This window comes from Vitis vinifera, chromosome 15 (genome assembly GCF_030704535.1).
Source record: "Vitis vinifera cultivar Pinot Noir 40024 chromosome 15, ASM3070453v1".
Taxonomy (NCBI): Eukaryota; Viridiplantae; Streptophyta; class Magnoliopsida; order Vitales; family Vitaceae; genus Vitis; species Vitis vinifera.
This window is the reverse complement of record NC_081819.1, coordinates 2,909,751-3,053,929: the sequence shown is the minus strand read 5'-3', so window position 1 is coordinate 3,053,929 and position 144,179 is coordinate 2,909,751. Positions and strand designations below refer to the sequence as shown.

Sequence of the window (144,179 nt, the reverse complement as noted above, 5' to 3'; positions counted from 1 at the left end):
TTATCTTGCCTCAAGTCAATCCACTCATGTAATTAGATAGACCCATGCATCCGATTAGCTTGTTATTGCATCTTTAAGCAGGTTGCTGCATGCATCTCTATGCAACTTGTGTGCATGTTAAACCCTCTCTTAGCTTACACATCTAGGTCTTGTCCATGCCAAGACAGCCTACTCATGCATTCATCTTATTGCTACTACGACACCATGTCATGACCAAGCACTCTCTTGGTGCAACAATGAGTCATGCTATTACACCCATGACTCCACCTTGCTTTTTCTTAGGGCCCTCATGGGTGCAAGGTGCTTTCCTATGAAGTCCTTAGCACTGAAATGTTTAAGTCAAGGAGCCAACACTAGCCTACTAGCATTTGTATTAGCATTCGGGATTAAGTTAAGCTTCGACACCTATCTCTCTTCTACTCCTATTGCTACCCTCTACACTGCGATGATGTCTTCTACTTCCCTTTCACTAACTTCATTAGCATCCCTAATGTTCCCAAATGTCGTGCAACCTCTCCTATATGTCTTCTATGCCTTGCTTTCGCTTAGCAACTTGCATAGCCCAGTTGAGAAGGGATTTCATTGGGTTCACCACAGAATCATGGAGAAACTTCACATTGTATTAACATGTATGCAACTATGGAACATGAGATCAAGAACAAAGTTCAAAGTATCAGTCGAGTCATATCTACCTCGGAACTTTTTCTTACCCAGTTCAATACCTGATACCATCTTCAACCCAAACTCGGCTAAAAATTGATCAAATTCAGTTGACTCGATCGAGATTCCAAGTTGACTTGGTTGAATCCTCCAAGTTGTAAAAAATTTCTCCTATTAAATCCAAAACTCAATTTTCCCTTTTTAAATCACAATAAAAGAACATCAAACAGCAATCCAAATTGAGAAATCTCATAAAAAAACAAAAATTCTCTTCAAAAGAAAAGTTTTCTTAGACCCATGACTCTACCCATAATGAAGAAGAAAAGGAAGAAGAAAGAAGACATCAAGGCTGGAGTGCAGCGCCTTTGCATTGAAGATGTCGTTGTGGTGATTGTTTTAACTGGTGAAAAAACATCAAATTCCTTCCATTAACAGCGATCTCTGCATGTTAACATGGAGTGGGTGTGCTCTGCGAGTCACCGACTACCCTCAGTCTCTCTCTCTCATTGAGGTTGATGGTCAACATCTCTCTCTTCATGTTGTGGTTCCTGGTGTTTAGGATTGGGAATTTGAAGAATGTATTATGGTTACTGTATTTGAGATTGGGAATATGAAGAAAAGGGTGTAATGTATTATTTTATGTAAAAATAATTAGTTATTTAAATGTTTACTGCCTTACAAATGACATATTTCCTATATGGTTGGAGATTGATAAAAGAAAAAGTGAAAATTCAATAATTTATTATTGTGGTATCAATTGCATCAATTTAAGCTATTATTTTATATAGTAATAATATCATATATATAGTATATTATTTTATATGTTAATTTATTTTTAATAATAAATTAAATATTATTATATTAATATATTTTTAAGTTTATTAAATTTTTAAGCTTATTTAATTTTATTTATTTTTCCAATAATTTTTTTAATTTTTTAACAATCTTATTTTGCATATAATTTGATATCAAGTCAAGACACTAAAATCAATATGCAAGACCTTTCAAGTCAATTATTGATACCACAACTTTTAACAAAGACCTGTATTTTTATCCTTAACCATAGATTGAGAGCTCTTGATTCTATGGGTGGTGGTGCATGGTCATTCTTAGTTGGTGGAGCAATTTATCTGGTTAATTCTGTTAACGAACGAGACCTCAACCTGTTAACTAGCTATGTGAAGGTGAGCCTTTGTAGCCAGTTTTTTAGAGAGATTATGGTTAGGTCTCACTTATCCTACACCTCTTAAGTCATTTCACAAAATCGGACTAGAGTTAAGTTCAACAGGATCTTTTTGCCACGCTGATTCTGCCAACCTATTCCCTTGGCTGTGGTTTTGCTAGATAATAGACTGGACAATGGGAATCTCGTTAATCCATATGAGTCATGGGTTCACACTATGCGGTCCCATAGGCACAAGCGTTACAAGCCCACAGGTTCCACCAGTGTGATTCCTTAGAGACTATGAATTTTTATCAGATGTTTGTTGGCAATTGTATTTTTGTCGGCTTGCGTATGTGATAGACTAATAGGGTAGACTAGATTTCCACAAAATATTTAAAAACCAAAGCCAGTTTCAATGAGTGCTTCTTTGTTTGTTGCTGACATACTACTCCCATGCCACTTGAGATTGTATTTTAGTGGTGGATTTAAAGAGAAGGTTGGAGTAATCATATAATTTTATCTTGTTAATTTTCATGATTGTTTTGTAAGTTATAAAATGATATAATTTTCCTTCAAAATAATTGTTACCTGTGCATTCATTTGAGAAAGGCAAATCTGTGCCCTAACACCCATCTTAATAAGAAGGCTCCATCCAGATAAAAATAGGAGAGGCCACCATTGAGGATAAATTGTTTTATACAAACGCTTCGAACAGCACATGCACACAAGCAGGTCATTCTGTACCCTCTACAATCACTGCAAACAGCACCCTCCATCTGCAGATCATCACACCTGGGAAAAGGAAAGCTTTTTATCCATATTCCAAAGTTAGAGAACAAACTAAGGGAGGGAATGGATAATATTCTGAGGAAACATGAGGAAAATGTGATATTTAAAGTAAAATATTGGAAAATTCCATGGCACAAATCTGGATGAAAGGGACACCTCAGCTGCTATTTCATTTGCTGGGTCAAAACATTATGGCAGAATAGGTGAAGCTTTTCAGAACATGGACAAACCCTTTTGCTCTGAGGATTGTTTGGGCTCTCAAAATCAAAGGCATAGAATACGAAACCATTGTTGGAAATCTCTTCAACAAGAGCCCTCCGTTATAATCCTGCCTACAAAAAGATTCCAGTGCTTGTACACAATGGAAAAACTGGTGATGAATTGCTTGTCATTCTCAAAAACATTGATGAGGGAAGGAAGCAAGCTCCCCTGTTGCCCAAGGACCCCTATCAGAAAGTCAGGGCATGCTTCTGGGCCAAATTAGGTGACAAAAAGGTTGTTCTTTCAAGTTTTTCCTCACTTGAAACAGCTTTGAGAAAGGCTTTATAGTTTGCTACATGTGAATTTGTTTTGGTGTAGGGTTTGACATCAGTCCAGGGTGTCTTCATCAAGCAAGGGAAATAGCAGGAGGAAGGCAAAATTCGACTTATGGAGACCCTGAAAAATTCGTGGCAGGAGGACACCATCAGATTTGTTGATCTTGCATTAGGTTGGCTTGATAACTTGATCAGCATATTGAAGGACATTGCTGGCCTGAAGATTGTGCATGAGGAGAGGTTGCCATTGTTGTCTGCATGGATACAAGATTTTGCAGATGCTCAGATAATTAAAGATAACTGGCCACCTCAAGCCCAAATGCTTGCCAATTGCCATGCCCTTCTTGATGCCAGCTGCACAGCAGCAGCATCTAAATGAACCAGTTCATGATTCCTGCCATGAACCTCTAGGATTAATGAAGTAGAATGAATAAGAATCAGATACATATCATATTGCATATCAATGTGTGTATGTGTGCAAGTGGAATTTTCAAATAAGTTTGTATTTGAAGTACCATAAAGGGAGGGCTCTGTGCTCTATTTCTTTCCTATTTAAGAACTCCTTGCAAGTATCATTATTAGAAAGCCCTGTCCTCAGCTATTTTGAGTCTGAGACAAAAATTGCATTTCAAAAAACAAAATGGTTTTCATATTGATATTTGATATTGAAGAGCTCACAAAAAAGTTTGACATCTGGCAAATTACAAATGACAACTTCAAGCCTATAACTCAAATCAGATTTTAACACCATGAACAGTATGGTGCATTTTGCAGAAATCAAGTCCAATCCAGTAAAATACTGTCTATGACGCAATAAGGTACAGAATTGCAGGCAAAAGGCTCTTTTAATTTCCAAAGCAAGAAATGAACAGGGGAAAGAGAAAAGAATCATTATTGATGTAATTGCTGATGACACACCTCTAGCAACAAGTACTACATACAATGCCTTTATGATAATGTAAAAGGACACAGAATTTCAAACATTTCCAAGAAATCAGGAACCAGAAAATGGGAATGGAACTCTGACCACCTTGACTAACTCCTCGACCTTTTCTTAAACTTCTCCATGTAAAGGACATGCATAAGGAAGAATGTGAACAGAACCAGAAAACGATGAATCACGAGTTAAAATGCATATACCAGATACCTAAAAATCCAACATCCTTCCAAAAGGAAAAACAAAAGCACATGAAAAGAAAATGCACATGAATTTGCAAACTTACTTTGCTTTCCTTATTTAGTTGCTTTCTCCATTAAGATCAAACCCCCCAGTATCAATTAGGCCAAATCTCAATGTTTCTTATACTTCTCAATTCTACAACAAAAAAGAAAATGAACAACGTGACAAAAAGAACAAAAAAAATATGAATGTAGGAAAAAAAAAAAATCAAAAGTAGCCTAAAAAAAAAAGCATCTAGAGGAAGTTGTGTGTTTTAGTTGTTTATAGAATTTCTTTATTTCAGTTCCCTTTTCTACATACAATGAAAAGGGACAAGGTTACTCCTCAATTCCAGAAGCCTGAGAATTTTGTTTACGGAATTTGCTTCATGTGATCAAATTCATTCAAATGAAAACACTACATAGTCTAGCTTCTCATCAAGTAATTTCCAGGTGTGAGAGTAACTAGTTAAGGGGTGACTCAATAAGATGTAATCTCAATCATAACTTTAATTAACTTAAAATATCAGCCATATTCCAAACTTAGGGGCATATATTTTCTTACTTGAGCTTCTGCCACCATTGGAAACTTCAGGTTATGACAAAGGGATTTTGACAGCTGACTATCTCGGGACCCCAATTTCAGCTAAAATATTTCAAACAACTTTATGGTGTCATATGGGAACTTGAGAGGTAAGTTGTACTTTGATGCTCCGAATACTCCTGTAATAAAAAAGCTGGGTATCAAAAGATTCAAAACATCGAACATGATCAAATAATGGCATAATGTGAAGCCAGTCTGACCTTTCCCAATATGGGCATCCATATGATACATAAAAAAATGCTCCCTTTTTCTTCCATTGTCAATCTTGTTCAATCATTCAAAGATGTTATCATATCCCTTACCAATAATCTCCACAACTACAGGCTCCATCCTTGAACACATGAAAGCGATTGGCATCTCTAACTAATAATTCTCTTTGCACTATCTTTGATATGTACTTGGTCACAGTGTGGCAATCCTCACAAACCCGAAGATTTTTCATTACCTGCAAAGGGGTACCTGGTTTAGTATTTAACAACCCAAATGCTATGGCAAGCCTTTCACTGTGCCCACAAAGTATGTCTCTCTTCTCATCCTCATCAATGTCATGCAGTACAAATTGCAAATTGGCAATATAACCTTCCTTAGCCATCAAGCCTGCAAGCATGCCTAATAACTTATTAACCTCTTCAAACTGTTCAAAGAACTTGGTCCCAGTGCCAAAAACATAGACCTTGTTTTGAATTTCCATCCAGCTACATCCAGGGTCTTTTTTCAATCCTCTAGCTTTGATCGATTTCCGTATTGAGCGCACTTGATCCCATTTCCCTAAAGCTGCATAAATATTTGAGACTAAAACATAATACCCAGTATCATCTGGATTCAATTCGATGATCCGTTCTGAGACACGTTCTGCAATCTCAGTGTCTCCACTCATCCGACAAGCACTAAGTAAAGCCCCCCATATACTTGAATCTGGCTTCAATGGCATGGAAAGGATGAAATCCTCTGCTTTATCTAAAAGAGCAGATCGGGATAGAAGATCAACTACACAAGCATAGTGCTCAATCCTAGGCTCAATTTTATAGTCTTTCTTCATCCGGTGAAAGTAATTAAGACCTTCTTCTACCAAACCAGAATGGCTACATGCAAAGATGATAGCAACAAAGGCAACATGGTCAGGAACAATACCAGCTGCTTCCATCTCTCCAAAAGCTCTCACAGCTTTCTTGCCTTCACCATACATACCACATGCAGAGATCAACGCTGTCCATGTCACCACATCTTTTGTCTTCATAAGCTTGAATACTTGAAATGAATTCCTTAAACTACCACATTTGGAGTACATTTCAATCAATACATTACCAACTGGAACATCTGACTCCAAACCCAATTTGAAAATGCAGCCATGGATCTCTTTCCCTTGTCGTTTGGCAGCAAGTAAAGAACACACAGGCAAGATGCTTAACATCGTAGCCATATCTGGTGTCACTCCTTCAGTCCTCATTCGACTGATCATTCTCAATCCTAAATTACAATCCTCAGAATGAACACATGAGGCAATAATAGTATTCCATGTGATTATATCACGGGCTTTCATATTCTCAAATACTTTAAGTGAATCCCCCATTTCTCCACATTTGGCATACATATCCACAAGAGTGTTACTCACAACTATATTTGAATTGAATCCCATTTTTGCTAGATCACAGTGAAGTTCCTTCCCCAGGTGTAGGTCTCCTAATTGAGTGGACATAGATAGGAGCATCACATAAGTGACTGAATCTGGTTTCACATCGGTCTTCATCATCTTAAACAACTTCATTGCTTCATCAAAACTTCCATTTTGAATATAAACATTGATCATTGAGTTCCATGACACAGAATCCTTGCATTTCATTCCAGAAAAAACTTCCTGTGAAGCCAATAAATTACCACACTTTGCATACATATTGATAAGAATATTGCTCGCTGTAGTATCACATTCATACCCACTTGTGATCATGTAGTCATGGACATATTTTCCAAATTCTAAGTCCCCTAGATGACCACAAGCTTGAAGGATGGATGTGATGGTCAACAAGTCTGGTTTAAATTGATTCACCATCTCCATAAACAATTTGATAGATTCTTCATACAACCCCACTTGAGAATACCCACAAATCATTGTGTTCCAAGAAACCGCATCTCTAAGTACCATCTTATCAAAAATCCTTCTACCATCTATTAATCCATTAAACTTGCAGTACATGGAAAGGAGCCCATTGTTCACAATTACATCCTTTTTTATCCCAATCTTTTCTATCAATCCATGAATTATATCACCCTCTTCAACAGAACCTAAACCTCCACAGGCTCGTAAAACACTGGACATAGTGTACGAATCTGGCACCACACCAAGATTTCTGAAACGATAATAAATTTCCAAAGCTTCATTCCAATACCCATTTGCATTATACCCCGAAATCAGACTATTCCAAGAAACAACATCTCTAAGAGGCATTTCTTCAAACACCTTACGCGCCTTATCCAAATCATTGAACCTACAATACATGTCAATCAAAGCGTTCCCAATATACAAATCCGAACCAAAACCCATATCCAAAACACGATCATGAATGCTCTTAGCCATCTCAAAGTCCAATAACCCGGCACAGGCATTGATGACAGAAGGGAAAGTGTAAGTATCAGGCTGAAGCCTAATTCTCTGCGTTTCAGAGTATAAACTAAGAGCTTCGGAGAAAAGCCCATTATGGGTTAGTGCCCTTATGATTGAATTCCACAAATAAACATTGTTTGAAGGAGAAGCAAGTCGAAAAACAGAGAAAGAAGAAGTGGGGTCTCTGAAATGAGCGTACTTGGCAATGAGCTTAGCGGAGAAGATGACAGAGTGGTGGAGACCCAAAGTGATGATAAGGGAGTGGAGTTTGTGGAGCTGTGTAGTTGTTGCTGCTGATGCTAAAGCTCTTGAGATCGAGGAAAAGAGGGTTTGTCGTGAACATTCATGTAAAACCCTGAGAGTTTTCATGACACGAGAAAACAATTTGGTGGATGTGTAAAACTATAAAATTCTGAGATTATTGCCTGTTAATTATTATACACGAATCGATGGCACACATCTGCAATCAATTCGAACCAGTGAAAGACAAGAAAAACATGATCGATGAGAATGAGTTCGAAACAAGAAATTAAGGCTATGTTTGGTAGCTTTCTTCGTTCTCGGTTACCTATAATAAAAAAATAGAAAAACACGTTTTAATTCTTAAAGAGTAGAAATGTTACCGGATAATATTTTCTTTTATATATATATATATATATATATATATATATATATATATATATATATATATATATATATATATATATATATTTTACTTATTTTCTAAAAATTATTTTAAAAAATAATTATACACATACCTAAAATATTTTAAAATAAAATATTATAGATAAAAAAAAATTAAATACATTTAAAAACATTAAAAATAACTTTAAAATATTTTATATTTTCAAATAGACTTTTGTTTTATAAAATATGAAATAACAGTTTTCAAAAATTATTTTTTAAAATAGTTATTAAATAAGTCCAAAAATGATATATTGAATAAGATACAAATAACATATATTTCATCCCAATAACAATACAACTTTTCCGCAATGTGTTTGCCAATTTCATTAATAAATGTAAAATTAAATTTTGTGGTCATGATAAATTAGCCAAACAAGATAGTATAGAATCATTTATTAAATGATTGAATTTTTCTGCTTTCATGTTATGTAGTTAGTAATTCGCAAACTTTGTCTCTTTGAAATAATAACTTTGATATAATATATAAGAATTCTTATAGATTTATATTGAAAAAAAAAGTAATAGCTTTTAAAATTATTTTTTAAAAAAATTGAGGTATACTATAAAGAGATTTTTAAAATCATAAGATAAATCTATTCTTTTTGAAAAAGATATTTTATTTTTATATAAAAATTTATAATTCTAAAAATAAAAAATGGGAAGTATATGTAAATAGATATTTAATTATTTAAATCATTATGGTTACATCCAATTTTTAGTCCAAATAAATGATCAAATTCATTTAAATTCTTTTTCCTATGAAACAATTAAAAAAGATTTTCATAAATTTTAAAAATAAAATTAAAAAGGAAAACTCAAGAGTATTAGGAAGTAGAATGGATTTACAAGTGAGTCACATAGGCGAAATAATTAGGAAATTAAGAATATCTTTGAAAAGCTTATTTTAAAAGCAGTTTTTATTCTTAAAAAAAAAAAAACATGTTTGGTAATTTTTTTCCAAGGTTATTTTAAAAGAATTATTATATAAATATAAAAATAATTAAAAATAAAACACTACAATTAAAAGTTGCATTTAAATATTTATAAAAAAATATAAGTGTAGACTTTCTATTTTGTCCTCTTGGCACATTTCATCCAAGATTGTCTTCCTAAATCATTTGTTACCATATTGTTCACTTATGGTCCTTGTGAAACCAAAGTTTGGTTAATCTTGATTTTGATGATAATAAAACAAGGTTTAGAACTAATGATCATATTTCAAGTGTGATTAGGCAAGACGACTTCCAAAGTGGCAATCCAAAGACAAATCAAGCCAAGGAGAAATCATGAAGAAGAGGACCACCTCAAAGAGAAGAGTTTTTCAATACCAAAGTTTCTTAAGATCTCTTTGTAAGGTTGTTGGTGCACTAAGACTTTCATGCATTTCATTCTTTATTTATGCACCAAAATCATTCAAGAGTAATATTGTTTTAAATATCTTAAGAATTGGATATTTCATGTTTTCAACTAAAACCTTGTGTTAAATGATTTTCAAACTTGTGTTAAAAAGTTTTAAGTTGACAAAGGTTGAGTGTTGAGCAAAAAAAATGGGTCAACCAGTCGACCGGTTGTGCTTGTTCGGTCGATGACCGGTTGAGGGAGGCCAAAAAGTTTCTCTCTCTCCCAGTGGTCTTCTCTTCCCGGTTAAGGTTGAACCTCAACCGGTTGAGGTCCGATTGAGGCCTAACGGTCACTTTTCCTAACTGCTAATCAACCGGTCGACCCCTAGCTAGACCGGTCGAACCCCCAACGGCTAGTTTGACTTTTTTCTTCTATAAAAAGGCTCCAATCTTCATTGTTTCATAAGTCTAACCTTCCCAAATCATTCTTGAATATATTTGAGCCTTGGAAAAGTGTTTTTGAGTGCACCATTGTTTCATAACTTGCATATCTTTAGTGCACCATTCAATCCTAGTTTTTCTTGTATCTTTGAGTCTAAAGTTCTATTACTAGGATTTTTGTGAGATCATTATTTGTATATCTTTGAGAGGAATTTTCTCAAGTGAGGGGTATCACTTGAGAGGTTGTTCAAAAGTGGGATAACTCTTGAGAAGTGTAAAGGGTACTTGGAGCCAAAAGTCCAAGATGGTGAATTGAAACCATAATCCAATTGTAAAGAGATTGGAAGCTTGGTTGAAGCTTCAAGATAGTGGAACCCTCACTCAGTTAGGAGGTTGAGAAGAGTGGACGTAAGTAAGGAAGTGTCGAACCACTATAAACTCTCGTGTTTGCACTCTCTCTTCCCTAACTCTTTTAAATTATATGCAATTGTGTTTATTTTGTTTATTATATATTTGCATATAATTATCTCTTATTTTTTCACTTGTTTAAATTTGTGAAAAAGAGACCATCACCCTATTTACCCCCCCCCTCTAGGATGATTACCATAGTTTGGATTAGCCTCAAATTCCTAATAGTCCTTTTTTTAGCCCTTTTTGAGTTCTCGTTGGTAGTCCATCGTGACTCTCTTAGTCACTATCTTTGGAGATATTTTGAGTGAGACTCTTTAAGGATCTTTATTGTGATTTTTGAGTGACCTCTTATTTTTTTAAGGATTTTGTTTAATTAATTGAGTTTCTTTTAGTGTATTAAAATTTGACTGATTTTTCTAGGACATGGTTTTCATATTGAATGCGTTTGGATCGATTTTGATCTTTGTTTGTGTGTGGATCATTTTTTTGATGTGTGATAGATAATTTGATTTTTGTGTGCATGAAATGGAAATTGTGATATTTGATTATTTTTGTTTGATCGATTTTTTCAATTGCTAACTACATGATTTTGATTTTAAATTTTTGGTTACATAAAATTTATTTTTAACTTTGAATCACATGCATTAAGTATTTACTTTTTGCATGAAATGAATTTTAATTTTTGTTAGTGTATGATTTGCCTTAACATAGATTTTCTTTGTGAGGTCACATGAGTAAAAGAATTAGAAGAAGCTGGGACGAGAATTCTAGAAGAAAAAGGAGTTTTGCAAGATGAGGTATTCATAGGGAAAAGCATAAAGACCATTCAGGTAAAAAAAAAGTGTGAACTAGTGGCATGTTGGGCGAGTTGGAAAATTCAGAGGTGATGTGGAGCAATTAGGTAGTTGGTGAGACATGGAGATGAGTTTTGACCAAAAATAAGTGTGGACCCGTATTTTTCATGTGCGTTCCCACACGAGACTCACTTTTAATTTATTTGGTGAAAATTATGATTTTTAGAATAGACTTAGAGTCACTACTTATTTTTATTTTATTTTTAAAGAGAAAAAATAAAATAAGAAAGAAAAAACCTTTAAGTGTGACTCTTGAAGGAAAACAAGTTTGTGAGAAACTGAGTTTAGGTTCGAGGGTCAAGTTACCTATTGGGAAGATACGGTGAAAGACCATAACACCCCTTAAACCCTATAATGAGGTCTCTATTAATCAAGGTGAGGCGAATATGGCAATTGATCAATTAATCATTGAATACCAATAAATGAGAATCCTGAAAATAAAAAATGAATAAGCAAGAAAAATTTGAGGATAGTACCTTAGTTGCAAGTTGAGTGCTATCATAAAAACAAGATTAGCTCAAATATAAAATAATCACATGCATGTCAAGGAGTAGGCAAAATCAATCAAACATAACAATCAATCAACCAACGAGAGAATCTCATATGTCAGGCCTCACCAAAGCCCAATTGATTTTGTATGAATGAATCCGATAAATCCCATTATCTTTGGAATTACATAATTTTATTCATGCTTAAAAATGTAAAAAAAAATTGAAAATTATTTTAAAATCAAATAAAATTTGTGAAAGTGCATGCCATATAGAAAATGGTAGCAAAATGTTTATTAAAATTGGATTTTTGGTGACCTAAAACTCTATGAAGAATGAAAAATTACGGTCTTGAAATGATAAAATAATAATAATAATAATAATAATAAAATAAATAAATAAATTACTTTTTTGGAATATCGATTTTTGAAGGCATGAAGAATTAAGAGGATAGAAATATGTGGCCTATGGGGAAAAATAAATTGCATGCCAAAGGTGGCCACGCAAGCCATGTGATAGTAGTGTCATGTGCTTAGGTATAGGTGGTAGAGTTGGAAAAACAAGCTCTAATGCATCTTGCTCATCAATCATTGTAGTCAACTTTTGAAGTCATGTACATCATCTCAGTAGCCACATTACCAAAACATTTGGACATGCCATTGAAACCCAATTCAAATCCCAAGACACCAAACTCTAAAAGGGTGATGTTGTTGACAACAAGCAATTTTGATTCATGATGACGTGGTCCACAGAGAGTATCTCTCTTTGCTTAAACACAACAACTTGCTCAGTTTCACAACAACCTCTTTCAACTCGGGCGACCAGCTTAGCATGCTACACAACCACTTCTCAGAGAGGTGTTCAGTTCATTTGAACAACAAGGATGCTTCCCAAACAAGAATTCAGCATAACTCGACTCAACGAATTTAATATATATTATCATCAATTCATTCTTCAACTCTGCATGATTGTATAACCAAAGAACCTCATAAAAGCATCACTCCATCATTAATCATTAGTTGGTAAGCTGAATCAGCTCATCAAGGCATGTTCCTTCACTCAACTTCGTCACATTATGTGCTTGCAAGTGGGAAAGATGGAAAGAAGCTAATGGGACCATATTTAGTTGGTTGGGATTTCTAAATCTCGATTGGTTTCAGCACACCCACCTATCTCCCATACAGTGGCCTATGTTGTTGAGGAACCATTTTCATGTATTCCATCATGGCTTCCTTAGCGATAGGTTCATGAGTAATATAGTTGTGTCCAGATTGAATTTCGAGCATCTATAGCTGTTGCCAACATGAATTCTTCCAAATATTTCACTGTTATAAACAAGAATACCACCGGATTAAAAAAGGCTACGTGTTCTCGAGTGGTGCACCGAAAGTTGTACATGCAGAAACTTCATGCACGTGAGGCCATTTTCAAGCTCATGGTGCCAAGATCTGAGGTGACGACTCGACGATTGACCCGTCAAGCAATGTAGCTCCCAAATTGAATGATCACTAGAGTCAATCGAATAAGTTGAATTGGAAACATGAGCAAAAAGTGTCATGCCCGAAACTGGTAGAGTTGGGGCTTCTTGGATCTCCAGATGTGACCCCTTCAATCTCGGTACAATCATCTTCTTCATCGGAACCCCACTTACTTTCCTTGTCACACCTCTCGAAGCCATCAAATGCCCCATAGGTAATGGGAAAGTTGCCACTAAGGTAAAGAATGGAAAAGGCTCGCAGGTGCAGCGGTTGATGATGAAACCGTGCACAGTAGCAACTAAAACCTGAATATCTCAATAGTGGCATGGAAACAGGCTAATAAGCGAAATCCAACACCATTGTCGTTGGTAGAAGTTGCATCATTCCCTGTGTTTTGTACAAGTGATGTGGAAGATAATAAGTTTTCAATGATTTCCATGGCTGGATTTTCAGCTCCTGAGCATAAATACCAAGCGTCCGTGTCGACTTTGGTCCTTCAAATACTAGTGAGTCTTGATTTGCAGCAGCTTGCGAAGAAGACTTCTAACTCTTTGACCCATTTCTCATTGCCATGAATCTTGCATGGGTTAAGGAGGGCTCCTCAAATAATTCCAAATCTTCCTTTGACTGCCTATTTTGGGCATACCCAAAAAATCATCACTATCTCGTGCCAGATACTTGAAAGGCAAGTGATGTTAGGTGTAGTGTTAAGTTTTATGGGTATGAAGGATGGAGAAATTGTGGGTTTATATGGGACCAATTGTTAGTGGTGGGTATGAAGGATGGGGACATGAGGGTGGACATGCACATAGGAGTGGGTGATGAAAATTGGTAATTTCAGGGGACCGAAACTGGGTGGTGTTCGAAGATCCATGCTGAGTGGAAAAAGATGGAGCTTGTTGAATGAGTTGGTTGTGCATTTCCTCCAAGTTGATAACTGCCACACACGAGAATGAAGCTATGCATGTTCGTTTTAATGCACATAGGCTGGTGCAATAGCAATTGAAAAGTGGTCTAGATTAGTTGGAACTGAAGGACCGAAACTGGGTGATGTTCAAAGGGTGATCAAGGTGATGGGTTTTGGTGGGTATGAAGGATAGAGATATGGGTAATATGATGGTGGTGAGTGTAGTGAAAATTTGAGACTTTGATGGAGGCTTTAGAAAGGTTTTGGGTGGCCATGCATACATGGGTCACATGCGTGTAGGTAGGATGGTGGTGGATGGGTGGAACTAGCAACGTGGCTGGGAAGTAGGTCCAATGCAGCTTCTTTCTCTATATCATGCCTAGAAACAGAAAGACTCCCAAGGTGATGAACCTTTTGGGCTTAAGGGTAAGCTGATGCCAAAGCTTCTTCTGGTACAGATTAGCAAGAGAGCTACATCACTTTGCCAACTCCCGATGAGGTGCGCACAATGACTCCAAGTATTGCAAGGTGGCCACGCGAGCATCTACAAGTGGGGCTCAGGGCTTAGGTGACTGTTATTGGTATGGGCGATTGCAATGAATCGAAATTGTTGGTTCTTACTGCATGTCAATTGGCCTGCTTCTCCTTGAAAAGGTGATCTGATTTCCCGAGACTTAGATGCATTTAAGAGCTTTGACCCAAAATGCAACATTTAAAAAAAATTTCATAAAGTAAACCGATTTCCAAAATAATGTCCAATCTAATGCGTTTGTGTCATGTAGATTGCCACATTATAAAACCGTAGTTGGTAACTACGGTTTTATTTTTAAAAAACAGTCAAAACCGTAGTTGGTGACTATGGCTTTGACTGTTTTTAAAAGTAGTCAAAGTCGTAGTCACCGACTATGACTTTAACTTTAATTATATATATATATATATATATTTAAAATATTTAACTTTAATTTTTTTAAATAAAAATATTATATTATTTTGATTTTATATTGACTAAAAATATGTGAGTGGTTTAATAAAAATATTTAACTTTAATTGATCTCATTATTTAAAGAATAGTAATATATGAAATTAAATAATTGATATCTTTAATTTGATATAAAAATATTTTTGTTTAATTTTATTAAAATATTTAGCACTATTCTCAATATAAATATAATTAGTTATAAATATACTTGTGGACCCCGCATTTCGGCTCATGCGTTTCCCACTCGATGGCGAGCTCGATTTTTATTTGAAAAATGATTTTTATTGATTAAGAAAAAAGACTTGGAGTCGCCACTTATTTTTGTTTTATTTTTAAAGGGTAAACAAAATAAGAAAGAAAAACCCTAAGTGTGACTCCTTATTTTAGAAAAGGCGATCTACGAAAAACCGGATCGGGCTCGGGGGTCAGGTTACTTATCGGGAAGGTACGGCGTGGACCGTAGCACCCCTCTAAGTCCCTAGAGTTGGGTCTCTACTAATAGAATGAAGCTGACGTGACAGTCATCAAGAAAATTGATGAATACTCAAATCGATCATGCACAATATGAGAAGCAAAACATGTATAAAGAATGAGCAAAATATGAATAGATGCGTACCTGGGCGACAATCGCGAATGCGCTATCATGAAACATGGTTAGTGAACAATGAACGGATAGAATTAAGCGCATATCAAAGAATAGAGTAAATTAATCATGCATGGCAAATAAATCAACCAATCAATCAATCCATCAATTTTACAGTTATTTATGTAGGGCCCCCACCAAAGCCCTGTTTATTTTAACATGAATTAATTCCATAAATTCCATTAGTCGGAATTACGGAACTTAATCTTTGCTTATTTCAAAACATTTTTAAAAATAGAAGAGGTGTGAAAATGGCTTGCCAGAAAGAAAGTGGCAACCAATTTTTATTGAAGAACGGATTTTTGGAACCTAAACATTATAAGGATGAAAAGTGGAAGAATTGAAATTATTTTTAAAGAAAAACTGAACTCTGGACAAAATTATTTGAGGAACGGGATTAGGGAAAATTATTTTCAAAATTAAAGAATAAAAAAAAAAAAAAAAGGAGGACCATAGGATCCAAATGTTGCATGCCAAAAGGTGGCCATGCAACTGGAAGCATGTGGGGGTGAGTCCAGGTGGAGTGATGATGGCAGGTGCGATAGCTTGCCCTTGTGAGTCTAATTTCCATGTGTGAAGTTTTCATTGGCTAACAAAGCCATTAGCTTGATACCTTATCAACCAGTCCTGGAGTGACACGTGGTCATCCCAGACGATGACACTTGTCATAATCGGGTTGTAGAGATGTCTCCCCCAAAATGGGGGTCTACAATACTATTTTATTTTATACCCTCATAATGAAGAATATTATATTATTTTGTAACTTTGTGCAAAAATTAAAGCCAATTATGCATTTGTACAAAATATAATATGACTTCAAGTGGTAAATAATTGGAAAATTACTTAAATACAACAAAAATAATTTTTTTTCCATTTTTTTTTCCTTTCAAAATGGGATCAAAATGGAATAGAAAGGCTTAAAATTTTAAACTTAAAATGTCAACCTAATAGAATTTGTTTTTCCACTTCATAAAATATAGAATTGTAGAAAGAAAATACCTTTATTTTTCCAATCAATTCACTATTTAGTTTAACTGTTTTGGTAAATAGATGAAAATGCTTTTGAAATATTTTTGTAAATTCATTGAGAATAAGAAAAATGTTCCTTATTGGATACTAACGGGAGTTTTGGGCAAAAATGATTTCTTTAAAACAAAAAATTCATAAATTAATTTTATTCTCAAAATAATTTTCAATGCGATGTGTGTCTTATTCATGTGGGTATTCACATCACAAAACTATAATTGGTGATCACGGTTTTTGAATTTTTTTAAAAAATAGTCAAAATAGTAGTTGATGATCATAACTTTAAATTTAAACCTAAAACCAATTTTTTAAGTTCAAATTTTAAATCATGTGAATGTTCAATTTTTTAAGAATTATTTTGATTGGAGGTTTAGATTGTAAATTTTTTTTAATGCATTATTTTTTCTATATCAATATAGTGTTGTTGTGACTAATTAGTTATAAATATAATTAGTTTAAATTTAAACCTATAACCAATTTTTTAGATTGTCAGATTGCTATATGTAAGTGGTATATATATAAGTTCAATTTAAGTTTAAAATTTATCATATTTTCATTTAAATATATAATAATTTGTTCATAATAAAAAAAAAAGTTAACAATATAATGCAAATAAAAATAAACACAAAAACTAAAAAACAGTCCTCAATGAGTGCCACATGATGGGGTCTTCCTCTTTCTCCGTAGACGCCTATGATATAGAGACATCTTTGTGGAATCTATCTATGCAATCTACCATGTCTCAGTATGTATAAGTTGAGATGGAGCTGATGGAGGCAAGACTCGACGTCTACATGGACCACGACGTCTCCTAGGTGGACATACATCTAACTGTGTAACATGTGTAAGGGTATGATGCATGGTAGCCTCTATGGGAAGAGGTGTATGTGATGGCAAGGTGATAAATGGTGAGGCAATCTCAGGTACAGTGATATCTGATATGGTAGCATTTAGGAGAGATGATATAGGAGATGGAAGAATGACATCTGTTGTAGTGGTAGCCGGTGCAATAACATCTGACATAGTGGGCTCGAGGAGAGGAGATATAAGTGATGATGGTGAGGTGACATGTGGTGTAGTGGTCCCCTCAAGAGAAGGTAGAGGTGATGGTAGATTAGTAAATAGTGGGGTAGTCTCTGGTGTAGTGACATCAAGTATAGTGGCCTCTATGGGAGGAAATACAGGTAATGGTAGAGTGGTATCTAATATGACATGCTCTAAGGGAGAAGGTCTAGGTGAAGATGATGGTAGGGGTGAAGGGGAAAGTGTGGAAGCCTCAGGTGCAAATGGGGTAGATGATGTGGATGGTGCTAACATGGTCTCGGGTGGATGCATATATCATCGAAGTTGTTGACCAGCTTGCCCACCATCTTGTCTACTACCTTTCCCTCGGCCTCAAATAGGTTGCATCCTAACTGTAGTGGCTGACACAGGTGGTCTCATGGATGGGTATGATGATGTAGGCGACTGAAGGACTAAATGTATGCGATGCTCCTCTCCAATAACATGCAAAATATCAATAGCAATCCGATAAATGTCGCCTAATGCACCTGAAGTAGGCCCAACAGATCGACTAGCAATCTCAACCATACCAGTGATCTAAAATAAAAAAAATAAAAAAAGTTAAACAAACAAAAATGATTTTTAATTAATTATAATTTAATAAACCATTTATAAATTAAAAAATCTTACCAGCAACTGAGTAGTTGTTGCTATACTATGATACCTTATCTGATCTCTATGGAGAGGGGGTGTGATCAAACGTCATGTAATATGTTGGTACCACTTCATATATGGATCATGAAACTACATAGCACCCATCATAGGTGGTGCTATCGCAATACGCTCTGCACAACTAGCCCATAAGGTAATATATTGTGCATGGAATGCCCCCCAATCATACTTATGTCGTCCTCGCCTATCCATAGAATAAAGGTTTTGATATATGGAAGAAGATGGAGGTATCCCTTGTTGGAGGCCAAACTGTCGCAATACTCGTTTTGGTTGATGCCACTTGACAATGTCAAAGCAGATAAGAGGTGACATCATCCACCAAATCTCCTGGTCTGCTAGAGATATCGCCGAAAGATAGGCAACTAAGTCTCCCATGTAAGGCTCCCATAAAACCTGTTAAAATCAATATTTGACATCAATAATGTTAACGTTTATATGGTTAACAATAGCACATTACATTTTATATGTACCTGGTCATGGGTCTGTGCATCTAATTGGTCTCGATAAAATGTCAACACATGTGATGGGTTTTAAGCCCATGATAAAGGTACTCTTCACCTACATCCTAACGGATCGGTTGGTAAACCCTCATCTAACAATGCCTCATCCTATAATCCCTGGTCTAAATGCTCAGCTGGTAAATCATCGGTTGCATCATGCTCTAAATGCTGGGCTGCTGGAGGGGCTAGTGGTGGACCAAAATCTGGTCAAACTAGTGAAGTCTCTCCCAAGACCACAACTGGAAAAAATGTAACATTAAAATTTTACTTAAATTATAAACTTGAAGCAACTAGAAATTGTAATCTAATGTGAATAATTAATTATACCTGTAATAGTGTGACACATTCAACAATATCGATGGCACCAGCAAAACTCGCTCAACACAACTCCTTATATAGGTGTGCTAATATTGCATTGCCCTAACTATACATAAATGTCTGAGTCAAGTCTCTAAGTAGTGGGAGATAACACATATGGATGTGGGTACCCTTCTTGTTTGTAAATAGCATTGAACCTATGAGTCCTAATATGAAAGCTCGTGCATACCGCTCTAATTTGGCATCATTTGAATCAACAGGTGGATGAGAGAATTAGTGACATAGCCATCGTGTCGATATTGCTAATCCTTTAATCTCAGATGTAGGGGGAGTCACCCCTAAAAGTTCATAACATAGCAATGACCAATCTATGTCACATGTGCCAATGATGGGAAACCCATGAATACGAAGTCCTAATATGACAACAACATCCTGTAAAGTAATGGTCATCTCCCCAACAGGTAAGTGAAATGTGTGTCTCAAGACGCCATTTCTCAACTAGACTAGTGATCAATCCCCAATCTAGTGTAATGTGTCCAATACGGTATACGCCATAAAATCCAGATTGAATAATATAAGGTCGAAGACGAGGATCCATCTCCCACTCCCGCATAAACCTAAATATATGTTGTCGACAAGTCAAGACTGAAGCAAGCTATAAAAATACAAATAAATCATTTAGATAATAAACTGCAAATTTTTTCATTCTTTAAAGAGATATTATGTGCTTTCATATACATACCTGGTCAGAATCAACTAAATGAGACCTATGTCTATCCTGTAGAACCAAAACAAACGTATCTAATGGATTTGGATCAGAACTATGTCCTCTATTCTCCATATTTGTAACAAAATTGTGAAGATAAATAAACAATACTTATTGTTTGTAAACAAAAAATATTTCTAATGGAAAAGTTTTAAAATTTTATGGAGTTTTTCCTATATTAAGTATATATCAATTTGATAAATTTAAGTAGATCAATTCATTTATGACCAATAAACAAGTCATACTAGTCTAAATTAAAATTAGAGATACAAATACAATGGAGCTTTTAATAGAAAATTTCAAATTTTTGATAGAGTTTCCCCTATAGTATGGACATTATTCCAAATACAAATAACCTAATTATGCAAATAACATCAATATTTATAATCAAACCAAAGCCAATAATTGCATAAAGGTAGTATCATAGTAGTTTACATCACAATATCCAAGAAAATTACATGCATACATCACATGGTCTAATCAACTCTATTACTATTTTGATAAGAACGACGATTGTAGCCACTTTATTTGCATAACCCACATGTAATAGAAGTCTTGTCATCTCTAACATCCATTTCATTATGCAAACGACTTGATTTAGGTCGTCCACTTGATGCACGGTTCATCGAATCAGAAGGCATGATGATTGGACAATCATAAGGAAGCCACTCATATACATTGAAAATGGGATGAAACAAGGGTGCCCAAGTATTATAGCACGATTGTGTACTATAGTAATGTTGAACAAGTGGTCTAAAATCAACTGAACGAAAATGACATGCTGCTAGAATATGGCTACATGGGAATCCATATATGAGTTTTTACTACACATGCATGCATACTCTTGTAAATTGACGTGATATGTTCGACCACTATTTAAGCTACTCTTAGTACCCCTATTAGTCTTCACACGGAATCGTCCTTGGATGTGATCATATAAAACAATCTCATGAGATCCCGCCTTAACCACATTTGCCTTAACCTTAGCATTGACATATGGAGTGTATTCCTCATTTGAAGCAAGTTGATTAACACCTTATTCCTTTCTCACAACAAAGTAACTATTTAGCCGAAAAAATGTCAATTGAACCAAAGAAGTTACGGGTAAGCTACGAGCCCCTTTAAGCACACCATTGAACATCTCCGACATGTTTGTAGTCATGATGCCATACCTTCGACCTCAATCATGAGAGAGCGCCCATTTCTCAAAAGGATTGCTTCCAACCATTGTTGTGCAGCTGCATTAATCCTCTCAATTGTGTTTATATGTTTATTGAATTTTTCAATCTTGGTTGCTAAGGCTGCTTTGCACATCAGATTTTCAATATTTTATCTTTGAATCTAGTCATAAAATTGTTGGCAAGATGACGCATACAAACCCTATGATCTGCGTATGGATCAAACCAACTAAGATGAACATCGCTCATTATATCTATAATGCTTGGATGTTGATCTGATATAACACAAAGTCCCCTCCTATGATTTACTCTAGTTCTAATACATGCCAAAAACCATCCCCAACTATCAATATTCTCACCATCTGTTAGGGCAAAAGTTAATGGGAATAACTGATTATTTCCATCACAACCCATAACAATCATTAAAGTGCCTTTATACTTCCCATACAAATGTGTACCATCAATATTGAGTACAGGCCAACAATGCTTGAATCCTTCAATAGATGGATGAAATGTCCAAAAAACTCACTGAAATATCTTTGTATTCTCCATAATACCAGGAAATGTTTTTGAAATTACAACACATCCTAGATTTGCCTACTTTAAGGCAATGAAAAAATATGGCAGCTCTGCATATGCCTTATAAAAATCACCAAATAAGTTTGTAAGAGCTTTAAGCTTCGCTTTAGATGCCTTCTTGTATGATATTTGGTATTCGAATTTCTCCACAATACTTGCTTGAATAGAAACCACTGACAATGTTAATTGTGTCTTAATCATTCCTTGGATATGAGCAACAATCAAGTTGGAATCTAATTGTTGATGGTCCCAATTCAAGCAAGGGTTTACGCATTTGTGCGGACCATTGTATTTATTGATTGCAAATGAAGTTGTACCTTTTACAACCATAACACAGTCTCCATGGACATTGAGATTGCTTAGCCTTCTTGTATCTTAAGACTAACAACTTTGTAGTTGACAAAACAACAATGTACTCTTGGTGTGCACTAATAGAGTACAACTTCGCAGCATATTGTAAATCTGCTTTTGAATTAAAAACTTGACCAACCATGAACTCTCCACCTGAGTTTCCAATATTAGTGTTCCCCTATGGGGTCCAGTCACTTGAAATGGCATTACAAATGTTTTCTACATTTTCAAACTACAATGATGGTGCCGAGTGATACTGAACAGGGGAAAACTCTATTGGGTCCTCAGGATCTAGGTTATTTGACATATCACAACCTTCCACATCCATGGAGACATATATTCCTTGTTCAATTTCCATTGCTTTGTGAAGAGCTAAGAAAGATGAAACAACATTAACATTATTGTTTTCCTCATCAATAAATTCAAACACCCCATTGCCATCATGTTGAACATCTTCTACTCTCTCACTTTGATCATCACCTTCTTAGGATTCACCTTTTTCTTCATCTTCATCTGCTCTACACTCATAAGTCATTGCAACTGGGGCACTACTAGGTCCACAACCATACTCAAATTCCTCAACATTATCATTTTCTCCGAGTAATAAATGTGTGAAGTTACCCAATAATTGGCCCCTCACTTGTGGTTGTACTGGCACTTGTTCAATATACAATTCAATTTTGTCCATTCCAAATGTGTTAACCAATTTCAACATTTGAGATAAACTATTATCATCCCATATTGGATAAGGTTGGAACCTATTTTCCCTTTTTAAAGGATACCTACAGTTGAGGACTAATTGAAATTGTTTTTTGTCAATGCTAGTTCTCGAGTATATCATACATAACAAGTGTTCATAGGTTGAACTAACAGACACATCCAAAGGCACAATTACAGCTTGATCCCCAATATACTTTTCATCTGTTTCTGTCCTCAACATTTTTCCTTTACAAAAGCAAATCATAGGAATAATAGATTTAGACATGATTTACCTACAAAAAATACAATATCAAATAGTTTAATAATCAATGAAAATAATAGCAAGTCTTTCTATTTTGAACTTAACATACTTGTTTATTAAAATAATTACAAAAACACACATACAAGAATGTTCAAGAGAAATTGCATATAATCTTTTAACATGTGAATACACAATTATATAATAAAACACTTTCTTACACATTAGGGAGAAAAATATAAATCACTTCATAATTTATTTAAATAGTTATCTATGATACAAATATAATCATAAATAAATGTTTGATAAAATTTTAATTTAAAATTTAGATAATGGGTTATAAATCAATAAATGTTTAGTTAAACAATTACAATAATCTCAAAATTAAATAAAAAATAATCCACCAATAATTTTTTTTTTGGATAAAATATCATATATTAAAATAAAATTAAATGTTATCAACTATTAAAAAAACATGTAATTTAAATAATTATGTTGTTATTCATAAATCACTTGATATTTTATTAAACCTAAAAGTCGAAAAAAATTTAATCTCAAAATCAAATAAGAGTAACTCACCACAGAAAAATATATTAATAAAATATCAAATACACAATTATAGAAAAAAAATCGTTTATATATATATATATAAACATTATTTGAATATTAAAAATGAAAATAAATAAACATTTTTTTAAATCTATTTAATATTAATTTTAAATATAGGAAAAAATCATTTATAAATTACTATTAATTTTAATTTTAATTTATAAATCTATTGAATATTAATTTTAATTTTAATAAAATTGATGCCAACAGGATGGCCCTTCTCAGATGATCCACCAATAAAAAAAAAAAGATAAAATATCATATATTAAAATAAAATTAAATGTTATCAATTGTTAAATAATATATAATTTAAATAATTATGTTTTTATTCATAAATCACTTGATATTTGATTAAACCTAAAAGTCAAAAAAAAAATTTTAAATCTCAAAATCAAATAAAAGATAACTCACCACAGAAAAATATATTAATAAAATATCAAATACACAGTTTTATATTTTCTAGGAAAAAAAAAACAAGATAATATGTTTGACACGAAAAAACAGAAAACAATTTTTTTTGTTCTTAAAATCAGAAAACATGATGTTTTCAAAGAATTTTTTTTAGTTATTTTCACTTATTTTGTAAGGCTTGTTTTAAAAAATAATTATACAAATATAAAAAATGATTTGAAATAAAACATTAAATATAAAAATTATTTTTCAAACATAAGTAAAAATATAAAAAATAAGTTTAAAACATTTTAGATTCTCAAATAGATATTTGTTTTACAAAACATTAGAAAATAGTTTTCAAAAACTATTTTCAATAACTATTTTTTAGAATTGTTTTTGAACTGTTACCAAACAAAACCTTAGTTTCCAACAAACAACCCAATGGTGCCTAATCTAGTGTCAAAGCAAGATATCATACACTTGCTTTCACTACGTGTGAATAACATGGATTAGTGCACTTTACATGAAAAAATATAAATAAATAAAAAATTATTTTTCATGCTCACACCAAACATATTACCATTTTCCTTCAAGAAAAAGCTACTCTTGGCAATCTAGTTACCAAATATGTTCCCTCTTCATTGTAGATTGTAAATATCTTAATTAAACAACTTCCCAAGCAATCCTTCAAGGAGTTTCATGAGGTCAAGTTGGGAATTCATTATGTTCTTGTACCTAGCTTGAGGGGATGTGATAAAGCCTATGATTCACTTAAAAAAAAATAATGGAGATCATGACATTACTAATGAAGATCATGGTAGAAAACAAAAATAAAAAGTCAACAATATAGTACCATTTGATTTCAAACAGTTTGGAGATCCCCTAATTCATGGCAAACTATTGAAAACAAATAGAAATTTGTACCATAGCTAAAGGCTTTCTTATTTGTAAAATGAACAAAACAAATTCTTTGGAGTTGATTGATTTGTCACCATTGTATTCGACTTATTTTCTCTCTTGAATTCTTGAGTATAAAGCCATAACACAATATGTTGCTCATATGAAAAGACTGCATAAATTTTTTTATTTCAATCCATTGCTTTCTTGACTCTCTCTATCTGTATATCTCATTTTTAAGATTCATCACTTTTCATCAAGAAAAAAAAATACAAAGGGATCTCTCAACCCAAATTTCACAAACAAAAACAGACCATGTTGTCTTTTGGTTGCTAATTTATTTAAGAATTTCCTTCGTGGAGGGGTCAAATTCAAATTCCGTTACCTTAATCACTTATAGCACATTAGTTGCTAGTGCATTTCCATACTTCTATTTTTGGGATCTACCGAATTTGGAGCAGAGACAAGTTGACATGGAAACTGAGATGACATGGTATGATTGCAAAGATAAACTTTGATAAGCTAGCATTGATGAATCATGCATGTTATATGAAGTCCTGATTAATGAGATGGTTCTGAGTATTCTAGCATGTGGAAGAAGAACTACAATAGTGCCCCATGGGAAAATGAGAGAAATATTGGAAGTAAAAAAATGGGGAGGGAGGTCATCAATGACATGGATAGTAAAAAACTTTAGAAGATATCACGTTTTCAAACCAGGACTGGATTTTAACAGGATGGAATGAATGGTGTTTCTGAATTTGAATAGTTGGGATAGAGATTATATAGTAAATTTCATCTTGAGGCAATCAATTTATTCTTGTTTTTTCTACTTATGTGGTTGACAAAAGTTGGGCTTCAAAACCTTGGTCATTGTACTCGTTTTGTGATATTCATTTTACCAATCACAGATTTCTATCTGATCTAGCAGGGGTGGTCACCCTATTGTTTGATGTGAAACTGCATCTTCAGTTTTAGAGAACATAGGTTGTCTCAATGCTAGATCCAAAGTCTCATCATACAATATGAACTTCACTTTGGCTAAAAGGTAGTCTGATAAAACCTGGAAACTAATTTGGGACCTTAAAATAGACGGGATAAAAAAATTATGGAAACCATTCTATAGTCACTATAGAGTTTTCCTTTGCTTGTTGGAGCATCTGAAAATTGTAGTCCCTTTAGGTCTTATACATGGAGGAAATCCTTTTATAGGTGGTTTTATCATGAAGGATGATGTTCTACTCTGCATGTGAAGGAAATTTTTCCATACTCTCATTTCCACCACTCATGGGGTTGTTGTCTCTAATGTTTATGGGCCATTACTTTAGAATGATCTCCAATTGTTATTTTTGGCTAAATTGAAGATTTTTGTTGTTTGGAATTTGATCATTTCATTTCAAATTGAGGTTTATTTTTAAAATAGTCAGTATGGTGTGAGGAAGGGAATCTCTAGTTTCTTCTAGTAGCATTTTTTTATTTGAGGATTTGCCATCTTGGGACTAAAACTTTGGTTTTCAACTAGATTTATGGCAACTCGGGGAAGATATGGAGAAGGTTTTAGTAAAGATGAGGTTTTGGCTGCAATTTCTTATTTGGGTAAGAATAAAATAAACCCTTGGATCCAAATGGTGTCAAATGGCTTTTTGGCATCACAGTTGGGATTTTGTTCACAGTGAAGCAATAGGTTTCATGCAGGATTTTTGCTCAATTAAATCTCTTGGAATGACTTTGAATACTACATAATTTGTGTTAACTTCTAAAAAGATGATGTGGAGGATATGAAAAACTTTAGGCCCATTAATTTGGGGTTGGGGGTGTGAATTCACATAAGCTTCTGGAGAAAATCAGGCAAAGAGACTTAAAAAAGTCATTAGCAAAGGTGGTCCAAAAGTTTCATGTGCTTTCATAGAGTGGAGATGGATTATGGATACAAAATTTTATAGCCACTAAAGCCACATAATCTAGATCAAAAGCTCAAGCCCTTGTACACAAGATGGATATTTAGAAAGTGAACCACCATGAAATTCAGAGTTTTTTTTTGCTTTCAGCAAGCAGTATGGGTTTGGGGTAGAAATTGGTTGGTAGGATTAGATTTTTTATCTTTGTAGTTAGCTTTCTCACATTGGTTAATTTCCCAATATTTTTTTCAAGGCTCAAAAGGTTTGAGATATGGAGATCCACTAACGCCCTATCTACCCATTCTAGTGATGGAGCAATTGAGCTATTTTATGTTAAGGGCAATGAGAGGAGGTTTCATTAATGACTTTAAGGTGGAAGGTACAGGGGCTTGTTTTGAAATGCCTCATCTTCAATTTAAAAATGATGTTCTAAAGTTTTATGAGGCCAACATATTCTATCTTTGCCTACTATAAAAAAACACTTTGCAACCCAAATTCACAACCAAATACATTCATTAGGATGGAACTAGGGTGATCAATAGCTTCATGGTAAATTTTGGGAACAGAGACAAAGGACAAAACTAGAGCATAGGATTTGAACAAGAAGAAAATCTATTACAAGATAAAAATTTGGAGAATTACGTTCCTCTATTTTCTGGAGTTCTACCCTACCCAAATGACAAACTTTAGCATTACTTTCCTCTATTTTCTGGGCAACCAAACATTCATAGAATTTGGAGAATGATGTAGAAACCGACCCCACACCTTCAATCTCCTAACTTAAAATAAATATGGCCCTTGAAAAGTGGAGTATTCCTATTTTTTCTATTCTTATAACAAAAATCACTGCTCATCCCCTTCATTTTTTGAGTTTTTTTACAGTGGTCCCTTCCATTTTTGGAGTTCTTAACAGTGGTCCCCTCCATTTTTGGTATCTTTAACAAAAAAAATCCATGGTGGCCCCCCATCTCATATCTGTTTTCTTTACCAAAAAAAAAAAACCTTTTTCTTTCTGCTAAGCTCACAATCAAAATAAAATAAAAAATAAAAAATAAAAAATCAAACACATCTTTACCAAACAGAAACCAAACACATAAATCTTACTTGACCAATGACTTCCAAATTTTGAATTTGAGCCAATGATGAACTAAAGACGACTGAATGCAACGGGAAAGATGAAACCTTAAAGATAAGAAACCTAACAAGGAAAGGAAGAAACCTACTAGGAAAGAAACGGATAAAGGATTCAAAATCGTAGTTACCAACTATGGTTTTGAATGATTTAAAAAAAATTCAAAACCGTAATTAGTGACTACGGTTTCTTGACCTGGTCTCCTACGTGGCACAGACTTACTAGATTGGGCATTATTTTCAAAATCGGTTTACTTTATGGATTTTTTTTTTAAATGTTGCATTTTGGGTCAAAACTCTGCATTTAGCATGGGATGCAACTACTTTCCCTCATGAACTTCAATCAAAAGCTTGCATTGTGAGATGCAAATTACCACTTTATCTAAATTTCAAGAAATCATATTTTATGCAATGACCCTCACAAAGATTAGCCTTCCATCATGCAAGAATAAGTCATTATTCTACTGAATCAAGTCAACATGCCAGGTGCCATCACCTAGGCTTACTAATGAAATAAACCCAAACATTCTACATTTCAAGAGTCTTGACCTTTGTGAAGCTTGTCAGATATCTATGCATGCATATTCTAGATGCCATCTTGTAACTGACCTTGTAAATAGAAATTGGTGCATGTCATGCACAAGATCAAGAAAGTCCACACTTTAACCACCATGAAAACTAGCAAATACTATGACCATAGTGCACGAGGAAAACCGCTTATGCCCACAGAGAAAGATTTATAGTCTAAAGTACCCTATTCTACATGGTTGCCTCACCCATGTCCAGAGCATCAAGTAGAGATTTACTCATCCTCTTCTATATTCCTCTATTACATCCTTAGGCGTTTCAATATGGACCACATGGCTCGTGGGTATCCAAAAATACCCATTCGTATAGAATTTTCCTTCATGGGGCTCTCCCAGAAAACACCCCAATCAAGATGGATAACCCAAGCTTAAATGCCCATCACCTTAACTTACCAAAAATAGAGGAATAAAAAGCAAGGATAGAAGCTAGAGTAAAAACTAAAGGAAGAGCAAATAAGAATCAAGCAAAACATGGATGTATAAAGCCTCATTTCAAGTGACATCCATAGGCTAATAACAAGTGGAATTATCAAGGAACAAGAGCATGATTTTTGTATATCAGATTCAAGGAAAGATCAATGCATCAGGTATCTACAAAAGAAAACAAAAATACCAAAATAAAGCCAAAACAGAGCATGCATGTAGAGAGTCAGATCCAACAAAGCAAACGAGTGGCCCTTGATGTCCACACCAATCAACAAAGAAATGCTCATAAAAGTAGCTGAAAATGAGAATGAAATAGTGTGAAAATGAGTGACAAGAAGCTCACAGTAGCCTTACTTGGAATGCTCCCTCATAACCAAGAGTTGCATGGCTTCCACCTCTACTTTCTTTTTTATGAATCAACAAGATCTCCTCTCATCTTCTCATTGCCCTTAATCTCATGAATTGCTCCCTCATGACTCTTATTGCTTCTTCCCCAAGCCTCCTCCACAGTCTCTCACTACTTTGCACCTTCCTATAACAGTTGCACTCAAAGTCCTTCCACTCCTCCGTTCAGAAAAATGTCTCCATCCTAACCACCACCATGTTGAGGTAGCAGTGTCCTTTGTTACGCGTCTCATGCAGCCCGTTCCCCTATGGAGATCGTCCCCCACTCCCTCAAATGACAATACCTAGCTCACCCTCGGGTGGCCAGAAAATGGCGACAGAAAAAGCCAAAATAATATCCCATAAAATGCAATAAATAATAGTAATGTTACCTCACCATCATCACTTGTATCTTTTCTCCTCAAGGCCAGTATATCAGATGTTATTGCATCAGAGACCACTACATTAGATGTCATTCTACCATCTTCTATATCATCTCTCTTAGATGTTACCATATCAAATATCATTGTACTTGAGATTGCCCCACCATCTACCACCTTACCATCACCTACACCTTTTCCCATAGAGACTACCATGCATTATACCCTTACACATATTACACAACTAGATGTATACACACCTATGCGACGTTGTAGTCCACATAGATGTCAAGTCTTGCCTCCATCAACTCCATCTCAACCTACATATACGAAGACATGGTAGATTACATAAATAGATTCAACAAATATGTCTTTGCAACGTAAGTGTCAATAGAGAAAGTGGAAGGTCCTATCATGTGGCACTCATTGATGATTGTTTTTCATTTTTAATGTTTATTTTCATTTTTATTACATTGTTTACTTTTTTATTATGAACAAATTATTATATATTTAAATAAAAATTTGATAAATTTTAAACTTAAATTGAACTATATACATGTGATATTATATACTACTTATATTATAGTATATAAAAAAATTAATTAATATAATAATTTATATTATTTTTTGCTTTCTAAATAGGCTTTCATAATTTATTTGTTTTAAATAAATATGATTTATTATATTTAATATAATTAACTAATTACTTTTATATTAAATATAGTGACAATTATTTTAATAAAATTAAACAAAAATATTTTTATATCAAATTAAAAATATCAACTATTTAATTTCATATATTATTTTTTTTAAATAATCAAATAAGTTTATTAACCACTCACATATTTTTAAAATATATAAAATCAAAATAATATAATATTTTTATTTTAAAAAATTAAAGTTAAATCTTTTTTAATGAAACAAAATAATTTTATATAAAAAAAATTAAGTTAAAGTTGTAGTTGGTGACTACGACTTTGACCATTTTTAAAAGAATCCAAAACCTTAGTTATCAACTGTGCCTTTAACTTTAAGCTTAAAACTGTAGTGGGTAACTACCATTTTGATTTTTTTTTTTAAATGGTCAAAGTCATAGTTACCAACTACGGTTTTAAGCTTAAAGTTAAAGCCATTATTTATTACTACAATTTTGATCATTTAAAAAAAAAAAACAAAATTGTAGTCACCAATTACAGTTTTCTAGCGTGAAAGCCTATGTGGCACAAACACATTAGATTGGACATTATTTTGGAAGCAAGTTTACTTTATGAATTTATTTTTTAAAATGTCCTATCTTTTGTCAAAACTCCATGGAAATCATGTGGAGAACATTTTAAGAAAAGAAAAAGGCTTCAGTGAGGATCTTGGGAGGACTTTTCCAAGGGGGTTTTTCAACTTTCATGTTTTGGGAGAATATGGTGGCAGGAAAAGAAAGAAACGAAGAGAAAGGAGGTTTTAGATATGGAGGAGGGCATTCTTTCTCTTCTAGATTTTTGGAGGAAAAAAAAAAGGATAGAGAGAGAGAGTTGCAGGAGGAGAGAGTTGGGCTTAGAAAGGGGATTAGAGAAAGAGCAAATCTTTGGGAACCAGAGAGGAAGAACAAAATGGAGGAGTCTTGAAGGGAATAATAAAGGTATGATTTCTACAAGCTTTCCGTTTTTTTGTTTTCATACAGTGCTACTTTGTTTTCTGTGTATACTTGGGTTCTATTTTGATGCCTGAATGCAAACATTGGAAACTTTTACATGTTCTTATAGAATCTAAGTTTGTGTGTCTTCATTTTATGCCTGATTTCAACTCTGTTTACTTGGCTCTATTTTGGATTCTCTATGAGATGCATGCAACCATGTTTTCATTTCCATTTGAAATCCATTTGGTCTCATTCACCTACTTCTAAGCCCGTTGATAACTCATCAAACAAGGCTTGGCTTAATAAATCCTCAGTTCCCTTATTCTTGCTCTATTTTTATCCATTTTCTTCTCTATACTTCTCTGCTTTTGTGGAATGTTTTGGTTTGTGCATCTCCATCTGAGAGTGCAAGCCTAGGAAGTGAAAGTTGTGATTACAAAATCCTAGCCTCCTAGGAGTTCTTGAGGAGCCTTTTAAGAAACTTGAACTTGGTTTAGTATCTCATGCTAGGAGATAGTGCCTTCTTTATTGAGTACACTGAAACAACATCAAATCTTCAAAATGCCACTCAAGATTCTCTTGTGTCGCTTGTTGGACTGGGTAGTACTGTTGGCAAAAGTGCCTCTGGAAGGTTGGAAAACAATCCAAGGATGGAATCAATCTCATATTGTTGATCCATTACGCAAGGCCATTGACCAGTCTTGGTGAACCGCTAGCAAATGGTTCTTTTGTGCCCCTTGGCAAACGTCTGGGTGTTCCTTTGCCCTTTTATATTTTACATGACGTGTCTCTCATTAAGGCTCATTTGATTTCATTGGAAATTCCTGCATATGTTGGTGAAAATATTCCTAAACTCGTTCACCTAGACAATGGCCATGTTCTGAAACATGAATTGGAGTTTGTTATTGTTGTGAAGACTAAATTGGTGATGGCAGGTTAGATTGTGTTGAGTTCTTGTTTGGGAGTATTGTTAGAGCTTGGTGACTCGATTTCCTTTTTTTTGGTCTAACTCGAAAAGTTTGTGGTGCGATATATATGGTGAAGAAAAAAATTATGGATTTTTCCTGCTTTATTTATTTTTTCTCTCATATATATTTTATGAGATGATGTATAGGTTTTCAGGTGTTTATATAGTAACCACTTGATACTCTCCCCTTTTGTACCAATATTTGACATAGTGGATTTTTCTTCTCCTCTACTCATGGTTTTTCTTATCCAGGGTTTTTTCACATAAATCTGTGTGTGTTCTTATTTTTCTTGTTGTCTATTCTCGTTTTTCCATAACAAACAAGTATCAAAGCCTGGTTTGAAGAATTTTAAAACAGTAAAAGATCATAGAAAACACAAGATGAAAACAAAAGGAATTTTTAGTGAAGATGGAGTCGATGACTCTCTCGTGGTGATATGACACAAAAAAAAAGGTTTGTGTCATGGAGAGTTTGAAGATTAACTTCATGCAATTTGGTCTAAGGTGGAGATTGTTAGGAAGTGTCCCAAATTCCTAATTAGTGTAGATTCCTTTTTTGTAAAGAATATTATATAGAATATTTCTAGGTTGATATATTATTGTAATATTAGACTTTCTTATAAAATAAGGAAGGTTGTTGGAAATATCTCTATAAATATTCTAGGTCATGAGGGGAAAAAATTATGAGATGGAGATGCGCCTGTAAAGATTATACGAGATGGATAGAGATGTGAAGAAGAACAAGAGGTACCCAATGGAGCGAGAGGGCTCGTGGTAGGATATGGATACGAAGAATGGGGAAACATGAGATGTTTCAAGTACCCAATAGTTGCATCTTATATCAATTTGTTGAATGATAGAAGCTTGATGCAAACATCATTAATCAAGAACACAAAGATAAAATAATCAACATAAACGATACACAAGGTTTTAACATGGTTTGGCCAACCATGCCTACATTCACGGATGAGAGAGAATCATTTTATTATACAATAGAGAATATTATAGATGACAGAACCAGAACATTACAGAGGACATAACCAAATACAACTATTGAGTTCCCAAAACATCCTATGTTCCCCACTCTTCATATACCTATCCTACCACAAGCCCTCTCGCTCCACCGGGTACCTCCCGTTCTTTCTCACATCTCTATCTACCTCGTATAGTCTTTATAAGCCCATCTTTATCTCATAACTTTTTCCCCTCATGACCTAAAATATTTATAGAGATATTTCCAACAATCTTCCTTATTCTATAAGGAAGTCTAATATTACAATAATATATCAACCTAAAAATATTCTATATAATATTCTTTACAAAAAAGAAACCTATACCAATTAGGAATTTGGGACACTTTCCTAACAAGTATGATTGAAAGAGATGTGGTAGCTTGGAATGCTTTGATTGCTGTGTGCATGCAAACTGGATTTTCCAGCAGGACTCTCTAGTCATTTTGGGAAATGGGCATGGCTGGAATAAAGCCTGATTCTGTAATCATTTGTGAGTGCTTTATTTGGGGCTGGTGTTATTCATCAGAATATCAATTTAGGTGGCTTTATGTTGAGAAGGAGACAAGAATATGGGAAGCTATGGAGGGGGGCAGCTGAAAAACAGAGAAAAGAAAATCAGGGTGAAGAGCAGAGGAAAGTGGTTTAGCTGGTTCACTGGTTTTGCTGATTTTGGAGGAGGATTCCCATTAGGGGAGTATAGAAAAACTCGCAATTTGCAAAGGGTTCATGTTGTGCTTTTTGAAGAACACGGGTGGTTGTTTTTTGGGATATATGATGGTTTTAGTGGCCCAGAAGCACCAGTTTCTTTTTTTATGAGCCATCTGTATAAAGTGATAAACAAAGAATTGGAAAGACTACTCTGGGATTATGAAGCAAAGTCTGTGAATGATCTACTGAATCTCGAATTCCCCATGAATAGAGATGCTGCAGCTTATTCTGAATACACAAAGGAGAACCCTCTGATTTCCCAGTTAAACAAAGTAACTTGTGGTACTTTATAAGAATCAGCTATCTCAGAAGCACTACCTGAGACTCCATGGAGCAGCTACTGGAGATACACCGGAATTCTATTTTGAAGTGACACAAAGTTTAAGGTGGCAATGTGACAGCATTTTCAGAGTTAAACCTGCAGTTCCACTTGGGGTGCATTCACATGGTCATGGCATGATTCGTCTTATTGGAATGACTTTGAATGGGATGATAGGAATGTGAAGGCTAATAATGTTCATGGGAATCTCTATGGAACCAGTATTGAAGCTGTTGCGGAGATTGGAAAGCAGATGCAAGAAATAAGAACACCAGTCTTCATCAGCTTGTCTGGTGTCAATAACCTGTGGTCAAGCGGTTAGCATATCTGGTAGGGGCATTCTTACCGCGGAAAGGGCTCCAAAACCACAAATTCGCGTCTTCCATGGTCCGGGAGAGATTTAAGATGGAAGATTCACAGAGTAGTGAACTAGGTTGATGCCAGAAATATTTATTCTGCTCTTAATGACATGACTTATACATCTGAAACTTCATCAGTTAAGGGTTAAGTGGTTCAATACAATTATCCTCCTGACAATTTGACTGGCTATTATAGCACATAAATGAAGACTTTTAAGCAATCTGAAGCAATAAAATTTTATACTCGCGACGTGTTTTTGATGCTGTGCTGTTTAGTAATGAAAGAGACGTTCTTACCTAGCAATGGAAGAGGTGGCAGGCTTGGGATTCTGTGAATTTGAGAGTGATGAAGAGGCTCTCCGTTCATTACACCTGCTGACTAAATTCTAATCACCTAAACTGCATGAAGTTGGAAATATGACGGCTGTAGAATCTAATTGTACCTATTCCAGCGATTCGCAAACAGCAGATGGGACATCTCTCCATAGACACTCAAGTAGTGGTGGTGGTATACCTCCATACCTGTACGTGTTCCCACCAGCCTTGGTCTCCACTCTTCATCCATTTCTTTGTCCAGTCTCTTCTCTCATCCTCTCAACCAGCTGGGCAGGAGAATTGGAGCTTCATGGAGACGATACAGTCAGTTAAAGGAACCAAGGAAGAGAAGAAGGCCTGAATGAATGAACAGAGAATCTGATATGCACCCTGGTCCACGCCAATGCTGTGGAAATTGTTGGATTGAAGTCTTTGAGTTGCCATAGCTTTCAAGAGTGCTTATGAAAGTTTGGGCCTTAAGACATCTGTTGGAAAATCAGTTGACATGCAGACAACGCACCTCAGAATTGAAACATCAAGGGGACACAATGGCCAAGTCCACTCAGAAAACTGAATCACCCGAGTCAGGCCGAGTTTCCAAGTCACCGAGAGAGATGAAAGGAGTCTACATTGAGCAGGATTGTACAATTGACTGAAGAAGAATGCAGGAGTTATTCTCCATTTTCTTCTTAAAGGGATACCACAAATAGACCACAGGACTGCAGATGAGACTGATGAGTGGTTTCCACTGAAACCCAACTCCTGTTTCACCTTAATTTTTGCCAACCTTCAAGGTTCAATGCCATGGATTCTTTCTGCTTTTCACAATGGGATGATGGTGATGACGATGATGATATGCCAGCTCAGACCAGTACTCTGCAACTTTATTTATTCAGTCTAGAACCTTTTGTGATCATAAGAACAGGGTAAATTTGGTGTTTGTGATTAGGGGTTCAAGATGAAGATGGGGTTGGTTTCTGCTTTTAATGGTTTTCTTCAATGGGATCATTTCCAATGGAGCTGGTACAAAAGTTTCTTCAATAACCAGTGTTTTATCTGCTTGTTCTCAATTGGGTCTGTTGGATGCTGAATATGAAGATTTAGCCAATGCAAGATTGATCTTTGAGGGGATGGCTCATGGGAACAGGACGTGTTGGAATTCCATGATCTCAGGTTTTGGCTATCCACGGACAAAGGAGAATAAAAGAGGCTCATGATTTGATCAAGGGAATGTCAATGAAACTAGCCGATACAGTCTAGGGTGCCCTTCACGGAGCTTGCCGGGTTCATTTGGATATGGAGATGGTTGACAGGGTGGTGGAAGAGTTTGTCAAGGTGAATTCTAACTTTAGTTCTGGACGTGATCCACGTTGTGTGCTGTCGTCGAATATTTATGCTGCTTCTGGTAGATGGTTATGGCAACCCAAGGAATTCACTTCTGCTTTCTGCTCTTTCAAGGGGTGACCTTCCTCCTTGTGGGTCTTGACTTAATTGGGGAGAAGATGAATCAGTGATGCATTGAATTGGAACCAAAGAAAAAGGACCCCAGTAGAGAAGAGGACTATGACTGCTAGTAGGCAAGCAGATAATGCAAGTTTTCCGAATTCTACTTCAATGGAATCAGTTCAGCATCCTTCAGAAAACAGCGTTGACCAGTCAGTGATATTTGGTCGAAGGACACCAGAACTCTTGTCACGTGTATTAATCAGATTCTCTCCTTAACACGTGGATCACCAAGAAAAACTATTGGACATGATGCTTTTCACAGCATGCATGACCACCCTCCTGTGCATCATTTTAAAACCCTTGTGTCTCACCCCTTACCCTTTATCCTTGCTTTTCAGAAATTGATCTAAAAAAAATCCAGCTTTCAAATAATCTTGTTGCCTTAACTTTTTTTTTTTTTTTTCTTCCCTACAAATTTTAAGTCGTTAGTGAAATATGATTTCAGTCAAAGTGCTGCCATTCTTTCCTTCTAGCAGGCTTACTTTCATTTTCCTTGACTTTTTTTAAATATATATATATTTTTTCAATTTTCTCAATTTGCCGATTTTTAATTATTGGAAAGTGTTTCAAATTGTATTTTGAGTCAATTTAGAAAGTTATTGATAGTTTCCTAATAGTAGATATTCTTGAAAGTGAGTTTTCTATTATTATAGGAAATATCTTATTATGAGATCTTTTTAGAAAAAAGTATCTTTAACAATTATACACTTTGTTTCATATATAGAAACTTCCTTTGTAATTAGGAAAAAATATAGAAAGAGATTTTAACTAAAATAGTAAGTCTTTTTTAGTATAAATTAGGGTTTTGGGATTTGAGAGCTTTAATTGTGTGTTTTGATTTTCGCTTTTCTTATTCTTTTCTCCCTATTATTATTCTTTTTCGTGATTTGCACAACAAATTGGTATTAGAGCTAAGATTATTAGAACCGGAATGACAACAAAGTTTGAGGTTGAGAAGTTTGATGGGAGAAACGATTTCAATTTGTGGCGTGTTAAGATGTGTGCCTTACTGGTTCAACAGGGGTTGTCTAAATCACTAAAAGGTATAGAGGCTTTACCTACAACAATGTATAATGAAGAAAATGATGAACTTATGGAGAAAGCACATAGTACTATTCTATTGTGCTTGGGTAATGAGGTGCTTCGTGAGGTTGCAAAAGAAAATATGGCTACCAAGTTATGGTTGAAGTTGGAAAGTTTGTACATGACAAAGTCTCTTACAAATCGCTTATATTTAAAGAAGCGATTGCATACTCTCCATATGAAAAAATTTATGTCCATTAAAGACCTCCTTGATGAGTTTAATAAAACTATCATGGATTTAAGGAATATTGACATTAGAATTGATGATGAAGACCAAGCCATGACTTTGATAAGTTCCCTACCAAATTCTTATGGGCACTTCGTAGATACCATGATGTATGGTAGAGATACTCTCTCCATAGAAGATGTTAGAGAAGCCTTGAACTTAAGGGAGTTGAAGAAAAGGGTGTCTGAAAGTAGAAAAGATGACTTCGATGAAGGTTTGATGACTAGAGGGAGAACAGGAAAGAAAAATAATGGCAGAAGAGGTCAATCTAGATCAAAGTACAAGAGAAACAACAAATGTTTCAAATACAAGAAAGAAGGGCACTATGTGAAAATTTGTTCAGATCGTAAAGGAAAAGAAAAAAAGAAAACTTCTAATTATGGTGATACAACAGTTGCAGAAGAAAATTCAAATAATACAAATGTTCTTTCAGTTACTATTACAAACTCAGGTGATGAGTGGATTCTTGATTCAGAGTGCTCTTATCATATGTCTCCCAATAGGGATTGGTTTAGTACCAACCAACCCATAGATGGTGGCAAGGTTCTCATGGGAAACAAAATGTAGCCTATAAGATGCATGATGACATTATAAGGGCATTAACTAATGTAAAACATGTTCCAGAACTGAAGAAAATTTTGATTTCTTTAAGAACACTTAACTCCAATGGATGCACATATAAAGTTGGAGGTGGATTTTTGAATATCTCAAAGGGTGCTCTTGTTGTGATGAAAGGAAGGAAAATTAATGGTCTTTATACATTGCAGGGTAGCACAATTATAGGTGCAACTATAGTTTCAACCTTATAATCAATTATAGAGACTACTAGATTGTGGCACATGCGGCTTGGGCATATGAGTGAGAGAGGATTAACAATTTTAAGTAAACGAGATTTTCTTGATGGATAGAAAACAGAAAAACTAGATTTTTGTGAGCATTGTGTGTTTGGGAAACAATGTAGGGTGAAATTCAGTATAGATGTTCACAGAACTAAATGTACTTTGGATTATATTCATTCGGATCTTTAGGGCCCTTCTTAGGTTGTATCACATGATGGTGGAAGATATATGTTGACCTTTATTGATGATCACTCTAGAAATGTCTAGGTATATATCTTAAAAATGATGTCTTTGGGAAGTTCAAGCAATGGAAAGCCATGATCGAGAAGCAGACTGGAAAACAAATCAAGTACTTGAAAACTGACAATGGCATGGAATTTTGTGGCAAAGAGTTCAATGAGTTTTGCAAGAATGAAGGTATTGTGAGACACCACACAGTTACGAATACTCCACAGCAAAATGGTGTTGCAAAAAAGATGAATAGAATTCTTTTAGAGAAAGCACGATGCATGCTTTCGAATGCAGGGTTGTCAAAGGAATTTTGGGTTGAAACGGTAAATTTAGCTTATTATCTTATGAATAGATCTCCTTCAATTCCTATAAATTGTAGGACTCCATAAGAGGTATGGTCTGGATCTCCTTCTAATTATGTTAATTGAAGAATTTTTTGTTGTCCTACTTATGCCCACGTGAAGGAAAGAAGTTGGAACCAAGGGCAAGGAAGTGCATATTCTTAGGATATGCCGATGGAGTGAAAGGGTATAGGTTATGGTGCCCAGATTCAAAATTCTCCAAATTTAATATTAGCATGGATGTGACTTTTAAATGAGTCTGCAATGTTAAGTTTTAGGAAGGAGCAACTTCATACAGAAAATGACCCTAGTGTGAGAGAAAATGTGGAGTTTATGACTAAAGTTTCATAAACCATAGAAAAAGTGATTTCAATAAATTCAAATGAGGAAAAAGTGCAACATTTTGATGATAAAGAAAATTCACCACAAGAGCAATAATATTGTTTGGCTAAAGATAGAACAAAGAGGTAAACCACCACAAAGGTATATGCAGATTTGGTTGCATTGAAAGAGAGCATGTGTATGACACAAACTTATCATGAAGCCATCATTAGTAGAGAGTCTACGAAGTTGATTGTTGCTATGAATGAGGAGATTGAATCTCTTCAAAAGAACCACACTTGGCAACTAGTTGAGAAACCTAAAAATCAAAAGATTGTTGGTTGCAAATGGGTCTTATAAAAAAAAGGAAGGAATTCCAAAAGCAGAGGATGTGAGGTACAAAGCACGCTTGGTAGCAAAGGGCTACATAAAAAAAATAGTGTGTGGACTTCAATGAAGTGTTTTCTCTAGTTGTGAAGCATAGCTCAAATCAGGGTGTTACTTGCTATGGTTGCTTTATTTGAATTAAAGTTAAAGCAACTTGATGTAAAGACTGTTTTTCTACATGGTAAGTTGGAATAATAGATTTATATGCAGCAACCCGAGGGATTCATTATTTCAGGAAAGGAATACCATGTTTGTTTATTGAAGAAATCTCTTTATGGTTTGAAGCAATCTCCTAGGCAGTGGTATAAAATGTTTTATACTTTTATGATTGGGAATGGCTACCATAGACGTGAGTATGATAATTATGTTTATCACAAGGAATTGTTTGATGATTCTTTCATTTATTTATTGTTATATGTTGATGACATGTTAATTTCCTACAAGAATATGTCTGAGATCAATAGCTTGAAAACTCAACTTCAATGAGAGTTTGAAATGAAAGACCTTGGATTTGCAAAGAAATATTAGGTACGAAGATTCATAAAAATCGAAAAGCAGGGAAATTGTACTTATCATAGAAAAAGTACATTGAGAAAGTGTTACAACACTTTGGAATGCAAGGGTCAAAACCAGTGAGTACTCCGTTAGTATCTTACTTCAAACTTTCTAGTCCTTTATCACCACAGACTGAAGAAGAGGGAGAGTACATGTCACATGTTCCTAATGCTAGTGCAGTTAAGAGCATTATGTATGCCATGGTCTACACTAGGCCAAACATTTCACATGCAATTAGTGTGGTGAGTAGATATATAGATCACCTTGGAAAGATCCATTGGCAAGCAGTGAAATGGATACTTCGATACTTAATCAGAACATCACATATTGGCTTAGTATATGAAAAAGTACTGACATCTTTAGGAAAATTGTTAGTTATGTTGATTTTGATTATGCACGAAATTTAAACAGAAGAAGATCTCTAACAGGGTATGTATTTACTTTATGTGGTAGTGTTATTAGTTGGAAAGCAACTTTGCAATCTACAATTGCTTTATCAACCACTAAAGCATAATAGATGGCAACCACATAAGCAATGAAAGAAGCTATTTGGCATAAGGGTTTGGTTAGCGATTTAGGCTTATAATAGGAATTAACCGTTGTGTATTATGATGGCCAAAGTGCCATATATTTGACTAAAAATCAGATGTTCCATGAGATGACCAAACATATTGATGTCGGATTTTATTAGGGATGCGATTGCACAGGGTGCTATTATAGTGAAAAAATCTCTACGGTGGACAATCTCGTAGATATGATGACTAAGTTCATTCCTACAATTAAATTCAAGCATTGCTTTGACTTAATTGGTATTAGTAGTATCTGAAGGCCCCTATGGGGTATGGGAGCGAAGTAACTTTGAAGACTTTCAAGTTTGTTTGAATCTTGGGAATTTGAGCCAAGGTGGACATTGTTAGAAAGAGTCTTAAATTATATTTTGAGTTAATTTGGAAAGTTATTGATAGTTTCCTAATAGAAGATATTCTTGAAAGTGGGTTTCCTATTATTATAGGAAATATCCTATTATGAGATCTTTTTAGGAAAATGTATTTTTGACAATTATACACTTTGTTTTTCATATGGAAACTTCCTTTGTAATTAGGAAAAAAAAATATAAGAACGGATTTTGACCAAAATAGTAAGTCTCTTTTTGGGTATAAATTGGGGCTTTGAGATTTGAGAGTTTCAAGAGTTATAATCTCCTTTAACAATAGTGAAAGTTCTTCGTCCTTGCCCGTGGATATAGGCTTAAGGCCGAACCATGTAAATTGTTGTATGTTTTGATTTTCATTTTCTTATTCTTTTTTCCCTATTATTATTATTATTTGTCGTGATTTGCACAACATTAATAACATGAATAAATTTTATAATTCTTAAATGAATGGAATTTATATAATTAATACATGCGGAAATAAAATATATGGCGGTAAGACTCAATATACATGATGTACTCCTTTATTAATTGATTCTAGATACTGTGTTTATTGAATAAATGATTGATTTAGCCTTGTTCTAGGATATTAGATGTTTTATGCTTATTACTTTGTTTTAACCTTGTTTCTTTTTATAGTATATTATTACTTGCTGCTCAAGTACATTTCTCTCCACTTTTATTCATATGATTATTTTCCGATATATGCTTTGGTCATTGTATATTATGTGTATTGTTTGGTATCCATAGGTTAACCAACCAATTTCCATAGTTACCTTAACTCATTTAGTAGATACCAATTTTAGGGCTTAGAGGGGTACTACCATTATGGTACCTTCTCGATAAGTAACCTGACCCTCAAACTTAAACTCAGGTTTTCAAAGACACATTTTTTCAAATCAAGAGTCATTTTTAAGATTTTATTTCTTATTTTTTTTCCTTAAAAAAGAAAAAAAAAAAGTGGCAACTCCATTTTTTTCTAAAAACCAATTTTTTCACAAAAAAAAAAAATTTTAAAATGAGTCTCGCCATTGAGTGGGAACACATGAAAAATGCAAGTCCATAATAGGTTATAAAGATTTCAAATTCTTAAAGTTTTAAAAACATTTAGAAAAAATTATTTTTAGAATTCCTTTTAAAAACACTTAAAGCCTAAGAGTCTATTTGGCAATAATTCTAGGAAGCGCTTTTAGCCTAAAAAGTGTTGTTTAAAAAAATTAAGTATTTGACATAATTTAGAAAATACTTTTAAAAATATGAAAAATACTTGTATTGAAAAATCACTTATAGTGTTTTCTAAAGAAACATTTGATAAGTGATTCCCTTAAACACACTTTCACTAAAAATATTTCGAGTAGAAATACTATCAAACACATTTTAAATCATCTAAAATTGAATTTTATTATTATCGTACAACTTTTTAATTTATTTGGCTAGTTAAATGTTTAAGCTAATATGAAAATGCATGTGTCACATGTGAGAGTGTAATGGGGAGTGAGTGGGAGAAAGGGTGAGTGGATGATCCAATGAAAAAGATTTGTCCCTAATTTTTCAAATTATTTATGATGGTACATGTCACACCATAGAAAATCACCACCAATTTTTTCCTAAGTGTGCGAAGCTAAGAACTCTTTCTTAGCCAATCTTTCCTAAATGCCCCCAATAAAATTAGTGCCCCAACTTGTGTTATTGATCAATGACAAGAGATTACAAAATTGTTCAAGTATCACAACACTTATACAAGAGTCAGAGAACCCACACAATGCTTACATCCCGTCAAGCTTTCTCTATCTTAGTCTCTCTAATATTCAAGAGGCTATTTATACACAATGCCTCCCTTTGCACTTGAATTTGAATCAGAATTTTGGTAGTGGTGGTTGTGCAACAGTCACAACCACCCAATTAGAGACACCCTTTCAAACCAAGGTGTCTCTTCATGCCATTTGTAGCCAACAAAAATCTTTATGTTCTTTCCATGTTATGTCAAGGTTGTTGCACTCCATGTGCATTTTCCCAATAAATGCAACTTCTCAAGATGCCTTTTTCTAATCATTCATTTCAAGCTACTCGTATAAGGTGAATCTATTGATGGGTGCCCCACAAGGTGCCTCTTATTAGTCAAGTGCTCACAAAGATGCCTCTGAGCCAAAGGATGCCAACCCTTCTGAACGAGCATGTTGAATCAACCATGTGATTGTGTCTAGGTCTCTCTAATGCATCAATGTACCTTTCCCACACTAATGGCCAAGCCCATGCCATGTGAAGGTGCCCATGGTTTTTAAGGGCTTCTATCTAAGTTGGGCTCCATTTGTTGTAAGGCCTTCATTGGGTCTTGCTCGTGTCATGTCATGCATCACCATACCTATTGGTGTGTTTGCTACAACAACACCCCAAGTCATCTTGGTTACTATAATGAGCCATGGTATTATGTCCATGGCTTAGTTGCTCTCATGCATAGGGCATTATGCCCTTATGCCATGCATAGCCATCCAATCTGAGTAAGTCATGTGTCTTGTTGCCCCATCGTGCCATGGCATTGCGCCCATGCCTTCATGAATTGAGTGTTCTCGCACTATCGTCCAAAAATGATAAGTATCACCACACACACTTCTATTGAGGCCACGGGTTGCACGCCACACATGTCATGTAGCCCATGTGTGCCTGCTAACATGTCATTTAACTACCATGGCCATGCCATGGTGCCCCCTTGATGTGACCAAGGCTTGGCCTTGGTGCCCCCTTGAATCACCTACCCCTCCCTTGAAGAGTAGTTTGAGTCGTTTTGGAAATTTGTAGAGGAAACATCCAACCTACTTGAAGAGACATAATGAATTATTTAATAAATAAATAAATGCCCCCATCAAGCTCATATTCCATTTGCATCATCACCATAGTTGCCTTAGGGTGTGTGTCTAGGTGCTAAAGATACCCAAGTGTGCAAGTACATAGGAGTGCATGTGCATCATGCCCATAGGGGTACGAGGTGTTGCGCACACAGGTGCAACTATGTGTGTGCATGGGCAAGGGACGATGTGCACACAGGTGCAAGGCTATGCACACACAAGCGCCTAGTACACTCGACCTATGCCCATGACCTGGGCATGCATCCTATGGGTGCTCTGCTTACCAACATTAATGTTGTCTCCTCACTTAGCTTCCTTAGTGTTGTCCCACTAAACCTCTAAGTTTTCCTTGCTTTCCTCTTAGAGGCCTCATGGGTGCAACATGAAGCCCTTAGTTCCATCATCCGAGTCAAAGGTCTCAAGGGCTAATAGTACCCCTATACGATGGAGAAGAAGTTGTTTTGTTTTTGTAAATTACTAATGATATTATTGTAAATATTTCAACAAATGAGGATAAACAAAGAATCATAACAAAATACATCCTTACTTTTATTATAGAGAATAAATAAAAAGTATAATGCACATTGCCTTTTCACATCGATGGTTATTAGAATTATTTAAAAGAATGGTATCTCTATATATAGAAAAAAACATAGGAAAAAAACTATGCACTTTCTGATTATTGTATGCTTACCGGTTTTGAAATATTTCCAATTTATTTTGGTAGAAAAAGTGAATAAGTTAGAGTCCATGTTCCTTTTAGGCAGGTAAATTTGATCGTATATAAGATCAAACAAAATAGGTATAATGGTTGAGTTCTATTGTAGCGAACTGAATGGAGTCAATTACAATTACCTTACAATTTGAAATATATACCATATTCTATTAATACGATATGTAAAAAATATTTGAAATAATATATCTCAACTCTTATCTATCTCAACCTAACAAATAAGATGTATTATCTCTATCTCTTATTCCATCTCATATTATGTTCAACCAATTAAATATAGTCTTTAAATATAAAAAATAAAATAAAAACAAATATCATTTTTACCAAATCGATATATCCAAAAACTATATCTTAAAGATGACAATATATCTAAAAAACTATATCTTAAAGATGATTTTGTTAAAGTAAGGATGATTTAATATTTTTAAAAATTTTCACTCACATTTTGACTAAAATTTGAATTTGTTATATTTTCAAAATATTAATAAATCATTTTAAAAAAAAATAAGTTTGAAAGACCCATTCAAACATCATTAAAAATAAAATTCAATATCAAATTCAAAAGGTGAAGAAAACCTTGTAGATTTAAAATATTAATAAATCATTTTTAAAAAATAAGTTTGGAAGACCTATTCAAACATCGTTAAATATTAAATTCAATATCAATATTCAAAGGGTGAAGAAAATCTTGTTGATGGAACTGCAGCATGCTAAGATACTATAGGTATATATGGTTAATTTCAAAAGAAGTTAGACAACAAATCATTCTAACCCAAACCACCATTTAAAAAACACACATTCCAAAGAGTTTGCACAAATTTAAGCTCTATTTAGGAAGAGTTTTTAAAAGATTGTCGAAACGAAAAATGTTTTTAACCTATTTTTTATATTTTTAAATGTTTTAAAAATAAATTTTTATATTTATTACTTTATTTTTAGTCATTCTCCATGTTTTTATAATTATTTTTTAAAATAGTAATCATAAGATAAGTGAAAACAATTTTTTTTTAAAAAAATGTTATCTAAAAATGCCCTATTTTTTGTTTTCTAGTTATTGAACGTGTTTTCCTATTCTTTGATTTTGTTCTAAAGAACAAAAAATTAATTTAAAAACAATTTCTAAACAAATTCTTAATCTCTCATGTAGTTTTTTTTTATTAAAAAAAAATCTACACAATTTTTAAAAATATTTTTCAAACTATTACTTCTTATCACATCAATATTGACATGTTATATTTTTTTCTTTTTTTTTTTAATATCAAAATCATGATTGGGGATTGTGCTTTTATTGTTAAAACTATATTGACTAATTATGATTTGAACTTTGAAGTGGTATTTGTTTTTTGGTTTTTTTTATTTAATTAAAAATAATCTATTAATATAAATCAATATAATTAAATCGAACCTATTAATAACAAGTTTATTTTATATATGTAGATTAATATCAATAGATTACTTTTAACTTAATTAAAAAAAACTAAATATTTTATTTTTTTTTTAGTCAGCCAAAAAATAAACCACCAATTTAAAACTAAGAGTCATCAACGGTGATTTTGACATAAAAGTAATAATATATGCTTATATGGTAAGAGAGTACTAGTTTGATAAATATTTAAAAAATTATCTAAATTTGGAATTTTTTTTTTAAAGATTACTTTTATTGTAAAGTTCACTTCAAGATGCCTCAAAACGAGAATTAAATAATCAAACTTCATTCAAATATGAATTACTTCTATCAATTTCATTACTTGGTAATAAAGGTGGTTGTTCTCATTTTAAATCAATGAATATAAAAAATTATTACGTATACTTCATATATTTTTAAGGTACAAATTTAGTATAGGTATAACTAGATTTAAACCATTCAAAAAACAATAGAAATAAAAAAGAGAGAGATTTAAATAAAATTAAAATAAGAAAAAATACAAAATACAAAATAAAAATAAAAATTAAGTACTAATAAATTAGATCATTGCTAGATACAAAGGAAAAACTCCTATTTTAGCCACTTTTTTGTATGATAGTTAAGAATAACCTTTTAAAACCATAAAAAACATAGGTTATATATAAGTAAAATATTCCAATAATTAATTTTTTTTAAAAGATAGCATAAAATCTAAAAATCTTTAAAATTAAGATTAAATAATGGTTAAGTTCACTTAATCCCTTTGAGGTTTGATATAAACATACCACACTTGATTTCAAATTTTGTTAATAACCCTTATAAATTTATTTTATTTTTAAAATTTATATATATATTTTTAGGCTATATTTGGTTTTGGAAAATGTGAAGGAAAAAAAATAGAGAGGAAAATAAAAAATAGATTTAAAATAAATTAATTATTTTATGTGTTACTTCAAAACTCGTATCACTTATTTTTCCTTTTTTTATATGATGATTAAATAATTTAAAATTTTAATTATTTTTAATTAATATTAATTATATTTTATTTTCTTTCGTATTTTTCATGTGTAAATCAAATATGAAAAAATCATTTTCTTTAATAATTTTTTACTTTCCTAAATACTTTTCGAAACCAACAACAACCTTGGAGATTTGAATAAAAAATAAAATAAAATAAGTGTGTATGTGTGGACCCTGCATTTCGGCTCATGCACTTCTACTCGATGGTGAACTCGCTTTTTATTTGAAAATGATTTATTTTTTAAAAAATGACTTAGAGTCTCCACTTAATTTGATTTTATTTTTAAAAGGTAAACAAAATAAGAAAGAAAACCCTAAGTGTGACTCCTTATTTGGAAAATATGGTCCGTGAAAAACCAAATTTGGGCTCGGGGGTCAAGTTACTTATCAAGAAGGTACGGTAAAGACCATAGCACCCCTCTAAGTCCCTAAAAATGGGTCTCTACTAATAAAATGAAACAGATATGGCAATTGACTAGTAGATCAAGAGATACCAAAAATGATCACTCGCATGGGAATCAAGACACCTGTGAAGAATGGCCAAAATGAGAGTGCATGCGTACCTCAACAGGAAAGTCATAATGCGCTATCAAGAAATGGGGTTAGTGCATAATAATGAACACAAACTATGTCACACATGCCACTAAATCGGGTAAGAAATCATCAGATATCACAATGTACTTCACTCAAATTTATTTTTAGAGGAAACATCCACTGATGTTAGGTCCCCAACAAAGCCCAATTTATTTTTGCATGAATCAATTCCACAAATTCCATCGCTTGGAATTACGAAATTTAATTCTTGTTTATTTTAAAAATCAGAGAAAATGCGAAAATTGCTTGCCAGAAAGAAAAGGGCAGCAAATTTTATTGGAAAATGGATTTTTGGGACCTAAAAAAAAGATCTAAGGATGAAAAGAAAATTGAGGAATTAAAATTATTTTTAAAAAAAAAAAACTAGATTTTGGAAAATTGTTCACAAACTAAAGTTTGGAGAATTATCTCAAAATTAAAAATGGGGAAATGGGAGAATGCCACGTGGCCCCAAAGATGGTCTTGCTAAAGGTGGCCATACAGCGAGTGTTTTCTTCTGGGCCCACTCTAGAGGAATATTTACAATGAGCCCACTTTGAAAAGCGGAGTCAACTTCCGCATTTGTAGCCTTCCAATAGTTCTCTTAAAGATGTCCCCATGTCTCCTAAGATATATTTCTTGTTACACTAACATTCCCTTGAAGTAGATCTCCTTATGGTTAGCATTTAGTAACCGATCAATTACTCCCATGATTAGAAGGAACAAACCCACTTCACCGACACAAGGTTGATCGCCTGGATAGGGAACACCATTTTCATCTAGAATGACAAAGCTTGTTGTTATCGCAGTGGTGCTAAATGCTCTGAAAGCTTGCGGTGGCAACATACTTCCTTGGATGTAGCTTGAAACAAGCTCTGTGCCTCATCAACATTCAATAATAGGTTTATAATGAGCCCTTGAAGAAAGCCAAAGGTCATCATCAAAGTTGGATGTTTCTCTAGTGGGAGCAGATGACTTTATCTTTGTCCAATCTAAGTCTTCCATACATCTCGTATTCTTCCAAGTCTTCACTAGACTCAAAACTGCACCCAAGATAGTTACCCCCACATCCTGAACAAATTTTCCAAAGTCGCGGTCAAGAGGAGATCCATCATAGAGAGCTAGAGCTGCACCGGTTAGAAATGATGCATAAAGTATAGAAGGTCCGATCATCCATCCTAAATTTGTGGGCCAACAAAGGACATCTCCAACTTGAATATTGGACTGTGCTCATGCATCAGCGGCATATCGAATTGGAGAAACTTGAGTCCATGGAATAGCTTTAGGACCTCCCGTAGTTCCACTTTTCCTGTTGTGGGGAGCGGAATCACTTTACGTGGAGCAGCTTCTACAACTCGATTGAGTGAAGATACCCTTTGCTTTTTATATTCAAAACAAACTTCATGCACATTCACCATGACTTCTAGCTCATGACCCAGCCAACGTCATAGAGACTTCTCATTGCTCTGCCCGTTTGTTCCATTTCCATTAGTAATACTTGAGTTTTCACGCACTAAAAGCTTGCGAGTTTTTAGCAACTCTTTTAGCCTCTTGGCGGCCATAGTGGCTAAACCTGTGTGCGTGCAAGATCGGGATGGAATGGTTGATTGGAAAAATGTGTGGGGATGTATCTTCTATCCTTACCATGGCATGCGGAGGCCACCGAGTATGGAAGGCATCAAGGTAAGGAATAAGCATGCATGGGCTGCGCATTACATGAGAAGGAACGGGAAGAAATTCGAGTGAATGAAGCAGTGAGAATGATAGACTTGGAGGTCGAGACAAAGGGAAGGGTGGTGAGATTAAGTGGGTTTATAGGGTATTGAAAGAAGTGGTTTTGATGGTGGAATGCAAGATAGAGATATGGGACATAGCGACGGGCATGAAATTTAGGAAAATGATGAGTCGAAGATGGGCACATGCATGGGACTTCATGTACATGATAAAATGGAGGAAATGAGCCAAAAATGGGTATTAGTGAGAAATGTAGAGAGAGAAAACGAGTATGAAGAGTTTGATGGGTGTGAAGCGATGGGTTTGATGAAGGATAGGATGGATGAGAGATGAAGGTTGAAGTGGGTTAGAGAGTATTAAAGAAATGCTAATATGCATGGAAGGTTAGGAATGATGAGGTGGTGAGCTTGGGTGTGAGTATGGTTATGGGCATGGTGATGGGCAAAATGGAATATGAGGGCTGGGAGGGGGGAATGGTGGAGACGTTTGCAAAGGTTCATGTGGCCATGCAAACATGTGGGGCATGGGTTTAATGGGTATGGGTGATGATGTAGAGAGAGAAGTGGGTTAATGGGCGTTAGAAAATGGGTATGGAGATGACATGTTTAGTGGGTTTGGAAATGATAGAAAAGCTGGTGAGGGAGGTGAGTTTATGGGATTAAGAGTCGAGTGGAACTAAAAATGGTAAGGAAAAATGGGTTCGGTGATGGAACCAGATGCAACAATGGGCATGATGGATAGGTGAGAGAGGTGTGGGTTGCCATTAATGGAATGGATGGAGAAAAGTGTGAGAGAAGTGGGATGACCATGCATGCATGGTTAAGCTTCTTAGCATTCCCTACATGGATAGAAGCGATTCCTCTTGCTGCGTCTAGAGTTATCCTCAAAAATCACCTTGTAAGTTGCCAAATGTACCCTTTCCCAATAACTCAGCATAAGCCCTCGATGAGTCTTCTAAGTCAAATACAGAGATTACAATTTTTTGCAACTTTCTTGAAAACCCACCACCTCATTTTCCTTTTGGAGCACAAACTATCAGCAGGAGAATAAAAACCACAAACATGGCTCCCCTCATTTTCACCAAGCTCCTGATCGAACAACTCACCAAACATAGCACAAATGTAAGAGTAGCATCAAGGACAATAACTAGAATGAACGATGAGGATTAAGCAAATGCAAGAACATGAAACACATAATGGTACAGAGCCCCATTTCTGGTGCCGCCCATGAGCTCAAGACGAGTGAAATTAACGAAGAAAATAAACAAGAGGCTCATATATCAAGTTCAAAAATGAACTCATCCATCAATCTTGTGCAGCGGAAAGGCAAGGAAAACCCTAAAAAAAAAAAATGAAGCATGCACACAGAAGACTAGATTTAACCATGACAAACAAGTGGCTCTTCCTATCCACACCAAAACAAATTGATGCTTAGGAAGACAGCTTAAAATGAGGATAAAGTCGTGCAAAAATGAGACAACAAAGAAGTTATAGTTGTCATACCTGGAAAAGCTCTTCTCAAGCAACCCTCTACTTCCCTCTGTGAAACTCTGTTTTTTTTCTCCTCTTCAAGCTCTCTACCCCTCCATTCAAAACTCTCCCTTGTATCCTCGAACCCGTTCCTCGCTCTCAAAAAACGTATTTTTCTCCTTCAGAAAAAATCTCTTTTTCCTAAGCTATCACTCTGCCGCTCTATAACTAGCCATCTTTTGTTCAGTTGTCCTTCATTTCCAAACGGTTGTGTCTCCTCTCTTCTCAATTGTCCCCTCTGTACCAAGCAACTCACCCATCGGCTGCTTTTCTTTCACTTCAAGTCGTCGTCTTCTTGGCTGCTCAAGAACAGCTCATTCATTAACTGCTTTCTTTCACTCCCAGTCCTATCCAACCGCCCCATAACTACAAGAAATTTGACCTTCAGCCACAAATTTTTTGGCCATGAATATAATTTCATCTCTAAAGATGATATTAGGAGACGAAATTTGAGTTTGTTACGAAAATTTGTGTCTAAAGTTTTAATTGAATGTAAAATGAGGCCAAATTATTTGTGACGACATCATAATTTTTAACAACAAAATAGTTCATGGTGCAAAATATATTGGGAGACAAAAAGCTAGTATCGTCCCAAAAGGTAAATAATGGGTAACAAAATTATGTTGTTGTAAAATAATTTTGGAGAGAAAAATCCTAATAATGGGAGACAAAAATATTGTCCTAATACCACTAGATGAATGAACAAAGAGAATTATTGGAGAAGAAATTGTTTTATTGTAAAAACTCAATATTGGAGACAAAACTATTTCATCCCCATTAAAATGCATTTTCCATTTTCAAAATAAATTTATCACTTTTAAATTTATTTATACTATTGAATGCTTAACATGATTTATTTGTTTTTTGAGAAAGTTTCATGATACTTTAAAATAAAGATGATAATTAATAATTATTTATATTTGTTCTCATGATTTATCTTCTTTTTTTTTCTTTCTACTAAATTTAAAAATCAAAAGGGCCACCCAACCACTTTTTTCACTCGGGCATCAAGAACCTCTTTTTAGAAGTTGCCCTCTAGACCCGAGAATCCCTAAAAAGGCCCTATTTTCCTCTTCCACTCTCAATCCTCGCAGGTACTAATCTAATCATGTTATTACTACTATTTTCTTTTTTTTGCAACCTCCGTTTGATTCCAAGAATCACAATCCAGCATGTCCTCACCACTGTTATCGCCCCGGTTCTGATTGTTCCCTCCGTTTCTCTTCTCCTTATTACCGTTCAAATCCGTCGATATAGCAGCAATCACGGACCCGCTAGACACCGGAACGTCGTCATTTTGGGCGGCCACGTTGCTCATCGATCGCAAGAGCCACTGGTTGGTCGTCGTCGTGGCCATCGCCGGAGATGACGTCGAATCCGAATTCGTCTGCAAGTGGAGGAAGCTCCCATTGGAGTATTGACTCTGCTGCCGCAGAATTGCGTTGTTGAGCCACGTCGGGCCGGGGCCGCCGCCTCCTCCTCCTCCCAGATGCTGGTGACTAGGCGGTTTTAATTAATTTTATTACTACTATTTTCGTTTTTTGCAACCTCCGTTTGATTCCAAGAAAATCCATCCCTCATTCGATTTTTGGGAAAATTCATTCTCGTTTTTTTTTTTTTTTTGCTTCATGTGTATTCTGGATCTGTTCTAGGGATTGCTTTGATTTTGTACCATTGGATTTAAATTTCACAACCTTTGCTTGCAAATCATGATCTGAAAAACACAACCTTATGTTTTACATCCACGATCTCGGAGCCCCTGAGTCTTGGGAGGTCGCTGATTTGGACGAGAGCATGAGCATATTGATGCTCTCCTCTTCATCATCCAAGAAAGATTCCTCTTCCTCTTCCTTTCTCAATGCCTCGGTACCAGCTTCAGCTTTTGCTTCTGCTCCGGCTTTGTCGTCTTCGTTAGTTCTGGTTGGTTTTGGGATGATTTCTGAGGACTCTATCAACCAAATGGATCAGTTTCTTCGGGAGGCTCTACAGAATCCGCGTGAGCAGCTGTCAAGTGAGTTGCCACGCTCTAGGTATTGTTTTTCTCGGGTTTAACTAAAAAAAATTGTGTTGAAAGCTTTTTTTTCTTGGTAATATGTCGTTTTTTTTTTTTTTTTTTGGTAGTATGTTGCTCTCTGGTGATAATTTAGGTTTTTGGTTTGGTTTTATTGTGTGTTTGTTGGGTATAATAGAGCAATTTGGTTTTCTATGTTCTCATTGGTTATAAAAAAACTATCCTAAAATTTTTTACTTCAAAATTGGAAAATATTTAAAGAATTGGTAAGTAATATTGTAAAATATTAAATTGCCTATCAAAAAAAAAATTTGTAAAATATTAAATGGAAACAAAAATAAAAAAAAAAAGAAATCAGAATAAAAAGCTTTCCTAAACTCTCCACAAAAATCCTCCATCCTGCTTCTCCTTAAATAACATCTCCATTATTTCAAAACCATCACCATATTCATTGTCCATCACCACGGACTGCCATCAACTACTTCTGTTGCTCATCATAGGCTGCTGCTGTTGCTGATCTTGGTGTTCTACAACATTGAAAAAAAAGCAAATCAGGTATGTTATCACTACTTTATATTTTTAGGTATGTTATTAGTTACATAAATAGTCTTTTTATTAATTAAATTTTCATCTCTTTTAATAGTTCTAATAAAATGCTATTAATCTTATTTTATTTACTATAGACATTCAATTAATCACTTAAATATCTATATTTGTATTATTGTTGTTATTAAGGTTAATATTGCTTTAATATTATATTTTATATGCTTTTACAATTTAAAAAATAATTGAATAAGATTAAATATCTATATTTGTATTATTGTTGTTATTAAGGTTAATATTGCTTTAATATTATATTTAATATGCTTTTACAATTTTAAAAATAATTGAATATGATTAAATATCTATATTTGTATTATTGTTGTTATTAAGGTTAATATTGCTTTAATATTATATTTTATACGCTTTTACAATTTAAAAAATAATTGAATAAGATTAAATATCTATATTTGTATTATTGTTGTTATTAAGGTTAATATTGCTTTAATATTATATTTTATATGCTTTTACAATTTAAAAAATAATTGAATAAGAGTTGCATCATACAAGTTTGACTAATGGATAAAAGTTGGATGAATCTTTGTGATAGATTGTCAGATGAATATGCAACTGGTGTTAAAACATTTCTTCAAGTTGCAAAAAATCATGTGGATCAAAATGGAAAGACTCGTTGTCCATGTAAACATTGTCAGAATGCATTTTGGAAATCCATATATGACATTGAAACCCACTTATATAAATACGGAATAGCCACAACATATCAAAGATGGATTTTTCATGGAGAAAAAGTTAGTGTTGATTACAATGAAAGAAATTATATGAGTGGCCCTAATAGGTTAGATCATCATGAAACTTTTACTGTTAATGATGATGTTGACGACGATGATGAAATGATTGAACTTTTGAGTGATGTTTGTGGCCCAATACCAAATAGAGATGCTACATCTAAGGCAACTAATGTAGAGACCAAACATTTTGATGAGTTGTTAGGTGAAGCTAGAAAAAAGTTGTTTACAGGGTCTAAATTTTCATCTTTGACATTCATTGTTAAATTGATGCATCTAAAGGTTCTTAACCATTGGAGTAATAAATCATTTGATATGTTACTTGAATTGTTAAGTGAGATATTTCCTGAAGGTACAAATCTTCCATCATGTACATATGATGCTAAGAAGATGTTACGGGATTTGGGTTTAGGGTATGAAAAAATTCATGCTTGCAAGTTTGATTGTGCATTGTTTTGGAAAGAGAATGAATTTTTAGATAAATGTCCTATATGTGATGAGGATCGATATAAGATTAATGATGGTAAGGGCAAGAAAATCCCACATAAAAGCTTGCGATTTTTTCCTCTTAAACCAAGATTACAAAGACTATTTATGTCAAGGCATACAGCAAGTGATATGAGGTGGCATAAAGAAAAGCGAGTAGATGATGGTGTGCTAAGGCATCCGGCTGATGCTGAAGCATGGAAGTCGTTTGATAGAATGTACCCCTCTTTTAGTAGTGAATCAAGAAATGTGAGGTTAGGTCTTTCATCAGATGGTTTTAATCCATTTGGTAACAAGAGTCACTCATATAGTATGTGGCCTATTATACTAGTGCCATATAACTTGCCTCCTTGGAAATGCATGAAAGAACCATTCTTAATGATGTCACTTTTGATTCCGGGTCCACATTCTCCTGGAAAAGAAATTGACGTTTACTTACGCCCATTAATTGATGAACTCAAAGAGTTATGGCATGATGGCATAGAGACTTATGATGTCTCTATTGGTCAATATTTTAAAATGCATGCAGCAATTTTATGGACAATAAATGATTTTCCTGCGTATGCCATGTTATCCGGTTGGAGTACCAAAGGTTACATGGCTTGCCCTGTTTGCAATGTTGACACATCATCTCAATCATTGAGAAGCAAAATATGTTATATGGGCCATCGTCGTTATATGCAGACTAATCATCCTTGGCGTAAAAGTAGATTGCATGATGGTAAGTTGGAAATGAATCCAGCACCCCAAAGTTTTTCTGGTGATGACATATTGCAGCAATTAGAAAATGTTGATCATGTTATTTTGGGTAAGAATCCAAACAAAAAAGATAAGAAAAGGAAGCGAATACCTAGTGAATTAAATTGGACCAAGAGAAGTATATTTTTTTGAATTGGAATATTAGTCAAAATTAAGTATAAGACATATTCTTGATGTTATGCATATTGAGAAAAATGTATGTGACAATGTGATGGGGACACTGTTGAATATTGAAGGGAAGACAAAGGACACATATAAAGCTCGATTAGATTTACAAGACATGAAAATAAGAAAGGAGTTGCATTTAGTGTTGCATGGTAACAAATACTTGAAGCCTCATGCATGCTACACATTAACATCAATGAAAAGAAGAGAATTTTGTGCTTTTTTGAAATCAATCAAGTTTCCTGATGGATATGCCGCAAATATTTCAAAGCGTGTGAATGGAAAGATATTAGGTCTCAAAAGTCATGATTGCCATGTGTTGCTCCAACGACTTCTCCCAATTGGAATCCGTAAATTTCTAAGGAAGGATATTAGTACAACACTTATAGAACTCTCATGTTTTTTCCAAAAGTTATGTGCAAAATCATTGAGGATACAAGATTTGGAAATATTAGAACATGATATTGTGTTGATTCTTTGTAAGCTTGAGAGGATCTTTCCACCTACTTTTTTTGATGTTATGGTTCATTTACTTGTACATTTACCACATGAGGCAAAACTTGCTGGACTTGTTGGACTTAGATGGATGTATCCTATTGAAAGGTAATATTTATAAACTTTATATTCAATTTTAAAAATTAATTTCTTTAACAATTTGAATAATGTTTCAATAACCTTTGCTTTTATTCAGGATTTTATCGACTTATAAGAGTTATGTAAGAAATAAGGCTTACCCAGAAGGTTCAATAGCAGAGGCTTATATTGTGAATGAATCATTAACATTTTGTTCTCAATATCTTCTTGGAATTGAGACTAAATTTAATCGACCAGATCGAAATGTTGATGATTTGAATGATCAGTCAAATGGGTTTTCTGTTTTTTCTCAAAGAGCTCGCCCATTTGGAAGTTACCAGCAGCTTGAGTTCTCTCGTGCCGAAATAGAGAAAGCTCACTGGTATATTTTGAACAACTGTAAAGAACTACAATCATATTTATGGTAAGACATAAAATTATTTTTGCAACCATTTATAATTATTTATGACTCAATAGCTAATTAATGCAGTGTACTAACAAAAGTGTGTACAACTAGTGAACACATGGAGCAGTTGGAAAAGGAAACCAATGATAATTTATTTCAAAGGCAAAAACAGCTATTCCCAAAGTGGTTTGCGAATCATGTATGTATATCTAAAGACATTTTTTCTCTTAAACAAATTTAATTAGAATGATATTCTTAATTACATATCTTCTCAATTATGCAGATGAAAATATTACGCCATCAAGGATCACCAGAAGCTACTGATGAGTTGTATTCATTAGCCTCTGGACCTGATCGTAGAGTATCTTTATATCATAGTTGTGTGGTAAATGGAATTCGATTTCACACTAAAGATCGAGATGATCGACACACGACTCAAAATAGTGGTGTTCTTGTATTGGGTGACCATTATGAGGATATGATTGATTTCTATGGTGTGTTGCTAAATGTTGTTGTGTTAGATTATATCTTCAACAACCAAGTTGTTCTATTCAAGTGTGAATGGTTTGATACTGATCCCAATAAAAAGAGATTGCAAGATGATGGTGTCCTTAGGTGCATTAACGTGGATAATAAGTGGTATGAAGAAGATCCTTATGTTCTTGCAAGCCAAGCACAACAAATCTTTTACGTAAATGATCCAAAGTTAGGATCAAGTTGGAAAGTGGTGCAAAAAGTACTTCATAGACACATATTTGATGTCCCAGAGCAAACTACAACAAATGATAGTGAAAATGATAATGAAGATCCAACAATAGAAGAAGCATATCAAGAAAATGATTCAACTGATATTGTTTGGTCAGTAAACCAAGATTGTAATGTTATACAATATCAAAGGCCAGATGGTGATCCAAGCTATATTGATATTGAAAATGTGGTTGATCATGGGAGAAGATTTGAAAATGATGATTTAACTGCTTTCATAAATGACCAAGATGAAGAAGATGAAACACTTGTAGACTATTGTAGTGAGGATAATGAAAATAGTGATGAAGAAGATCATGATAGTGATAGTGATAGTTAGTTTTATTATTTTAATGTCAATTTCAGTTAGACTTTTCTTGTTTATCATCTTATTGTTTTTATTTCATTACAATTTGAGTTATTTATTTAATGCATATACATGATGTATCCCCTAAACTAAATTTTTTTAAAATCTCATTTATCACATCTTTTGTGGAATTGAAGAACATAAATGAAAATATTTTATGTAACTATGTATTTGTCTAATTGAATTTAGTGCAGGAAGTATTATCATAGATGGAGCGTGGAAATCGACGTCGCCTTAAATATACTTCTAACACTAAGTCTCAAGCTCCCCCCAAGAATATGAATAATCATACTAAAACCACTATTAGGGTTGTCTCTCCTCCTCCTCCTCCTCCTCCTCCTCCTCCTCCTCCTCCTCCTCCACTACCACCACCACCACCTCTTCCTTCCCCTCCAATTTCTTCAACTCCTACTCCTACTAATAGTAATATGTCATCATCAATGCAGACAATAGTTAGGAATAGCACTGGTAAGAATACATTTTTTAAGTTTTTGTTTTTATTTTTATCATTAACTATGCATTCTAACTTTGTTTTTAAATTGTAGATTCATATCCACCATTAAAGAAGGGTCGTGGACCTACAAGAGGTAAGGGCACAGATACTATTGTACAAATGTCAGGGAAAAAGTTAGATTTCAACACAGAGAGTGGAAGACCAAAAGATAGTGATAAATCTGCAAAGTTTTCTAATGAGTGTGGCTATCTCATTAGAAAATTTGCTCCACTACAATTCGAGAAATGGTCAGCTATTCCAGCTATGGATACACAACCATTAGTTGATCGCCTTTTAGTAAGAGTTCTTATTAGTTAAAAATGTTTTAATTAATTAGTTAATCTATAATTATACTAACACATTATAATGCTTTTTATTTTATTTTTATTTTAAATTTCAGTCAAAATTTGATCCAGATATGTCAAAAACATACATTACAAAGTATGTGCATGAGATTATGGGACAACATTATCGAACATATAGATATGATCTTCACCAGCATTTCAAGCAGTTTGAGACAGTGGAGGAGGCACGTTTGCACCCGCCAGATGATGTCACACAAGAAGATTGGGATTACTTGTGCAATCTTTTTTCTCTTGAAAAATTTAAGGTACTGTGCATATTTAACATAATTACATATGAAATAGTAAACATATTTGATGTTGTGTGGGTATACTAGAGCATCTTGATCATTGGTATTTGGTATATTTTGAAGTAAAAAAGTAGGAATTTGTCACTTGAAACAAGTTGAAAATTGAAATGTTGTGTTGGATTGTTGGTTCCTTATGAATAATTAAAATATTATATTAGAATGTTTGTTTACCATGAATTATTGAAATGTTATATGTATTGGAATGTTGGTTTATTACCAAAAATTAACATTTTGTATATGAGAATATATATATATATATATATATATATATATATATATATATAGTATAAATAATGGAGAAGATTTTACTAAAATCGTGGTAGAAAGACTACATTTTATTACATGTTTCATTGTTTGTAAAGTTTTTATTTAACATATTTTCTTAATTCTTAGGTTACTATAATTTGTTTCATTTTCTTTTACTTACTCTTTTAGTAATATTATTGTGTAGAAAAGGGCTACTATAAATAGTGAAATTTGTGAAAAGCTTCCATTCAATCATCGTGGTGGATCTAAACCATTTGCATTTCATCGTCAGCATAACTCAATGGTATGACATATTTTTCTAAATTATATCTTTAAAATAATAGTTTTATTTTATACTATTTATTTAAAAGACATGTTCCACCTAGAAAGTTGAAAAGGGAGTTTATTACTTATCTTTAAAAATAACTAAATTATTTTTTTATGTGCATGTAAAAGAGTGTTGCCACTGGAGAGTTGCAAGGGGAAGTGGAGTTATTTCGTGCCACTCACTACAATGAAAGTAAAGGATGGATCAATGACACAACTAAATCTCGATATGTAAGAGTCATGTTACTTGTAGTTGCAAAAATTAAAATTTTCTTTTCATTATATGCTATGTAACATGTTCACTAATTGAAAACTATATTTCTTAGGAAGAGATGCGTAAGCTTCAAGAGCAAAGTACCCAAGATGGAGATACTCCTATCTCTGACTTGGAGATAACTCAAAGAGTACTAGGGAAGCGATCAGGTTATATTCGAGGTTTGGGATATGGGTCACGACTTAAGCATTCGACTACAACTGAATTTCCTGATGAAGAAACAGAGAGGTTAAGACAACAAATCACAAAGTTAGAGGAGTTTAAAACAACAGCTACCACTCAATTGGAGGAATTAAAGGCAATGATCCAGACATTGATGCCACAACAAACTAACACTTCTAACCAACCACCACCTCATTCTAGCTCAACTTCCCAACCACCATCGTCACCATCGAGTTGATATTATTATGTGGTTTGCTATTATTTATTGGTCACTTTTATTTTAGACAATATTCGAATGGTACTTGGAAAATGTTATTTGTACGTATGTTTTGCATTGATGAAACAAATGTTTTAATGTTTACTTATTTTCTATATATTATTCTATTTTTACATTATTAAATGTTTTATTTATATAATATCATTGTATATTTGAAATCTTTCAATATCATATAGGTTTATGTAGGTTTCAATAGGATTATTTAAAATTTTAAAAATTAACAATAATATTATATAGAGAGGAAATTATTTCATTCGAAAATAATACAAAGAGGAACTTCGTTTCATTATTTCATCTCCTATATGAATTCGAGATAAAATTATTTTATTGCCTAAACATTATTAGTTTTTCAAGATGAAATCATTTTGTCTCCAATTGTAATTGAAACATTTAGAGACAAAATTTGTTTGTTACTCAAACTATCTGTCAACATTTTGGGACAAAAATAGTTTCTCCCCAAATGTAAGTGGAAGTATATGGAGATAAAATTATTTCGTTGTAGAAACTATGGGTTAACATGATGGAGATGAAAAAATTGTCTCCTAATATATGAAGTAACATTTAGAGACAAAATTTGTTTGTTACCCAAACTAATTGTCAACAATTTGAGACGAAAATATTTCCTCCCCAAATATAAGTGGAAATATATGGAGATAAAATTATTTCGTTGTAGAAACCATGTGTCAACATAATGGAGATGAAAATAGTTTGTCTCCTAATGTACAAAGTAACATGTAGTGACAAAATTTTTTTGTTGCCAAATGAAATATTTTGTTACCAAATAGTTTACTCGATATTTGAAAATCTAATTCCAAACGAAACATTTTATCTTAGGCCACAAAAAAAACTCGTTTCCAAATAGTGTCGGCCACAAAATTTTGTTTTGTCATAAATATGTTTTCGTAACAAACGTTAATTATTCGTCTCCAAAAACATAGGGTGACACAAATATCGAGACAATGAACGAGACGAAACTTTTCGTTAGGAAAGCCTTTTGGCTACAAAAGGCATATTGTTGGAGACAAAACATTTCATCCATGATCATGTACTTTGTTGTAGTCATACAGCCTATTCTCGGGTTGATGAAGAAGAAGAAGAGAAGAAGAAAAAAAAAACAAGAGAAATGTCCCCCATATGAAGGAGTCTACAATATGACATTTCTTTAAAAAATAAATTTTATTTTTTAAATAAATAAAATATGTTTTTATAAATAAAAAAATAGGTTTTATATATAAAATAGATATTGTGAACCCTACATTTCGGCTCATGAGTTTCCACTCGATGGTAAGCTTGATTTTATTTGAAAATGATTTTATTTATTAAGAAAATGACTTGGAGTCGCCACTTATTTTTGTTTTATTTTTAAAGGGTAACCAAAATAAGAAAGAAAACTCCAAGTGTGACTCCTTATTTTGGAAAATGTGGTCTATGAAAAACAGGATCGGGTTCGGGGGTTAGGTTACTTATCAGGAAGGTACGATGAAGACCGTAGCATCCCTCTAAGTCTCTAAAAACGGGTCCCTACTAATAAAATGAAGCAATTATGGCAATTGATGAGTCAATCAATGAATACATAGAACGATCATGCATATATGAGAATCAGAACATGCATAGAGAATGACTAGGATGCGAGTAGATATGTACCTGGGCGACGAGCCACAATGAGCTATCAAGAAATGAGATTAATGCACAAATAATGGTCATAAAACATAGCTCACGTGCCACTAAATCGAGTACGAAATCATCATATATCACAATTCAATCAAATTGATTTTCAAGGGAAACATCCAATAATGTTGGGCCCCCGCCAAAGCCCAATTTATTTTTGAGTGAATCAATTTCATAAATTCTATCACTTAGAATTATGAAAATAAATTCACACTTAAAACATTTTGAAAATCAAAGAAAATTCGAAAGTGGCTTGCCGGAAAGAAAATGATGGCCAAATTTTATTGGGAAATAGGTTTTTGGAACCTAAAAACTCCAAGGATGAAGAAAAATGTGGAATTAGGATTATTTAAAAACCAAAATTTGAAGATTATTTACAAAAAAGGGTTTTAGTCGAAGATGAGGAAACAGTAGGTAACACGTGGCCCGAAAGGTGGCCATACATATGGCACACCATGCAATGAGTGTTTCTTCCTGCAGCTTCTCTTTCCGGTTTTCTCCTCTCTGGTCTATAACTCTCTTAAGAGTTTCTTGGATCCTAAACATCATTTCCTCAAGCCCGTAAAAGTGTATATAGATTCCACCATTCAAGAGCTTGAAAATCTCATCACTATTCCTCAATCTTATTCTGAACCTGCATCTTGCCTCCATTCTTTCTCTTTTGTCTTCTGATAAGAGCCATGTTTTATCTAAACTGACCTGGATAGTCTTTGAGATACTTGATGAACTCATCTTCATAGAGGAGACTGCCAGTATTGCAGCAGTTATAAAGACACTCAGTACTTTCTTGAAAACATCGCCACTAAAGATTGAACTTGGTTCCCCCAAACCATTCCAAGCAACAATTATCATGGCCCGTAAGCACAAATGAAGAAACTCCACATTCTATCAAAGCTTCTGAAAATATTCCAAGAGGAACGTATCTCAACAAAATTAACTTTTCCCATCCAGCGCTCTCTGGTAGTTGGTTTGCCATCCCCATTTCTTTCCCAATGGATCTCTTCTATAGGCAGATAAAAGAAATCGGCATCTGCACGCATTGGCCAACATAGTCGGAAGCAATCAACTGACCAGAAGTATTCATTTAAATCATCATAGTTCCTCCATTGGGAATGCTTAGATTTTCCCCTTTCGTTCCTATCAACTTCCTTTGCGATCACTTCATAGATAGGAGTAACCACTTTCTTTAAGAAAGCCTCTTCTTCACCTCCACAGGCTGGTTTCACATGTTCACCTATCATGGGACTGACATTCCCAGCCAGCATACCATACAGCTCAAATGCCATATGATGATGAATATATGACAGGCATTCTGGCATGAATCTTAAGTTTATAGCTGCTCCCCAAATGAGAAGATATAAGCCCATGTACAATAGTTTGCGATGCTACATTTCCTGTTGTATAGTTGGTAGCCAAAGACTGCTTTTCTGATCCAAGTACTTGCACCATTTTTTTGTAATTCTTGAACAGTTTCTCCATCACTTCTGTCAGTACACATTTGCAAGTAATAAAATCAGATGTTCCCTTTTACTGGCCACATTATCCTTCTGAAATCTAAACATTGCCTGTAGCCAGTCTAAAATGTCTTCACCGTTTTTCTTCTTGTAATCCCGTGGCCATGGAAGACCCCTTGTGTTACGAGGAGCATAAACAGCAACTTGAATATCTGGATATCTCATAATTGCCTGGTTTGCACTATCAGGATCAAGAGGAAGAATATTGTAAGGGACATATATCTGTCTTCTCCGCAACCTGATTTTGAGCTTCTAAAATCTCACGATCAACTTCAGTAGCCTGAGTATGATTAACAGCTTTCAAAACCCCAAATAGAACATTAGTGGTCTGATATGCTTTTGTGAACTGTGCCCGATCAGTTTCATTGGCAGCATTTTGTAAAGCTGGGATATATTTTTTTGTAGTGATGCTGATGAAAAAAAAAAAAAAACTCTGCATGAGCTGGTCTTATTTCAACGTTCACAGCACCAGTCTTCAGAAAGGCGTGTTCGCTTTGGTGGAAACCTCGTTGTAGAGAGAACATGGATTCGGCAACTGGGTCTCCTCAACCTTAGCAGCTTTGGTGAAACGATCCCCATATTCTTCAACGGAGATGTTGAGGACGAGCTTCTGAACCCTCACCAAATATGAGAGTTTGCTCTTCAAAATCAATGAAAATGTGCGTTATGGGGATACAGCCACGGGGTAGCATGTAGATCAAATCAGTGGGAAATTGATAGTGGGTATGAAGGGTACTAAGGAGGATGAACGTGCATGTAGAGCAACGGGCAGGTATGGTACACGGTGTGAATATATAGGTACGGTGGGCTTTAAAGATATGGGTATCCTTAGTGAACTAGGTAGTGAGAAAAAAAAAAGATTAGTGAGTGTTGAAAGATGTGGTGAAACGGGACGGGTTTGCAAGTGTTGAATGGGGTTGTGGGTAGTAAGAGAAAGAAGTATGAGGGGCATGAGAGACATGCTGGACAGGGAATATGATTCTTGGGTGGTGGCAAAAGTGAATACGAATTGTGCAGTAGGTATGAAGCAATGGGTTGGATGGAGACTAGGATGGAGAAGGTGGTAAGCATGGAATGGGTTTAATGGGTTTAGAAAGAATTGATGACATATATGGGTGTGGAAAATGGGTATTTACATGGGTATTACGGGGGATGGCTATGCATATTGGGTAGGATAAATAAGCATATGTAGGGTTTGCATGGATATTGAGACAAGGCGTACTGTTGGAGGAATAAGAGCAAGGGACTGCACAAGGTGGAGATTGGGATTTCTTGTGAACTCCCTCACCAATGGAGTTGTGAAAGGAAGACCATCTGATTCAACTCTCTTCTTGATATATTCCTTGAAATGAGGTTGGTACTTCCTTGGTTCATTATTCATCAAAGTCTCCATATATGAGCTGTCACAATCACCACAAATACACTTTCGATGAACCTTGGCATCAAGCTGCTTGCTATCATTTGAGAGTCCAACAAATCCCTTGTCACTATGCGGTATGTCCAAGCCGTTATTCGATGTTCCCTTCGGAACACCAAACATACGATCGCCAGTTGTTGTTCTTGTTATTCAATTTTGATCTCCATTATCACCAACAATAGAAACTGAACATATATACATATATATCAATCCTGAAAACATGTCATGATCACCAGATAGGGAATGAACGAACATGAGTCCATTTTGCTTTTGTTTTAAACAAGATATGGATCTTCTAAGGCTGTGGAGGGCACCACCTCTTTCTGAATTCTCTCTGACGATGGGAGCAGGAGAGAAACGGGTCTATTCTTATTTCAAAATGATGTAATGAAACTAAACAGACACTTAGTCTTTGGATTTATACCCTCCTGCCTTAGGGACCATACCCTTTGGCTATTGGGTCTCACAAATCTTAGGTCCCACAAATCTTAGGTCCATCATCTAAGGCTCGTGATGGCTTTGGGCTCTACACATAAGGTGGCCCATACTGTGGAAAATCGATACAAAACAAATATCAAAAGGCGAATAGCTTAGTCATGTACCATTGTTAAATATGTGTGAATCCATATCTTAACAATCTCCCACTTGGACCACACATATTACAAAACAATGTTCATGATAGTACTTTATTGAGCTCATCTTGCTATTTTATCTTAATATCCTTAAATAATCCTGTCTACTAGTTATGCTAATATAGGATCAAAGCGGCCTTCGTTAATCATAATTATAACTAGACCCATCAATGATCACAATATTAACAAAATTAGCAACATGGATCAAGTATGGATGTGTAGCATGGAAATTACATAGAATATGATCTCTAATATGTCTATTTCCGATTGGTCCCACTTTATGACTAAAAAAATAGTCAAATTCCATTTTCAACACTTGATGTTAAACTGCTTCTGAAAGTCATCATTTCAATTCAGAGTATTCAAACACAATAGTCTTTTAAAATCAAAGTTTGTACAGATAACATAACATAATATCACATCAAGAAAACAAACACAAAGTCTAAATACAAACTCCCACTATACTAGCACATCATCAATGTGTACAACACCCATATGTGTGACATGCTCATGATATACTTTGGGTGGCAAATCCTTAGTGAGCAGATCCACAATCATGGAGTTTGTGCTTATGTGTTCAATCGATACTCGAAGACTCTGAACTCTTTCTTTCACAACCAAGAACTTGATGTCAATGTGTTTAGACTTTGACGAACTTCGGTTATTCTTAGAATACAATTCTACGGCTTTATTATCACAGTTGATTCTCAATGGTTTCTCAATCCCATCAACAATTCACAACTGAGTGATAAAATTCAGCAGCCATATCCCATGGTTTGATGCCTCGTAGCAAGCTATGAATTCTACCTCCATGGTGGAAGAAATAATAAGTGTTTGTTTAACACTTTTCCATGAAACTGCTCCTCCAGCTAACATGAAGATGTAACTTGAAGTGGATCTCCTGCTGTCAAGTCATCCCACGAAATCGGAGTCTGAATATCCCATGATCTCTAAATGACTGGATCTACGATATGTGAGCATATAGTCTTTAGTTCTTTGTAAATACCGCATAACCCGTTTTGCCTTTTTCCAGTGATCCATTCCCGAGTTACTTAAATATCTACCTAGCATTCCAACAATGTACACAATATCCGGACGCGTACAAACTTGCGCATACATGAGACTTCCTATTGCCGAGGCATAGGGAAACTTCTCCATATCCTTCTTCTCAAGTTCATTTTTCGAACATTGGTGCAAACTAAATTTGTCGCCTTTTGCCACAGGCGTGTCTCCTGGTGCACAATTGGTCATGCCAAATCTACTCAAAACTTTATCGATGTAGGCCTTTTATGATAGCCCAAGTATACCTCTTGAACGATCCCTATAGATCTGTATACCAGCATAAAAGATGCATCACCAAGATCCTTCATATCAAATTTACTAGACAGAAATCGCTTGGTTTCATGCAAAAGTCCCACATCACAACTTACAAGTAGAATATCATTAACATATAACCCCAAGATAATGAATTTGCTCCCACTGAACTTGAGGTATATGCATTGATCAACGATGTTCTCCTTAAAACCAAATGAAGTAATCACTTGATCAAACTTCCAGTACCATTGTCGGGATGCTTGCTTTAAACTATATATGGACCTTTTTAATTTGCATACAAGTTGCTTTGAATCATTAGACTCAAAGTTCTCCGGTCGCACCATGTATATTACTTCATCAATGTTACCATTAAGAAACGCAGTTTTAACGTCCATTTGATGCAGTTTTAAATCATAATGAGCTACAAGTGCCATGATGATTCTAAAAGAGTCCTTTAACGAAACCGGTGAAAAGGCCTCCTTATAATCAATGCCTTCCTTTTGAGTGAAACCTTTTGCGACTAAGCGTGCCTTATACCTAACAATGTTGCCTTTTGAATCCCGCTTGGTCTTAAAAATCCATTTACAACCAATCGGTTTTACACCTTCAGGCAACTCTATTAGGTCCCCAACACCATTGTCTTTCATTGATTTCATCTCATCCTTCAGGGCTTCTATCCATTTTTTAGAGTCAGAACTTTGTTTGACTTGACTAACTGAAATTGGATCGTCTTCCAGACCCATGTCAAACTCATGTTCTTAGAGATATACAACATAATCATCTGAAATTGTACTTCTCCTTTCTCTAGTGGATCTCCTTAGTGGCACTTGTACTTGAGGTTCTTGAGGTTCTTGAGTTACCTCTTCATGAACTTGAATCGGTTCCATAACTAGAGTAAGAGGAATCTCATGTGTGTCTTGAATTTTTGTTATCGACTGTACATTCTGAATAGTGTCATCAAATATAATATGACCATGTCCAGTCGTAATAATAGGAATACTAACAGATTCCTCTTCAAAGACCACCTTTCTTAACGGTTCTCTCCCACTTAACTCAACATCCTCAATGAACTTAGCATTGCTCGTTTCAAAGAAGAATCTAGTTGAGGGGTCATAAAATTTGAAGCCTCTCGGCCTTTCAGAATACCCTACAAAGTAGTAGCTCACTGTTTTGGAGTCCAATTTCTTTTCATTTGGCTTGTACGGCCTAGCTTCAACTGAACAACCCCAAACATGCAAGTGCCTAATACTAGGTTTCTTGCTAGTCCATAACTCATATGGGGTTTGGGCTACTGCTTTGCTTGGTACTCTATTCAAAATGTAAACTGCAGTTTTGATGGCTTTGCCCCAAAGTGATTCCGATAAGGTGAAATGACTAATCATGCTTCTTACCATATCCTTAAGAGTATGATTTCGCCTCTCAGCTACACCATTTTGGCTCGGAGTCCCTGGCATGGTGTACTGAGGAACGATACCACACTCCATCAAATATTTGGCAAATGGCCCTGGACATTGTTCACCGAATCCGTCATATCTACCATAATATTCACCTCTACGGTCAGATCTGACAACCTTTATTTTCTTGCTTAGTTGGTTCTCAACTTTAACTTTGAAATTCTTAAACACATCTAATGACTGAGACTTCTCATGAATCAAATAAAGATAGTCATAGCGTGAGTAATCGTCAATGAAAGTGATAAAATATTGTTGTCCATTCCAAGAAGGTGTAGGAAATGGACCACAAATGTTCATATGTATCAATTCCAAGACGTCACTGCACCTATTGGCATCATTTTTCCTCATATTTGTTTGTTTACCCTTAATGCACTCTATACAGACTTGAAAGTCTGAGAAATCAAGTGGGTCAAGAATTCTTTCTGACACAAGCCTTTGAATTCGTTGATTTGAAATGTGACCCAAATGTCTGTGCCATAACATTGATGAATTCTCATTTATTAATTTTCGCTTAATGCCATAATTACTTGAATGCAAGGTTTCATTTCCATTAGTGGCTTTTATGTTCAATTTGTATAATTTTTATGTTAGACTACCTGTACCAATAACGTTTGAATTTAGATAAAGACTAACCATTCCATTTCTAAATGAACAACAATATCCAAATTTGTCCAGACATGAAACATAAATTAAATTCCGTCTAAATGACGGTACTACAAAAGTCTCTTCCAAATCCAAAGTACATCCAGAGTCTAACTGTAATCTAAAAAGACTAATAGCCTTGACTACAGCCTTGTTGCCATTTCCCACATAGATGTATCTTTCACCATCAGTTGGCATTCGGCTTCTTAGGCAACTCTGCATCGTGACACTTATGTGAGTAGTTGCACTCGTATCTATCCACCAAGTGTCAATAGGCACTACAGCTAAATTAATTTCTGAACAAACAAAGTTGAGAAGTGCACCTTTCTTTTCAAGCCAAGCAGCGTATTTGGTACATGTCTTCTTCATATGACCAACCTTTTTGCAAAAGAAACAAGTAATCTCCTTATTTTGTTTCTTCTGCACCTTCTGCTTTGATGTCCCAGAAACTGCAGTTTGTTTTCCTTTATTGTCCCTCTTTCTTTTCTTGTTGGTACCAAATCCATGAGATGTGGAAGCCAAGTGAGCACTTTCTATCTTCTCTTGTTTCAATCTCTCTTCCTTTTGTACACACTGAGCAATAAGCTCATTCAAAGTCCATTTTTCCTTTTGTGTGTTGTAACTGATTTTGAATGGACTAAATTGTGTAAGCAGAGAGATCAAGACCAAGTGCATGAGTATGTCTTCCGACAACTCTAACTTTAGTGCCTTGAGTCTAGTCACAAGATTAGACATTTCCATAATGTGCTCCCTTATATTCTCTTTCCATTTATACCGCATAGAGACAAGCTTACTAAGAATAGTGTTTGTCTCAACCTTTTCGTTTGCAGCGAATCGGTTTGCTATCTGGTCCAAGAATGCCTTGGCTCGGGTTTCCTTAGGTATTGCACCCCTTATAGCTTCTGGAATTGAGTGCTTCATTATCATTAATAGACTCATGCGATTGGATCGCTCCCATTTTTCCATAATAGACCTTTGCTCAACAATGCTGGCACTAGTAAGATCTGAAGGGCGATCCTCTCTTAATGCATAGTCTAAATCTATGCACCCGAGCACAATTATAACGTGCTCCTTCCATTTCTTGAAGTTTGTGCCATTAAGCACAGGAATGTTATTGACATTTGCAAATATAGAAGATGTTGAATTCATAATAATAAAGCTCATAATCAATCATATAATCATCACACATACATGAATAAATAAAATTTAACATATATATGCATGTGGACATATAACAATATACCTAGCACAAACATCAATATTCAGTCTTTGGATGGAAATATTAACTTGTTATTGGTATCATTTTCAAAATTAATTCATAAATATTGACAAAAATCAAAGCAATATGTCGGTCTTTGGACTGACATATAGAATGCAAGATAATTTTATATCACATATTTATGACTACTTTATTTATTATTATATAAAATAATCTTCCTTTAGGCCGATTATTTTATATAATAATAACATGCTTACTTATTTCAAAATAAATAAAATTACGTAACACATGTTACTTTGGCAACAAATATACATAACCTATTCATTTTAAAATGTTAAACACAAACGTAACAAGAAATAATGAATTCCAAAAAAAAAAATACAAAAATTCATCAGAATTATAATTTTATTGGTATAAAATCATCAATAAGCATAAGAGTTATGTAGCTTAGTTGGTTGAGTGCAAGGCTCTCAACCTTGTGGTCATGGGTTCGAGCTCCTTTCAGTCCGCCCTTCCTCTTTTTACAGAATTGTACAATTTAATTGGCTTGCCCATCATATGGACGTGGCTTATGCAGTGGTTCACTTCCCATATTTAAGCCTAATAGGGTGGCTCATTTTGGCCTCATTTTGGCCAAAAGAATTCAGGCCATATTTAAGCACTTAACCTTCATGGGCCATTATTCCAATTAATTTTCTTTTTTATCTTATCTTATATAGCCTCGTTTGCAGCCGCCTCACCCTTGGAACAGTACCAAAGGTGTCTTCGAACGACACCGGCGGTGAAACGCCGCCGCCATCACCGGAACAGTGATTTCCCATCGCCAGGTGCCATTGTAGCGGCGCCTGAACGACGTCGTCAACTAGGAACGACGCCAAAACAGCATCTTTTTTTATCGCCTAAAATGGCGCCAGAATGGTGCTCTTCCAGGCGGTGTTAGTGGCGCAAGGCAGATGAGGCCTGCAACGCCTTCTCTAACCACCGATCTGCAAAAATAACAACGCTACAGCGAGGCCAAAATGGTGCAACAGTGGCACCAAAATGACGCTCCTCCGATCGCCTAAAATGGTGCTGCTAATGGCGCCTGAACGACTCTTCCAATGATGTCTGAATAACGCCTCCAATGGCGCTTCCTATGGCGCCTGAACGGTGCTGCAAATGGGGCCTCCAATGGTGCTTCCTATGGCGCCTAAACGGCGCTGCAAATGACGCCTCCAATGGCGCTGCAAATGGCGCCTCCAATGGCGCTTCCTATGGCACCTGAACGGTGCTGCAAATGGTGCCTCGAACGACGCCTAAAAATGGCGTTTCCAAAGGCGCCTGAATGGCGCCAGAATGGTGGCTGAGGCACACGTTGAATGGCGCCTGAACAATGCCTAGTATGGCGCCTAAAACGGTGCCTAAAGTGCACTTGAAGTGCGCCTGAAACGGCGCCCCTCACCGACATTGGATGGCCCTTGAACGGCCTCTGAACGCCTATAAGAAGACCTACAACATTGCCTTCAATACCTTTTTTTATTATTTTATTGGCCCAAATTCTTTATTGTTTCCCTGACCTTTCGTTTGTGTTTTTAAAGATTGTTTTTGGTGAAAATGGAATCAGAACCTCGCTCTGATACCAATTGTTATTCAATTTTGATCTCCATTATCACCAACAATAGAAACTGAACATATATACATATATATCAATCCTAAAAACATGCCATGATCACCAGATAGGGAATGAACGAACCTAAGTCCATTTTGCTTTTGCTTTGAACAAGATATGGATCTTCTAAGGCTATGGAGGGCACCACCTCTTTCTGAATTCTCTCTAACGATGGGAGCGGGAAAGAAACGGGTCTGTTCTTATTTCAAAAGAATGTGATGAAACTAAACAAATACTTAGTCTTTGGATTTATACCCTCCTACCTTAGGGACCATACCCTTTGGCTATTGGGCCTCACGAGTCTTAGGCCCATCATCTAAGGCTCATGATGGCATTGGGCTCTACACATAAGGTGGCCCATACTATGGAAAACAGATACAAAAAAAATATCAAAAGGCGAATAGCTTAGTCATGTACCATTGTTAAATATGTGTGAGTCCATATCTTAACAGTTCTCACAAGTCCAACATCAAAAAGGGCATGGAATAGCCATCTGCTCTCTGTGGGTTCTATAGAGTAAGAGTTGGTAGGCATTATTCCCATAAAAATGGAAATCATCTCTTTATGATTGCCTCTAATAAGTAGACCACATAGGACCTCACAGACAATGTCATCTCTTCCAACATCATTATCAAGCTTAGATCAAACCTTGTATTGTGCAAATACTCCTCTAGTATCATTCTTAAAGAAGATTCCAGTCCATGCATCGGTATGTGTATTGAAGACCATCAATAATGCCCCTTTATGCCCGCCACAGGGAATAGGCATATCATGCCGAACGTTCCTCTAATTACTCTGTCTTTCGATAGAGACCAGAACAACATAGTAAACAGAGCAAAAACTCCTCCTAAAGTTATCCAAAGGATGAATAATGGACTAGAGGCAGGCCTACCAACAACTGGTGAACAAATTGCATAAGAGTCACTAAATATGCTATTGATACACACAAAGCAGAGCCTGTAACTTCAACAACTTCATCAACTTAAACTGCCCAAGCAATCTCATCTGTTTTCCTTGTCCAGTCATCTCCCAAAACTCTAATGCTGAGCTCCTTCAGAAACACTACAATCCCGATAGCTAGCCTAAACATAATACCTTCTCCAAAAGATGTCAGAAATAAAGGGGAAAGTGAAGAAAAGAAGAAGAAGAAGAAGAAGAAGAAGAAGAAAAATAGAGTATATAGAAGGGAAGATAATGTCGTTAAATCCAAGCTCCATTTCATGAAGATCAAGGAGCTTTCAAAAGAGACTGGTGGAAGGGTCTGAATGAACTTAACACACAAACACAAAGCATAACCAACATGCAACTCATATAGGAGGAAAACAGGGACCAAGTAAACGAAAATCATAATCAGGTTTAACTCGTTAGATAGTCAAAGCAAGCATCTAAATACCAACAAGAAGCATAATGTAACTGCAAAAATGGAGATCCTAAAATGTGAGATAATTAAACCTGAACGACTCCCTTCGAACAAAAATTTGCTTGGCCTCTAGCAACTTGCAGCCTTCCTCATCTATTCCACTCTGTAAAAACTCCCTTGCTCCTCTAGTAACCTTCTCTCTCTGGTAATCTCTCAAGCAAAAGAAAAAAAAATGCCTCCTCCCCCTTCCAAGCTACTTTCTCCTCTCACAGACGTCTCTCCATACTCTCTCTGTTACCCAGTTTCTTCAGCTCAAAAAACACCTTAAAAAAAAAAACTCTGTAAAACCACTCACCAAAACCCCTCTCTCCTAGCAGCTTGCTCTCCAAGCTAAGGAAAAAAAAACCCCTCAAGGATATCTCTTTCTCTGTGGATGCCGAATACGCTCCTCCTTTCACCTCTATCTTACCTCCCCCCTCCCCTCCCCAAAGTTAACCTCTGCCCCCCCACCCCCAAATATCTCTCCAAACCAGCAACAAAAACACCACCCTCAGCTCACTAATGGCCTGCAGCTTTTCAGAATATCTCTTGACAGGTGTCTCATCCTCATTGGTCCTCCAAACCACTAGCCTGATTCCTCACTAGCCAACCATGAATGGACGCATGGCTCCTTGAGAGCCCTCCACCTGCAAAGAAATATAACCTATAGAGATGCAAAAGAATAAGCCCCAAATGGGGGTCTACAAATATTTTTTTAATTAATTAGTTAAAAATGATTAAATGATCCAAAGTTTATGAATCTAACTTTGTCTTGTTTTTATTTAAAAAATAACTCATTTTTTTTATATAAATATATTTTATCATTTTAAGATATTTCAAGTATTTACATATAGATTTTAAATATAACGATTTTCTTTATAAGAAAATGATTACGGTATTTTTTGTATAAATGAGAAAATAAAAAATAAAACGTTAAATTTCAAATTATATATATATTAACAATGATGAAAATATCGGTAATTACGGATATATCGGACGGATATATCGGAGAAATATCGATGGATATTTTGAAAAAAAAATTTGGTAAGCAAAAAATTGATCAAAACTCATGGAAATGTAAAAAAATCTTGTAGTAGTGTAATTAGAAATATAATAGACAATTTAAAGTTATTTTGTTGAAAAATTTGATATATATATATAAAATATGATTTGTGAATCGCGATATTAGACATAATTATATTATATCGGTTATACTTATACACTCATTATGAAGTTTTATGAAAAGCTTATTCTAGTAAATATCAATAATTTGTATATATTATCATATAGTTTGAGGTTCAATTCTAATCGTTAGATCACATCCGACTTCAATTTGGACCGGTCATGATTTGTTTCCATTTATTTATTTATTTATTTATTTTATTTCTACTAAATCTAAAAATCAAATGGCCACACCGCTTCTCTCACCCGGGCATGCCCTTTTCTGAAGATGCCCTCCGACAGAATCCCTAAAAAAACCCTATTTTCCTCTGCCACTCTCAATCCTAGCAGGTACTAATCTAAACATGTTATTATTATTTTTTTTGCAACCCCCGTTTGATTCCATAGAAAATCCATCCCCCATTCGATTTCCGGGTAAATTCATCCTCGTTTGATTTCCGAGAAAATCCATGCTAAACCCCCAAAGAAAACCAAAAAAATTGCTTTTCTTTTGCTCCCTGTGTTTTCTGAATCTGTTTTAGGGTTCTCTTTGCTGTTGTGCCATTGGATTTAAATTTCACGAACCCTAAATCCACGATTTTTGAGCCAGGCTGAAAAACACAAGCTTTGCCTGCAAATCATGATCAGATTTTGTATCCTGTGCGCGGGCTGGACTGGTAGGAAAATTTCTGCTTTTTTGGCCGAAAAATCGCCGAAATAAATCGAAACAAAACGATTTTTCTCTGAAATTTTCCAACCGGAGGCGATTTTTTCAAAAAATCGCCGAAATTTCTCCTTTTACCGAAATTTATCTGAAATTTCTCCGATTTTTGGCGAAATTTACGGATATTTCTTCCGTCGACATTTCGCCCCCCTCTTTCGTTTCGCCGACCTCCGAAACACGAAATTTCGCCGAAATTTCGGCGAAAAAAACAGAAATTTTCATCCTTATATATATATATATATATATATATATATATATATATATATATATATATATATGAAATAGATGTACATATGGGTGTGACCAAGGATTGAAATGTCGAAAAATTTCGGCGATATTTCGGAGAAATATCGCTTATCGGTCGGCTCCGACACAATATTCGTCACCGATTATCGGTCGACGGATATTTCGATAATTTTTCAAAAATATCTCCGATATTTCGGTATTTATCGGTATTCTTACCGATTTTTCGGGAAATTTCCCGATATTTCCTACCAGTCCAGTCCCCGCACAGGAAACAAAATCTGTCCAATTTTTTTTAAAACATTGCTATTTGGTAATCTGATCATGATTTGCAGGCAAAGGTTGTGTTTTTCAGCATGGCTCAAAAATCGTGGATTTAGGGTTCGTGAAATTTAAATCCAATGCCACAATAGCAAAGAGACCCTAGAACAGATCCAGAAAGCACAAGGAGCAAAAAAAAAGCAATTTTTTTGGTTTTCATTGGGGGTTTTGCATGGATTTTCTCAGAAATCAAACGAGGATGAATTTTCCCGAAAATCGAATGAGGGATGGATTTTCTTGGGAATCAAACGGGGTTTGAAAAAAAAAACATGATTAGATTAGTACCTGGCAACCTGCGAGGATTGAGAGTGGCAGAGGAAAATAGGCCTTTTTAGGGATTCTCTCGTCTGGAGGGCAACTTCAGAAAAGGGCTTCTTCATGCCCATGGCCCGAGTGAGAGAAGACGGTGCCCCTTTTGAATTTTTAGATTTGGTAAAAATAAAAATAAAAATAAAAAAACAAATCATGAGAACAATTTTCTATCTATATATAAATAATTATTAACTATCCATATTTATTTTAATTAAATCACTACCATATATTGAAATTTAGATTTTTATCCACAATATTTTATGAATTAAAATTAATGTAATAAGATAAATTATTAATAATTTTAATTATTTAAATAAATTAATACTAATAAAAAAAAATTGTTACTACATATTTTTAATAAAATTTTAAAAATTAAATCTTAAATAAAATATTTTATATAAATTAATTTAATTTTTCATTTAAAATGTAATAAAATATATTTTAATAAAAGTTTTTAAAAATAAATATTTAAAATGAATATATTTTTAAAACTTTAAAATGTGTATTTTTACTTATTTTATCATTTTTTAAAGTTTTTTCAAATATTTCTATTAATTTTAAATAATTTTGACTCTATCGATATTTGTGAAAAAATATCCACCGATATTTCTCCGATATTTCCGATATATCCGTAAAATCGAAGTACCGATATATCCGTAAAAACCGATATTTCAATCCTTGGGTGTGACCGATCCTAAATGAGAAAATTTGAAACCAACCGGAAAAGAAAAAACAGCAGCGCATTTTTCAGGGCCAGGCGAAACAGGATCTTACAGAAGCACAGCTCAAGCCACGCTGTCCCTCTTCTGACTTCGTGTTCTCTGCTTTTCTCTCGTTTTCTCTCTCTTTTCATGTTTGAGAAGTTCATTTTAGATGTAATGTTAGTGGGTTTTCCTCGGGTTTGATCTAAATTGAACCTTTGAGAAAGAAGAGGAACAAGAAGGAGAATAAAAGGAAGAAAAGAGCTTCATTTTTGAGGTAAAAAACGGGGTTTTGAATTGGGGTTTCAACTAGGTTTACGTGTTTTTGAATCGGGAATGTGATGCCGTGATTTCATTTTTTGATCATATATTTGATTGTACGAGGATTTGTTTTGTGGGTTTCTGTGATCTCATAAAGTAGATTTTTGTGGCTCAGACATATGTAAATTATGTTTATTTTGGTAGTTTTTGAGTTGCATTATTGGTGGGGCTTGTTTGGTTGATGAGATTATGCGGGAAAAGAAAAAGGAGAAAAGAGGCAAGTTTGTTCAGACTGGGTTTTTTTTTTTGAACAGGGAATTGTACTTCTGTGGTTCAATGAGTGTGTAATTTATGTAGTTTTATCAATGTTACTGTTAAATTGATAGCAGGCTTTGTTTGGTTAATGAGAAAATATGGGAAAAGAAAAGAAAAGAAGAGAATAGAAACTGCAATAATACTAATTCCGTGCCTCTAGCAACTCCAAAACTGCAGTGTGAATGGATGCGATCCCTAAAACCTAGGATGGGAATGAGATGCACATTCTAATTGTACTTCTCAGATGATTAGGTTGATAGTGATCATTTTCTAGCCAAAGAATAAACTTACCACTGTGGTGGGTGTATGCCTCAGCCTCTTGTGGGCTGTAAATTTCCCCATTTTCAACTGTTGGCGTGGGGAATGAAATAACTTCTTCAGAAATATTTAACTTTTGAAAATAAAAAAGGTGAGCATGTGAGGTTTTGGATGGTTTTGAACTATTGATGACCTTGAATTTTTGAAAACATGAGAAACAAAATTAAATTTTATTTTTTTTAATATTTTCTAAAAATGACCCATTTTCAGGAATTGTGTTCAAAATCATTTTTTTGAAAAAAATGTTGTTGAACATGTTTTCTGTGCACTGTTCATTTTTCTTGTTTATGAAAACAGAAAACAGGACCCATTTCTGCTCCCAAACAGGCCTCAAATTTCAAAGAGGCCTCCATTTGTTTTCTTTCAGAGAAGGGAAAAGAATATATGAAGTAGATGGGCAGGAAGTTCAAATGGAACATAGTTCTTTTTCTTCTCTCTTTAGAGCTTGGTTCTATTATTGATTTTTAGTACTTATTTCTACAGAAGTGAAGAGAAGAAGAAAGTGAAAATCAAAGAAAATGGCAGCGAAGCAAATGGAAGAGATACAGAAGAAACTGGGAATGTTAAACTACCCTAGAGCCAATGCACCTGCTCAGTCTCTCCTTTTTGCTGGCATGGAGCGTTATGCCCTTCTTGAATGGCTCTTTTTCCGGTATCTTCCCCCCCTTTCTCAATTATGTCTTGTCTATTTGTTCTTATATTTGGTTCTAGATTTCTTCATTTTTCAGCTTCAGCTATGCTCCGATTGGTTACTGCAAAATGCAGGGAAAGAAAAAGAAAAAAATGGTTTTGAGTCTCATATGTTTCATTATTTGGAACAACTAGAAAAGTTGAAACTCCTCTCAACTGATGTCACTAATACACTCTTTTAGGAACATGAGTTTCCTAATTTTCTTTTGTTTTCCTCCTTACCCTTGGCAACAAAATGAAGAGTTGTGTTCTTTTCCTTGAAGTTCTCTTGCTGGTATATCATTTAACAATTCTATAAACAGGAAGAAAAAAAAAAAAGCTGATTATTTTTTGTCTTTTTAGTGAATTTTTTTTAATCATTTCATGAATCTTTTATACATCAGTTCCAAAACTTAAGACTTAAAACCCAACTGTTGTTAATCTTTTAATGGCCATTCAGTTTGATGTCTTATCTGTTACTAATTTTATTCACAAATTTAAAGTAGCATATTGATAAGAATCTCTTTTACCTCTTGTTTCACCTCTTAACTATAGGCTCTTGGGTGATAAATCACCCTTCTCTCAACAAAATCTGCAAGGGGAAAATGGCATGGATCGAGACGAAGAGACTGCTCGCATCCAATGTAGGTTCCCTTGTATTATATTCTAATCTTTGAATGTGTTTTTACAATAGGGATGAAATTGAACTGGGTTCTAATACATTTTATTATTTTTATTCGGGTTTGCTCAGATACTTTAATAAGCATCTAGATATTAATCTTAAACTTGGGCTGCTAATAAATCTATGTTGTGAATCACTGATAGGATCCTGGAATGCAATTAAAATGTGTGTTAAAGGTTTGAGTCTTATTCTTTTGCAAAAATGTACATGGTATTGTTGTTTTTAATTAGCCCAAGAACCTGTCACACCTTTGTTGAGTTTCTTATTTCAGGGAGATTATTTTATGGTTGGCTATTTTTTTTTTCCTTTTCCCTTTTAATCTTCCTGTGTTAGTTTAGCTAGTTTGATGTTCTGGAAGTGTATTACTCAAAGAGATAAATTTATGGCCTGTTAAAAGAGTTTTTAAGTCATAATTTCATTTTCTCTGTTGAAAATGCCTGTTAGTATAAGAAAAGGAAAGATATATTTACAACAAACTGACTGGAAAAATCCCTGAATTCAAATACCATCAGTATATAAATTTTTATTTGTTCTCAAAATAAATGGTATTGCACAAAAATTGTGGGAAGCAACTCAAAGTTTCTAATATATTTTTATTTACTTTGGAAAATAGTGGTTATTTATTTAAATTTTTGCTTGAAAGCAGTGTCATCACTCTGCATGCTAATGTTAAAAAACATTGTTCATTTTGGTCTCTAGCTCCTTGGATATGATGAAACACCAACATATCCAAGGAGTAAGAGAAATATCTCTCAAAAGTTTGGTTAAAGAAATGTGTAAATTTTCTAAAAGCTTAAAATGCTAGGATATGAGCCCATAATGTTGAAAAGACTTGAACTTGAGACCTCTAGTTAAATGTAGCTCTGCTACCGCGTTAAACTGCCAATTTCTTAAAAGTTTAAGTTAATAGGACATGGGTCCACAATATATACAAGGCTAATAAAATGAAATGAAATTTGGAGTAAACTCTATAATTTTTCATAGCAATGGAGGCTTACTTACATAATCGGCTTTCTAGGTAGCATAGCAAAGTGATGATCAATTAGTGGATTTAACCAAAAATGAATTTCCTGCACATCTTATGTACTGTTATGTTTGAGAGCATAGATTGGTGTAGGTGGGACAACATGAAAAACCATTATATTCTTTCCAAACTTGTAGTAGAAATAATTGTTGAGTATTGAACCTTTATAAGGACTTCAAAACTTAGAAATTTCTTTTCTAGTATTGCACTTGAACTAGTAGTTCTTTTACAACACACATACTCTGCAAGTGTTGTGATGTTTGATTTCTGACTGGGGCCAATCCTCTTTCTGGCTGAAGTATAGTTTTCTTTTCTCTATGCATATTACGTTATTTTTTATCTTACATATTGAATCAAATGTTTTTTTTGCTTTTTTGGCTCATAAGCAATTTCAAGAGAGAGGTTGTGGTCCTTCTCATTTCAGAAGCCATTTATACATTTCAGTTATAATGTGAAACAAAATGTGGCATGTGATAAAAACTAAAACAGTTCAAGAAAATTCCGCTTCTATTCCACTTCTCAGTCCAGAAAAAAAATGTGGCATATGATATTTGTGCTTGGTATTGGACATCTAATAAATGTTTTGGACCAAAATCCAGACAATTCTGTGTCAGAAGGTAGGTCTATCCTGACCAATGCTTTACATAAGTATTTGGATCTGATGCATAGAGACATTTGGATGGTTGGGCACATGAATTTTAAAAAAGTATGCCTGGATGTGAGTCTGTGGTCATATAAGAAGAAATAGCTTATCCTTCTATTGTTGCCATTGTGTATATGTCTATCAAAATATGCTAGATCAGTGTAATGCATTCTTATGGCAGATAGATTTGTTGTGAAGATTGCATAAGATGCAATTGTTAGATCTTAGTAGTGTATTCTTATGGCTGTTAGAATTTTTATGGAGATACTTTCATCTTTTTTATACAAATGTTTCACTAGAACATTTTTATTCAATTCAGACCATTGCATATAATATCTTGCTGTTTTGCAGATCTGGCAGAGATAGCTAAGTTTCTGGGTATTACCACCACTGTAGATACAGAAGCGATCCAAGTGAGTTGTTCAATTCCTTATATGTGCAGTATTATCTTAACTAATGGTTGTTGCAACATACTGTGAGAACATCAAATATACAGTTTCCACTGTACATTCTTTTCGGCTAAGATACATATGCTGGCTACACGGGCATGATAATGACAATAGAAACAGTTGTTGTAATGCAGGCTGACCTTCAAAGCCTATAAAAAATACAGGATGACTTTCAAAGCCATTAGGATAAGGGCCGTCTTGTGAACAAAGGTGGTGAGATATGTGCAGAAATGATGGGAAGTTTAGAAGAGAATGAAAAGATTGTCAAGAGGAGAAAAACTAGGTGGTCCCTAGGATTTCATGATTTGTTACTCAAAAACTAAACATTTATTACTTTTGATGAAATGCCTTGGGTTGCAGTTTTGCATCGCTTCATGTAAAGGAGTTTTTTCAATGAGTGAAACCAGCATACATATACCGAACTTGACTAGTTTGTAATCATGCCTTCTTTGATCACCATTGACATTTTTTTTAACTATGTTTTCATAATATCCGGAGTAAAAAGAAATGTTGATCATACTCTCAATTGGACATCATGTGTTATGACTTTGGTTGCAGGGACGAGGAACCTATGAAGATCGCACAGAAATGCTCCGTCTTATTGTTGATCTTGTGGAGGCAAGCATCTATGCTGATAATCCAGAATGGAGGTGGAGATGACTCTGAGTTTGGTTGTGGTTGATAAGTTGTTCATGTTTGATAATGAAACTTTAATTTTTGTGGAACAAGAGATCCTTTTTTTGATAAGAAATTATTTTGGGGCAAAATTTGTTAAACTTTCATAATGCAACTTGCTTTCCATCTTTTTTCTCTGGTTTTTCAAAATCACCTTCAATCTGAAATTTGGTTTTATGTTCTGGTTTCTGCAGTGTTGATGAGCAGGTGGCTAAGGATATACAACTAATTGATTCTATTGCTGAGAGACAAGCTCAAATTTTCTCAGAAGAGTGCAAGTTGTTTCCTGCAGATGTGCAGATTCAATCAAAATATCTTTTGTAGGTTTTCCCCCTTCCTGCTCTATTTCCATCATGGATTTGGAATGTATGCACGAATGTGAAATTAAAGCTCCTACAATTTCAGTACTGGATTCACGTTATCTTTGCAACATTTAGCTTCTCCCTGTTTCTTTGAAGCAAGTTAATTTTACTGCCTTGAACCTACAAAAACTATAACTATGCGGGACAGAAATAAGTCTAGGATTAAGTTTAATTCTTTTAATATATTTAGTAAGATGCAATTTTAAGAATAAAAAGTGGTTCTAGAGTGTTCTTACTTTTGAGCTTTATATATTTATTTATTTTTTCGCCAGAAACAAAAATATATTCATTAAAAAGAATATACAAGAGAAGGATGAGAAATCCTTCCTTAATTACAAAACTTGATCAAAACAGAAGATAATGAATACAATCCAATAGACATCAAAATGTCTCAACATTGCTATTTTAACCCTTTTGATCTGCATATCAAAATCTAATCAAGTTGGACAATGTTGAGAGGAATACCCTTCAAAGCTGTAGAAATTCATCTAAATGTTGAGCTTTATGGTCTTATAAACATCAAAATAATGAGGCTAATAGAAAAAAGAAGTTTGTTGTTATCTTATCACTTTAAAATTGTGCATATAAGAAGGGTATATTGAATGAGGGCCTAGAGACATCTCCTTATTCTTCTTTTTCATTCTTCTCTTCTTCCTTAATCCAGTCCCAACAAAGTCATGATATTCTAAGAGCTGCATTACTTTCTCCAAGTCCCTGAGAATGAGATGTTTACCTATTGTTAGTCAGGCATAATCTTGTCAGAGAAAGACCTGTGCATCTGTTTGTTGATGACCATCAATTTAGCCCACCCCACTGGATAACCTAAAGATTGCTGCTGGAACATAATTTTAATAGGAACTGGCCATCAGGTATTCTGCCTAGTTAGAACTTTTTGACATCATCTCCTATTAATTCTATTTTATAAGCATGCAAAATCTTGCATTTTCCATTTTATTGAAAGCATAGAAGATTATTTCCTTGCTAAATTTATTTAATTCAAGGATGCTTGATTTCAATTGGCTGTAAAATTTAGAAGTCTTTCCCATCTTTGGAAAGAGCTGGAGGCGTTAGGATTTCAGCCTGCTCCAACAGCTGAGTTGTTCTGGCTATTCCTTTGAGTATGAGTTACTAAATTTCTGACATGAACTCAACTCCTCTTTAAAAGTGTCCTTGTTTTGTAGTCTCTATTTCTTTTTGTTGAACTAATAGAGCCTAGGCTGATGCATCTTACTGAGTGATTTATTCCCTTAAATAACCAATGCTACTGCCACTTTGCTGCAACTGCCATTACTGTTCCATTACTGCTGCAGCTCCTACTATTATACTGCCATTGCAGCTTCTCCTACTACTAGTAGTAGTGTCTTACTACTACAACTGCTACTAGTATCTTACCACTACTAGTGGCTTGTCTCAACTATTTCAGCAAAGGAACTGATAAATGATTTTGTTGAGCAAATAAATGATATGGTTTTATCCTTGGATTTCTTAAAAAATGACAAATGATTTGATGTTGTATAACTCCTAATAGGGTAGCATGAGTTCTGCTTTTGGAATTCTGCATTCTTCCATTCCATGTTCTTGTGCTATTGCAAAGTGGAGCTCTGGAGCTAATAATGAAGAATGGCACTGCACCTTATTCCTCACCTCTCAGTCCCATATATTTTTTTTTTTTAGATTAAACAATAATCTTCGGTTATTTTAATTTTTATATTTAGCTATTCGGTCATTCTTGGTTTGTTAACTGAACTTGATTCTGGGATTACTGGCTCAGTTCCTTTGTTTGTGAGAAAGCTATGTATCTGGTCTAGGTTTGTTGCATTTGTAACGGAAGTAATTTTTTGCTTATGTGCGGAAGAGATTCTTATTTTATTTTGTAGCTGATGTGGTAACATTCTGTTACTTTAATCAAAGTTCATTTGCAGGCCAGATATTTCTGAGCTGGAGACAAAGCTTTCAGAACAATCAAAGTTACTCTTAAATCTTCAACAGAAGGTTGATGATTTGGCATCAAAGGTTTATTCTGACTTCTTAGCCCATAGTTGACTTGCCTTTCACAATTGTCTGTTGGACTTATTATTCACTGTTACATACAAATACTTTGCAGCTTGATCAGCTTCACCTAATTATATCCCTGTTAGTAATTCTCATGGATGCTCTTTATATTACAATGTTCATATAATATAGTGGCTATTTCTCAGTTTTTGTGTTCCTCAATGAGGCTTCTTTTGGATAATTCATTTGTTTAAGTTACTCTGTTTGAATTCTTAAATTCTTATGCTTTTTTATTGCGATGTAATAGTAGACCCCATCTGAGTTATCTCAGTTACAAGGTAACTTTGTAATTGTACATTTTTTTAATCAATATATAAAGAGAGAGTGTCTAATAATAGGCTAATAGGTGAGTTGCCTCGTATTTGTTTCCCCTCAATCTTTTCCTTTCTTCTTCATTTGTTTTTTTCTTCTCTTTTTCAACATGGTATCATAGCAAGGTTTGGAACCTAGTTTCTGTTTATCATACACCCTAGTTGCCACCTCTACAAACCAAACCCTAGTCGTCACCAACCCTGAATCTTTGAAAGATGCCACAATCCTTAAAAACCCAAAATCTTCCTTGTCCATGGATCAGTATCAAGGGCTGACTGTGTTGTGGTCAGTTCCTTGTGTTGTGGCTGTGGCTGTGACGTGTGTGATCTCTATGTGCTAAGCTTGCTGGTGTGCTGCTTAAGAGTGCTCTTTTTCCCATACTCCAGTTAAAAAAAAAGGGTAATTTTCATGTGTTATTTATCTGTCATTATTTTTATTTCTTTGATCCGATTCTTTATCTGTCATTATGGCCACAAGTAGTGAAGTGAAGGCCATTACTTCTGAAGACATGGGAATTTTAATCATCTTTGTCCTTGTCTTCATGATTGAATTGAAAACAGTGGGAACATAGGAAATAAAACAAAGTATGGTTATTCAAAATTGTGGATGGTAATCAGTTTATTTGGAAACAAGCAGCAAGAATGACATTCCCTTAATAAGATGTGTCAACCTTCATATGAAACATAATTGAATGGACAATTTCCAGAAAGTAACAATTATTCCTCTCAGCAGACTCCATTTTGTTAGGGTGTATAAAAGTATGAAGATTGATAAACAATGCTGTGGGTAGAGCAAAATTTGGAAGGAGATTGACAACTATATTGAAAAGCATTTACCAGAATGAAGATTGCAAAGAGAGATCACAAGATTTTTTTTTTTTTTTTTAATATATATTTCATTGTAGGAGGTTTGGTATACATGAGGTATTTCTAGTATCTCTTATAATTGAAGAACCCATGTAACCTTGAAAAGATTCACAAGATACTAAAAATCCTTGACAATCAGGTATTTTGTAGTAGCCATCAGAATGGACCAAAGAAAAAAAATAACACTTGTTTTATCAACCTGAGAAGGGAAATAGATCTATGATAATTCCCAATTTCACATGATTCATATTTCAATTTTCTCAAACCCAATAGACTCAACAAACTTAGTTGTTAAAAGCTTAAGCTATTAAGATTTGAGTCTACAGTATTAATGGTCCTCATTCTTTTCCTCACTTTTTCATATTTTTCTCTTTTTCAACAGTTTAACATATATCCTTGCCTAAAATTTGGTTTCTAGCTTTCTTCCTTCTCCAACTTGTTGATTGCATGGGCATTCTTGGATTTGTGAAGGGTTGAGGTCCTTATGCTCCCCTTGACTGACAAGAATTTTATTGTGAGTTTGCCCCAATCATTTTAGGAAGTCATTCTTAATCTTTTTGGACAAGATTCCAAAATCCTTGTATGTATGCACACATAAAACCATTTTATTGGACTAAACTATTTCATCTTTAGTTTGCATATTTTTTTTTTATAGGAAATGACAAAGGAATATATTGATAAAAAGGAAGTACAAGAGAAGGATGAGGAATCCTCCCACCAGAGAAAAACAAGACTACAAGTAATCAAATATAAGAAAATACAAAGAAAAAACAAGCGAACGCTCTAGTTAGACCAACCCATTAGGATTACACACCACTAACCAATCAAATTGTAACACGTTAAGAGGTATCCCCTTAAAAACCTTAAAACAAAAAGCCCAAAGAGAAGCTAAGAAACAAATAGAATCCCAAAGATACTCTGAATTCCTTGCTTTATCATAAAAAATCCTTGCATTTCTTTCTCGCCACACCACCCACATTAAAGCGATGCACGCGTCTTGCCATAAAACAATCCCTCTCTTAGAAGATCCAGAACCATTAAAATTAGTAGATAACATGTCAGAGATGCTCCTTGGGGGGACCCAATCCATCTTTGCTAATTGAAATAATCTGTGCCACAACCCCATCGTCAAAGAGCAATGGAGAAAAAGGTGATCTACTGTTTCTCCATGCTTCATGCACAACTTACAAATGTCGGGACTAAGTGCTTTGTAGGGTCTTCTCAACTGTAGCAAGTCATTAGTATTAACCTTCTTGTGAGCCACCAACCAGATAAAGGATTTGACTTTGAAGGGGACTTGAGAATTCCAGACAAACTTAGTAGGGAAAACTGGAGGCGAATCAGAAAATTGAGATAAGGCAAGAAAGAAAGATTTGACTGTGAAAAGTCCTGAAGGAGATAAAGACCAGGATCTCACATCTAGAACCGAAGGTAATATGTGTAGACGATCAAGAGACCGCATAAGGCCTTCTAAATCTTCTATCTCAGAATCGGAAAGATTTCAACGAAAGTTGAAATTCCAAGAGAATGAGCGAGTAGATCCAAGAATTGAAGAAATAGGAGTATTTTTATCCGTGACTACACTAAGTAGTATTGGATATTGGACCCCCAAAGGTTGGTCCCCCCACCACAAGTCTTCCCAGAACCGAATTCTATCCCCGTCTCCTACCACGAACCAAGTAAACTTGGAAAACTCTTGGGAGACTTGTGCAATGGCCTTCCAAGGACAACAATGTGACCATCTGACTATATTGTTGACATCCCAACCATTGGAGTGTGATCCATAAATGCTTAAAATAACTTGATGCCACAGAGTTGAACCCTCCCTAGGATATCTCCACAACCACTTCCCTAAGAGTGCGACATTCCTTACAGAAATCTTTCCAAATCTCAATCCCCCTTTCGTCTTCGGCTTACACACTACGTCCCAACTAACTAGATGATCTCTTTTGCCTTCCCCTACACCTGACCATAAAAAATCTCTTTGCAATCTCTCAATTTTTGTTGCCACTGAGGCGGGAATCTTAAATAGGGAGAGAAAGTAACATGGCATATGGGTGAGACAAGATTGAATGAGAGTTATCCTGCCTCCAAAAGATAAATACACCTTTTGCTACCCATCTAATCTCCTTGATATCCTCTCCATCACAGGATCCCAAAAACCACACGCCTTAGGATTCCCTCCCAGAGGAAGACCCAGGTAAAGTATAGGCCACCCAGAAGCCTTGCAGTCAAGCATCTCGGCCAACCTAGAAAGATGATTCTGTTCAAGATTAATGCTATAGATATTACTTTTGTCAAGGTTAACTTTCAACCCAGAAATATGCCCAAACACTAGCAAAACACTCTTGAGGGTCATCATATCCTCTTCTCGAGTACTAGAAAAGAAAATGGTATCATCTGCAAATTGTAAATGGGATACCCTTGTTCTGTTCCTACCCACCCTGAATCCCTCCAAGACGTTTCTCTCCTCAGCTCTCAATAACATCCTACTCAATACATCTGCAACTATAGTGAACAAAAAAATGGATGAAGGGTCACCTTGTCTTAAACCTATAGAAGCCTTAACCCACCCTTTCGTGTTACCGTTCACTAGGACTGCAAAAGAAACCGAGGACAAACAACCTCTCATCCATTTGCTCCATCTAGGACTAAACCCCTTCATCTCCAACACATGATCCAAAAAACCCCAACTCACGTGGTCATAGGCCTTTTCAAAGTCAATTTTGAAGACAACTCCTTCCTCCCCTGATCGTCTTTTCTCATCCACTATCTCATTTGCTATGAGAACTACATCCAAAATTTGTCTCCCTTGAACAAAAGCTCCTTGAGTAGAATGGATGGTTTCGTGAAGTACCCCTCTTAGACGCCTTGCTAACACTTTGGCTATTACCTTGTAAAGACTAGTGATCAAGCTAATAGGTCTATAGTCTGAGATTCTCTTTGACATGCTTTTTTTGGGTAACAGAACTATAAAGGAAGTGTTAGTGCTTTGATTGATAATCCCGCTCCTGTGAAACTCTGCAAACACTCTCACTAGATCCTCCTTTATCACTTTCCAACAATCTTGAAACACTGCAATGGTAAAGCCATCCGGCCCCGGTGCCTTATCCCTATCCAACTGAAAAATGGCCTTAGAAATCTCTTCTTCAGTAAAGGGGGATTCCAACCTAGACGCACTCTCACCAGATATAGGGGAACAATCTAAGCCTTCCACTCTCCAAGGCTCTCCAGAAGGACTCGCGTAGAGCTTTTCAAAATACCTTAATATCTCCTCTTTGATGCTCTTTAAATTATTCAACATTAGGCCACTTTCATTCTCCAACTCCTTGATAAATTTCCTATTTCGCCTGCCATTAGCTATTTTATGAAAAAAATGTGAGTTACAATCCCCTTCCTTAACCCATTTCACCCTAGCTTTTTGTCTCCAATGTATTTCTTCCCTCAAAATCAACTCCTCTATTAGGTCAATTTCATCTTGTGTAGTTCAATAAATTTCAGGTTATTATGATAGCAATAATTCCCAAATATTTTGTAATTTGAGAATGACAGAAGATGCCTTTAGTTTTATATTCACTTCATTTTATGCCATTACTGAACGCTTCCTGGCTTATTCAAAGTAATTGACCTACTTGATTCTAAATCCCAATTTATTTTTGCCAGTGAATGCAGAATTCCAAATGACAGTATAGTCCTTTACTGCTGTATTACGTCTTTCATAAATTTTATTTTCTTGTTTTTACGTTTTTTGTTTAAATATCATTCATTATTGTGGCTTCTGCATTTTAGCATGCATACAACCCAGATGAGGAGTATGAAGAAGTGGAATCCCAGTTGCGGGCACATTTGGAATCTTTTCTAGAAACTGCAAGATCATTCAATGTGATTTATACCAAGGTGATGCCATGTTCTTATTTCTTTTGATCTCCTTGGAAACTCTTTGATCTTACTCGTTTGTGTATACAAATTGAACCCAAATCTTTTCTCTTTTCTCTTTTCTTTTTTTGGGATAAGTCAAATTGAACACAACTTATTAATGGATACTTTACTTTATTAGCAAAGAATCCATGATATGTTTTCACTTCAATGAAGTTGGAAGCTTTTTGGTGGAACACCATACTGCATTCCTTGGCGTTATTGCCTTTAAGCAGGTTTAACACTTTGATGCTGCTCTAGAATTGCAAGGTCTTGAGATTTAACCTCTCCAAGCTCACATCCATCTTGACACCAAATAATCTTTCCCTGATACTTTACTGTGAACAGTCTGTCTTCGTAATTACAGCATTTTTGGTGGTTTTTGTAGGAAATTCGCCCTTGGACTCACATGATGGAGGTACCACAGCTTCATGGGTTTGGACCAGCTGCCAATCGCTTGTTGGAGGCGTACAAGATGCTTTTGAAGGTATTCCAATGCTAAACTCTTCTACAAATTTCTTACCTGAAAAGTGATTTTTTCCTATCAAATTATTCTGTTACTTTCAGGAGGCCCGTTAAAACAATGATAGCAATTTATATAATTATATACAATTGGTAGATATGGTGCCTTTCTACAATGCAAGATGTCCCTAGCTTTTTCCAAACATAATCATGCTATTTATTTGTAAGTTTCACCTTCTAGTTAATCTTCAACTTCTGCTGCTTCATCTGAACTACAAAATAGTTAGATCTTCTAAAATCATTTTGATTTTGATCTTTATGTTTATTCTTTCATCTTTTAATACCTAAAACTTGTGTTTTCCTGCCATTATGAGGTGTAAGGAAAAAAGAGAACACAATACCCTATTCTTAGGTTTCCGGCTCATCAACTCAATATCCTCAATGTCCTGTTCTTCTTCCTGCAAACTTATCATGGCAACTGAGGAATGTTAACTTCACAGTTTTAGGAAGAAAAAAGGGCCCTTCTCCAATAACAAACTCAATGTAACAAAGATGACTTTGTTTCCCAGTAGAACCCAGCAATGATTAGCTATCTGCAAAATAAATGTCTGTTCTCTTTTTTTGGTTTTTTGTCTTCGACATAAAAAATTTCATGAGATAATTTTTCTGATAAAAATTTTGTGCGAGCAGTCTATGCTAACACCTTAGAAAAATGCACACATTTTGTGAAAATAAAGAAATTGCATGGCAACTGAAAGTTGGGATGATTTCAAATTCTATGACCCCTTTATGTCATTTGACTGTTAAAGTAAATTTGTAATTTTGATGGGATAAAACATGACATTATTTTGTAATAATGCCTCGTTATTCTGCATCCATGGCAGTTCTTAGGGAACTTGAGGAATCTCCGAGACTCGCATGCAGCCGTGGCTGTTGGATCATCTGATACCATAGCTGGTCAGCCCTCTCCAGTCACGAGAATAATCTCTGAGTGTGAATCTGCATTAACATTCTTGAACCGGGATCTGGGGATTCTTTCAGCTTCTATTGCCCGTGAGCAAGGTGAGGAGTTCACCATTTGAAGGCAGCTTATGTTACAAAAAACAGTTGGCAAACTACCAAGACAGTCTTCCCCTTCCTCTAGGACATTCAGAGTTGCAATACTTGGTCTTGGGCAGTGATTGAATTGATTGTAAGAGTAACTTTTATTTTTGCCTATCTTTGGCAGTGACTGAATTGAATGTTGTCTTGTGTTCTTCAAAGATGTAGTCTAAATATGAGACCATGCAGCCCTCAATTGTATCTGAGAACATGATCTGATGGATCATATACTTTTTGATCCAGTTTGGATTGTTTTTAACAAGTCAAAATTTGTTCTGATTGTTTTTACAACAAATGTTGATATGTTTTTAGATTATTTTGTTATGAAGTGGTCTAAAATACAATTGAGAATATGGAAAATAGTTTTGATCTTCTATATTGCAAATGAGTGTATTTGAGTTCCTAAATAATTTTGTTCTTGAAAACAACTATTTCTAAGTATTGATGCCAGATCAACCCAAGGTGGTCGTAATCATAGAACCTGTCAACCTGTATGAATTTATTTTTAGGCCGTTAGGTCTATGCCATCCCATGATAAGAACAAGCTTGTCCCTAACTCCTCAAGCTGAATCCACATTATGATCGAAGTAGCTCAGGTTTGCTCACTGAATGTCTCAGTTCCTCCATCTAACAACTTGTACACAAACACAATGGTGGAAGGTCACTAATGAACAGTTGTCTTATTTTAAACCAAAAACATAGTATAATAAATTACAAATTCAATCTTATTTCAAAAAACTAGTAATTAGTAAGTAATTACCAATAAATACAACAAAAATTTCCCATACACGTTTCATCTCTAACTCTGCACTAGTCCTCAATGCTTCTCCTGTTGCAAGCATTTGTGTACCCAAAAAAAAAAAAAAATTGAATTATGCCAAAAGGCCATCACCCAAACAAAACAATTACATCTGAGATTTTTTCTTAACTAGATTTTCTTTGACAGAGCAATGAATAGGCCTGTATCAGTTGGAGCTGTGCACCCCTCATATTCTGGGTCATGGAATGCAGCCACTTTCTAGGCTGAAAGTGCCGCTGGTAGTCCATACTCCGTGCTGTGTTAAGATCCAGATAGTTGTGTCCTCTAAGCATATTCACAAGAAGCCCTTTGATGGAGTTAGCAGTGCGTCCTCCAACTTCAGCCCATGTTCTTGTCTACCAAATGGAAGACTCCCTGGATTCTCCTCCTCTAAAAGACAACTCACAGGTGTTTGTGGAGGATAGCTATTGAGAATGAAGTCAATTTCTTCCCCACTGATCTCCTTCTGTTCCACTAGAACCTGTAACACGACCAGAGAGCCCAAGAATCAGAAAACTTGGAGCATCATCAACAAAGGTTTATACGAATTTCTCTGAAGAATTACTCGTTACATGCCTTAGATAAAGCTAACAGCAAGAGTCAATTCTGGAATCTGGAATCTGTACATTTCATTTACTCTTACATTAACCGAAAACCATGATTTTGAACTTTCATGAGATTACACAAGGTCCCACAAGTTCACTCCAGAATTAGAAGTCTCAGCCAATCTTACTTTAAAAGTTAAGTGTATGATGGTGTTATAAATGTTGGTAGACTTTAACATGAAGTCTTCCATTAATTAATTCTGTGCCTAATATAAGAAACAGAAATTACAAAATCTTGCTAGAGACTTGAAAAGCTTTGATAATCTGGTGAGCAATTATAATGCTAGAGGATGTTATCATCAGGCCTATTTCTTTCCAAGAATTCCCCTATGTAAAACAATAGCCCATTGCCTTTTTCTTAGTAAAGATGATGGGTAAAGTTTATCCTTTCATTGAAATTTATGTCTTATTCTATGAATTTGTTTGATAAGTATTTTATTAAAGTTCTATAAGAACCTAATTAATACCATAACCAACACCACCTTGCAACTGCTGCCAGTACCAAAATAATGTGAATCTTGAAATCTAGTTAAACTTATATAAGACTCAATCTGCTCTTCCTTTGTTCTATAGCTCATTAGTCTGCATCTCTTTTGTGAAGCTTCTTAGTTCTTATTCTAATAAAACCTAATCAACCCCATTGCCCCAGGAAACCACCACTAGCCATGTGTTGTTGCCACCACCACCTCCAATTCAATGGCACAAAACACCAATACCAAGAAACCACTACCTGCTCACTGCCACAACCCACAGCTACAATCAGCTTTACCACCCAAGGCTGATGTTACTAGTTCCAAGTTCCAACATCCTACGTTACAATTACTGCAGTTGTCATCATTTGGCCACCTGTATTATACCAACACTACTACCATAGTTGTTGACACATAAAAAATATTATATACAGTTTTCCTATTTTTCTAGTTTTCCATATTATATATTGTATTATATATCATAATTTTTTTCTTATATAATGAAAAACGAAAAGAAAAAATATGCATACATACATAAATATTGTAACAATGAAGTACAGAGTAGTATATAACCAATTTCATGAAAGATAGTAGGATTTAAAGAGTTAAATTATATCAAACTATATGAAAAACATTGAATACTATAGGTTTAAAATATGAGTTTAATGCATTGATTTATCATAAAATCCACAAAAATAAACTTTTTGAACCTTTAGATATGATTTTTAGTTCCAAATTTTAACTAGGTATATGAACTTATATGTGCTGAGGATAAGTATGTCCATCTATATCATCTCTAAGATTCTAACTTTTTATGTTTGCCATCATTCTTCCCCCATTCAAAAAAAAAAAAGGAACTAATATAATAAATACAAGTTTTTATTTCTTATTACTATTATTTTCAATATCAATATTCAAATCATTTTATTATGAGAATAAATTTAGTTAACTTCCAACATTATTTTACAACAAAAATATAGTTTTTCATGTAAGATTATTTTACCACTCTCCCTTTTATGACTAATTTCTTACTTTATCATACATTTTAAACAATAAATAAAATAATAATTGTTTAAAAAAATTTGAGTTTGAATTTTTTTTAAAATTATTAGTTGAAGGTGTATGTATCGTTGTATCTTTGTATTGCGTATTATATCATGGATCGTATACATATCGTAAGATACACTTTAAATAAGATATGAACTAGGATATGTATCGATTTTTAATTTTTAATGTATTGTATTGTTACATGTACCATGTATCATAAATTTTTAACAATTATGACTACTACCACATTACCAGCCTCCAAGAATTGTCATTCCTACTGGGACCTATCAACAACATTACTATCTCTTTGATTGAAAAATAAACATCACAATATTGGGCCTCCCTCTCATTTTGTCCTACTATTACCCTTCCTTTAAACTAAAAAAGCTGATGCCAAGAGTTTTGTTCTTTAAGCACTGTACAATATTTTATTGGACTTATGGAGTGGACAAAGGAAAGAAAAAGCAAGATATTTTAACAAGTGTGCACACACTTCACATCCAGTTACCTTCACAGTTTTGAGCAATGCTGCATGATGCCTCCTAAGCAGAGTAAGTGTTTTTCCATACATGTCACTTATAAGCTCTTCAGTCCTTTGAGCAACTTGATCATCCAAATTGAAGTTGACTGGAGGTTCAATCAGGCCATAGTCATCATAAAGCGATCCTTCAAAGTCCAGCCTAGGGCCCACAAATTTAACTTTCTTTCTCCAGGGAGGTGGTTCTCCATGTATAACCATTGGGTTCTCTAAATTCCATCTGGTGGAAGGAAGAGGAAGAGGAAGAATTTAGATGGTAAACCCATGATAGCAAGCAGGACAATTCAAATGTAGCTTAACATATTAAGACTTACATGGTTAAAATTTTACGAGCAAGCCAAGAGGCATCTGCAAGGTAGTCAACTGATGCCCTCGAAGTATCACGCCCATAAATGACCTCTTCGGCAGCCCTCCCTCCAAGTAACACCTATACATAGAGATGTAGTGAAATGAAAAACTATGATGCAACGAGGAAAAAAAAAAAGAGACAGCAAAATACTAGAGAACTTGAGGTTCACACCTGAAGGCGATGCAGCAATTGTGGTCGGCGCTCAAACATGTATGACTCATCATCAAGTCGATCAAATACAACTTGAGACAACGTCTGCACAGGTCACATGTTTTAACCAAGAATAATGAGTGAAAGATAATGATAACTTCATAAGAAAGAAAAATTAAGTTAGAAGACACAAATATTTTTTTTTTGTTAAGTAAAGAGAAGTATATTAAAATGAAAGAGGAGACACCAAACTAGTGCCCTCTAGGTATACAAGGAGTATACAAAAGCAGCCCCTCGACTCTAAACCAAGGTAGCGGGCTGAAACCCCTACCTATAACTAAAGCCTAGCCACTCAAAAAAGCTAACAAGAGACCGCGGGCTCAAAACTATAAACACCCTCACCCATGACCACAGATTACATACAAAAGAATGTTTCAACCTTTGGATTGACAACACCTCATTCCCAAAAACCAACAAATTTCTTTCCTTCCAAACTGACCAAAATATACATAAGGGGGTCATTTGCCAGGCCTTTTTACGGATTTTCCCCATAAACGTTCCATGCCACCCAAGGAGAGTTTCCTTAACTGTACCAGAGAGAACCCGCTCCACACCAAAGAGAGAAAAAAGAAGATTCCACAATGCCCTCGTCATAACACAATGGAGTAAAAGATGATCCACCGTTTCTGCTTCAGCAAGACAAAGAAAACACCTATTTGCCAAAGAATAACCCCTCCTCTGGAGTTGGTCTAAAGTTAAGATTTTGCCCCATGAAGCTTCCCAAGTGAAAAAAGCTACCTTTGGAGGCACACACGCTCTCCAAATACCAACATAAGGGAACAGAGCAGAACCACCAGGCTCCAGAGTAGAGTAGAGCGACTTGACTGAGAAAACACCACTTCTGGATGCTGTCCAAACCATCTTATCCTCGTTCTCCCTTTGCACCCTAAAAGCTTGGATTTTTAGCATAAACTATTCCATCATCTCAATTTCCCAATCATTAAGCGCCCTTGAGAAAAGAAGGGTCCAACCATCCCTTACACCATCTGGGTTCCACACTTCCGATACCCAGGCATCTTTAGCCCGGGAAATGGAAAAAAGAGAAGGGAAGGACTCGTAGAGAGGCTCATCTCCACACCACTTATCCTTCCAGAATCTCACTCTCCGACCATTGCTCACACGGAAGGCTAAACTGCTATACATACCCAACCACTCCTTTCTAATAGCTTTCCAAAGCCCTACACCATGCCTCCCTCTTTCGGCCCAAGTAAACCAACCCCCCTCCTCTACACCATATTTGTGACTGATCACTTGCTTCCACAAAGGCTCACTTTCAATGGCAAAACGCCAATTCCACTTACCTAAGAGAGCTTTATTCATCAACGCTAAGTTTCTTACCCCTAAACCACCTTTCTTCCTTTCCAGGCAAACCAGATTCCACCTAACCAGATGAGGCCTCTGATCAAGAGCACCTCCCCCCCACAGGAAGTCCCTCTGAATCTTCTCCAACCGCATCCTTACTTTTCTGGGCAAAAGGAAAAGAGACATGAAGTAAACCGGCAAACTGGAAAGAGTGCTCCGAATTAGGGTGAGTCTTCCCCCTTTGGAAATATATTGTCTCTTCCACATAGCCAACCTTTTCCTAAACCTCTCTTCAACACTATCCCATACCACCTCTGATTTGAAAGGTGCCCCCAAAGGCAATCCCAAATAACTGGAAGGCAGACCACCCACTTTACAACCCAACTTCAGAGCCAAATCCTCTATGTCATTCACCCTCCCCACCGGAATAAGCTCACTCTTCTCCAAGTTAACTTTCAAACCTGAGCAAGCCTCAAACCACATGAGAAGCCAACTTAGATACGTCAACTGATCCTGAGACTCCTCACAAAACACCAAGGTGTCGTCCGCAAAGAGCAAATGAGATATCAGAATCCCTTCTCCACCCCTACCTCTAGCCTTCCATCTAGATAAAAAGCCCCCACTGATGGCCCTTCTCATTAAGCAACTAATCACCTCCATAGCTATCACGAACGGGTAAGGGGATAGTGGGTCTCCTTGTCTCAAACCCCTTGAGCTTTGGAAGAATCCGGAAGGAGAGCCATTTATCAGAACAAAGTATCTTACAGTTGAAATACACCACTCTATCCACTTAATCCATCTCTCCCCAAATCCCATTTGCTTTAGCATAGCCAACAAGAACTTCCAGCCAACCTGATCATAGGCCTTCTCTATATCCAATTTGCACATCACGCCCCCTTGATTGCTTTTCAATCTGGAATCCACAACCTCATTAGCAATCAAAACTGCATCAAGAATTTGTCTACCCTCCACAAAGGCATTTTGGGGTTCCGAAATCACTTTTCCCATAACCTTCTTGATTCTATTTGCCAACACCTTGGCCAACAACTTGTAAAGGCTTCCCATAAGGCTAATCAGTTTGAAATCTTTCAAATCTTCTGCACCTCCCTTCTTAGGGACTAAAACCAAGAAGGTTGCATTTAGGAATTTTACAAATCTGCCCCTTTCATGGAATTCTCTAAAAAAGCCCATAATTTCAAACTTCACCACATCCCACTCAAAAAGCCAGAACGCCATTGTAAAGCCATCTAGCCCCGGGGCTTTGTCTTTGCCTAGGTCTGTAAGAGCTGCTAACACCTCTTCCTCCAAGAAAGGAATCTCCAACCCCTCAGCCTCACTGTTATCTAACCTCATAAAAGGGATCCTATCGACACTAGGGCACCACCCCTCTTCCTCCTGGTATAGCTCTTGAAACGCCCCCACCACACTGTTTCTTAAGTTATTTTCCTCTGAATGCCAACAGCCATTAACTTTCAACTTGGACAGCCAGTTTCTTCTACTATGAGCATTCACCATCCTATGAAAGAATCTGGTATTATTGTCCCCCTCCTTCAACCACAACTCCCTAGACTTCTGCCTTTAGAAAATCTCTTCCTTTATCACCCAAGACTTGTAGGCCTCCCTTGCTCCATTTCTTGCTTCACAATCTTCCATATTTAAAGCAGCATATTTCTCCTTTTCATCCCAATACTCAACCTACTTAAAAGCTTAACCCTTTTTAGCCTCAACTAACCCAAACTCTTCTTTATTCCAAATCTTCAGAATATTTTTAAGGGCCCTCAATTTAGCATCTAAAATGTAGCTAGATGACCCAGTAAAATTTAAACTCCCCCACCACGTCTTCATCTTGTCTTTAAAGCCCTCCTCCTCCAACCACATGTTCTCAAATCTGAAAGGGGAAGGTCCCCTCTTCAGCCCTCCTCCTTCTAGGAGGATGGGGAAGTGATCCGATACAGGTCTAGGGAGAATGCCCTGCACAGCATCATTGAACAGATTATCTCAGCTATCCGTCACTAAGAACCTATCCAGCCTAGACTGGACCTAGTTATTCAAACCCCCTCTCCAAGTAAACAGACCCCCCCTCAAAGGGTAGTCTCTGAGCTCCAACTTCTCTAACACTTCTGAGAATCTCCTCATAGAAGCTGTAAGACCACCTCCCCTGCTACGCTCCCCTGGAAACCTTACCAAGTTGAAATCCCCTCCCACACACCAAGGGTCACTCCATAACCCTTTAACTGACCCAAGTTCCTCCCAAAACTCCTCTCTATCACCACTGCAAACCAGCCCATACACACTAGTGAACACCCACACAACACCATCCACACAATTTTTGAACCGGCACAAATTGAGAACACTCCTTATTCCCATCCCACCAGTTCCACCACCCTATTGTCCTAAAACACCAAAATACCCCTAGCTGCACCCCTAGAGTTGACCGCTCTCCACTCTATATTTCTTCCCACCCCCAAACTTCGGACAAGCCCCGTAGTCATTTCTTTAATTTTAGTTTCCTGTACACAAACCACATCCACTCTCTGGGATTTAATAACTGACTTAATAATCCTCCTTTTATCCCTATCATTAGCCCCTTTAACATTCCATGATAGAATTCTTATCTTCATTTACACCCTGATCCTAAAGCCCCTCCAAAAATACCCGCGCTAGATCCCATTTTTGCCTTTTTGTAGCTAACAATCCACTCCAACTTCTTGAGTTCCCTACTGGATTTTGAAGATTTTAAACTTGTCTTCCTAGTCATCCCTTCCTTGCCCTTTTGCTCAATTCTCCCCTTCATTCTCCTTAAGAGATATAAGATTTCCTTTTCGAAGCCTTCCGTCGGCATCCTCAAACAGTGACTGAATCTCGCAAGGCTGCTAGCACTCCACCCTTCCCCACTTCCCCCTTCTTCTATGTGACAGGCATCCTCTTCCTCACAAAGACTCATAAAAACCTCCCCAACTGGTACCAGAGCTAACTCCTTTCCTCTTTCAGTGTCACCCGAGTCCTGCAGATGTCCACTCCAGTCTCCGCAAGCCGACGCAGCTCTATTTCTCCCCATTCTAGTCTCATAACTACCCAACTCCCCTTCCGCTCAGACCGAAGCCCCTATAGCCTCAGCGTTGCCCCAAAAAGAAGAAGAAGAAGAGTAGGAGTATCCCCGATGCCCCAACTCAGAAAGAGGAGAAGGACCAGCATAATACCTGGAAGCCTCCTCCATCAGAGCCTCGTCGGTGACTCTCCATCCACGCGGCGTCAACTCGACGGCAACTTCAACTTGGACAGCCATGAGCTCCGGTTCCATCCCCCCTTCAACCTCCGCGGGAACTAACGAAGCCCTAGCCAAGGAGGACCGCTCCACAAAACCCATACCAGAAGTGGGCTTAGAAGCCGCCGCCCCCCCCCCCCCCCCAGCCCGCCTTTTTAGAACTAACGGGTAGTGGGCCTTTGGCCCAAAACATATCCTCACTTAAGCCCAAATCTTCATTACCTTTTAAAACCTGCCCCTTATCTTTTCTGGGTCCAGACCCACTATTAGAAGGGCCCAAATCACCTGCAAAAGGCCTCCTTCCCTCTATCGCCTCTGCACTTGCCGCCTCACCTTGTCCTCTGCCACACTCAAACTGCTCCCCTGTCCCCCGAGCCTGCAGCTCACTTTTACCATTTTGAACCACTCTCACGCTGCCACTAGCGCGTGAATCCCCCCCCTCCCACCTCTCCTCTTTAAACCAGACTGATCTTGCTACCACCTCCGAAAACCATGGAGGATTTTCCCACCAAAGACTCACCGTCCAACAACAATTCCCGGCTACCACCTGCAACGTACCCTATCTAATCTTCCTAAGAGCTCTCACCAAAATACGAGCCCACTGCAGCTCAGAGAAAAAGGTTGTATCCTCATCCACAGCTATGAATCCCCCGCACCTCTCTCCTATACTCTTGAACACTTCTCTACTCCAAAGGTGAAGTGGTAGACCGACTACTTTCACCCACACTTCCTTTGGGTGGCTTCCATTTCTGCAACACCCCACTTCAGGTCCCCATTTCTGCAAGAAAAACTCTCATCTGAAGACTTCTACTACCCCTTAATAGCACCCAGTCCGTTTCCACTTTATCTTCAAATTCGTACAACACTAGGGCTCCACCCAAACGGGAGATTTTTAAACCTCCCTTGAGAGACCACCTTCATACGCCCACTCCTTCAATAATGAAAAAGACGGAACGGCCTCACCACTATCACCAAAACATCCTACCAGGCAGTGGCTAAGCTACACTTCCCTGCTGGTCAAGTCTCGCTCACCAACTTGCACCCATAAAGCTTCCCCTAAAACCCCTGTCTCCATTCTCACGGCATCTGGAAAAACTCCTTTCCCTTTCTCCTTTCCTTTTCCTCTATAATCCTCCTTTACAGAGGTGGAAGTACCCATTTCAACATTCCTCGTGGGTTGATTAGTAATTCCAAGGGCTCTTAGCTTCTGAGCCAGCATAAACCACCCTCCTACTAAGCCCTTACCTTCTGGGAAAACTAGACAAAACCTCTTCGCCTCCACGTCCCTCACCGAACAAAGCAGATACCTACCTACAACATTTGAACGACACTCCAACCTATATTTCCTTCCTCCTTCCCAAACTCTAAGGCGCCTCGAGCTTGATTCTTCTCTGCACCAGTCTTCCACTCCTTCCAACAGAGAACTGAAGCTCTTTTCACCAAATTTTATCCAAGAAGAGAAGCCTTTGCTTCTTTCCAAAATAACCCCCCCTCAGTTTGCCTCGAATCTCTTCAATGGAGATCTCAAATGTCTTTGATTCCACCGCAAACCAGCTCTTACCCCCCTTCGGGGCTCCTTTCCCCTCCGAGAAAGCAGCCATGTTAATCAAGGAGAAAGCGTTAGAAGACACAAATATGGAGCCTTCTTGATGGTGGATCCATCCAAAGCAGATGGGTGACAAATCTAAATCTTAAGTGATTGTGGCTAATCTTTGTATTCAATCAGATTATCATGTACTCTTCTGACCAATGGTCCAATAGTGAAACCATCTATTGAGAGACCCAATACTCCAATAATAGAACTACAAATCAATGCGTTAGTTCATCTGATAAAGTCCATATCTGACAATAGATTTTTAGCTGTGACCTCCACTAAGTGGATTCTAGTACACATGGCATTTTTAGTGCAGTAAAGGTAAAGGGATGGTGCTTCTATTGCATAAGCATAACAAAAGCCTAAAAAGAGTAACCATAAGAAAGAAACAATGGAGCTAAGAAAACAGAAAGAAGACCTGGCCACGAGGGATGACTGAAATACGGTCACATCGTTCAACTTTTGCACTTTCATATCGCCTTAGCAGATGAGAAGTAATTGCAGTTCCCACTTCAGTAGTAGCTCTACGACATTGTCCCTGATGGCCCAACTCAATACCAACACGTTTGGGTCCTACTGTAAGTCGATCGACTGCCTCATCCACATCTGACTGAAGAATCGCTTCATGTCCTTTCCTTACAGCCACAAGAGCAGCCTCTTGGAGCAGCTGTGCCAACCTTGCTCCTGTCCATCCTGATAAACAGAAAGCATGATTCATAAGTCAAAATCATCAAATTAAATGACTCTTGATTTAAAACCCAAAGGAAGGAAGGAGGAAAAAAGAACAACTACAGAAAGAACTCAAATTTTTTTTAGTATATTGGATGAAGAAAGACGAGTCAAACGATCACATTTTATCAGGATTATTTTTAAAATATGTACCAATTTCCTTTTGTTATTTTTCCATGTTAATGCTTGCATGTGTGAATGTATGACTTTTTTTCTGTTCACCATTTTTTCTTTTGTGGTGGTGGTGAGGGGTGTGAAGGAGACATAGTATAGAAGAAAAGCAACTGATTTTACAAAAATTACATTCAGTCTAGCCACTAGCTATAATCATTGATCTTTTTCTAGTATCTCCACTTGAATGTGTTTTCCTACATTACCATTCGAATTGGAAGCACCATTACAAAGGAAGCACAAAAGACAAAAAACCAGGAGCTACAATATGGGGGATGACAAAAGTGATGTTCAGGTGTGACATCTGGTATGGGGTGCTTCATTTGAAAGGAGGTTTCCAGATTTGTTCAAAGCAGCAACATACAAGGAGGTAGGAGTGACACATTATCATGTATGGATGGAAATTGGCAAAAAACTGGAAACCAATGTTCATTAGCGATGTGTAAGATTGAGATATAAAGGATATGAGTTCCTCCCTGGATCTTAATTACAGGGTGGAAGTGAACATGGATAGAGCAGATGCAGTTGGGTGCAAGATCACAAAGTAGACCTGATGCAATTAGTAGGAAGATCAGACCAGATCAAAAAATTCAGTCACATTATTAGTTCAGGTGGTAATGAATAGTGGAGGGTTGCTGTTCCTAGAGAAAATATATGGGGCTCTATGATTTCCATAAAGTTGTCATCCTTCAATTATATGACAGTTTAGGGGGGAATTAGTCATTGACTAGAGTGTGAGAAAAGGAAGAATCTTCCTGAATTGGTCTTGAATGTGGCAAAGGGCTGGGAAGCACCAACCACTTTCTGCTCCACTGCTCCTTGTCCAGAAGCCAGAAGATCAAATGATTTTCATGCCACTTGGCGTTAGCTTAGGTAACATAGAAAGTGACTTCAAGTTGGATGAGGATAGGAATGAGTTGTTGATTTAATAAATGTTGAAAACATACTCAACCCAAATACAACTTGTTTGATGATGAGTTAAGATGACTCAAGACGAGCATGAGATTTATTACACAGATAACACAATACAACCTGTGCCCACCGTTTTAATAAATGTATTGAAAGGGTCATCTTTCAGCTGACACAAATCACTTGTTAATCCTATTTGGGTTGAAACAACTATAATCTGTTTAACCTGTTTAGATTTTAAAAGTACTAGACCTCTTATTCTTTCAAATCTCTATTTTAATTGTAAAATATTTATGAAGTGGAAGATAAGATAGGCTTTTGTTTTAAAACTTCTTTATAGAATTTTAATTAATTTTATAATTATAAAATACTTAATTTTATAATTATAAAATATTTTTATTATTAAACAAATTATATGCAGGTTGGGTTGTAATTGTGTCAACAACTAAACATATGAAAATGGATTAAACGGTTTGAATGCTCAAAACCGAACACAACCCATTCAGTAAAAGAATTCTACATGTTGACCCAAGTTTCAACCCAAGCCTGCTAACTCCATGTCATATTCCAGCATGGTGACAACTTGCATGAAACATGCCACCCCTGTTGGCACAACAATTTTTCCTGAAGGCGCAAGAAGAAAGTGTGGAGGAAGGTGAGGGGTGAAGGAGATATATGTTGCATAATCACTACAAGCGTGAACAGTTGAATCAATTGCTGAAAGAAGAAATCCTTTGGAGATTTACTAATGGTATGGGTGTTCTGGAGGAGAGTGTGTTTTTGTTTTTGCACTCATCCTTTATATTTGAATAGTGTCCTTCTGGAATTTTTTTTAATAAATCTGCTATAAAATAACATAACAAAACAAAATGAAGACATAAAAACATAAGCTGTAGGAAAAATACCTATCAAAATCCAAAAATAAAAATAAAAGATAAAACTATATCAAAATGGGATATACTACTACCAAAATAAAAAAATAGAGCATAACAAATGAGATGTACTAATTATGACTACTAATAATAATAATAATAAAAATAATAAGAATAACACCAACAACAATAATGATAAAACATTAATTTAATAACACAAAATTCTCAGGCTATAGGAAATATTACATGCTTAAAGCCAGACAGTTTCCCTACAAAAGGATAATTCAAGTTCTTCTGTCCAACAACTGAGATGTAGAGCATTTGGGTTGATTTCACTTGCAAAGCATGATATGATGGCATATGGTCAAATAAGATCACAAGGATTGTTTACCAGGTAAGTTTTGCGCATAAGTGGACAAATCAACAGATTCTGCCAGTTTCACTTTGCGAGCATGAACTTTCAAAATGTCCAATCTCCCTTTTGCATTAGGAGGTCGAATTCTTATCTACAGGACAAAAAAACTATTATGACTATAAATAACTAAACAGTATGAAAAAGATATCCCAGAACTTAAGTTAAACAAAAGATGGAAGAACACTGACTTGACCACACATTATCCACTGCCCATCATCAAAACAGGAAAAAGGAAAGGAAAAGAAATAGAAAAAGACGCACATACTCTCCACTTGTAAATATAACAATAAAATAAGCACCATGCATAATAGCAGCAACAGTTGGTAAACAGTAAATTGATGTAATGAAGCCAGATTGAGATATCTGCTCAGTTGACTGACAAAAAGCTTAATTTGAATGGTTAAGTCACATCAAACCAAGGCAACATTGCCTGCATGTTCTACAGTTGGGCAGATAGAGTTTCATTGATTATGGTCAACAACAGAAACAAACCTTCCGGTCGAACCGGCCAGGTCGAAGAAGTGCCGGATCCAACAAATCCATACGATTTGTAGCACCCAAAAATATAACACCTTTGCCGGTATCAAACCCATCAAGCTCAATCAGGAGTTGATTCAATGTGGTTTCCCTTTCCTGAGTAGCTGCATTGTACAGGTGGTCCGTGGATTCACTGAAAATACCTTGACGCCTAACACAAAATTGGAAAATTATTGTAATTTTGAGTTCTATTTTTCTATTTTAAGTGCAATAAGAAAAAGAAAATGAAAATTTTACAGGGGTGTGAATATAAAGGGTAGGATACCTTTGTAAAAGCTTTCCAATTATCAATTAATTAATTTAAATTCTAAAAATAAGTGAAAATAAAACACAAATTCATAAGAACACAAATTCATAAAAATCAATAAGAAATAACTATTCATCCCAAAATCAATTACATGCATAATACACCTTCTGAGCAGCGCCCATTTTGTGCAGCCTACATATTTAGTAATTTACACAAACTCTTACAAGATTTTGTCTCTAAATTAAAAAATAATTTTTTATCAGCCCTAAATTATAAATTAATGTCTCTATTTACTTGAGCCTCCCAAAGTTTCATTCAAAATTTCCATCTATTGTAATTAATTTCCATCTTTGTTTTACAAATTCTTAATTTACATCAATATTAATGTATATTCAGTCAGTCCCTCAATACTCTTATCGGTATTGATATGTTAACACTTGGTTATATATCATCTTATCAAATCAGAAAATACTTAAATCAAACCAGTTCTTTTTGCACCTTGCTTCCAACTAGGCTCATCAGCATAGATAAGGAATATTCCAATACACGTGATACTAATTCAAGGTATTCTAATAAATTATTGCAGAAAACAAATATACTGTGGAAGTTAAGTTTTATAGATCCTGGATTTGTAACAGGAGCTAATTGAATAAGAAACAGTCTTACCGGAAATTTGGCAAGTACTCTCAAGTAGAGTTAGAGTGCGTTTGACAATGTCTCTACTCGAAGTGTTTTTAGTGGAAGTGTTTTCTTTGGAAGTGTTTTTGGGAGAATCACCCATCATGTGTTTCTCCATAAAACACTACAAGTGATTTTCCAACACTACAAGTGATTTTTAAAATTTTTAAAAGTGTTTTCTAAATTTTGTTAAATACCTAATTTTTTTTCAAAAACACTTTTTTAGGTTAAAAGTGTTTTCCAGAATCACTATCAAATGTACTCTTATTTAGGAAACAAAATTATAAAATGGAAGTCATAATAAAGGCAATGCATACAATTATTACCATGGAATTTGATTATACAATTCACTCCTGAGTAATAACTGGTAGATTGATGATTTGTCATGAGACAACTTGGTTCCAGTGAATAATTAATAATTCCATTTCATAATAATTAATGACTTTTCAAAAAAACTATACACATGAATAAAAGAAAAAAAATATTACCGGCGAAAACAATATTCACATAAAACACATTCAGCCAACAACATTTTCCATAAATCAGGTCCCTTATCAAAAATAGATCTCAGGTCAACTACCTCACTAAACATTTTATCCAATAATTATCAAATCAAACCAGCTAGTTTCAAGAATTATAACTGTTCATCTCTTTTTCTCTTGATGTAATCATCTCACAGCAGCATTTTGTTATGATGTCTTCTTTTTCTGAATGAAGTTTTATTCTTGTGGGGAAGGACTTTTATTTTCATGTCTCCTATGATTTTAATTGTCAGAGGTCATGTGTATAATACCGTCATTTTCTTATTAAGTCCATCACATATTGCCCTTGGTTCTCTTTTAAGATCTGAGAGGTACACATGTGCATCCATACACACAACATAAACCAAGAAGGAAGCTTGATCAAATATCACTATCAATAACAGTCACTGACAGGAATGTCCTTACCTAGTTGCCAATGCATCAATTTCATCAATGAAGATAACTGAAGGTTTGTTGACCTGCATGGAGAAATCATACATTTTTATCAAATAACTTAAAAAGTGAAAACAAACCTGCCAAAACATCATTCCTTAAAACCAACCCCCACCACCACACACAAAAAAGAAAGGAGAGGGAGGGGGGGGGGGGGGGGGGGGGGGGGGGTGGTATGATGACACAAAATGAGATTAATAAAGAAAATGAACTTCAAGAAGATCACTTGAAGAAATGATTTTTTGAATATTATCCTTCGGCAATGAGTTTATTTATAGTTAGAAGAACTATAAATCTCAAAGTTTAATCGTCTGATAATCATTCTTGATCTCCAATGACGAATTTGTTTTTTGAGACTTGATTTACAGGGAGACTTGATTTACAGGGCCAAGGGGACTCCAAACAAAGAATGTTTTTTTGAACAGGCTTTGAGGAAAATCAAATGTTGAGCAAAATAGACTCCTTCATTGTTTGACTACTCAGGAGGCTTACTTTCAATTATGAGTCTGACTTGTTAGAATCCTTGAATGAAGGAATTCAAAACACGTGCTAATTTTCTTCTAAATCTATCAATTTGCTCAAGACCAAAGAAAATTGGTTTCGTTGATGAGTCAACCCATAATCCATGAGGAGAGCAAAGGTTAATTCAATTTGTTCATTGTTGAATCTTATTGTTATTGAATGAAAATTGTCTAAGTCTATGTTTGCCTTGCAAAGACTACAAGTGAGAACACACTTACAATTTTGCATTTCTAATGGAATTTCTTACAATTTTGCCTTTCTCATGGAATTTCTCTACACAAGGGATTGAGCTTTGAAAACTTACAGTTTGTTGTTGATTGTAACACTTACAGTTTATTTCTCTACACCAATATTGGGCACTTAATATTGGTGTTGTCATAGTGAGTTTGTCAAATAAAACTCATTTCAAATAAACTGTAAGTGCTCAAAGTTTGATCCCTTGTGTAGATAAATTTCATTAGAAAGGTAAAACTATAAGTGCACTCTCACTTATAGTATTTTCAAAACAAACGTAGACTTAGACAGTTTTCGTCCAATAACAATAAGATTCAACAATGAACAAACTGAACTAACCCCTGCTCTCCTCATGGATTATGGGTTGATTCATCAACTAATTTTCTCCAATCCTAAGCAAATTGATGGATTTGGAAGAAAATTAACAACATGTGTATTGAATTCCTTCATTCAATGATTCACCTCTTGAATGATCAAACGATGGAGGAGTCTATCCTGCTCAATATCTCATTTTCCTCAAAACTAATTCAAGAAAACACCCTTTGTTTAAAGGCCCTTTAGCCCTGTAAAGCAAGTCTCAAAAAACAAATTCATCATTGGAGATCAAGAATAACTGTCAAACAATTAGACTCTAAGATTTATAGTTCTTCTAACTATAAATAAACTCATTGCCGAAGATAACGTTCAAAAAATCATTTTTTCAAGTGACCTTCCTGAAGTTCTTTTTCTATATCGATCTCAATTTTCTTATCTATTAATTTTTATAAGAAAGAACATGTCAAAAGAAAGACAAGACAGAGAAGATTTTGAAAATCTCCTCCTTCAAGAAATGATGAATTAACAGACTCTAAAATGAAAGAATCTCTATATGCATGTTTGTACATTTGAAAAAAAAAAAAATTGTGAAAAGATATGAAGATGTGAAGATAAAAAATAAAAATAAAAAAAAACAAAGTTGAAAAGTAGTTGGTGTACTCAAAAGTGGATGGTGAAGTTTCCTATCCTAAAAGCTAATTCAAAACATGAAATAAATTAAAGTGAGGAGACAAATTGCTATTCCTCAATAGTAACTTTTTTAACCTCTCGTCAATGCTCTTAACACCCTCAAAGTTATCAAGTTGTAAGTTTTGAAAATGTTTCAATATTCCTAACACCTTTGGATAAATTCATTAAGAAGAAAAACAAAAATTGAGAAATTTTTGTTGTTTGTTGATTCAAATGTTGAAGAGAACGATTTGTATAATTTAATTGTTGAATTTGTCTAATATCTTTGAAAATTATGGGTCTTTGTTTGTCTTTTGTTCTTGGAATTTTGAAGGATAAAGCAAAAATTGAATTATTATCAAAATTGAATTGATGATTATTTAGAGGTGGTTGAGAACCTAATTTTGTTGTTATTGCTGAAATTGTTTTTTGTTGTTTAATTATGGATGAATGTTTTAATGATATTTGTAAGTCACCTTCATCTTTTAAAGTTGTAAGTTATTTACGTTGTTTTCTAAATTTGAAAAACCAATGGAAAAAATGAATTGTCATTTTCTTTTATTCCATGTAATTTTCATATTATTTTCTTAAAGCATTTCTAGATTAAGAAGGAAGTGTTTGAAATAGGCTCTTCTAGAATCATTATAAGGGGAATAATCTAATTTAATCCATTCAACATTAGGCTCCAAAGGAATTTTATTATAATTTCTTTTATGAATAATATTGACTTGAGAAGGACACATATCAGAATGAGTAGGGTAAATGGACGAAGATTCTTGTTGTTGATAAATAGGAATAAGAATATTTAGAGCAAAATTGAGAAAAATTCTTGAGTAAATAAATATCTTGAAGATTGACCAAATTTTATTTGAACAATACCATCCGTATGTCGTATAATTTTTGAAAAAGTTGCTAGAGGTTTGATTGGTTTTGGATTTATTAAATCTTTTAATTCTCATTAACCTCCTTTAGTAATTTCATTCCATTTAAGTTTTTTAAGAACAAAAGCTCGAGTATTATGAGGATTATATTGTAGTAATAATGTTTCATCTTTGACAGATTGACACACAACTTTAGGATTTAATTGAGTAGTCATTACTTTATAATATATCCTATAAATTATTGCTATTGTTTGAGCTTCTTCTACAAAATTCAATTTTTTTGTTTTTATGTTTAAAGTTAAACTTAACAAAATACTTAGATCATTTATATTCATTGAAAAATTTGGATAACAGTTAAATAGACAAGACCATTTGCAAGGTTTGAATCTATCATACTAAGAACAAAATCAGTAAATTTTGCTGCCCTACCATCTCTTAGGCAAACAAACACAGAAATATCTAGAACTAAGCAAAACAAGGGTTTTATTGCAACTTGAACTAATCATATATGAATATAATTAAATTTTATCTTATATCAACTAATAGTGTTTAGACTCAATATTTGAAGACTTTCAAGATTTTGATTAAGAGAAATAGTTTGTTCTTCAGTTTTAATTGAATAATTTTGACTCAATTCAAATTTTCCTTGAAAGAGGCACATCAGGCCAGCTAGGCTATTTCATTTGTGCCTTCATATAGGACACCGACATACATTATTATTATGTACCTTGTACCTTCATATAGGACACCAACATACATTATCAATTATTATTATTATTATTATATTAAAGGATAATAAAGGATAACAAATCTACAATACAATATAGCAGCACGCTTACCACCAAATATATAAAGTCAAATTATTATTATATTAAAGGATAATAAAGGATAACAAATCTGCTATTATTATATTTAAAGGATAACAAATCTGCAATACAATATAGCAGCATGCTTACCACCAAATATATAAAGTCAAATAGTCAGAACTCATGGCAGGCATTCTTAGCTTGAGAAGAGTAGTTTAGCTACTTCAGAGAAATTTAGAAAAGGGCAAGGAGGCATGTCAGGCTAGGCTATTCCATCTGTACTAGAAGCAACTCCTAGGACCTTCATATAGGACACTGACATACGTGAACCACACAAAAAATGCTTAGCTCTATGCCCAGAATGAATCCTAAGCTCTGCAAAACCTATAATTTACAAACATTCATAGCTGTAGGCATGAACAAACCTTAGAATAAGTCAAAAAGGACTCTAGTGTAGTTGGTGCATCAAAGGAAAGCTATGCATAGAGTAGTAGAGAATCTCTTCCCTCTTGCATAGGTAAAGGTTACAGATATCTATGTACAAAAAATCCATGTGCGTTAACGAGCTTTTGCTCTAGCCAACAGGCCAAGGTCCTCAAGTAATTATAGAGTAAAGGGAAGAATGTTCAAGGACACATAGTTCAAGAACCAAAGGTTGTGTTGAAAGCCATGACTGCTGCTAAAATGGGAAAATAACGAATTCAAAAGTTGTTGAAGGCATGAAGAGTAGTTCTCTTCATATTCTTACTAAGAAGTTTCAGCAGGAAAGCAAGGAAAATGGGGTTATATATGTTGTAGTGATGAAAGAAGTAGACATGACAGATGCTGGAAGCATTTCTTCCACACCTACAAAGGTCACTAAATTGTTCAACGACTTCTCAAATATAGCTGCAGTAAAGCTACCTAGTAAACTCCCGCCACTCTGCATCATTCAGCATGCTATAGGCTTCATAAAAGGATCTCAATTGCCTAATCTTCTGGCCTATTGTATGAATCCAATTGAATATGCAAAGCTTCAAAGACAAGTGGAGGAGCTGCTATCCAAGGGATTTATTTGTGAAAGTATTAAGTCCTTGTGCTGTCCTTGCCTTACTAACCCCAAGAAAATATGGCAATTGGTGCATGTGTGTAGACAATCGTGCAAGCAACAAGATAACTATTAAATATCGGTTTCCCATTACTCAGCTCAATGATGTTGGATATGATGGTCGGTTCTTACATCTTTTCAAAGATAGATTTGAAGAGTGGGTATCATCAGATATGGTTAAAGCCCGGGAATGAATGGAAGACTGCTTTTAAAACAAAGGATGGTCTCTACGAGTGGCTAGTCATGCCATTTGGCCTCAAATGCTCTTTAGCACATTCATGCATTTCATGAATTAAGTATTACAACCATTTGTTGGCAAGTTTCTAGTTGTTTGCTTTGATGATATTTTAATCTATAACAAGATTGAGGAAGATCATGTTTCCCATTTGCAACAAGTTACGAGAATTCTTCGACAAGAGAAACTTTAGATAAATTTTAAAAAAATGTTCCTTCATAACCCCAACTATTGTGTTCCTAGGTTTTGTTGTTTCAACTAAGGGGTTAGAAGTAGACCCTGATCAGGTAAAAGCCATCCTAGAATGGCTAATTCCTAGAACATTGCAGGAGGTACAAAGTTTTCATGGGTTGTCAACATTTTATTGATGTTTCATCAGAAATTTCAGCATTATTATGGCTCCTATCACTCATTGTTTGAAGAAAAACCGATCTAGTTAGACTAAGGCAACAACAAAGGCTTTTGAAAAAATAAAGAAGCTAACTAAAGCACCTGTTTTACAACTTGATTTTTCAAAAGTATTTGAAGTAGCTTGTGATGCATCAAATGTGGGAAATGGAGGTGAACTCAGTCAGGAAAGACATCCTATTGCCTTTTTCAACGAAAAATTAAATGAAGCAAAGCAAAGATATTTGATCTATGACAAAAAATTCTATGCAGTGGTTCAAGCTTTGCGCTATTGGTGCCATTATCTGCTTCCAAAGTAGATTGTTTTATATTTTGATCATGAAGCTCTAAAGAATGTCAACTCTCAAAAGAAGCTAAACCATCTGCATGGGAAACGGGTCTCCTTCTTACAAGAATACACCTTTGTTATTAAGCATAAATCAAGTGTTGAGAATAAGGCAACTAATTCTCTTGGCTGAGTGGTGTATATTCTTTCTTTTATGGCTTTGTTGGATTTAATTTGTTGAAGCCAGATTATCATTCTTGCAAGGATTTCAGCATTATATATATTGAACTAGTAGCAGCCAGCAGGGAACTTGGGAGCATATCCAAATTTTTTTGTTGCATGATGGATACCTCTTCAAAAGGACCTGCCATTGCTTACCTAACACATCACTTCGAGAGCACATCATATGGAAGTTGCATCCTAGGGGGCAGCTGGTCATTTTGGAAGAGATAAAACAATTGCAATGACAAAAGATTGCTTATATGGCTAAGAATGTTTCTAAATGTCGCAAATGCCAACTATCAAAGGGAAGGAAGGAAAATATAGGACTCTACATGCCACACCTTGTGCCACATGAGCTATGGCAAGACCTAAGCATGGATTTTGTCCTTGGTTTGCTGAAAACTTTCAGGGGACCTGATTCCAAATCTGTCGTGGTAGATTGATTCTTTAAAACAGTGCACTTTATCCCATCTTCAAAGACTTTGGAAGCTGCCCATGTTGCTAAACTCTTTCAAAGAAATTGTCCAACTTCATGATTTGCCCAAGACTATTGTTTCTGATCGCGATGCAATGAGTTATCTTCGGAGAAGCTTATGGAAGATGTTGAACACAAAGCTGAAATTTTCATTTACTTTTCACCCCCAAACTAATGGTCAAACAGACGGTATTAACCGAAGTTTAAGTGATCTACTTTCCTGCCTAGTTGGAGAACATGTCACTAATTTGGATCAGATTCTTACAATGGCAGAGTTTACATAAGAAAATTCAGTAAATAGGTTTACAGGTCGCAGCCACTTTGAGATGGCGGTTGGCTTGCTTTCTAGGAAGCCTATTGATTTAGTTCTATTACCAATGGAGGCAAAACCAAGTGTTGAAGCTGATTCTTTTAGTAAGCATATACATGATTTACATGACGATGTTTGAAGGAAGATTGTTGTCAGCAATGAGAATTACAAGACACTGCTGATTTGAAAAGAAAATTTGTTGATTTTAATGAAGGAGATATGGTTATGGTAAGGATGAAGCCTGAACAATATCCTAAAGGTGCATACAAGAAACTTCACTCAAAGAATGTTGGTCCATACAAAGTACTCAAGAAAATTAGCTCCAAAGCTTATGTTCTTGATTTGCTAGAAAATATGAGCATTAGTAACATCATCAACATCGAGGAACTCATTCTATGTTCTAAACTTGAAGATGCTACAACTAATGGTGGCCCAAATGCTCAATCACCACCAGCTCCTCAATTAAAAGAGGAAATTGAAGACGTCATCGATCACCAAATTGTTTCAACTAAAGGAGGGGGCTATCAAAAGTATCTTGCCAAATAGAGAGGGAGGCCACTTTCAGATTGCACATGGATCAAAGATAGAGAATTCCAACACTTGAATCAAAAACCTTTATGAAGGATTTCATGCCTTTAACTCATTAGGGTCAAGTTTTCCAAAGCCCAAGGTGTTGATGGAAACAAGTGGCAGCCACCTTTAAAAGTTTATCAAAGGTGCAGAGGAATGGGGTCCAAGGTCCAAACTTTGATTTGACACTCTAGATGATAATGGGCTTAGTTGGGATCTTATATAATTTAATATGGGTTCAACCTAGAAAGTACTTTTCAGAAATAAACTTATGGGCCTAGTCAATAGTTATAAGCTACTATTTTCAATCATTAATATTGTCATTTTCCAAGAGGCTTTAATGTGATCTAATAGTTAGTCCAAGTTTTTGTTATTTTCAAGTTGCATCACTACTATGTGACTGGTTTCAAAGAGTTATAAGTTCCTAGAGAAGTTCTATATGGTAAATGATCTGTCTTTCAAAAATAATTAGTGAATGAATGATAAAATTTCCAACAGCCACTATTTTCTTTGTGTGATACAAAGAGCACTTGGGTGTAAAGCCAAAGGTTTATAGGAGTGATTCCTAGAGTTCTCACAATTACACTACTCTCCTTGCATTTTACTTTCTTGTCCTGCATCAGTTTTAGGCTACCCCAACCGTAAAACAAGTTCATCTAGATCATCCTAAACTTATTTACCAAAAGAAGGTGGCAATTGTTAGGATATATTACCTCAGCTTAAAGGCTCCTTCATGTTCATTTTTAGAGAATGGTCTTCATGTTCAATTGAAAGAGATGGGTCAACTCACATACGAATGGAAGTTCATGCCCACCCTAAGTGGGTTGGAAGTCCAATACTCCTGAAACACTTCTTTAAGGCTGTTCTTTATACTGATACAACAGCTAAATAGAGAAAGGTATCAATTTACTGTTTTTTATGGAATTTAAATTCCCTGCACAACCTAGTGAAATAACTAGAGAAAGTTAGTTCAAAGTGTGCAGCCTCACCAAATTATTCAATTTCAAGTGTTGAGACATAAAATCTGGACCAAAGAGAAAGTGGTCACAATTCACTGCAATCATGTCATGACAACTGATAACAAGCAGACCCACACATAAAATGTAAACATAAATGGCTAGAACAATCACCTTGGCTCTCTTAAATAGATCTCTGATTCGAGCAGAACCAACACCAACTAAAACTTCAACAAACTCTGACCCAGCCATCTGGTAAAATGGAACACCAGCTTCGCCAGCTATGGCCTTGGCAACCAATGTCTGGCAAATCATGATGCATCTTTCAAATTTTTTATACAGTCTCACATATGGCAAACCAGTGGAAGAATCTAACTAACCTTGCCACATCCAGGAGGGCCCTCTAGAAGGACCCCATGTGGGGGCTTTATTCCCATTTTATCAAATAGTTCTGGGTTCTTCAGGTACTTCACCAGCTAATCAAACAAAAAACAAGGAGTCAATTACCTTTGCTAAATCAAAAATACTGACTCAAATCTAAAATGATATATATATCCATACATGAAGGAAATACATTTGGGGAAAAAATGATAGAAGCTAATAGGCAAGGGATCACCAACATCAGAAACAATAAAATGTGGAAACACATATCAGCAACTGATGAAGAGGGGATAGCATGAAATTTAAAAATAAAAAAATAAATAAATTAAAATTAAAAACTAAAAATAAAAAAAGGACTGCACAGAAAATTTAATTTTTCAACCTTCCAAAATATTAAAATGATGGAACTGAAAAGTAACCAAAAAGAAGGCCCAGCAGCCCAATAGAACAAGAACTCTACAAAAGTCCAAGCACATGATGATAAAAAACTTCATTGATGCAAATGACACAAAACTGAAAATGGATATTTTTTTTCACAGGTATCTTTCAGAAAGGATTCAAATTGATCTCTCTGCTCAAAAGGAAACAGGAAGTGAAGCAATCAACAAAAGCCATTTTGTTGGTTAGCTTAGCTATGGTGTTTCTGAGTGTTTTGAGCTGTTTGTATACATTGTGTGTACTAGGGTTTCTCCCCCTCTTTGTTAGGCACCTTTAATGAATTCCTTTTGTTTGACTATATCATTTTTTTAAAAAAAAAAAAAGCAACCAACAAACAAACATTCTGTCCCTACACATATAAAAGAGATAAAATACAAGGGAACATATAATCAAGGGTCTCTTCTTGAACAACACCTAAATGGAACAGAATGTGGTATGAAAGAAAGCAAATGAGCATAATTCAACAACCAAAATATGCTGCAACACTTTGCACACATGATTTATTTCAAGTGATGGATGGAATTAAATCCCTAACCTCTTGGAGTTCTTCAACTGCTTCCTCAATCCCTGCAACATCACTAAATTTGACTCCTGTTGAACCCTGAAAGAATTTCATAGCAAAATAGAAGCCTTAGGATTTCAATTTTAACTATAACAACATTCAAGAATATGTGAAGTAGGTAATTAAAAGAAACTAACATCAACACGAGCTTGTGCTTTAGATTGTGAAAATTCAATGCCTTGCCATATATCCTGTCAACAAAAACACAGTATGAAGGAAAATTCATGGTGATCAAATAAAGCACAATATCAGTCAATTCGTTAAAATGTGGCAAATAATGCCTTACCCATTTCCTGAAATTCTTAGGTCTTCTTGAAAGGGTGAAACGGACAAGAAGGGCCATGGTCAAAAAGACCAGCATGATTGGCTTCAGCATCTCAAGACTGGCCGATATACCACCAAAAGTGTAAATTTCATTCAACTTGGAGAAAACTCCCCCATCACTAAAAACATCAATGACATTGTCCCAAACTCTCTCTAAAATTCCAGAGATGATACCAGTGAAAAGCCTTAAAAATGGTTTGACTAAAGGCCATACAACATATACAGCTGTTGCAAATATGAAACTGGTTACAGCAAATACCGCTGAGGCAAGGAATCCTCCAACAACAACTGCAGCAGCAGCCATTACAGCTGTTACCATTCCAAGCTCTACCATCATTCTACTAGATATGGAAGATGCGACCGGATGAGGGAATTCGGGCAATTTCCCCACCCAAGACTGCAACAGAAAATTCAGCTATAAGGCACCATAACAGAACTAGCAAATACATTTCTGTATATATAAAACATTTTTTTCCTGCTAGGAATCTAACATGGAACCTCCCATATTAACAGGCAAAAAACAAAGATCTTTAAATTCTTGAACAGTAAGTTTCAACAGTGTAGCCATTTTCTGCAGTGTGTTTTGCATGATACAGACAATGCCTGCAATATCAATTATAAGTATATGTGTCCGTTACGCTTTGATACTTCAGCTCCTCAAAAGCAAGAAGCACTACACACACTAAAAAAGCCTTAAAGATGAATATTGGAAAATATAAATTAACCCTCAATTCTTTGATGACATGAGAATCCAAAAATTAAGCAATGTTTATCATTGATTGGTTTGTTATTTTATCCCCTTCATGCAAACAAATTTCATAGAGATTTTGATAATGGGACCTTTGTTCTAAGTATTAATATTTCAGTTCTACTTTATTACCACATATTCAGGTTTGAACTCTACTCAGGCTCTATTTTCCATTAATGTGGATAAGAAAAGGAACTTCATGAGAAACAAACCTAGAACCCAGCCAACAAGAAACACTCCCTTCCAAATGTGAACCTAATTTCCAGCTCTTTTATTCACAGAGCTAAGATGGAACCACATCAAAAGGCCTAGCAGTGAACTCATCTTGAACATAGAAACTTCTTGTAGATTCTGGCATATATACTAACATAAAATCAAATGGACAAATAACTTTGCGTTTATCAAAGAATCGATAATCACCTTGGTCGTCCTCTCTATTTCATATCGAGGGCCTGTGTACCCCGCCATAGCCTCGTATGCTTGATCCTCATCCAGCTTCATCGCCCTAAAAATTCATGCATTAAAAAATTAACTATTGCTTTATACAAAAAAAATAAAAAATGAAAATCACAGAACAATATTAGAAAACAATCAAATAGAAACCAAAACAAATGACGAACATTTAAAAAAACCCATTTCCACAACAAAAATAGGAGGGAAAAAAAAACCATCTTGGCAAAAAAAGAAGGCAAACACACAAACAAAATTCAGAAACCCCATTTTCACACCATTTGGTCCTCTGCAAGCTCTTGTCACCAGGAATTTCCTTGAGCTCTACAATGAAATTCCCAAAACCATAACTCTCATCCTTGGAAATCACCACCTTAACCTTATCATTTTCAACCGCTTTCCGAAACTCCTCCAAACTCATCACCGGCAACGACTCCAAGTCCCGAGCAAACTCCTCCTCCTCCGACAACCTCGTCCCAAATATCTGCTCCGGCACGTACAATTTCCCCTTATGCTCCCTCAGAATATCCTTCAGAAACACAGCTTCAGAACCCACCTCCTCATTCTCCAAAACCCCATTTTTCTCCCCCTTCCTCGGCATCAACCTTAGCCAATTCCATCGATTTTGTCGACTTTTATTGAAAGCTTCGTCCTTCTGCTTCTGGGTATAGAGAGTTTGGCCGATTAGGAACTTGGGTTCTACTTGGCTGGGGTTTTGCTTCAAAACCCTGGTGATGAAATCCTCTTTGTCTCCGTTTTGAGAAGCGGAAATGCGAAGAGGAACTGATGGATTTCTGGGAAAATGGAAGCGTTTTCGGATGTGGAGATGAGGGTGGGGGTGAAACGGCGTCGTTTGCAAGAGCATGTTGGCGATGATGGTGGTTGTAATCAATGAGAATGCAGCGTCGTCGTCATCCTCTTCTGTAGAAGATTGGGTGTTGAAGCGTGGCAGAGAGGAAGGATTGCTTCAGTGTCTGCCATTCTTGTGGCTTTTTCAATTTTTATCCCAAGAGGTTTTCCCAAGTAATTTTCGAATATGGAATCGGAAATAAAAAAATCAAAATCAAAATTTTAAAAAAATAATAAAAATGTTTTCTTAGCTATGGCGCCCATTCTTTTATATCTTGAGACGATTTCTTTTTCTTTTTTTTCTTTATATTTTAGTTTCGTTATTTTATTCATACTTAGATCTTATTTTCTAATATTTTAATCCATTTATTTATACTTTTATTTAATATTTAATAAAAGACTTAAAATAATTATTTGGTGAATAACGAAAGTACAATTGAATTTTTCCCCAAAAGAAAATTCTTTAACTAATTTTGAATTTTTTTAAGAAAAAAAATTACTAAATTTTTGCATTTTAGCAAAATATTTTGCCCATAATTTTAGGTTTTCATTGTGACAAAAATTTAAAAAAAAAAACACCAATTTTTAATTTCTCATTTTGGCTTTGAAAAGAGAGGAAAAATAAAATGACTTGGTTTGATAATGTAGTTTAAAATTACTTTGCTTGTTCCATTAAGAGTTAAAAGTCATGAAATAATTCCACATTACAAATTTAATTATGTACCCCACATTTCTGCTTGTGCATTTCCCACTCAAATGGCACGAACGCGCTTTTTATTTGAAAAATATTTATTTTTTTTAGAAAATGACTTAGAGTCGTTACTTATTTTTGTTTTATTTTTAAAGGGCAAACAAAATAAGAAAATAAAACTCTAAAGTGTGACTCCTTATTTGGAAAATATGGTCTGCGAAAAACCAAATCTGAGTTCGAGGGTCAAGTAACTTATTGGGAATGTACGGTAAAGACCGTAGCACCCTTCTAAGCCCCTAAAATGGGTCTCTACGAAATAAGATGAAACACGTATAACAATTGATTGATTAAACGTAGATACTCAAAAAGAACATCAATCCAAAAAATAATCGAATGAACAAAAAAGGCAAAGATTGTACCTGAGTAGTGAACCGATTGCTTCATGGAAAACAAAAGTTGGTGAACGAACACAGAACAGTCACACGCATGTGATAAAGTGAGGCAAGTTAAGATAGCATATCAATCAATTAATCAATGAGAAAATATCATGTTGGGCCCCATCAAAACCCGATTTATTTTTGCATGAATCAATTCCATAAATTCTATTATTTTGAAATTATGAAAACTCATTCATGCTTATTAAAAATTAAAGAAAATGAAAAATTATCTTAAAATCAAAGAAAATTTGAGAAAAGTGTTTACCTGAAAGGAAAGGTAGCAAGTTTATTTAAAAACATGATTTTTAGTGACTTAAAATCCTAATGAATGATGAAAAGTAGTAGAATTAAAAATATTTTAAAATTGTAGTGAAATTAAAATTATTTGAAAAAAAACTAGAGTTTTGAAATTTATTTGAAAATTGAAGTCTCAAAAACTATTTGAAAATTGGAGTTTTGAAAATTAAATTTAAGAATTGGAATTTTGGAAATAAAATTTGAAAGAAATTGGAAATGACGAAAATTATTTGAGAATTGGAGTTTTGAAAGTTAAATTTAATAATTGGGGTTTTGGAAATTAAATTTGAAAGAAATTGGAGTTTCGAAAATTATTTGAAAATTGGAGTTTTGAAAATTAGATTTAAGAATTGGAATTTTGGAAATTAAATTTGAAAGAAATTAGAATTTTGAAAATTATTTGAGAATTGGAGTTTTGGAAATTAAATTTGAAAGAAATTGAAATTTCAAAAATTATTTAAAAATTGGAGTTTTGAAAATTAGATTTTAGAATTGGAATTTTGGAAATTAAATTTAAAAGAAATCGGAATTTTGAAAAAGACGAGCTGCAAAGAGGGAGTAAATGAGGAAATGAGCTTAAAGAAAAGAAAAAAAATTAGCTAGACCGAGGGGAATGGTAGAGAGCTTGAAGAGGAGGAAAAACAGAGTTTTAGAAAAGGGAGCGGAGGGTTGCTTGAGGAGAGCTTTCCACATATGGCAACTATAGCTTCTTTGTTTTCTCATTTTTGCACTGTTTTACCCTCATTTTTAGTTGTCTTCCTGAGCATCAGTTTGCTGCTTTAGTGTGGATAGGCAAAGTTATTTGTTTGTTTTGGTTGAATTTATTCCTCTATATACATGCTATGTTCTTGAGTTTTCTTTGATTCATTGATCCACCTGTTTTGAACCCATGGATGTCACCTGAAATGAGGCCTTGTACATCAGAAAGTTGCATGTTCTCCTATTTGCATTGTCCTCAATGTTCATTCTAATTTTTTGTTTTTGCTTTATCCCTGTATTTTTGTTGTGATTGATGGGTTGATTGATCGGGGGCTTGGTGAAAATGAGCAGAGCTGCGCTTGTGGCTTTTGCTTTCCTACTGATAGTTTGTAGCTCAAAATGAAGAAGGGGATCAAGATAGCGAGAGAGAGGAAGGAAAATAGGAGGAAGAAAAAGAAAAATTTGAGAGAGCTTGAGAGGGAACCAGTGAGCAGCTTGGGGAGAAAAAGAGAGAAGAACAAATGCATTTTTTTTACAAAGGAAGTGAAAGCGATGAGGAGAGAAGAGGCTAGGGAAGACATTTGGTGCATTTTCAAGTATGTTTGTTATACCACATATTGATTGTCTTTGATATTCTTTGGGTTGTTGTGACTATGTTAATAAATCTATGCCTTGTTCTTTGTGTGGAATTTGTTTAAGAGTGATCCAATTCCTTTTTAGCTCTCCTTTGAGTGTCTGAGTCATATCTTTATATCTTATTTCCACTTGGTTTTTCCCACCTATACGTAAGCCCATCGACTTCAATATGAGATGGGGCTCAAGTCGGTGTTTTCTTTAGTTCATTTGATACTCTGTTTTCATGTTTGCTCCCTTGTTGTTTACTCTCTATTCTCGGTGGCCATTCGTATTCCCGAGGAGAAGAGTTTTGTTAGCATTGCCATTGGTTTTCATATGGGCACAGTTCTAAGCTTGGGACAAGAAAATGATTTCATGGAGTGGGTTTCCTGAAACAGGGAATCTTCTGCACATAAATGGGTCTTAGGGGGTTTTTGAACATGGGTTGCTATCAATCAAGACACTAGGTGTTGTTCTCAGTTGCCAACTCACGTGGGCCTTTCAATAATCAGAATGCCTGCAAATATTCCTCATTTTGAGGCATGGGAAGAACAGATAATTTGTTTGGAGCAGGGCAGCCGTATGGTTTATTATTACTTGAAGGATACCTCGAAGACTTCATTTCTTGCTATTATAGGGCAGTATGAATCCAATGCTTAAGAAAACAGTATTTGTTTTATAAAAAATGATGGACTCAAGAGGGGCTTGCAAAATATGGAATCATCTGATTATCCAATGGGTGAAATTATAAGTGGTGCAAATTCTGGGGAGATGGATGAAGCGACAACAAGAGAGTGAGAGCATGCACTTCTGTAGAAGGCCACAGACAAAGAATTGAATGAGTCAAACAAACATCTAGAGTAGATGCATGGTGGAGCTAAAACTCGCTTCTGATTTTGACAAGAAAGATGAAAAGAGTGTTCTTACTATGTGGAGACAAAATTTTGCAAGTTTGGTGAAACATGTAAATTCCATCATCCACAGCCAAATAGCATACAACTATCAACTCTAGGACCTGCAGCTCATACCACCATACCCATCATTACATTCATCACTTATATCCTCATCCTACAAATCACCATATCCTAACATTCGGGCCCCCACCTCCAACTTCATACTCTACCATACTCATAACCATACCCCTCTCTCTATTTATTACCCGCTGCCACCATACCCATATCACCATTTATGCTCACCTATTCCTTATCTTTCATACCCACCATACCAAGCATTAATAGCAAGTCTCACACCAACCTGTCTCTCAGTCCATAGATTAATCATTCAATACATTCTTTCATATCAATAAGGGGGCATCTACATGGTGTGCACCTTTCGGACCCATCTTCCATGACTCCACATGAGAACCCAGTTTAGACATGTCGAGAGTCTCATTCCACGTGGCTCTCTCATTTCAGCATCTTTGGATGGTGATAAAAGAGTGAGCATTATAGAAGGAAGAGAATCATAAAGCGGTTGAACAAACAGAGAAGGTTAATGCATTTAATTTTTGGGAGCTTCAGCATTACTACTAGTCAGTTTAGAGAGAAGGATTCCTGGTACCTCTGCCGCCGTGAGCACAAATAGCGGCAAGATTCTTTCAGAAGCTAGATCGTACACTGCGACTTGGTAGCTTCTTCATGTAGTTGGTGTGGACCCACATTTTTCACGTGCGCCCCCACTCGATCGGCGAGACTCGCTTTTTATTTGTGAAAAATTAATTTTTAGAAAAGTTGGAGTCGCTACTTATTTTATTTTTATTTTAAAGGGAAAATAAAACAAGAAAGAAAAACCCTAAAAAAAGTGACTCCATAATTTTTGGAAAAACATGTCTTTGGGAAACCTGAATCTAGGTCCGAGGATCAGGTTACTTATTGGGAAGGTACTTTTAAAAGGTAGCACCCCTCTAAGCCCACTAAAAGTCTCTACTAGCTAAGTTAAGGGGAATGTGGCAATTAATCGGTTAATTATGGATACCTAAGTAGGCTAGGTGGTTCCAAAAAATAGCATGCCAAACAATATCAAATCACAATAAAGGAAGGTTAGGATGCGTACCCAGACCGCTTCTCAAGCGCTATCACAAAACATCAGAGTTAGTATAAAAGTATAGCACATAACATGTATTTAATCATAGCGAATCAAGCATACATCTAAACACCTAAGAATTATCAAACATATGCATATTTCATAGTGACATGATTGTTTACAAAATTTAGAAAGTAGGTGATAGAGGGGGGGGGGGGGGCGTACCTGGATAGCATAGATAACTTACAATGCGCTTCCATAAGACATGAGGGATTAGATAATAATAAAATAAAGAAACCCTAGCATGCTTGTTATCTAATTAGCATAACAAAAATTATCAAAGTATATGAAAACATTAATTATCACACACATCTTGTATACAATTCCTAAAAAAGATAAACATAATTTCAACAAGTGACAAAGGTGGCAACAGAAATAATTTTTGAAAAGATTTTCTTATGTAGGGGTTTCACCAATTCCCCAAAGAGATAAAAATCAGGGCTGTTTTCTTGATTAAAAAAATTGTGGACTACTACTCCCCAAAGAGATAAAAAAACTGGGATGTTTCCTTGATTAAAAAAATTGTGGACTGCTACTTCCCAAAGAGATAAAAAAAACTGGGTTGTTTCTTTTATTAAAAAAATGTGGAGTGTTATTCTTATCTTTTTCCCTAAAACCGTGAAAGTATTTTCTTTTCTCTATCCCTCTCACTCACATTTATCATTGCGATCTGGAAAACCAAATTTTCTTCTCATTGGTATTTCTTCAAACAACTCTCGTGCTCCTCAATTTGCCCTCAATGTATATACCCTGAACTGGTGGAATTCCGAGAAGCCATATCTCTGATCTCCATATGAATCCACAAATTTACATGATTGCCACCAACCTTAACAAGTGCATAGACGGCTGACAAGCCACTTGGACATGACTATTTGGAAGAATCTCCTCTGGGTCTTGTATTGTGACAGCAGTTTTTACAATAGAACAGAACCATTAACAGGAAAATAATGGCAACTATCATGGGCTTTCTCTTATATGAACCCACAATATGGCATGTCTAGCCAGAATTATGAAGGGGCTGATCTCTTTGCTGAATCTCGTGATTGCATGCCCAAGCTTTGGAGTCACCCCCATATGAAGAGTTGATGGACATAGGACGAGTAGGAAGAAAAACAAAAACGAGTATGGTAGAGAATAAAGAGAAGCAAGGGGGAACAAACACGCGAGATCAAAATAAGATAAAGCCACATCTCATGATTTTTCAATGGGCTCAGGCTAATGGGGAAGATCACAAACAGATTAGGGACAAAAATAAATAAACAACCAATATCAACAAAACAATTTGTGGCCCTTTCCGTCCACACAAAATCAACAATACAATAAATATTCAAAAACAAACACGCTGAAAAATCGAACATGGGTAAAAATTCCAAGAGTAACGAAAAGCATACCTGGATAGCCTTGGTTGCAATTGTTCTTTTTCCGTTTCCTCTATTCTTCACTCCCAAAAATCCTCAGAATTTCTCCCAATCATCCAATGCGTCCTCTCACCAAAAAAGAATCTCCTCCCACAATAAAAAAAAGCTCTCACATTTCCTTCCTCTCTCACGTATATATATCCGCATTTCCCTAAAACCTAAATCTCCCTAAAAAAAGCGAAATCTCCTATTTTCTCTCTTCTTTTCTCCTTATCCTTTTTTAAATCTTCCAATTCAAAAGCAATCTTCCCAATTTCAAATTCCTCTCCAAAACCTTCCAAGGAGAGTCTCACCTTCCTTAAACTCCAATAGTAAGTTTCCTTGCAAAAAAAAAACATGAAATTTTTGAAGTTAAATAATTGAATGAGTAGATAAGCAAGTAAGTAAATTAGGAAACGATAAAAATAAATAAATAAATAAACAAAAATAAATAATAAATAAATAAATGAGTTAAGGAAAATAATATAAAGAGGAAGATAACCAATAAAAAGTGAATGATAATCATAAAACTAAAACTAAAAAATAAAATAAAAATAAACCAATAAACAAAAGTCGAGCCCAAAAGCCATGTAACCATACAAGTCATACAAGTCACACTAAAAATGTCCAAATGGGCCAAGTGTATCTAAATAAGCTTAGGGTGCCTAAATGGGTCAAGGGTGCCTAAGTGAAGTCTAGTCTAAATCAAGACTACCGAGGATCACAATAAAGGGGCGGATAATCCCTTAACCAAAGTCTCCGAGGTGACTCAGAAAATGGTAAGTCGTACGAGTAGTAATGGGCCACCAAGGAACTACCGTGGAGCACTGGAAGTGAATTTAAAGACATGTGCTAAAGGGACAAAATTGAGGGTCTACAGTTGGCAACCCCGGTTTGTCAGAAGTTTGTTAATGACGTTGAGATGCAGAATGCCATGACTGAACTAATGAAGGCAACGTGCTAGGAATTTGCAGTAACTAAAAAGAAGGTTATGCTTGGGAGCCATCAATTTCTGTGATTCCCCTTCTTCTGTCTCTCCACCAACATCTGCCACTCTCAACAGTATCAGTGTTTCAGTCGATATGGAGCCCACAAACCAAGGTGTCACTCAGCTGAAATTTCATCGCAATAAGAGTTTAGTTACAGAGGAACGTGATGGACGAAAGCTAGCTGGTCTCAAGGTTCTCAACTCTTATTAGATCAATGAGGATTCCACTTACAAATACTATGAGATAATCTTGGTTGATGTCGCTCATAGTGCAATCCAGAATGACCCAAGAATCAATCGGAATTTAAGGTATGGACTTCTTTGTTGTTCTGGAGTGCCTAAGTTACCATGTTGGTCTTCGTAGAAGGCGCAAGCCTCATGTTAGAATCCAACACAGGGTCACGAAAAATGATGTTATGAAGTGGTTCCAGGTGAAAGTTAGAGAAGCGCCAAAGAAAGCGTGGAAAGCCTCGTTTGTGGAAGCTTAAATCCCTTAACCTGGAAGTAGATGATTCCAAGAGTATAGTTGACCAAGAGAAGATGAATATAGAGTATGAAGTGTTCTTAGGAGATTTGGAGGAGATCCTTGAGTTGAGATATAATATATCATTATATCAAAATAAGGAATATCAACCATCAAAGATGTCTTTGTCCCAAAACAAGGAGAAGCATATGGCAAAACCCATTCAAGAACTTGATCTCTCTAACTATGAGTGTTGCACTCCCAGTTATCGACTTCTTCCAAAGAATTATCCAATACCTTCTGCAAGCCAGAGAATAAAACTTGGTGCAGAAGTGTTGAATGACTATTGGGTATCTGTCGCTTCGGGAAGTGAGGATTATTCTTTTAAGAACATGCGCAAAAACCAATATGAAGAGGGTCTATTCCGATGTGAAGATGACAGGTTTGAACTGGACATGCTGTTAGAGTCTATAAATGTGACAACTAAGCGTGTGGAAGAATTGTTAGATAAGATCAACAATAATATTATCAAAATAGATAGTCCAATTCGTATTGAGGACTACTTCACAGCTCTGAATCTTAGATGCATTGAACATTTATATGGTGATCATGGGCTTGATGTGATTGACGTATTCAGGAAGCATGCAACTCTTGCTTTGCTAGTTATACTAACTCGCTTGAAATAGAAACAAGAGGAGCAGGCCACGTGTCATTCTTCAATTTTTTACTCTTTGATTTTAAAAATAATTTCCCAAAATCCAGTTTTCAAATGATATTTGAAAATCCAGTTTTTAAATAATGCCACTCTTCAATTTTTCATCCTTAGAATTTTTAGGTCTTGAAAATCCCATTTTTCAATAAAATTTGCTGCCATTTTCTCTTTGGCCAACATTTTTCCCATTTTCCTTGATTTTTAAAAATGTTTTAAAATAAGTACGAATTTAATTCTGTAATTCAAAATAATGGGATTTATGGGATTAATTCAAGCAAGAATGAATTGGGCTTTGGTGGAGCCCAACATATGTGATTTTCTCATTGTTTGATTGGTTGATTGAATGTCATGCTTGATTGATTTGCTTTGAGAGATATGCGACTATTCTGTATTCGTTTACTCACCTTTGTTTCCCATGAAGCAAATAACTCATTACTCAGGTACACGCCTTGTCTTCCTTGTTCACTTGATTATTTCTAGATTGATATTCTCCTGGTATCCATGTTTGATTTATTAATTGTCATACTTGCTTCACCTTATTGAGTAGAGACCTTATTATAGGGCTTAAAGGGGTGCTACAGCTCACCACCGTATCTTCTCAATAGGTAACCTGACCCTCGAACCCAACTCCGTTTTTTAGACCTGCTTTTCCAAATAAGGAATCACACTTAGGGTTTTTCTTTTTTATTTTGTTTTCCCTTTTAAAATAGAACAAAAAATAAGTTGCGACTCCAAGTCACTTCAAAAATCATTTTTCAAAATAAATATAAAGCGAGTTTGCGCCATTCGAGTAGGAAACGCACGAGCAGAAATGCGGGGTCCACACTAACTCTCCACATATTTTAGCTTAAAAAATAACTCATTCTTAAATAAAAATAAAAAATAAAAAATAAAAAACACCTTTGAGTACAATCTTTACCCTCAACCCATTTCATATATTTCTATTGTCATTCTAAAGACCTTGTAAAAAAAATGGAAAGCCGTTGGAGGGTATTTTTCTTTGGCTTAAAATAAAAGCTAAAATTATTTTCAATTAAGTTTTACAAGAATAGGAATTAAATTAAATTAATCATTGACACTCTTGGTGCTTAAACAAAAAATTAAAAAAACTAACAGTTATATAAAGTATGTTTGGTTGTTGTTTTTTAAAACTATTTTAGAAAACAGTTTTTAAGAACAGTTCTTTGTATTTTCAAAAACAAAAATTGTATTTAAGAATTGAATACTGAAAAATGGTTTTTTTTCTCCAAAATAAAAAAAATAAAAAATTATGTTTGGTTTAGTTAATAAAAAAAGTTTTTTTAGAATAAGTAAAACATGTTTTGAAGTTATTGTTTTTTTTTTAAATAGTGTTTAATTCAATTAACTTGAAATTGTAAATATATAATAGTAAAATTGCATTTGGAAGCTGAATTCTAAAAAAAAAATAGATTTTTTCTTCCAACAAAATAAAAAAATATTTTTGGTTGAATTAATAAAAATAGTTCCCTTTATAGGGAAATTTATGTAACCATAAATTAGAAGCAAAAAATTCTCTTTTGGAAATTTTACTTTTTACTTTTCAAGTTCACGGGAATTTGGGGAACAAAAATGTCTTTCCATACTGATTTTAAAAGCCTTCCAAAAATGTCATCAACACTTTAACAACACTTCTAGTTGGATCACCTAGTTGGAAAAGCCATGTGAGGAAGCTCCAAATCAACTGTCCGCTTAAGCTAATGACATGGCTCAGGTACATGTCACCATCCAACTAGACCATCCGTATGGATTGGGTTTTAAAAAAATAATTTTCAAAAAAGAAAAAAAATATTGAGATTTAACCCCACCTTATTCCATTTTCAACCAAACCCTAACTCCAAAAACCTATTTTCTTTCTTCTTTGTTCACAACCACAACCCAAACAATCCATAAAAAATTTGTTAGCTCCTCAATTCGTCATAACCCATCAACCCCAAACAAACCTCCAAACATTATCCCTTAATTTCTTTTTCCTCCATCACCATAAGGAAAACGGCATCTTCATTATCCCACCAAACATTAACCCTAAAACAACAATCCAAGTGTCAACTCCAAATAAACCCTAGTTGGACAAATAACCCATTTTCTTCTCCTCTTTTCACAACCAACAAAGTAATTTCTCCTCTTCCTTTACTTCCTCTTTTGCTTTTACCTTCAAGAAGGAGATAGAAAGCAATTGAGAGAAAGAGGGAACAAAACATATAAATATTGTAGTTGCATTTCACTTTTGAAGTAAGGGTTTTTCTAGGTGGTATATGTATTTTATTAAATTTTGTGATAATTTTTATTTTGATTTGTAATTTTGATTATTTGAGATTTGAAAATTGTCATAGTTATGTGATTTATGCATTTTTGTAATTTAAACTTGATTACATTGCATATTTCTACATATTGAATGTTCATTAATATTGTATCTAAATATATATTTTAATGTATTTAGGGTTTATTTGTAACGAAATGCATTTAAAATTTGAAAAATGATGGCAAAATGAGATAGTGGTAACCTTCATCAATTTTGTTTTATTTTTCGAATTATTGTGTTTGTGTTATATATGGTTGTTATGGAGAATGAGGAAAATAGAAGAAAGATTGACAATTGAATGAGAAGGAAATATGATTTTTAGGAAGGTTCAAACAATTTGTTTAAGTTACAAAGAATGAATAGAACACAACTATACTCCTAATAAAGACTAATATGGAAGCACAAAGGAATTGTAAATATTATACCAAAAATAAATAAAAGTCATTTACTATAGTTTGATATATATTTGGAGAGGATATCAGCTAACCTGGTAGTAAAATCAACCATGCATCTACTTGAAGCAAATGTATTTATAACTTATCCCTTCATTTTTACCAAAAAGAAGCCATGGCATAGCCTTAGATTCTATTATTCACTACATATGGTGGGATAAGATTTTAAATTAGAATGTATAGTTAAAGAATTGAATGAAATATATCAAAATAAATGAATTGTGAAGGTAACCCACAACTATTATGCATCGTTGGTTGCCCAAATATTAGCTGCAATAATTTCACAAACTTCATTTTTATTAGTGAGAACCATTTGAATTGCAAATTCAAGTCTTTCAAGGCTTGTGTTCCTATACATTAAATTTATGTTAGGCCCCATTTCTTGGTAACATTTAAACTATAAATTTCAAAATCTAGGTATAACATCATATTTAACAACTTACAAAATTAGTGGCTCTATTAGGACCATTTCTATTCCAATGTTGCATATAAAGAATAGCATACATCCCAGTATGACAACTGCAATAACGAGCATGATTTGCGTTATATTATTAACATAGGACTTGATTAGACTAAAAAATAAATACATGAATCAAAAATACAATTTTAACTTACAATTTAGAATGTCCTATTATATTTGCATACTGTAAAAGTAAGTTCTTGATATTTACATTGTTTCGCCTAAAGGGAATTTTTTACTAACTGCGATATAAAGCCAACAACTTTGGAAACTTCATTAACAAAGCAAACCCGTTGCATGCTCTGATATGATGAAAACAAATTCACCCTTTTAACATTCTAATTGATGACCAAGATCACCCATTCATTAAATTGAAATAAGCAGATGTAAAACTACAAAACATACAATCATCATAAGCAACAATGTTGAAATAAATATTTTAAGTATAATTTTGAAATTACAAATATTTGTCCCCAATCTAATGTTTGTCCTTAATCTACATGTAACAATTAAGACAAACAGAGCATATTGAGTTTTAGTAATAAATATTGTTTGGTTACATATTTATGAAAATGTATGTCGTTAATATGAAATAGAAAATGAACGAAGATGCCTAATATGGATGAAATGTCCAAATATATTTTTTACAAAATATAACACAATTAAAAGGGGAACTATATATAATGAAAACTATGCATCTCTGTAATGTTAAGGCCTACAAAAATCCATTCCAACAAGTTTTGTGCAAAGTAATTATACTACACTAACCAATCTTATGGCACATCACTACATGACATGCTTAATGTTAAACTTCATAATCTCTATTTCATTTTGTTCAACACTAAAATATAACATTCTTGTCAAATAAATGGACTTTATCAATATTTATTTATAATCAATAATGATAGCCAAAATATAATATTTACATATATTGTTGTAATTTTTATATATCTTAAATTTTATTTTTTTTCATTTTCAAGGTTCATAAATTTTAAACAATTCTCAAAGATGAGATTAAATTGACACATTAAGTGTCTCATCATGTCAATTTTTTATTCTTTTTGCCAAAAATAGGTTCACCAATGAGTAATCATATATGTGTACATGCATTTCCTTCTTCAAGATCAACACAATTGTCATGTGCACTTGGGGCCCAGTTGTGTAATGCTTATTATTTAATTTGTTGGTTGCTTATTATTTAATTTGGTTGAGTCAGAGTCATGTTGAGTTGATTAATTTAATTATTTGGGTCAAATAATTGTACGTGGGCATCATCCGTTAATTCACAGCCAAGTATTTTGGCTTAAGAATAGGTCTTTAGGTTGGGTTGTTAGCTGAATATCAGCGTCGTGGATTGAGTCAGTTGTTATTTTCAGTTGTATTTAAGTCTTTCATGTTAATGAGAAAGGTATCAAAACAGTTGCAATCAGTGAGTATTGGAGACTGTGGATTTCCTCGAATTAATCCAACATTTTCTTAAGCTTGAACGTGACATTGGTATCAGAGCCAGGTCATTCCAATGGCTGAGGGTACAGGTACCAGATATTCCCAGCTTGCTGAATCTTTGGCAGCTGTCAAACAAAATCAAGAGCAGTATCAGCAAAATCATAATTCTTTGCAACAAGTGGTTGAAGGGCTGGCCCATCAATTAGAAGTGGTTGCCTCCAATGTGCAGACATTAGTGCAAATGAAGACTAAGCATAATTCAGGTGATTCAGAAGGGTCTAAACGACAGATGACTAACCCTCTTTTTGAAGATAATGGGGGAATTCAGACTCGTGCAGTACGGTTGGATTTTCCTAAATTTAATGGAGAGGACCCCAGTGGGTGGGTCTATCGAGCTGATCAATTTTTCAATTACCATCAAACCAATCCACATCACAGAGTCCTATTGGCATCCTTCCATATGGAAGGGAAGGCCTTGGTTTGGTTCCAGGACATTGAAGCTGCAGGGGGAATTAGTAGTTGGGAGGGATTTGTACGTGCACTTCAGACAAGGTTTGGATCATCACCTTATGAAGACCCCATGGAAGCTCTTATTCGGTTAAAGCAAACTTCAACAGTGGAAGATTATAAGAGCCAATTTGAGGCTCTTTCAAACCAACTTAGAGGACTGGCTGAGTCTTACAAACTCAGTTGTTTCCTAAGTGGGTTGCGGGAAGATATTCGGTTTATGGTACGTATGCTTAATCCTTCAAATTTACATATTGCTTTTGGTTTAGCAAAAATGCAAGAAGAGAATGTGGCTGCTCTTAGAAGAATTGCAAAGCTAGGATCAGTTCCTACACGTTTGGCTATTGGGCCTCCGAGCCCACCTGAAAAAAGGGCCATTGTTCCGGTCCAAAGATTATCACCTAGCCAAATGAAGGAGCGACGGGATAAGGGACTTTGTTATAATTGTGATGACAAATGGGCCCCGGGGCATAAGTGCAAATCAGCCCGACTATTTATCATGGAGTGTGATGAATCAAGTGATGATGAGGTGCCCAAATCTGAAGTTGCAGAAGGGCGTGCGAGCAAGTCTAAGGAGGAAACGCCTATAGTGGAGATAGAACCCGGAATATCTATCCATGCATTAGTTGGGTCACCAAACCCAAAAACAATGAGATTCTTGGGGCACATTTGTGGAAGGGCAGTAGTAATCTTGGTTGATACGGGAAGTACACACAATTTCATGGACCCATCTGTTATTCAAAGGGCTCACCTACCATCTAATCCAACAGAAGGGCTCTCTGTCAAAGTGGCTAATGGGCAAGCAGTTCGTAGTGAGGGGAGTTGTGCAGCAGTACCTCTACATATGCAGGGTAATCTCTATACCATTGATTTTTACATTTTGACCCTAGGAGGATGTGATATTGTTTTGGGTGTTCAATGGCTTCAAACCTTGGGACCTATCCTTTGGGATTTCTCAAGACTTCAAATGGAGTTCTCAGTTTGGGACAAACCTCGAAAACTACAAGGTATGTCACCAACTGGTATCTCATTAGTAGAAGGAGAAAAATTTGGTAAAGTTTCTAGGCAAAATAAAAGAGGACTAGTTATTCAGCTTATTGATTTTGAAAATTCCAGTTTGCTGTCCATTGAAACTTCTGCTGAGCCACTAATATATGACCTTCTTAACCTATATCCAGAAGTGTTTTCAGAACCCAAAGGATTGCCCCCTACTCGAAATCATGACCACCATATTGTATTACATTCAGGTGCAAAACCAGTTTGTGTAGGGCCTTATAGATACCCTTACTTTCAAAAATCTGAAATTGAAAACATAGTTCATGAAATGTTACAATCTGGTATTGTTCGACCTAGCCAAAGTCCATTCTCATCCCCGGTCTTATTAGTAAGAAAACATGATGGAAGTTGGAGGCTTTGTGTTGACTATAGAGCCTTTAACAAAGAAACCATTAAGGTTAAATTTCCTATACCTATAGTTGACGAACTTCTTGATGAACTTCATGGATCAACCATCTTTAGTAAGCTAGATTTAAGGTCGGGATATCACCAAATTAGGGTCCACCCAGAGGATATACCTAAAACAGCCTTCCGTACCCATGAAGGCCACTATGAATTCTTGGTAATGCCTTTCGGGCTTACCAATGCCCCGGCAACCTTCCAAAGTCTTATGAATGACATCTTTAAACCTTATTTACGAAAGTTTATATTGGTTTTTTTTTATGACATTCTTGTCTATAGTAAAAACCTTGCTGACCATGTCCATCATTTACAAACTGTTTTAGACATTTTAAAACAGCACCAGCTTTTTGCAAAAAAATCTAAGTGTTGTTTTGGATGTTCTGAAATTGAGTATCTTGGTCATCTAATCTCAAAAGATGGGGTACAAGTTGATCCTACCAAAATTGAAGCAATGCTTAACTGGCCCTTTCCTACCAGCCTTAAATCCCTTAGAGGCTTCCTAGGTTTAACTGGATATTACAGAAAATTTATCAAAGGATATGGACTTATAGCAGCCCCCTTAACAGCCCTTTTGAAAAAGAATTCCTTCAAATGGACCGAATCCGGAAAAAGGGCTTTTCAAGATCTTAAACATGCTGTAACTAGCCCTCCTGTCTTAGCTTTACCAGATTTTTCTATTCCTTTTACTATTCAATGTGATGCTTCTGGTATTGGTGTTGGAGCTGTATTAATGCAACAGGGCGGGCCCTTAGCATACATGAGTCAAGCAATTCATGGAAAAGCCTTGCAACTATCTACCTACGAGAAGGAGTTGATGGCATTGGTCTTAGCAGTGAAGAAATGGAGGTCTTATCTTTTAGGACACAACTTTAAGATACAAACGGACCAGCAGAGTCTCAAGTACTTGCTGGAACAAAAGATGGGTACTCCTCTTCAGCAAAAATGGATTACCAAACTTTTGGGATATGAGTTTGTGGTAGAATACAAACAAGGAAAGGAAAACAAGGTTGCTGATGCCCTGTCCAGAAAAATGGAAGATCAGAAGGAAGGGAAGCTATATGCTATTACTGCACCAGCTAACACTTGGCTAGAACAACTCAGAACCAGTTATGCTATAGATCCTAAATTGCAGCAGATTATTAAAAATTTGGAACAAGGAAGTCTTGCATCCCAAAATTATAAACAAAGGGATGGATTATTATTTTACAAAGGAAGATTGTATATTCCAGCTTCAAAGGAGTTGAGAGAACAAATTCTTTATTTGCTGCACAGTAGCCCACAAGGAGGACACTCAGGTTTTCACAAGACTCTCCATAGAGCTAAGTCTGAATTTTATTGGGAAGGAATGAGGAAGGAGGTCAGAAGGTTTATCAAGGAATGTGATATATGTCAGCAAAACAAGTCTGAGAATATCCACCCGGCTGGATTGCTGCAACCATTGCCAATTCCTACTAAGGTATGGACTGATATTTCCCTTGATTTTATTGAAGGATTACCGAACTCTGAAAGCTACAGTGTTATTATGGTGGTCGTGGATCGGCTGTCTAAGTATGCTCACTTTATTCCTATTTCTCATCCGTACACTGCCTCAAAGATTGCTCAGGTGTTCCTAGCCAATATTTTTAAATTACATGGGCTGCCTAATTCCATTGTTACTGATAGAGATCCTACTTTACGAGTACATTTTGGAAGGAGCTCTTTAAGCTGCAGGGAACCACTTTGAAATTTTCATCAGCTTACCATCCTCAAACGGATGGCCAGACAGAGATTGTCAACAAGATGGTTGAGCAATATCTTAGGTGTTTCTCGGGGGACAAGCCAAAGGGATGGGTTAAATGGCTTCCGTTGGCTGAGTGGTGGTACAACACTAACATTCATGCATCTACCAAATTATCCCCTTTTGAATCTGTCTATGGCTACCCACCCCCAAAATTAATTCCTTATACGCCAGGAACCACACAACTCCAAGAAGTAGAAAATACTTTGAAGACCAGAGATGAAATCATCCGCATCCTTCGTACAAATTTGCAGTTGGCACAAGATAGAATGAAAAAATTTGCAGATATTAAGAAGACTGCGAGAAGCTTCAACATTGGGGATTTGGTTTACCTTCGCTTACAACCATACAAGCAGCAATCGGTGGTGCAAAGAAGGAATTTGAAATTATCTCCAAGATTCTATGGTCCATATAGAGTGCTGGAGAAGATCGGTACTGTTGCTTATCGGCTTGAGCTTCCTCCTGAGGCAAAAATACATCCGGTGTTTCACGTATCTTGCTTAAAGGAGAAGTTGGGAGAAAGGCACCAGCTGGTTGTTACTCTTCCACCAGCAGACAAGGATGGAGTTATTCGACCAGAACCAGAAGAAATATTGCACAAGAGGTTGAAGAAGAAAAAAAATCATGCGGTGACCGAAGTACTGGTGAAATGGAAGGGGCTCAGTGAAGATGAAGCATCTTGGGTGGAATATTCTACCTTAGTCAATGAATTTCCAGACCTTGTGGACAAGGTCATTTAATGAGGGGGGCAATGTCATGTGCACTTGGGGCCCAGTTGTGTAATGCTTATTATTTAATTTGTTGGTTGCTTATTATTTAATTTGGTTGAGTCAGAGTCATGTTGAGTTGATTAATTTAATTATTTGGGTCCAATAATTGTACGTGGGCATCATCCGTTAATTCACAGCCAAGTATTTTGGCTTAAGAATAGGTCTTTAGGTTGGGTTGTTAGCTGAATATCAGCGTCGTGGATTGAGTCAGTTGTTATTTTCAGTTGTATTTAAGTCTTTCATGTTAATGAGAAAGGTATCAAAACAGTTGCAATCAGTGAGTATTGGAGGCTGTGGATTTCCTCGAATTAATCCAACATTTTCTTAAGCTTGAACGTGACAACAATAGCCACCTAACCTAATCTTTTCTTAAGTGTTGATTTCGACATTGACTTGCTCATTGAACCACATATTTCCTATAAAAAGTCATTGAGAGCGTGTTCACATAATGTATGAGTAAAGCTATACATGTGTATTATGTTAGGGACAACATTTGGTGTAATCGGGAAAGAAATCTCACCTTAAAGTATGGAGAGAAAAAGTGTCTACAACAGAGATTCCTTTTTTTTTTTTTTTTTGCATTCATGTACCGACATAACATGAAAATCAACTAAATAATGTCTCTTCCTTTGTTACAAAGATGGATGCAAAATTGGGGGGAGGGGAGGGAGGGAGGTTCTTTATTTTATCCTAAACCTTATTGGAATATTAATAAATCTCTCATTTTCTAAGCATTAAAGTTGTGCCCGTGTCACGCCTCAACCACCATATGCACAAACCACCTCGCTATTAATTTCATGAAACAAAAGCCACGAGAATTATTTTTATTTTTTTGAGAAAAACCCATAATTATCGTATTGTAAGAACAATGATTAGTAAACTTGTGATTTCAGATTAACTTAGGATTTCTCGACTCATCAAACACATAGTTAGCAACATGTGTCTTTTCCTCATTCACCCTTTTGTATTTTGATACATAAAATTGTACAAAAGGTGACTTGCACACAATTGCTCATTGCCTATGATGAAATGTTTTGATTATAACTCTTCATGGTTTTATTTTTCCTAAGGCTTGTGACTCTACATCCATATTGTTGTCCCTACACGATTGTATTGGCACCAACATATTGTGTGTTTTGGGGTGAAGGTCATCCTCGTTTGTAAAGAACACACATTCTTCTACATAGGGTGTTTCCGACACTCTATGAGTACATCCAATGCTACTTTCAACAAATGTTCTTTGACCATTGGAATAAACATGTGACTGTTAAGCATTATTTATATTGAAGGGTGCATCACGTCATTTACATCTTCATGCCAACTCGAAGGTTGTTCTTCATTAGTGCCATAGTGTGAAGACATAAAACAAGTCCTCAACACATTCATGTCACGATGGTATGATGCAATAAGTTTATTCAAATGACTTTGTGCATCTATATCCAACGTTGAGTTGCCTCCATAAGAGCAAAACCAACCTAAGTTAAACATAATAAAAGGTAATTAAATTACATATATTTGGACCTAAGACTTAGTTAAATACAAGTTACTATTTATAATCATTAGATATGAAGGATTACATCAAAGTTTTCAACCTTGGCTATGTCAATCGACTCACTAACCGAAAGACCTTCATTTCTTTCTATCTTATCTTGCTTCATTGATGTGTTAACCAACTATCATTGCAAAACATGCAAATTGTCATCCTAATAATTTAATCGCAATGTTCATTAACTATCTTAACATAACCAACAATCAATTATACATCAACTTTACCAAATCCTCCTAAGATTTCCAACTCCAACTTTAATCGTTATTTCACCAACAAATCGGTCCATGCAGCATAGTGCGGTGTGGTAAGTTCCACATACATGGTTACAAAATTAGATATTGAAAGGTAGAATATATGTTGCTTTATATAAGACATAATTAGTGTTAACATCATGACCAACGTAATCTATTATCATTATTAAATGTCAAATACTTCATCGTATACTTATAAATAAGATGAATAGTTTTACCTGTAAAAACATTAAACACCCATTAACCCAAATATTTTTCTTCCTCCTATGTTTATGTATATATTAAATAAAAAAATTGTAATACTAATTCTCCTCAATTTATATTCCTAAGTAACTGCTCTCAAGGTGTATACCACAACGTGTGACTACCTTCCAAATAAGATGTGGATGCCAATAACTTTGCACACGAGAACATAAAGAAGAGCCTTTTAAATTCATCAATATCATTAATGCCAACCATAAATGCCTCTATATCCTTCAAATTCGACACTAGACTAGGTTTAACAATTTCTTCTTCAACAATTAACTTTCTTCTATCATGTGGAATTTTCATCATGATCCCAACATCATGGAGGTCAAAAAGACTGTCTTCCTTCCAGATAACTTGAGTTGGGAATAAGTAATGTTTATGTTTCTCAACAACAAAGAACATAAATCTGAATTCAACTCCTTGCAACTTAATTGTAGTAGCCTCCCGAAACCAAGTTCTCTTATCACATCCTTCTTCACTTCAAAGAGAAATTGCATTCCAAAAAGGAATCTATACCTAGAACAATGAGAATGTCTCATCATAATATCAATGCATTAAACAACCATAATTCATTATTAAAGGAATAAATTGTTAGAGACATATGAATGTGAATATAATGTTCTGATATGCGATTATTAGAATTATTACACAAATATAACATACATTAACAAATAAATGGGAAACGTTTTGTCACATCATTTAAATAAAAATCATTGAGATAGGCTAGTCTCAACCTCTCAATTATATGGTTACTATGGGGGTCAACCTGTTAAACATAGCAGCACCCACTATGATGCCCAATGCCTAAATAAAAACACACAATGTGCATTTCAATGGGTTAGCCTTTGAATCATAGGGTAGGCCTCTACTATATGTACTCACCAAATCAAATCAATGTAGTTTATATTAGTACAATTTAGAAATTATAAGATTTATTTGTTTTTATAATTTAACACAAATTTGACTAGATTCATTAAAACTAAACTTAATCTAATGCTTAAAAATATATGTTATTAGATTAACTTTGCCTAAAGTTTAACAAATTTTTAAATACATACAATAACTTTTATTTTTATAACTAATCTTCAACCCTAATTTGTATTATTATCTACAATAAAATAAAATCAAAATGTTTCAATACTTATTTTTTTCGTCAATTTCAACTTTAATTAAATCTTATGATTATATTATTGAATCAATGGAATTTATTTAAATAATTAAAATTATTTTTTATTAGTAAAACATTTTTCATCAAATGAAAATTATAGTTTTTTATTCCTTGAAGTCTAAAGACTTTGTTAAGTTAGGAGCTTAAAAAGAGAAGAAGGAGAGAAATGGAGAGAAGTTGGTGAAGAAATGTTTCTTACCATTCACAGATTCAACCTATCAAGGTAGAGAAATGCATATTTTGAATTACAACTAAAAAGTTCAAAGCAACCTAATTTAATAGATTAGTTCTTCAAAATGTAATTTTGGAACTTGTGTATTGAATTTTTGTTATTACAACTGGTGTGTGATTAGTGGTGATCATTCTTTGGAAAGTTTACAAGCTCAAATTATATGCTCACAATAAGATTAACTTGGCCTAAATTAGTTATCTATCTCTAAATATTCAATAAAATTTAATAACCTTAAAATCTATTATGCTAAATGAAGACATAAATCAAGAAAATCCATTCACAAAAATTTTAAAAAATCAAAACATAAACAATAGTACAATCATCTTTATGTTTGTAATTTTCTTCTATTTCTCTATCTCCATACTTTTCACATTATATTCTTTACAAGAAGGATTGTTTAGTAACAAGCACAAAAAAACCTGGGCATTTATATAAACCACATACATGCAATCTAGGAATAACATTTGTATATATTGTAAGTTTTATTGTATCCACAAACAATACAAATATGGTCAAACCACAATTTCATTCAAAATATAAATCTCATATGAGTCATCCATTGTACGAGTGGTACAAATGGGTCAGAGGAATAATGCATGCAGCTAAATTAGTAAAAGGACTTGGAGGAATAAATGCACTAGTAAGACCTCTAAATGACTGCTTCTATCCAACACGAGTGAGGTAGTGGTGCTTATGAAACACAACAAAACCCTTTCCTTTGTTTTCTTACAACCAAACCCAAAAGAGGGGCTAGGTCACTGGTATGACGTATTATGTGGCGATAGAAAAACAACTACTTTTAGCCCCTAAAACCTCACTAAACTCCAACTGCTTTTAGCCTATTAAAATATCCAATTACACAAATACCTGATAGAAAAGCAAGCAAAGTCCACCCCTCATCCAAAAATAAGTTTTCTAAAACATTTTCTTCAACCAAATTTGGCCAAAACAAATCCAACGTATGCATATTTCACTCATACAACTAACTAATATACCATTTAGGTTATCCAAAAATATAACTTTAAAAATGTTTTTTTTTTCTCCAAACCATCCAAGAAAAAAAAAAATTAAATAACCCAACTCTATCTTTCCACTAAAAAAAAAATACATGTTTAAACAGTTGCGAAAATAAACACATTCACATTGGAAATCCCAGAAAATAAAATAAGAACATTTAACTAGAATAAACACATTTTAGTCTAGTTAGATGGTGACATGTACATGTGTCATATCATCAACTTAAGTGGACAATAGACTTGGAGCTTGCTCACATGGTTTTTCTAAGTGGATGATCCAATTGGAAGTGCTATCAAAGTGTAAGGGCATTTTTGAAAGACTCTCAAAATCACTTTTACAGTGTATGGAAAGACAATTTTTTCCCCCAAATTCCACTAAACTTGAAAAGTAAAAAGTAAAATTCTCAAAAGGGAATTTTTTGCCCCCTAATGTATGGTTACATAAATTTCCCTCAATAAAATAAATAAAACCAAAATCTTATTTTGAAAGTTTTTTTTTAAAATTAAATATATTTTTTTTCTATTAACTTGAAAGTGTAAATATAAATAATTTTTGAATTTACATTTTATTCTAATTTTAAAATTATATTTATTTTTAAAATAACATATTATTACTTGATAAAATAGTAACATATTACAAAATCTTATTTAATTCATAGTATTGTTGTTACCATATAAAATAATAGAGTTTAATCTAATCTAATTCGATATTACTATATAAAATGATGCATTTACCAAATTTGTCTTACATTCCTAATTCCCAAACACCACCCACACCCACGAAGACCAAAAACAAAGAGAGGAGAAAAACATGCTTGATCATTTATTATGCCTTCTACCCATGTTGATAATATAGCGGCACAACCATAGATCAAGAGATGTCAACGTGGAGTAGGCAACAACTATGCTTCTTATCGCATCAATGCAACATGGTGATGTGATGCACTATTTGCTATGTAGCCTTGGTGAGGATACAAAGATAGAAAGATGTAACACGTGCGCAAAATGGAGTGATCAAGACAATGCACTGAGATTGAGGTTATTTGGGATGTGCTTCATAGATAGAGGAGAGAGCACACTTTATTGACTGGGGATGTGTGTTACTTTATTAAATCAAAATTGTACACTTATGGTGGTTGGGTGTGGCTTGGCTTATTAATGAACTATTTGGCACTTATGAGTGGTACACATTGTGAGTGTTGTGCAAACTGAGGTAAGGAGATGCACTCCTTTCTTGGTGCACTTAAATGGTGCGCAATTGTTGAATCATCCAAGAAAGGTGAGCTATTCACCTAAGTGCACTTAAGTGTGCAATTAGAATAAAGACCCTCTAGTGCATTATGTAGATTAAGTCTCTAAGTGCACAATCCAAGTCACCACTTAAAGGTGCACAATCTTAAGTGTGTTTCTCAAAGTGCTCAAATCGGATTAGTGTACTTAGAGTGCGTAGTCTAAACTCTACTTAGTATGCTAATAGAAGTTTGGACCAAACCGAAGTGCACTTTTGGTGATAGTGTTCCCTTACTTAGGTGCTTCCTTCTCCATGAAGTGTTGGAAATGTACCAAACAAACATATTAAAATGAATTTTTCTAAGGCATTAACAATAAACTAAATGCCTAGCCCGTCATAAGTACCTCAAACACAATGAAATTGGCTCTTTGAGAGACATGTTGCCACAAATTTTATTTTATGGAAAAATGATTTATTTTTGTTATAAAATTAAATTTTATAATTAAAAATAATTGCTCATGGACTTATAGAAATAAACTCACCACAAATAATTTTTTGTGGAAAAAAATCTTCTACCATAAAATGCTCTTTTTTTTATCATAAATTAATTTGTTATTGTGAATTCATATGTTGTTGAGGGTTGCTTGGTGTTTGAAGTTTAATTTTTTTTTGTTTGATTTGTGAAAAAACACATTTTGAACCAAAGTGAACATTTTGATTATAGTTTGATTTACAAAGCATAATTTAATAGTTCTTTATAAATGAATCTTAACCATAGTTAAGATGAAATTTTAGATTCACAACTTAACTATAATTAAGTCCAAATGACCATTTTGATTTTGAGAACCTAGCTTTCTAGCTTTTTGTAAATGATAATCATAAATTATTTAGGTAAAAAAAAGAAGAAGAGAATTTAACCATCTCGGTAAACATTCTAATTTTAGAGAACTTAATATGCAAATGAAACTTAATCAACCATAGTTAAAGTGAATATTTTGATTGAAAACTCAATCTTAGTTAAGTTCTTTGTAAATTACAAGTCAACCATAATAAGTAAATATTTAATTGAAAACTTAATAGTAGTTAAGTTCTTTGTAAATGAAACTTAATCATAGTGAACTTTCAGTGAATATCCTGACCAAGAACTTAATCTTAGTTAAGTTCTTCATAAATTAATCCTAACCATAGTTAAGTCCATGCGAATATTTTGATTGAGAACTCTACTTTAATTAAGTTGTTTATGAATAAAACTTAACTATGATTAAATTCAAATGAACATTCTAATTGAGAATTTACTTACTAGTAATAATAAAACCATCATAATTTTCTATACATGGGGTTCATTGTTTACTATTTGTTGGAAAAATACTTTGGGTTACTCATAATACTTTATAAAAACAACTAAAAAACACTTGAAATTTGTTCTAAAAAACAACTTATTTTTATGACAAATTTTGAAAAACTATTTTCCATCAATAGTCTACCCAAATGTATTTTTTAAGCTAGGAAAGTGTTTTTTGTTTTCAAAAAATAGCTACAACTATGAAACAAGCCAAAAAAAATTATCTTATAGTATTGACCTAACAAAGGCACAAATAATGCTTAATTTGGTTATGTAGATGTTTGTGACTAATTTTATTTATAGAGAACAACTTTTGATTGTTTGTATGAGAAATCAAGATGATCAATCGTGAAACACCTAATATGAGAATAGCAGTTTAGGATATAGCATTAGGATTTTTATTATTATTATTATTTTTAATGCTCTTGATGTTTTGAAATTGAGTGAAACACCTAGTATTTAAATTTAAATTGGTTTTAAGATACAAAGTATTTTGAATAGGGCTTGATAATGAGATAAGAGAATTTCCCTTCTCTCATGAGATCTGAAATCTAAATTGTCAATTTTCACTTAATGTTTTTCATATCTTAGGTAGTTTATCAAATAACTTATTTCAAGTAGTTATATACACATAATGGATTTTATTTATTTATTTATTTATTTTGGCTATGATAATTAATGAATTATTTAATCTTTTTATCAAAATCAATAATTTTTTAAGTGTTCAAGAATTTGACATATATATCTAATTTATCATATTTGATAATAATATTGTTAATAAAAAAATATGAATTTTATACATTTATTATTAAATTACATCAAATATTATTTCACAATAATATTGTGATATTTAATTATATTATGTGTAATTTTAAAATATATTTAATGTTAAAATTATAATCCATTTAATTTGATTGTATTAAATGCTATAAAATAAGCGATGATAAATTTTTTTAATATTTATATT

General features: G+C 34.9%; 3 protein-coding genes and 1 pseudogene across 7 annotated transcripts; 1 reads left to right on the top strand and 3 right to left on the bottom strand.

Moving 5' to 3' along the window:
* Positions 1-2,618: 2,618 nt before the first annotated feature.
* LOC100248788 (pentatricopeptide repeat-containing protein At3g03580) lies at positions 2,619-8,100 on the bottom strand. Of its 3 annotated transcripts, XM_002264158.5 has the most exons (4): positions 5,113-8,100; positions 4,874-5,031; positions 4,374-4,465; positions 2,619-3,544 (listed from the first exon to the last, which is right to left on the bottom strand). In XM_002264158.5, the coding sequence occupies exon 1, from the start codon at positions 7,878-7,880 to the stop codon at positions 5,211-5,213; it is 2,670 nt and encodes an 889-aa protein (XP_002264194.2). In that variant the 5' UTR covers positions 7,881-8,100; the 3' UTR covers positions 2,619-3,544; positions 4,374-4,465; positions 4,874-5,031; positions 5,113-5,210. The 3 variants fall into 3 exon arrangements, with proteins under 3 accessions (XP_002264194.2, XP_010661156.1, XP_019080964.1); XM_010662854.3 differs by having other exon boundaries at positions 4,874-8,100; XM_019225419.2 differs by lacking the exon at positions 4,374-4,465 and having other exon boundaries at positions 4,874-8,100.
* Positions 8,101-60,465: 52,365 nt separating this feature from the next.
* On the bottom strand, positions 60,466-71,391 carry LOC132255158 (callose synthase 3-like; annotated as a pseudogene).
* Positions 71,392-74,979: 3,588 nt separating this feature from the next.
* On the top strand, positions 74,980-91,480 carry LOC100243653 (AUGMIN subunit 7). Of its 3 annotated transcripts, none has more exons than XM_059743293.1 (11): positions 75,018-75,129; positions 77,264-77,356; positions 78,457-78,625; positions 79,198-79,286; positions 81,343-81,404; positions 81,999-82,090; positions 82,310-82,435; positions 84,400-84,490; positions 89,497-89,604; positions 90,011-90,109; positions 90,969-91,480. In XM_059743293.1, exons 3-11 carry the CDS (start codon positions 78,492-78,494, stop codon positions 91,164-91,166), a joined length of 999 nt encoding a protein of 332 aa, XP_059599276.1. In that variant the 5' UTR covers positions 75,018-75,129; positions 77,264-77,356; positions 78,457-78,491; the 3' UTR covers positions 91,167-91,480. The 3 variants fall into 3 exon arrangements, with proteins under 3 accessions (XP_019081209.1, XP_059599276.1, XP_010661159.1); XM_010662857.3 differs by having other exon boundaries at positions 77,242-77,356; XM_019225664.2 differs by lacking the exon at positions 77,264-77,356 and having other exon boundaries at positions 74,980-75,129.
* Positions 91,481-91,841: 361 nt separating this feature from the next.
* LOC100252371 (probable inactive ATP-dependent zinc metalloprotease FTSHI 1, chloroplastic) lies at positions 91,842-118,833 on the bottom strand. Its single transcript, XM_002266039.4, has 15 exons — positions 118,033-118,833; positions 117,725-117,809; positions 116,519-116,953; positions 116,370-116,423; positions 116,206-116,271; positions 115,232-115,327; positions 115,026-115,154; positions 106,870-106,922; positions 104,953-105,148; positions 104,437-104,551; positions 101,783-102,057; positions 95,165-95,248; positions 94,959-95,071; positions 94,615-94,864; positions 91,842-92,465 (listed from the first exon to the last, which is right to left on the bottom strand). Exons 1-15 carry the CDS (start codon positions 118,617-118,619, stop codon positions 92,280-92,282), a joined length of 2,724 nt encoding a protein of 907 aa, XP_002266075.1. The 5' UTR covers positions 118,620-118,833; the 3' UTR covers positions 91,842-92,279.
* Positions 118,834-144,179: the final 25,346 nt, after the last annotated feature.

What these genes read in the sequence shown, in the direction of transcription:
- LOC100248788 (XM_010662854.3), bottom strand. Translation starts at nt 7,880, where the DNA reads ATGAAAACTCTCAGGGTTTTACATGAATGTTCACGACAAACCCTCTTT.
- LOC100243653 (XM_019225664.2), top strand. Translation starts at nt 78,492, where the DNA reads ATGGCAGCGAAGCAAATGGAAGAGATACAGAAGAAACTGGGAATGTTA. An exon ending in AGAGACTGCTCGCATCCAAT is followed by an intron (nt 79,287 to 81,342) that starts GTAGGTTCCCTT and finishes GCTGTTTTGCAG; the next exon opens with ATCTGGCAGAGATAGCTAAG. An exon ending in ATTCAATCAAAATATCTTTT is followed by an intron (nt 82,436 to 84,399) that starts GTAGGTTTTCCC and finishes GTTCATTTGCAG; the next exon opens with GCCAGATATTTCTGAGCTGG.
- LOC100252371 (XM_002266039.4), bottom strand. Translation starts at nt 118,619, where the DNA reads ATGCTCTTGCAAACGACGCCGTTTCACCCCCACCCTCATCTCCACATC. An exon ending in TTATGCGCAAAACTTACCTG is followed by an intron (nt 102,058 to 104,436) that starts GTAAACAATCCT and finishes TCTGTTTATCAG; the next exon opens with GATGGACAGGAGCAAGGTTG. An exon ending in AATTGCTGCATCGCCTTCAG is followed by an intron (nt 95,072 to 95,164) that starts GTGTGAACCTCA and finishes CTCTATGTATAG; the next exon opens with GTGTTACTTGGAGGGAGGGC.